The following is a 121,896-nucleotide window of genomic DNA, read 5'->3' as shown; positions in this document are numbered from 1 at the left end:
AATCTCAGAGTTACTATACCAGCCACATAAAATAACTGCTAATTTCACTCCAGGACGATGAAAGACACGCCTGGCATTCTCGCAGCATCGGTATGATGGTGTGTAGTGCCATCCTCGATAGAACAAAAGTCTGTAGGTAATTGTATAAAGTAATCTGATTGTTTAAACTAACAACGAATCGAATTACAGAGCGGTCCCCATCGTCATCAGTGGTCTAACAGTTATCGTAGAAATACTGTTTACTACTAGCTTGATGAATGAAGTGAAGTGGATCGTGTTTGTGAGTTATTTATGCCTTGGGTAATAAATTATAGGAGTTACTGTCTGAGTGATTACTTGTCGCACACATTTTCTCGTCATAACCGAATTACATTTCATTGTCAGATCCTGCGTCATGAGTTACGTAATGATCGCTAATGAACTGTACGTCGATGTGACTTATCCAAAGCCGGAATCGGTTTTGATTCTGTCAAACCAGGTCTACGGTATTGAGATGGTACTGTTCACAGGCAGAATAATGGAATCCTTGGGAGATATTGTGGGACATGCTTGTCTTTGGGCGTACCTTACTTTAGGTAGTCTGTTGAGGATTTTTAATACATTCGAATATTGTTTCACGCTGAACTGTTGATTCGCAAATAAGACATAATGCTCTACCAAATCCTATTTCGCTATATTCTCAAGGGGAATAAGGTGTCTTCGTTGATTATGGATTTATTATTCGTTGGTTGAAGTAGCTTATGCAGTACAGCGACTGTATTGTTGTTAATAATGAAAATGTTGACTCAACAACGTTGCACAGCTGTATTGTATGACGCAACATATGAGAAAATTGTAACAATCGAGAAGGTTTTATTTCGAAGTTTGAAGGTTTCGGTTCTTATGCGCCGAAAGATCCTCATCCATCGCGTTGTTGTGATCCGATTGGAAGCATGCAGAGTCAAGCTAGTCCTTCTACCAAGTAAATTCACTAAATCAGATAATTCTATTCCGCAATTTCAAGGGTGAATATGAAGATAGTGAATTTAGTCAAAAATGGTGATTTTTATCGATACAGAAGGATAAACTCGACAAAGCAGAGGCTGAAACCACCTGTTCGAAAGTGATTAAACACCTCCGTGGAAATCAAAGTTTACAGGATGAGGTGGCTCCAGCTGATACTGTTACGCATTTTGAATATGAACATTGGCATTCACTGTCATCAGTTCGCCGTCATTCCGAACATTACTCACCGGTAATATCAAAGTATAACGATCACCTGTAATCTCATACTTGATTATAGAAAGTCAAGAAACGATTATCATGTTTTAGTGAAGACTGGGAGTCGAATATGTGAACAGTATTTCAGGATCAACTGGATATGCCACCAAGGGGATCAAGGGCGCTTCTTCTTAACGCGACCTCCGATGCTGAACTTTTTTCGCCTCAGGTTAGAAAGATATTGAGCAACTGAGATTTCCTTACTTTCTGGAACTCCTTTGGCCCAATTGTTGGCTGCTCAGGCGCGTATGGTGCCTTTCTCAATTCGTTCCAAGTTACTCACTTCAAGGTGTGTATAGTTCTTATTACTTGAGTTACTTCGTTGGTTACATATTACTGACTCGATTTCAGAACGATGAAAAAACCGTTGCTATCCCGGCTCTCTTATCCAGCGGTGTGCGGAACATCAGCGCAGTGATTTGTGTTACCATTCTCGACAAGACAAAAGTCTTCAGGTAACAGTATAAAACGATCCATTTGCGTAGAGTGATTAAAAATAAACGCATTACATAATAGTCTTTACCACAATCAGTGGTCTCACAGTCGCTGGAGCAATATTATTCGCTATTTATAGCTTACTGATAGAGATAAAATGGATCTTCTTCGCTAGCGTTATATTTTTAGGATAATCAAAAAAAGATTGCCGGCTGAGCGTCTACTCGTTATCACTCATCCTCACTATTTGAATCACATTCCAGGCCCGTCTTCCTAGGTTACTCAGGTATCGGGATTGAACACTGCGTCGAAATGACTTACCAAATACCAAAAGCGATCGCCATTGGGATTTTTGTTACGTCAGAACAGCTCTACGATGTATCAATAACACTTTTCACCCGCAGGCTAATTGGAGCCTTCGTAGATGTGTTGGGACACGCGTGTATTGTCACGTGTCTTCCCTTTGGCAGTCTGATGACAAAACTAAATAGATTCGAACTTCGTCGCCAGAAAGTCAGGATAATGGCTACGGGATACGACGATGTTCCTCTAGAATTGTCCTCTCTATCGAAATGTTGATTTTTCCCAATTGCAAGTTATTCAACATTTTTTCATGACTGATTTTTTACTGATCGTGAGACGTACCGAGGATCGATGTTTCAAATGATAGTTATAATACATGTACTCTCTATTCCTCAATGTCACGTCATTTCAGAACGAAGCTACGTTGCACTACAACTTAGTGACAATATTTATCGAATATCGACCATCGATGTTTTAATTACCATCGTAGCAGACATTGGACTAATTATGCTCTCGGTTTGTCCAATATTGTTGGGGAAATATACATATATACATACATATGTATATATTTGAATGTTTCAACAGCAGAGAAAATATTGTTTTATGACACATTGGGCAAACTATTTCTGGGCGTTCAGACATGCAGTGTTTATTCATACTGAATTCTGCGGGTTATAACGAAAATAATACGCTTTCGCATTCGTGATGCAATGTATAACCGTCAATCGATATCTTATCTCCATCCAGACTAATATTGACGCCAAGAAATATGTGCACCTCTGTTGTGAAAACTGTCGAACAGTTTTTATTGTGCAACTCATATTAAATAGCCAAGATTACAAAATGCATCGAGTCACGGGCTTATCGTTCAATTAAGTGAAAACTGACGATTTGTTAAATACGTTTATTCATGTTGCCTTATTGCTAGGTCCCAAAACGCAGTCTGATGCTTGTTGATGTCGGGCTAATCGAAAGCGTTCGTTACTTGGCACATCGACGAAGCGACTATCACTTAGAAAGTAATTACCTGTTCAAATTCGTACAAAAACTGAATCTAAATGTTAATCACAAGATTAAATCAGTCAGAATTATCCAACTGATATTCGAATTCATTGATAAACGATAGGCTGGATGAGACTATATGGTTTTGTTACTAGCGAGCACTTTTACGTCATAGTTGGATCGGAATCAATTTTTGATCAGTGTCGAAGTGTTCGTAATTGACAGTATCTACTGAGTCAGGAAGTTATTTTTGAACTCTTCTTAACTCAGAATCGTGACGCGTGTCGTGTTTGTGATTTTTTCAAGCTCACCTCAGATTTTTTGCAGAAACATTTATAAAGCATTCTTATGATACTTATAATTGACAATTGCTGCCTCATGTGCTATCCATGTTTATGCTAATGGAAAAAATCCCTTATTGTACAATTTTGGAAGGACTTTCAAGGCGTTGACTTTTCAAAATATGAACATGTTTTCGTTGGTATTGGTTACTAGCTGAACTTCAGAAAATCTTAAGGGTTTTAGTAACGAATTTTTCCGAACATGCATCGTTAAAGTAACGTGTATTACTAACTTCAACCTCATTTTAACTTGCTAACCTCGCGCTAATGAGTGAATCCCACGATAATCGGCATAGGTAACATAGAGACTGTTGCAGGGACTTCGTTGACTAGTTTTACTATCGAATTGTGTCATGATAACGGACCTGCTATCCCTGCCTGTGCCCTTATCCTCAATAAGTTCACCTCTTATAAGCCGCCGAAGGTCGCCGGAAAAAATGATTGGAATCATTTAATTAACACTCTGTTTTTGTATACAGGGTTCACCAACGTTTACGAATTTGTCAGCAGCTGTTTTTCACTCACTTGAAAATAACAAAACATCTCTCTAACCATTTGTATACTTACTTTGAAGTTTTTTTTTGATATTTTGCCAGTTGTATTAAAAAAATATTTAGCAATTTAATAATTATAAATTAATTAAGAATGAAAAATCGAGTCGAGCGACTATTGTACTAAAAAATCGATGTCTGGGTGTGAAATCTTTTGAAGAAAAAAATTTTTGTAGGAATTTACTGTTGATAATGTGGCCTTTTAACTGGTTCGCAAAAGCCTATTCATTTAATGTCCTGAAAAAGGGATAATTTTGAGGGTAAAATTTTCAATAAAATTGAACTGTTTAAAAAAAAAGCACCTTTTATATATGTAACATCTTATTTATATTGTATGAAAACATAAATCTGAACATTATGAGTTACCTTTTGTACTTCAGTTTCCTTTAGGGAGGGGTCATAGGTCATGCCCATTGGTCACTTCTGAAATGTCAACCTTGCAGAAAGTCAGTGTAGTCTTGTAACGCGTCAATATCTAGGTCAAACGGCAAATCGCTTGACGATCATTTAATTAATCGGTCCAAAACTACAAGTTGATGTACATTTAATAATAATTATTGAATAAAAAATGAAAATGGTATAGTCATCCCTCAGGTGAAAAGTATTGTTCCTTTGAATATGAGGACCAAATTTCAAATCGATTCATCGATTGAATCTCGATATGTGACGTTCACGGTTTTGAAAAACACAATTTTGAGAAAAACGCGTTTAAAATTTGAGCACTAGTGTTTTCGTTTGAAAACATGTAATTCATATGTCTTACCGTTAATCTACTATTTCTGCCTAGTACTGCATATTGATCTCAATCGTTCTAACAATAAGTAAGTTTGCAGTAGGGTAATCTTTAATTTTCGTACGGAATACCGCATTCATTACGAGTAATAGCAAAATATCTTCACTCGTGGATAGGCGACCGAATGGTGACTAATGTTTGCCATATTTTTCATGTTTTTGATGTTTCTTCATCTGTCTTACCTCGCCTTTTCACAATGTATATGTATAGTGTTGTTGTTAAAGTATAATCGTTACACAGCTGTATTTGATTATGAAAACTACGTGGGAAAGATAAAAACATTTTGTCTCTCGAAGAAACATACGATATTTCCATCTTATTACAAACCAGAAAGCACAGGCGATGCGTGTAATATGAAAGAGAATTAAAAGGTCGAAGGATCTCATCAATGCTTCTTCTCGAAAGAGACGTCGTTTAAAACTGAAAATACTTATCTCCACTATCAGACTCGATATAAACACGATAAGTGAAGTGAATAGTGATAGTGATAGTGGAGTTAACACGCAGATGGTGACCGCGGAACGTAACGAGAATATCGTCGAAGATCGCGATCTTCTATCGCAGCGTCACAGACTTGTGATAAAGCCAGTCGTGTCTGAATTTGTCGAAATGCAGCCTGACGAAAAGCTGTCGAAAATCGTTGGTAACGCAACCGAAATCAAAGTTTACCCTAGACGATGGCTACAACTCGTTCTCTTCATCGTTTTCAGTACGGCGAACAACTTGCAGTGGTACCAATACACCATCATCAACAACATTGTAAGCCGGTAAGATTCACGGTGTTACAATTTTTTCTCAATTCACGATGAGCTCTGCAAAGAGATTTTATCATCATTCGTCGTTTACCAATTCAATTAGTTTCAGATTCGTTAGCGCAAAGTCACAAAGTATGCAAACTCTACGCGTGTATCGTTTTTTTCTTCAGGTACTACAACGTTTCTTCACTGGCCATCGATTGGACCTCGATGATTTTTATGGTGACCTACATGGTCGTCATCTTTCCGGCTTCCTACGTAACCGACAGAGTCGGTTTACGGTGGACCGTTGTTTTCGCATCGGCCCTCACCTGCATCGGGGCTTGGTTGAAGGTTCTTTCGGCCTCTCCGGATCGCTTCATGGTCACCTTCACAGGCCAAATCCTGGTTGCGGTTGCCCAGGTCTTCATCCTCCCTGTACCAGGGCGACTAGCGGCCTACTGGTTTGGACCAAAGCAGATCGCCCTGGCGACGGCTTTCGCCTGCGCCGGCACTCATGTCGGCTTCTCAATCTGTTTCCCGACCATGCCAGTCCTTGTAAAGAATCACGATAACATCGAGGACATTGGAAAAGACTTATGCAAGGTTTTCTGGGGGATAGCTCTGTGCTGCAGTGTCATTGTCGTGGCCATAATTTTCCGTAAGAAACTTATTCAGTTCACTATGGTGTCCGTGAAAGAAAGACATGGTACCGAGACTCCTTATGTCCATGAAACAACGAGTTTCCTCTTCGTTTCTCACACAGTTTTCAAGGATGAGCCGTTACTGCCGCCCAGCGATGCGAGGGCGCTTCAGAAACTGCACAAAGAAAGGTCTCCCGAAGGATTTTGGCCACCTGTGAAAAGGACACTGTGCAACATAGACTTCATTCTCCTGTGGAACTCGTACGGTATCATAATGAGCGTTTTAGGAGCCACGAACACCGTGTTGAACTCTTTATGCCTCGCTCACTTCAAGGTAAGGCTCCGTTACCCGATCCGTCCAGTCGCTATAACAAGTCACTCAACACAGCCTTTATCACTCCTCTTCAGAACGGTGAACAAATCGCTGGTAATCTGGGCTTGTCCATCGTTGGCACGGGAGGCTTGGGCACGGTGTTCCTGGCCATGATACTCGACAAAACAAAGGCATTCAGGTGAGCTACTGCTCGCAAAGCACGTGAAAAAATTGAAAGATGTTATAAGTGATAAGAATAACAATGTATAAATATAATGCGGTATTGTTAAATGATTGCAGAATCATCCCCATAGCCATCGGAAGTCTCGCTCTACTTACGGAAGTCTTGTTCGCGATCAGTTTTTCGTTAGAAGTCCAATGGATGGTTGTGGTCACCGGGATGATGCTCGGGTAATCGATATTGGTGAAAAATAAGGACGGCTTGTCGGTAAAAGTTGATCAATTTATCATTTTTCAGAACTTTCCTCGTCGGTTGGGCCAGCTTGGGTTTCGAAGTCTGCGCGGAGACTACTTATCCCGAACCCGTAGGCACGACAGTAGGGATTCTCAACATTTCCATACAGATTTACGGCACATTGATGGTGCTGATCGTCCGCAGGCTGATAGAAACATACGGCGACAGGGCTGCGCATTATTGTCTCAGTGCATCTCTGCTTATAGGAACGATCCTGATCGCCTCAACCAGGGGCAACTTCCGGCGGCAGAATGCCGAGCGAATCGCCAAGTACAACCCCGTCGCACTTCAGGAATTCCCAAAACCCGAGAAGCAATAAATTTTGCATCTCGCGTGATAGCTGATTACTACAAGTTTAGTTTTTTTTCCTATTTTTTTTTTTTTATTTGTGCCCCTGAATTTTATACAGTAAGAAATCCCACGTGGAATGTTGATTCACTGTGTGGGAAAGCGATAGACTCAGGTACGTTAGAATTTTTTTCATTGGAATGACATAGGACTTGTCGCAATTTGCGGTTTTCAATATTTCTTACGAAAATCTCTACAACGATCATTGATTGTCATACGAATATAAGTATCAAGTTTACCAGATTTTAGAATTTTTCTGACGCAGCGCATCGACAGGAAAAAAAAAATAACTGCCAAGTGTCAAAAGTCCTACGTTATTGAAATGGAAAACTGAAAATACTCGGGGATAGAACTTATGAGAGAATATAAGCTTACGTGAGATAACGACTGAAGTCTTTCTTTCGCAACGATGTAGACGTAGAAGGACATATTCTTGTTTCTACATCAGCCCGTTCCGCGATTAGTCATTGACATACCGAAATATTATGTTCTTTTAATAAACAAAGATGCGTCACGCGGTAGTACATGTATAACTTATGTGATAAAATTAATATACCGGGTGCATCCTTGGACCGATATACATACATAATTACCGCATAGTACAAGGTCCGGAAATGCATACCGGGGATGATTCGAGGGTTGCCAATACATCCGGCTGTCAGTGAATATCGTGGACCGAATTAGGCACGTAGTGGGAATATAAAAGGTGGGCAATTTGTCGTTCGGTAGTCAATCGAATTTCAAGCCACGTCGATCAAAGGTGTACCGGGGTGTGTTCAGTGAGCATAGTCAGAAGAAGAGCGTACAGAGTACGGTAAAAACAATAAAAAGAAATGGCTGAAGTATCCACGATCCTGACTCACTGGCTGTCCGACAAAATCGACGACTTCTCGACCTCGCCAACTTGTCTTCACATCCACTTCAAGCCTCCGGTTCAAATCCCACCGCCGCCACCGCCTCCGAAGAAGATCGAGCCTTGCCGTCCTCCGATTAACTTCGAGCTGACCATCGATGTCCACCAGTACTCGGCCGAGGAGATCCGCGTGTCTACCGTTAACAACGTCATCGTCGTCGAGGCCAAGCACGAGGAGAAACACGGTGAACATGGACACGTGACCAGGGAGTTCCTGAGGCGATGCACCGTTCCTCCGACAAGCGACATCACCAAGGCCACCGCCTTCCTCTCCGCCGATGGTGTCCTCAAGATTACCGCACCGAAAAAATCTACTTGCTGCAAACCTGGCGAGAGGATCATCCCAATCGAACAGACCGGACGTTCGGCCTGCAAGTGATTCTGTAGTCGAATCAAAGGAGTATGAAAAAGAGAAAAAAAATTAGAGTTTTCAATGGCAATTATGTAATGAGGAGAGAACACGATTAGTTTAGTTTGCAAAAAGCTCTTCGAGACCGATCCGGTTGGTCTTGTTATATTCTTGTTGATGCTCTTGGCTTGTTTCTTTGGCTCTGTATGTTGATTTATGTATATATTGTCGTAAGAGAATGAGCGCAAGAGAGAGGGGGAGAGAATCATGTAATATTGGCTCAAAATCAAGTTTACGTGTATTATTAATGTCGCATAATTTCAGCGTTTATACGCATTATATAAATATACACAATTCATGGTTACAACCTCGACATCTGCGATCCAATTGTATCCGCATCATTTCTTTACCCACACGGCTGATATGCATCCTGATATGCTGTTGTTGTCTTCGTGCCAAAAAATGTCTTTCGAACGGTTTTATCCAATGAGCGAGTCGATTTTAACCGCCTGATTTATCTCATTGATAGCTGATGCTTAATATTCACAGAAGTGGTAATGATATTGATTGAAGTAGGGAAACAATTTTAATGTAAGATTTTTTTGCAGACTTTTTATATTTTTAAATTTTTATACATCCATAAAAGCGCTATTTCATATAATCGTGAATTTGTGGGTTATGAAAAAAAAAAAAATACTCTAAAATTTGAAACAGGTTTTTCGGATAAAAAGCTGCTACCGTAAACAAAAAAGGTTGGTTTCTAAACTTATAGCGCTTAAGCTCCATTTTCCTGATCGAAAATAGTTCATAACCCAGTGCATACTTTTAATATTACCTACAAAATTGTTGTTTTATTAGAGTTACAAGGAGTTAATTTTGTCATGTCACATGGATTTTAAAAATCGACGGTTGATTTCTTTAAACTTGTGGTTTTTAAAATCAGGAATGAAAATATGGCGCTGTGACATCTGGTGGCACAATATGCATTGTTCTAACGGGTCATATTTAATTTTAAAATATCTTTTTCGTCACATGTTTTGCAGAATATTTATTCCCGATGCAAAAACTAAAGCCTCACAGCTTGCGCTAAGTTTTCCGTCCCTCCGTGTTAGCGTAATTCATCTAAAACGAACCGCTGTCAGTCGAGTTCTCAGCGCGAAACTTCGTAGTTATGTTCTCACATTCACTTGATTATAGCTTTTTTATTTATTCTAAAAATCAAGTATAGAATTCGTAGCTACAGGATTCTACAAATAAATATAATATTGAAGTTAGTAACGTTATCGTAACGATCAATACCGAGGAAAACCCGTTAGTTCGAGATTTTGGAACTGTTTGAAATTCAGTAAACCGTAATAAGACAAAACATAGTCATATTTTGCAACCATAGTTTCTTCAAAATCATTTGCAAAAATAAGAAAATAGTGGTTTCTTCCCAATGGCTCGTTTTGATAAAGTTACTGACTTGAACCGCGTGTATATCGGTGGCGGGAGATTCGAAAAATATGAACGTTCAAAGTTGAATTTAGAATCTGACAGAAGGACCCGGAGGTGTCGCCATCTTTGGAGAGAACGAGAAAAACTGTTACGAAAAAGACATTTTCCGTGCGAGCAACAACGGCACAAGTGTACGCTTAAACCGTATACAGTGCAATAAAAGTATTAAAAGTGAAGACAAAAAAAAAAAGGTCTTGACATAAATAATAATAAAAATGGCATCATACCTGACGGATCGCGGGACGTTTCGGTGGTATTGATACCGCATTTTCGGTACAGATAAAAATCACCGTCGCGATATTGTGATGTGCGTAATCGAGCCGACAACGGAACGGACAGCGGGCTGCGGTCAACGTTGATATGCGAGGGTAAGCCTGAGTTTCGGGTGAACTAGAAACACCGAGGCAGCTTCCATCGCTCGGGCTGCTAAGATGGCCGAGGAAAAAGTCAACACTCACTGCCACTACAGCGAGGAGGAGGACGAGGAATCCGACGGCGTCGTCGTTCCCGAGCTCCAGGGCATATTGTCCAAGTGGACGAATTACATCCACGGCTGGCAGTCCCGCTTCATTGTACTCAAGGACGGCACCCTCTCTTATTACAAATCCGAACAGGACAGCGGATTCGGGTGTCGAGGATCCATTGGCCTCTACAAGGCTGTTATCAAGGTACTTATCGCAACCTAAGACTTCGTTTTTCCCTTTCACTCCAAGGTCGTTGCCTCTTGGCTTACTTCCCAAATTAGATTACGCGTCGAAATGATTTAGCAACCGGTATCGAAAGTGAGAGGTAAATTATTATTCACAACTTACAGGCTAGACGACGATAGTTTTCGACAAGGTTTTTCATTCTTTTTCCTGCATTTTTCACCAATACCAATTTTATACCCATTATAACGATCTTAATTTCACCTTGCACTATGGTGTGTTTTATTTCATTCATGGGATCCGTTGCTTTGAGGTTAGAATACACACTTATCCCTGTTAATTATTTTTTATTTTGAAATATTCATGAATTTCAGGATGGCGTAGCTGTCAAACTCCTAACACGGTTACCTTTGAATAATTCATTTTCAACAATTTTTATCTTTCTCAACGATTTTCAAAATAAATTTCCCACAAATTGTAACGAAGAAGACGTCGATACATATGAGGCTTGGCTAGGTTTTGATTTTCTGTTAGTCCGTAAATCCTTTAAGCTAATTACAAGATTATCACTAATATTTAATTTCATTTTTCAGGCTCACGAGTTTGACGAATGCAGATTTGACGTGTCCGTCAATGATTGTCTTGTTTGGTATTTAAGAGCCAATAGTCCCGAAGAAAAGCAACGTTGGGTCGACGTTTTGAAATCGTACAAGGTAATAAGATGGAATTATTTTTCCCATTTCACTCTTAGAGATCTTTTATCATTGTCGTCTAGTTTCAAAGCACGCAACACTAACATCACTGTTTAATATAAGCTGCTTACAACTTTATGTTCTTCTGCTTCAGGCTGAGTCTGGATACGGTAGCGAAAACAGCCTAAAACGTCATGGCAGCGCGGTATCTCTTACGTCCAACACACAGTCAACGGCGAGTGCTGGTAGTTTTAGTAAACGCGGAATCCGAGGGCTGAAGGAAAAGTTGGCGGAAATGGAAACTTTCAAGAATATATTAGTCCAGCAGATTGACACACTGCAGAAGTACTTTGATAACTGTGCAGACATTGCCAAAGTGTCGCCAGCAACGAATCAGCGTAAGAAGCCAGCTCGAAACTCCAAAGGTGTTGTCAACGTTCCACCGAAAGCTTAATTCGCGGTAAACCTTTTTCTTTTCACACAGAAAATCTGACGGACGTGGAATTCGATCCGGCCGAACAATCGGTCGACTTCAAGGGTGAAGCCATCACGTTTAAAGCGACGAGCGAAGGAGTCTTGGCCACTCTTCAGCACTGTCTGGATCTTATGACACAGAGGGAAGACGCCTGGCGTCGCAGGTGGGAGAGAGAAGTTGAAAAACGTCGGAGAGTCGAGGAGCTTTATTACAAAGCAGTTAAGGAACAGGTAGCCGCTTCTAGAGAAGATTTTCCGACGCGCAGAGTCCTCATACACGGGGGTCCTGACTACGAGGTAAATACTCTTGACGATAAAAATGGATGAAATCAAGTTGCTTACTGTGTCCGCAATTCTGTTATTCTTTGTTCCTACTAATTATCTTATTTCTGTCATGTATTCCCGTTCGCTCCGCTTTTACGCATTTCAAATCCTCTTGACCTAGAACAAACGATGTTATTGAGCTAAGAAAGAAGTGAAATTACGGACACAAACACCCTCTCCACCTAAGTATGTCAAATTAATGTCCCAATCCGTTGCTCCATTCATTTGTATGGATGTGGTATAACTTGCTGCTGCTACACCTCACGACTACTAATCACCTTATGCAATTGAGTCAAAACAATGGTGTGTTGTCGTGTCAGAAATTGGCAATCTAGATCATCGGTGACTACATTTTGCTGTTTTAAAATTGTCACACTATGTACCATGTATGAGGTACGTGTGTACGTACGTATTGAATAACCATTATTTTGTTTTGGTGATCCGAATGTACCTGGCTTCAAATGTTTTTCAGTAACTCTTTTACGTAACATATGTTGGTGAAATTGTCAAGCCCAGATTTTCCTCATAATCCTTTATTGCTCAATAATACGAAGCATTGGTCATGTCCAATGGTACATACAGAGAAATCAAATTGCCAAATATAACGAATTCCGAAAATGAATTGAAAAAGTTACATAATCAGGTAAACACATTAGGTATGTCAGAATGTGAACTGATTAATTTTTTTGGAAGCTTTGCTTTTCAAACTTGTTATTCGATCAAATACCCATTGAGAAATTGGACAAATATTTAAATCCTATTCATATTATTGATTCTTGGTAAATCCCAGGTAATTTAATATCGATTTTCAATATAAGTGAAAGTTGCTTTATAAGGATATCCGTACATGTACATATTGCTGTCAAAAATTTTGTTGGCTAATTGATTTTTAACTAGTTGGATAAAAATATTACAATAGAAAACTGCAGCCGGTTATTTGTGTCACAATAACACGTGGGTATATCATTAACAATTACATCATCAGTTGCTTTATTCGATGCATACCGTAATGGGAAGTCAGAGGCTTTACACTTGCCAGTATCACTTGATGGTGAGTTAGTAGCGCACTGCTCATCGCGAGCAGCAGGTCTCTGGACAGCTCTGCGTTTTTATCCGTGACAAGTTTCGGTGATTTTTAACTTTGTATATCAGAAAAAAAAAAAAAATGGGCAAGATGAAACTAAAAATCAAATTCTTTCGGGTAAGTGAAAAAGAAAGATTGGTTAATTGAATTTAACGTTCATGTTCGTTAACATTCTGATTCGTTATCTTTAAGTGAAATTATTATGCCGTGTCAAATACAATTGTGAACTTTGTTCAGGCAATCTGGAATACATTTGTAACGATAAAAGGTTCAGATTAACATTTATTGACTGTTCGAAGGATTCAGGAATATTGAATTAGCTAGAAGTGATAAATAGTTCAGTGACGTCCACTGAAAAGTCGTCTGTAAAGTCCAAGCATTAATAATCACAGCTTGTTTGCGGGTGTCTAATAGATATTCTGTACGTGATGTCGTTTCAATTCAAATTAAACTATTTGTAGTTCAGACTAGTTCCTTTCTCCTATATTCGACAGGCATACTGCATTGCGGTTTCAGTTTCAATACTGATTTATTATTACACATGACCGTACAAAGTGCTCAAGGCCAGAGATAGGTGTTATCAAACGGCATATACGATGGTTTGTACCGAAGAGTAAACAGTTTAATCGCATTGGTTTGCCGTTTTAGCCGTCTCAAATATACAAATTTGTCTAATATATCATCTCTTAAAAAGTCTGCTGTCAAAATTTGATGCATTCCTTAAACAGGAAGGTCCGCACAGCACTCTTTGCGACGAGGAATTTTACGACGCAGTCGAAACAGGCCTGGACAAAATTGACGAAGAAAATCAGCTTCGGGACAGGCTGAAGCAGAAGGTTGTCTCCATTCCGACAAGTCCTACAACGTCGGCGGCCAAGCATAGGCTTTGGCCAGAGGTAAATACCTGCTCATTTTCTCAGCACTGGGTAGAATAACGATCCCCCGTCCCCCCCCACTTCACAGATTGACAAAGTCTCAACCGAGCAGCTGCATTACGCAAGACTCGGAGTTGGCGGAGCTGGAGGTTGGCAACTATTTGCAGAGGATGGAGACATGCGGATGTACAGGCGGGAGGAGGAGGCTGATGGCCTGGTTGTCGATCCGCTCAAGGCTTGCCACGTTGTTAAGGGCGTGACAGGGCATGAAGTTTGCAACATATTTTACAGCCCGGAGTACAGAAGCGGATGGGAAGCAACGCTAGAGGACATGACTGTTGTAGAAAAAATTTCCGACGATACCCTAGTATTTTTACAGACGCACAAGCGGATATGGCCCGCCAGCCAGAGGGACGCCTTATTTTGGTCCCACATTCGGAGGGTTTCGGATGACCAGGATCCCGACGCTCATGATCTATGGATTGTCTGTAATCACAGCACTGAATACACGGAGCATCCGGTAAATCACGACTCTTTTTTCAAGATTAAACAACGGAGGAACGACGCAGAATGATAACGATCTCTTCTCGTTTTTTTTTTTTTTTTTTTAGCCAAACGCCGGAAAGTGTGTTCGAGTTTATTTGACTGTTTGCCTAGTTTGCCAAACGTTTATAGATCCGCCAAAGGAAGGAAGCGAGATTACGAGGGATGACATTACCTGTAAAATTACCTATTGTTCCGTAGGTGAGTGTTATTTATGTTTATTTTATGATATTTTTACAGTCGTTTATCACCGCACTTCATTACGTTAGCAATACGTGTGGTTGATTCCAGTTAATCCTGGCGGCTGGGCTCCAGCGGCGGTTCTTCGGGCGGTCTATAAACGGGAATATCCAAAGTTTTTGAAACGCTTTACGAGCTACTGTATCGACCAATGCAAAGACAAGCCAATTTTATTCTGATCATCCGCCACCCCTGTGAATTATTCATAATATTGTACACAAATATTATCTGTGAACTTGGAAGTAATGGGACAGCTCCTGAAATATATTATTAAAGTATAAAAATAAGATCACTCCGTACAAGTAAATATATAATTCTTCATAAAGAGACAGAGCGAGAAAAAAAAAAGAAATAAAGAAAGAAGCATAAAAAAAATGGGACGAAAGAAAACGATAATGCATGAAATAAAAGGTGTGGTTCAATGTTTACTTGTAAGATTTGCTAACAGTTAAAGTTGTTCACCTTGCCATCTCGTGCGACACGATATTAATCATTTCAGCTTAATGATAGTTACTTAAACTTAAACGAATATCTATCGTAAATCGAATTGAATGTTCAGATCCAATCTTATAATATGTGATAAAATATAGGTAAATCTAACGAATTTTATTTTTCATTCTAGACGCGCTAGATTTACGTGTTTTCACATATGCACACGTGGTGAACAAACGTTTGTGATCGCTTTGGAAAATACATTCACTTTAGGTCCTCGTGTGAAGATATACATGTAAATTTTAAGAATATTTAAGATTGGAAGAAATAACAAATCTTACAGATTATTGATACCGATGAGTGTCGAATTTTGCACAAGGTTTTACAAGATTAATCGACGTTCACTTTTACCGCATTATTGATCTCGAGCATGTTACAACGTATCTGACAAAGATGCGACTGTTGATTAATCATGAATTTCAATCATCCTTCGTCGCTTATTTCGAAAAAAGAGAAAATGCACCAACTATCCTATGTAGTAATTGACATTAAAAAAATGACAACTTGTCAATGCAACTTTGTGAGTCACGTTGTGTGCCCGAGTAGCTAAAAACACATTCTCAGCCAATTTTCGAGTATTATACTGGAGATAAATTAGTGATAGCAGTACCTAATGATTAAGGATGATGTAGAAGAGAAAGCAAAAAAAAAAAAAAATAGGAAAGGGTCGAAGCGAAATCAAAAGTCAGATTTTATATATTTACATAATGTTTTTCTTGTATAAATTTCGAGCATTATACATAGAAGTATTTGGTACATGATTTAAACGCCATCTGATAGAATTGTATAAGAAAAATGTGAAAGGATTAGTCGACAAAGAATCATAAGTACTGTCCAGTTGTACAAATCGAAATTCATACACATAAATAGGTAATAGTAAGATAATGGTAAACAACATTAATATAAGTAATAACCTAGCAAAGATGTATGATAATAAACGCTGTATTCATATCTTTATTTATACAACACATAATATGTAAAATGTGTCTGTTGATGATACGTACAAAAGAAAAAAATATATATATATATAAACAACAGAAAATATAAAAATTTATAAAATACGACATAACGAGCCCATGAATTATGAATTATACAGAAAATATAATGGATATGATATAATAAAGACTGTTAAAGTTAACACTTATAAGTATTACAATTTTTTGAAACGAAACTTAAAAGAAGGAATAAATTAATTATTATAAAAATAAGAAATAATAATAAAAGTATTCAATGGTATATAGCCGATATCGGCAACGTGGTAAAATGATTTTTTAGGCGTAGTATGGATACTGAAATGTTTTCATGAAAATTCGTCGGACCTTTGAACGTATTTCCGTACCGGAATTAAAATTCTTGAAATTGAAATAGCTACACTTGCTGCATTGTTTGCTGTTAAATATCGATTCAAATCATTGCGATGTGTTATTTGAATTTTGTCGGCCAGAAGTCTGGGCCGCTGCGCAATGCCCAAAGTGCGTGTTGAGTCGAGTCATTAGCATTGACGTCAGTGAGGGGGGATGCTCATAAAGCATAAAGGTGTAGGGATTGAGTGAACTGAAGTTGTCCACCTATGTCCTTCGTCTTACATTTTCTCTCTCTCTTTCTACAGGCTGGGTGCAGTCATAGTCGATTTCCAACTCCGTTGCAGGCTGAAAACACTGTAACTACTAACTCAGGTGGTAAACAAAGCGGTGTAATTTCCGTGAAATATGTAAATTAAAGAGCCGTGCAGTTATGTAAAAGGAGTTGTGCGCGAAGTGAGAAGAGGCGAAGAACGAGGTTCGGTGAAACTGCAATTACGAGAACTGAGAAATGGACGTGATAGTGAAGCTGAACAATCAAACTGCCGGAAGAGACAAGATTATAAGGTTATGTCTTTGCTGCATTCGACTTGTTTTTTTATTCTTCGCACCTGCCATATTTATGCGATAAGTGATTTGGCAATTTTTCTTTGCTTCTCAAAATAAATTTTCTCTTGAAACTTGCTGTTTCAGATTACTGCAGTACGGCAGCAGGGCGAGTTGGTATTTCGTTCAAAACGGAGAACGGACCAGGCAGAGAATTGACATTCTCAAAAGCCTCGAATACACCTTCAGCTCCTTCCGAAAACGTAATTTTCATCTCTCGTCATGTTTTGTTTGTCAACTGCTGAGCAACAACTTCGTTTGGTCTAAACTATGTTTCATAATTTTCAAATTTGAGGTCCTCGAAAGCTGAGGGAAAACTGGAGTCTATGTTCTAATATTGAGAACAATATGAATTAAAAATACATGACGCATCATATGGCAAAAACATAACTTTGAGGAAGGTTGATTGGCCAAAAATCGATACCTTTTACTATTTTTGTTGTAATAGAACTATAACCACAAGTTTGGATATCGATGTTTCGTTTCAAATCGTAAGAAGGCTTGAAAATTGAGTAGATTCGGTAAATTTTACTCTACGATAAGCCCATTTTATTGAAAAGACAATAATCTAAAAGTTTTTAGAATATTTCTTCTAAGTACACCAAGCCATTGTAGCACAAGATTTTTAATCATTTTGAAGTAATTTGATAGGAAGCATTCATATTTAAGCTCTTGTTTACGATTCTGGTATTATATATGTTTGTATATTTAAAGAAATCTTCGCAGCTCATACAAACTAAGTCCAAAATTCAATTTTTACTTTATTTCCAAACAGTTTTGCGGCTCGGAAGATGTTTGGATTTGTTATACTCCGCATTGTCGTCAATGAGGTACCCAGATTTGGTTGTGAGAATAACGATGACGTTGTCCAAGATATCGAACGCATTGTTCCTGCTTGCAGACCACATAATCTGGGTTGGCAGAGCAGGGATTTGCCAGGTGAACGTTGAGAAGTGGAATCAAGTATCGAACAAGTACTGGCTGATGGCAATAGTGATGAACCTTGTACGAGACGTCTATGAGATATCGAAAATAATGGAGCAGGAAACGGCTGGATTGAAATTGCGGGCTGTTAGAACGTGTAAATTTGATCTGCCGGTGCAGTTTCGAGCTTTGTGCTGCGTCAAGAATCACACGGATGTTTTCGTGGACACGATAAAAAATAGCTGCGACCTTTTCATACCTCTAACTTCTCTCGGTTATACCAGATTCAATCCTGGAGTCGTCGGACTTCTCGGCCTTATTTCTTCCGCTGCTGGTATCTACAGCCTTGTTTATCCATTGGCCAAATTGACCCCTGCGTAAAAAGTGGGAAATCTCTTTCGGAGAGAATCGTGCTCTCTCGCTCTCCTTCTTTCCCTGTTTATAAAAACCCCTCTCAGAACACATTCCGAAGACACATTTATATTATTTGGTCTTTGTTGTCGTCTCATCTATGTATCTATTCTACGATTTGGTGGTACTTTACTCGTAATATACATGTAGGGTGAATTAAAGAATATTATGTGTTAATTGGGACGCTAAGGAACGATTGTGAAAACATAACATGTCTAAAAACAAATTGGCTGTATTATACGGAATATTTTTCATTCAACATTGATCGGCGGATAATTTATTGACTCGAATAAACATTTAATTTTTTTGTTGTTTTTTTTCCATTGCCTGTACATGTTTGTTAAAATAGAAATAATTTTATTTCTGATACGATTATGTTCTTATCGGCGAATTGATATCGATTAAGATAGATTTAGAAATATTTTTTCGGTATATAAATTGACCTAACACTTACTACCTGTAGTTTGGGTATAGTATTTGATAAATTTTGTACACTTTTCCTCTCTTTATACTTAAATATACGTAAAAAATCCTAACAATCCGAGTAGCTTTGAACCGCTCCTCTCTTTTATATCGTGTGAAACTCGAACGGCGCTTCGTATCGACGGAGGAAAAACGGAGTGTTTTTGCTGCCGGGTCTACGCGGCGATATTTAATTACGAATATTATAATGAGTTAAACAGAGATTTGAAAGATGAATTTTGTCACAGTCGTGGCCTGTTCAGAGCTCGTAACAATCGGAGATAGTGAAATTGTGAAGCGTGAAAGAAGGCGAAGGACAGCTCCGATAATTTTTCCTTTTTGATATTATTTTTCTTAATATCAAAAAATGATTCCTTTATCGACGAATAATTTGTGCAATTATCGCTATCATTTCATTATCACAATCCTGTGAGTATAATAATAACGCTTGTTAAATTTTTCAAAGCGAAATGTATTCGCTTGTCGTTTACTTGAATTGTATACTCAAATTATACGATTTAACTTCAGATATTTGAGTCACGCTTCGGCGAGAAAAGCTTGCGACGTCAGAGTAGCATCTTTGAAATTTGCGTCTGAACGGGATGGCGAAATTTCTAACGAAGAATCGAGGAGTCGACCCTTGTTAGAAGAAACTGGTATGATAGTTAACAATGCTACGTATAGAAACATAGAAATATAGAAAAGTTATGCGATTATAAGATATATTTTTTTTTGCCGAACTTTCAAAACGAGGTAACAATATTTTCAGCTGTAACAACGGTGAAATTGTCGCTGACGATTAACGAGTTTAATATTCTGGACGCAAAGAATTTGGTGAGTGATAAAAAAAAAAAAAATCGGACACTCGAACTTGAACAGCTCGTTTTTGTCGGAAAATTTTTTATAACCCACTTTTTCAAACCACCGCAGGATGTCGAAATTGATTTAGAGATGACCCAGCGGTGGAACGACAGCAGACTGGGACCGGATTATAAAACGAGAAGATTGGCGGCGATGGGAGCAATTTGGAATCCGAAAATTACATTCGTCGTTGGCAATAATTGTCCGGATATTGCGGGGAACGACAGGACTCAATTTTGGCGCGGTACTTCAGACGGAAGTGTCTTTTACAGCGAACGGTTAGTACGCAAAATATACCTATTCTAAATTCAAAAATAATACGCAGAAGTTCGAGAAAAATATGTCAGTTAAAAATAATAGATCGAATATCGATTAATGCGTAAATTTATTGTGTTTAACTTGCAGATTTCTGGTGAAGCCAAGATGCACGAAAGACTTGACGAAATATCCTTTTGACAAACAGATTTGCTATGTAAAAATTGGATCCTGTGAGTTTTTCAGAGTCTATCAATGATCATGTACGATACAGTTGTTGTCATTAAAATTATTTCTGCAATTTATTTGATTTTTTTAGACAGATTCACCGCCGAAGAAGTCAGTCTAGAATGGACTTCCGGTAACGGCCGGGCAGTTGAATCGCGAGTGGATGAAGAATTAGGTGAATTTCGTATTCAGGGGTTTAATGATTACGGTGAAACGGAAGTGAGGAGCGCCGGGAACTTCAGTGTTTTAGTACTGGAAATTTATCTGGCCAGATACAGTCGCCGGGAAGTTATCCAGAGCATTTTGCCGAGCTTTGCGTTGGTCAAGATTGCCTACGGTTCACTCTGGATGAAACCGTCAGGTAAAATAACGACAAGCCTATTCTTGTGTAATTTAACAAGTATGTTGAAAGAAAATTTTGCAGGAATCCGTACGCGAATAATCACCTGCCAATTATCTCTCCTCGGGACTCTCTTCATGTTTCTAAATTCTAACTGCAGATCGTGGAACTTGAGTCACTTGAAGGTAAACTTGATAAGCCAACAGCCAAGATTAACTACGGCGCTTCACTTAAGCTTTTGAACGACTTTCAGGCCCTTGATATTTGGTTTCTGATCTGTCTGGTTCTAATCCTCATACCGCTGGCCGAGAGCATCCTAATTCATCACCTAAATCCGGCAGATGTGGATAATTTCGGCTGCAACGAGGTGGAGGATTCTAAGTCTAAGCTTAAAGTCTGAGCTATATTAAACTCCGTTTTCTTTTACAGAACGAGCACGAGGCTGGTAAAAAATGGATCGTTTGGATGGAGAAAGTTATATCGTTTCTGCATCCGTTAGGCTTGCTAATTTCGACCCTCATATTTTTCACGGCATTCAACGGCGAAGGAGAAAATATCTATACGATCAATTGGTGAGAGTAAGTGTATAAATTTTATTTGTTTAAATTTTTCTACCCAGCGTTTTATACGTTATGTTGTCTCTATTTCAACGGTTTTTTTTCATTTTAGGACGGATCCAACAGTCATGGGAACCAAAAACGGTTAAACGACATTTGCAGGTTTTGTGTGATTGTTGTAATAAAATCTTTATCTTGTCGGTCGAATCAAACTTGTACGACTTGTTTGGATATAAATTCTTGGTCTCTGTCCCAAAGCGCCGAACAAATCCAGTTCAGCTGATAGGAGCAATCGAAGATTTCGGGTCTCGCCACCGCCTTGTTGGTATCTATTCTTATCACTTTCACTTTCCACTTGTCTTCAAATTCTTTAACCTGCACATCGGACACGGCGAGCGTCGACCAAACCTTGTACCTGCGTAAATCGAAACTGAAATTGTTTAAACACTCTTTGATTCGTTATTTCTGCTACTTTGTTTTTTTTTTCCTCGGATTTACACCATCAAATTGTCTGACAAATAAACGATATCGTCACCTTGTTCCGACCACGATGCTAGCTGGTTTTTCTTTCGTCGCTGCCATTGAGTTCATCAGCTGTGGAAGGTCGTTGAAAGTCGCCGTATCGTCGAAGGAAAATACACTGCAAATCGCGTCGACTTTGTCTTTGCAGGCCTGCAGGTTGCAAAAAAAACAAAAAGAAAAATGAATAAACGATTAAAGTGATGTGTGGTGATATTTTCACGATATTTTAGGCGATCGAAATCGATTAATCGCTTAAATATATACATATAATATTAAAGTATACCAACGGGTAAAATGTGGCTGTACTTTTTGATGCTGTTCTCAGATGCGTCCCAGAATTGCAATTTGAACAGTACAACCTTGTCCCATATTTTAACAGGCCAGAATATCGTCGTTCTTTTTATACCGTTCGTTTCGACGTAAACTCCGCTCGACGATGATCCTTTTATTCCGGAAAGACGCGACACGACGCAAGTCTTTCCGACACCCGATTTTCCTGCCATGAATATTTTGTACGAGACTTCTTCTATCGACGATGGTATCGGTGGTCTTTCTAATATGCCTGCACGGTTTTAAATTATTCAGATCGCAATTTTAGAATATCGCAATATTAGAATATTTTAGATACGAATAGTTTTATTGTAATATGATTTTTTTAGTTTTTTTCAAAAATACAGTTTTTGTGAACAAATATCAGGTTGTATATAGTGTTACAGTACACTGGTCAACAAAACTTTGTACCTTTTTTGATTAAGATTGTTTTGCTATTTATTGTAATTAATTAACTGGCGTTTATAGTAAGTAACAAAATGCTCTGAATAGCTGTAACACAAAATCTAGACCTAATTGAATCAAAGTATATATGGTTTTATAACGATGAGGGTAGATAGGTATTTCAAAATCAGTAAGCATCTTCCTTGTTGTTATAAAAAAAATTATTGGCAAGTGTAATTAGACGTTGTGTATGTTATGTCCATTAATATTTAATATGTATAACCTTCGTACCGTAAAATCGTCTCTTATTAGTCGAACGAGCGTAAAAGTGATGTAGTAACGACTCGCCTTCGGCGGAGCTGAGCCAGTCCATTTTTATCGCGTTACTCATTTTACAAAGGAGACTGAAAAATCAGCTTTTAATTTTCTCCCTCACTTTGCTGCGGACGTGTCAATGTAAACAGAAAAAAAAATCCATTTCTAGATTACATATAATATTATAGTTTCGAATTGAGATAAAAGTAGAGGTAAAAAAATTGTCTCAATTATGTTTTTGAAATTTTTGTAAGAATTTACTCAATATTTTCTGTGATACGAGATAATTTTCAACCATCTGATGAAATCATTCCAATATCAACCGCCCATATTTATATTTGTTACGCACACGTGGCGATAAGCTACTTTATAGATAATACGATAAAACGTCCATTCGTTACAATTGTACCTATCGAAAGTGTTTACAGTTCAATGACACAGCGGTCGCAGATATGATTACATAATTGTATACCGGCGATTTGAATATTTACAACAGCTTTTCCTCATGTTATCATACCGGTAGCTGACAATTAGATATCGTTGAGCAATAATCGACACCGCATTCACTGGATATAGTGAAGTATAGTACTTTTCAAGTATGAATCCGGAAACTTGATCTAAGGATAATTCGAATCGAATGCTTGATTTTCGGTTTTTTCTCCCTTATTTCTGAAAATACGAAGACGAAGATAGGATACTTTTCAAGCTTTTTTATTTTTTTTTCCCATCAACTTTTGTCTGACTTATTTTCTGGCAAAGTTATTAGGTTCCGATTTTCACGGTTTAAACTTTTTTTTCTACAATAATCTCGGCGGTTGATTGCAAAATTATTATCACCATTTGATTCAGCGTCATCGAATTACCCTTAGATCAAGTTTCCGGCTTAATATGAAAAAGTGGTAACTTTCATGCTTAATTTATTTACTGGTCTATTACATGCACGTGTGCCGCGTTTCGTTACGCTGATAAGCGGGACAAAGTCGAGGATGCCGAATTCTATCGACGGGCCGTCTAAACGCACCAGGAAACCTTAAACGCTTTTAGTCTAATCGCGTCGAGCGAGTGACGCGCATAGTCGTTTAAATCCAGGCGTCGCGTCGAATCGTCATGGACGACGTTCAGGCCCCGAAAGTCAACGGAAAAGTCGAGCGGGTCGTTAAACCCCCGCCGGATTACGGTTTTAAGTTGAAACTCAACCACAAGTACCCAGAAAAATGGAAACAAGCTGCAACCGTGCGCCTCAAGCAACTTCCTCAGCTTTTGCCGCTCGCCTACAGGTTCGTTCGATGCTTTGCATCTTCCAGTCAATTATTTATAACGTGAACAACGCGGTATCTAGTCGCGTAAGAAACGCCCCGAGTAAACGTGCGCACAACTCATTGCGCACCCGACTCGCTCGTTTATTCAGATTGCACGACGTTAGCGCGTGAATTCGAATGGCGGGAAATTCGAACGGAGTTTGAATATTTGAAATTCAACGTTTCAGAAATAGTTCTTCCCAGTACATTTTTTTTTTCGTTTACCCGATTTAAATGTCGAATGACAGATTTTCAAAACGTTTCTGATGGTATTTGAACGGTTCGAATTAGAAAAAATCAAGAGCTTATCGATTTTTGGATTTCTAAAACATGGAATTCATATTTTACTGTATGAAACGCTTAGGTTATTAATACTCTTCATTTTTTAAATTCTATATCACGTCGGCAAACTATTAAAGGAAATCCGGATCTACCGCAGTCCGAATGTAGGAATTGATATTAGATTTTCTGTGAACTGATTCGGTACTGAATTTCAAACTGATAATTTGTATTTAAAAATCAATCAATCGTCCCATCTGGATAATGAAAACGCGAACATCAGCGAATCATTGAGTTTTTATTAATTTTTCATTGCCATTTTTGCAGGTATGTCTCGTTTTTCGCAAGGACAACGAGAGGAGGTCGAAGACCAATGATGGATTACGTAAATATGCAGACTGGAAAACAGATTTACGGTGAGAAAAGCGAATTCTTCATCTTGTTTTACCTCAGGTTTTTCTTATGTTTCTTCACTCCGTGATATTTAAGATGTACCCGGAACTCATTGTCTAGTCTGTACTCAATTATCAGATCGAAAAATTATACACGCAGGTGTACCAATCGGCGGAATTGGAGGTGGGTCGATGAATCGCGGGTTCAGAGGCGAATTCTGCAGATACAGTTTGCGACCCGGTATATACGAGTACGAAACTGTTCTGGCCAATCAATTCATCCTCACGATTCAAGACGCCACCGGAAAAACTGTTTACCATCAAGTTCTGTCGACCGAGAGGTGATATTATTAATATCCTAAAATAAATATTTGTCACCCTTGGCGAAAATTTCTACTACTACGACTTTACGCAGAAATTGGAACAGAAAATTGTGTAGAAAAATGTTGACCTGTCTGACCGTATTTATTATTTTTAGCAAACCGAAATGCCTGAAGTCTTGGAAATGGGGATTTGACGGTTCGAAAGCCTCGTATACGGGGCTTTACCCTCGTGCTTGGACAACCTACGATATAGAGGATCACAAAGTTAGATTAACGTGTCGTCAAGTGTCTCCGGTGATACCGAATAATTACAAAGACAGTTCACTGCCTTGCGTTGTCTTCATTTGGGACGTTGAAAACCGCTCCGATCAGGATCTCTACGTCAGTGTCACGTTCACGTTCAGGAATGGTAACGGAAACAAAATCAGCGACAAGGAAGGTTCGTGAATAATTCAAGTTATTCGAAACAATCATCTTTACGTGTCACAGTATAGATTTTCACTCTCTGAAACCGGGAACAATACAAAATTCCATCACGTCAGGTTTTTTCTCGAACTCGCGTTTGTAGTTTTATTTACACTGAAACTCCCGTTTAACTAAAAATATGGTATATTATTCTTGATTAGAAAAGTTCTATGCAAAAGTGATTTCTTACTTTTGTTTAATATGTATCAGAGTGACACTCAAGAATAAGTACAAATAGGGAAACAGGAAATGGAAAGCGGAAGCGTATTCGAAGATAAATCAAAGAGAAGAAGAAAATGTGTACGTGATGGAAGGAAATGGAAGTCATTTTTTGATTCGGCACACTCGAAAACATGATATTTACCAAAAACATCCCATGCAGCTGAAATAAAATATTTTTCTAGACCTGTGTTGGAGAAACTAACACGTCAATTTGATAAACTCGTTCACTTCGAGCAGTCTAATCGCAGCTTCGTGCTACGTATGAACCTGACAAAATTGCAATTTGCAGTCAGATTATCAACATTGAAGTCAATTACCAATAACAGGCAGTCGACTGGTGACGAGCCAAATATGGTCAGACGTTTTTTTTTAATTTCACAAGATAAGAATCGTTTTCGGTAACGATACCGTAATTTATGCTCATAATAGCTTATCTACGTAGCCACCGGATTTGAAAGTGACAATCCGGTCACATTATTTCCCCAAGATAAAGAGCGAACTGTCGTAAACCATGACTGCTGTACTTATCCAATCAGGCGATAAATGGAACGAGCATTTCGACGGCGATGATGACGTTTCCGGGGTGATGATTCACCAGGAAATCAACGGCATGCCTTGCACCTACGCGATCAGTTCCAGGTCGAGGGACGGAGTAAAAGTTACGCGAACCCTGAGCTTTGATCCGACAGGAGACGGCGAGCAGATCTGGGAGGACCTCGAGACCGATGGAAAACTGGACGAAAGGTCGATCAGAACATCGCCAAAGACTGGTAATCGCTTATTCTTGATGGCCAGTATTTTTTTTTTTTTTGCTCCAAAAATTACATGGAACATTGAATTATTGGAGAAATTTTTCATTCCCCGAATTGGTCTACTTTGACTAATTATTTTCTCTCGCGTGTATAACTGTGCGGTAATAATCCTTGATTGCCCTGTTATTGGTGATGTTTTTTTTTTTTTCATCACCGATGGTCTTTATAACGATTGAATAAATAAATGATTATACAGATGGCGCCATTGCCGCAGCGGTATCGTCTCGGGTTTTAGTGAAAGCCGATCAAACCGAGGAAGTTGAATTCTCTCTTGTCTGGGATATGCCGAAGATACAGTTTCATTTTAAAATGAGAGAATATTTAAGGTACGTGAATCGTATCAGAATCATGAACGCTGTCAAATGACGTTATGATGACCTGCAGGAAACTGTTATGATTAACGACGCAAGGAATTTCCCAAACCACTAAACAGACGACTTAACACAGATTACAATTGATAGATTAAATTGTTTATGCTAGGAAAATAAGTGGCTGATAGATAATTGAATATTGAATATGATAATGATGTAATTAAAGGAGGAAACAATATTTGTGACTGAATAATTGAATGACCTCAATTAAGAATTTGAAAATACTAGCAATAACGAGAATCATCGCATTCTTGGATAAATCATAACATATTTTTCAATTCTCAATCGTGATGCTTATCTTTTAATTCGAAGGTATTACACCAAGTATTTTTACGAGCCGGAACGATCGGCCGCCCCGGAAATATCCAGGTACGCTTTGACGAGCTATAAATCGTGGGAAAAGGACATAGACGATTGGCAACGGGAGGTGCTGGACGATCCTGGTCTACCCGAGTGGTACAAAAGTGCTTTATTTAACGAGCTTTACTTCGTCACTGACGGCGGCACGATATGGATACGAAGCGACGATTCCGACGATTATCCAGACTCCGATCTGAGGTGAGGATCAAGTGATTTCGTTCCGTGTACCAATCGTTCATTTCAACAGAAGATGATAAACCATCCATCAACCGATTTAGGGTTCTCTTTAATTCTTTCTGCAGAGAAAAGTTGAGTAATTATTTAAATTCGCTGAAAATATCTCAAACTTGAGTAAAGTTTTTCTTTTGTTGAATTGTTGACAGCAATTTTATAAAATATCTAATTATTCGACACCCTTCTCTTTGTTAAATATAAACAGAATCGGTTATTTGTTTCGACACTTTTTTAAATTAATTAATATCGTAAATAGAAAAGGTAAAATGTTTCATTGCATTTTGTGAAATCAAACTTGAAATTTGGAGAATAAATACTTTTTCATAATTTCATCAATAAATGATTCGATTCTCTGAGTCTGCAGGAAGGAATATGGCCGCTTCGCCTACCTCGAAGGTCATGAATACCGGATGTACAACACCTACGACGTTCATTTTTACGCAGCCTTTGCTCTCGCCCAGCTTTGGCCAAAGCTCCAGGCTGTTCTCCAGTACGAATTTCGCGACACAATAAACGTCGAAGACACAACAGTGTGGACGACACTCTACGACGGTGCGAAGCTAGCGAGAAAAATCAAGGGATCGGTGCCTCACGATATCGGCGATCCGTGTAATCAGAAAATTGTTTAATACGATATTTTTCATACAGATTTTACCGTATTTTTTTAATGGGATTAGTAATTTTGTTATTTCCGTTTAACCCACAGATGAGGAACCCTTTAAGCTCATCAATTCATATCCGGTTCATGACGTTTCCGAGTGGCGAGACCTCAATCCGAAATATGTACTCAGCTGCTATCGGGATTACAAATTATCCGGGGATGTTGAATATCTCAGGGATTTGTGGCCGGTCATTAAACAGGTAAGAGAGATGTCCAGTTCTACGCACAGATCCCGATACAGACAACTTACCGACATGTTCCCTAGACACAAACCCTTTTTTTCCGGCGATCGATAAAATCGGTCACGGCGGGGATGACCCACATGCGAAAAAGGGTTTGTGTCTGAGCTGTGAAGCGGCCAAAGTGTCGGTAACATGTCGGTATCGGGATCTGTGCGCAGAATTATTCTTACTACTCTGCTGTTATAACTGACTTTGTGAGAATTAAAATTAATTTTGTAGTTTGGTCTCGATTTTCTTTTCCGTTTCGATATTCTTACAATTTAGGTATACGTATGAATGTTAAAATGTCACATCTAACTTGCACATGAAATAAAATTATACATCAATTGGATTATTTCAGGTTTTTCTTCCATTTTCTGTCGATTCCATCATTAGTTATAGTTTACATATATTTTTGTTACATATCCGTGTCTTTGCCGACTGCACATTGAGGATAAAATACGCTTTCACATTTCCTCTGTACGCAATTAAAGGTGATGGACGTAAGTTTGACTTGGGACAAAGACGGTGACGGGTTAATAGAAAACGGAGGATTCCCCGACCAGACTTACGATACTTGGGTGATGACGGGAAACAGGTAAATATTTTTGGATGCATTCCATCTCAATCCATTTATAATGTAAAACTAAAAACTCATCGTTACTAATTAAATCAGTCGCATAATAATTATTATTATTGTACAGAAAGGAACGAAAAAAAAGTAGATAAAAAGGACAATAAAATTAAAACGTGGGGAAAAAAAAGAGAAATAGATGGAAGTCAGAAATAGAGTTGTAGTAAGAAAATCTATCGAGTTTATGGCATACCGTAAACGTAAATATGTGCTAAACTTTATTATTCGTCACTTTCGTGCTTGTATATATGTGCATGTGAGTTGCTTCTTCATTTTTTATTGCCGTTTTTACGCCGCCATGCACGCTGCTGAGTATAAACTCAAGATACCGTGGACGGAAAGTATTTATTGCGGTCGTTTGCGTGAACGGAAACTGCAGGCACACGAGGAAAAGCCTATAATCTGAAATATTTAAAACGCGAAACGGAAGCGACGTGACGACAACATGCATTACACGTCCAACCTGAATGTTTTACAGCGTGAAAACTCTGGGGAAGGATTTAAAGACAATTGTTCTTTTTTTCGTATTCGTGTGAAGTTTACTCGGTCAAATATTTTATTCTGCCATTTTGCTGGAGAAAAATTTATCTTTAAACTTCCGCTAAACGTTCTTAGAAAAAGTCAACACCTATATTTAGCTACCAAAAATTCGAACGCATTCGACGGATGTAGTCTGGATCAAAAATGTCATTCGAAAATTTTATTTACTATAAAAAATATTTCTTTCGAAGATCTTTCTTCACGTATTTATCTTCGATCAAGAATATACCTATGAAACGGTATAAATTCGATAAGAAATAATCATTTTCAGCGCATACTGCGGCGGTCTTTGGCTGGCTGCTCTAAAATGCGTTTCTAAGATCGCAGAGATTCTCGGACACGAGGAGGACCAGAAAAGGTATTTGGAAACGTTGGAGAAAGGCAAGGCAGCTTTCGAGACCAATCTCTGGAATGGTGAGCAAATAGAATAATAAACTTTATTTTTGGAATATTTTACACACAGTTATTTTCCGCTTTTGAATCGTTACTAAAATTCTATGACGCCTGCTTATTATACTAAAACAATAAATTTTTTCATAAATTCTTTCGCACTTTGATTCAGGTAAATACTATAACTTTGATACGGCGAAAAAAACGTACAGCAAAACCATAATGAGCGATCAATTATGTGGTCAGTGGTTCCTGCAAGCGTCTGGTTTTGGTCACGAAGTGAGTAATACGTGTGATGTATATAATTTTTTAAATCGTTCGATCGTATTTTTTAACTCTTCAATTTATTTCTCTGTAATTTACTTGATTAATCGATACTTTCTTGTTTTGTTTTACAATTTAAACCGGATCTCAACAATATTACGCTTCGGTTCATATGTCGATAGTTTTTTGCTACCAATTGTGAGTTAATTATCTCGAAAGTTGAAATTCCAAAGTTATTTCTTCGTTTTCATTCTTCAGCTCGATTTTCAGTCGGCGTAATAATTATGTGCCTGAAGATAAACGTGAAAATCGATCAGGAAACTATAATCGTTAGTTTCGTTACGCGGTTGTGCGGTATCCAACATTTTGGTGCATTGTGCCGTTTCCATGAAGCCAACTTCAGTAGTTTATACGTATACAAGTAACACGTATCGTCGGTGAACTCGGCGGTTTTCGAAAACCGCGAACCATAAACGCCGCGACATTTGCTTTTATGGGATTTGACATGCCTCCATCCTTTACTGCGGTCATCGATAAACACCCATCCTTGCACTATTCTACTATAGCTAATAACGAGACCAACTATATTGCAATGGCTTTACACCGCCAATTTGTCTATTTTGATGAGCTTTGTGTCTACCGAAAGCAATTACACAGGGGCTTCGAGAATGTGTTTATTGCCGTCGTATATCGATTATATGAAAATTAGTATTATCAGTGTTGGTTAAACACGAATGAATTCTGAAATTCCGTAAATCAATTTCCACAAATAAGTGGAGAATTTTATTATTCGAAACAAAACCGGAGATTAAGTTTTAATCAGACGTAAAGATTGATGAGAGAGAAAAAAAAAAACACTAATGAACGAGTAGACGGCTAAAAAGTTGGTGAACTTTCGAAATTTATATCTTGACAGCGAATTATTAAATTCCATCGGCGTTTGTTTCATTCGAAATAATGCAGATTGAGCTTCATTTCCATATTTTTTCAATCGAATAAATTTTTTATTGACGATAACGGTGATCATTTTGATTGGTGAACAGTTTCGCGATTCACTTGAAATTTGGAGACAGCATTCTCAGACTATGAAAGTATAAATTCTAAAAGTTTGACCAATTTTTCAAGCCCACCGAATTTTCCTTTCCTCTGCCGTGGATTCTCTCGATTTTCTTCCCTAATTATTTTCCCTGTACCAATACACGTGATATGTAATACAGCGATTTAGAATAGCGACGGCGTTTGAGCTAAAAATAATCGATGCATCGATTAATCGAGTTGAAAAAAAATAATCTAATACGATTTGATTGAATCGGTAAAAATGAATCGACTAATCGATTATTGTGTATTGTTTTTTCAAACGGTGCATATGAAACCAAAATTTCGTATATTTCAGCACGTAGTCTCAAAATAGAGAAAAAGTTTTTCTTTTTGACAATTTATAGTCCAATTGATAATATTTTTCGATTACAGGTAAAAATATTCATTTATCTTTCACTTTTATTATATCAATTAGGTATATTATTACGCGTCGTTCGCGGGAATAAAAAAAAAAACCCAATAGCAAGGAAAAATAATAAGAGTCGATCGATTAATCGTGTTTGAAAAATAATCGATTATTTTTGATAATTCTTAACAGGTATTCCCGGAGGACAAAGTGAAGTCGGCACTGGAGACGATATACGAAAACAACGTAATGAAATACAAAAACGGAACTCAGGGTGCGGTTAACGGTTACATGCCGTCAGGGGGTATCGACACACTGACGATACAGAGCGAAGAGATGTGGACCGGTGTTACCTACGGTCTGGCGGCGCTGATGATTCACGAGGTGAATTGAAACGGGGAATCGGACGTTTCCCGTTACCCGTTTGATGCAAGACTGATTTCAGAACCTTTAATTAATTAATTAATTAATTAATTAATTAACTGCTCAATTTCGTCGGTTCTGCAGGGGATGCCGGAAATTGGATTCAAGACCGCCGAGGGGGTCTACAGGACTGTTTACGAGAAAATTGGCATGGGTTTCGAGAGTCCGGAAGCCCTTTATGAGAACAAATTTTACCGAGCCATCGGGTATATGCGGCCTCTTTCAATTTGGGCCATGCAACACGCCTGGCGTGCATCAAAGGCGAAATCAACCTGAAACTGCTCGATGCTTCTATCTTTTTTTTTTCTTCTCTCTCTCTCTCTCTTTCTTTCTCTCTCTCTCTCTCTCTCTCTCTCTCTCTCTCTCTATAACGATACCGCGAATGTATATTCGTTTTTTATATGCAATTTTTACACGTTCTGGCCTGGATATTTTCACACGATACCGATGTACCATTAATTTTACGATTTTTACGTATTATCCGTGCACAAGTTCAGGATTTTTATTTCTACTTCAAGAATGTATGACCGATATGTGGAATCGGGAGAGATTGAAAAATGGTACACTTCTGTGCAGGGACTGTTTCTTTTTTTTCAAATACATGATGCATTATTCTAGCCGGTGAATTATCGGAGCGGTTTCGAAATATCGGTGAATGCTGAAATATCTGCAAACTGATTTTGCACCGTCTTTTTAGCGAAGTCGTGAACACGACGCGATTAATAATTGTTGTCTGACAATAAACTGTCGGCATTGATTACTATCGCATTATTATATTTAGATTATATCGGTCATAAAATTTTAGAATTAACAAGTTTATTGTTATCGCGTGTAATGATTCATTTGTCACACGAATGGACAGTTATTGTAGTTTGAACAGTTGGAGAATATATTAAATAATTAAATTGTTAATAACGACGTGATAAGGAACAAAAAAAAAAAACATCGCTCATGATTTCAGAGGATGAACCACGGTTTTTATTTATATCTGTCATTTTAAATCGAGGGAGAAAATTGATTTTCTTTTTCGAAAATGAATTGAAACGCTTGATAAATAATACAAAATACGTACAACACCAGCAATTGCGAACGTAAGTACCGGATGAATGACTGATTTCTAAAATCCCTCACCGCTCCCCTCGTATAATTCAACAACGCCCTTCCTCTTTCCGCTCTTATAAATAAGTTATATAAAATGTAACCCGCTCTCCGGACAGCGGGCGGGCATAAAGGTGAAGAGGTGTCGACCGCACATGTTTGCGGCCTGCCGCAGACACCCGTTCTCATAAATGAAATTAATAATCACATTTTCCTGCAGCAGACATACCGCCCTCACACATCTCGGCTTATAAATTATTCAATGTATACAGACTAGACTTGTTAGAAAATGTTGTGAGTTTTTTGTTTTTTCGTAAAGCATTTCAGCCGCTGCGGAATCGTGTCATTCAATGAATTTTTAACTCGAGTAAATTTATTTTATAATTATCACATGTAATAATATATGTAATGTATATAATTCAACTTTAGTAGCAACTTTTGTTTTTTCTTTACAAAAATTAATTATCTTTAGTTGATAATTAATTAAATGACACGATTTTGTAGCGGATGAAATGCCTTGCGAAAAAAAAAGTGAATTTTTACATGATTTCAACTTTAACCTTGAATAACTTTTCAAAGATTTGAGTTATTAAAAAATCATAAGAGACCTATTTTTTAGAGCATTGAATTTGCTACAAAAATGCGTAACGAAAATTTATTTACGTCGCCTCGTTACCGAGCTACAAAATTCAGAAGTAAATGAAATTATTTTCGCGTGTTTATTAAATGAAAAATGAAAAATTGCGTTCAGGAATCGCTAAATATTATCATTTAGAGCTCAAATTACAACAGACGTCTTATTTTCTATGCCTACTACTATTAAACGTGTGAATTCGAAAGAAAAAATAAAAAATAAATACACATTCGTGTAACATATTATTTTCGATGAAATGTTCATTGTTAAACACTTACCGAAAATTTTTCGCGTAAATTTGTTCTCGTACAATATTGTGATAGAACTTTTGTAGTTATGTTTAACTTTTTTAGATCATGCAAAAGCCATTCGAAACCATAGAGCACGAGTTTCACGACCGTTACATGAATTGTTTCATCAATGCAAAATACGAGTAAGCGCTACTCAGCAGCTAAAAAGATTTTAGAAAACTATATTTGGCGCTGTATTTGTTTCTTTTGTTTTTGTTTTTTTCAAATTCTTTTACGTACTCACGGATAAATAGGTTTCCAGTGTTACCATGTAGAACTTTCCAACGGTGAGATAAATCGGCTTCTGCGAACGTAGAACCATGGAAATAATAGTTTTCGCATTACTATTGCCGAAATCGTACCAATTTATGCCCAATACCGATTCGCCGATCTTCAGACCCTGGTAAAAATCAGCAAAAATGAATTTCCAACTTGCGTGTTACTTTTTTTTTTTTCAATTTCATTCCCAACTAATTTCAGTTTCCAATGTACTATTTTACTATTGTACCGCGATTTTTCAAAATTTTCATAAATTTACTTCGTTCGTTAACTCGTCGCCGCACCAGTAGTAACGAAACAAAGTCAGCAATGAGAATATCAGGATCTGTCCTGGTTGCAGTAAATCCGTACTCATTCCCGTCTAAACGATGAAAGATGGGGTAAGAAATGTGAAAATAAAAAATATCCCACAGTGTCACGTAGTGTTATTTCACTTCCAACATGTCAATTTATATTCTAATCAAGAATACAATCAACCGTGCCACGCATAATTACCATTAAAAGGTGAAATAGGAGGAGGCAAATGATCATTGAGTAAGTTATAAACACGCCGAATAGAACCGGGCTTAACAAAGAGTCGACAGTTTTGCAAAACCTGAAAAATGAATCGTCAAAGTTTTAATTGATTATTGTTAGTATTAATATTATTACTATCATAATTTTAATAGAAATTCAATTTCGATTTTCAAATAAATTTTCTTTGACTATATTTATACAAGGGATAATTTCCGAAGAATTGTCTAGAAGCGTTGAAAGAAAAAAAAGAAATAACAATTCGTTTTTCCTAACTTTGCAAGTTTCATGAAAAATTTTTTTCTACCCGCAGGTTATCGTGGTAATAAAAATATCGCTGCTCACGTAATGATTCTCTGATGTTCCTGTATGCATTTCTTCAGTTCATCCTGAAAAATCATTTCCAATGTTTTCCTTGTGACGGGGGTTACGATAAAATCCTCTCGATTTTTCACAAGGATCATTAATTTCCGTTGCGCTGTGAGGGGCAATTGTTCGATAGAATGTCGAAGTATCTTGAGACGAGCAAGGGCGAAGAAAATATACGCGACGAATAGCGAGTCGAAGGCCAGCGAGTGCGTTGTCACCAAAAACTCTGTCATCGCGTCGCTCAGGTAAACCGCGGCGTAATTCTCTGCAATTCAATTCAATGATTTATGATCGAACACGTGAAATCATCGTCGTCGTAAGTTTAATTCTAATTATAGCCGTTCAATTATAATTATTTGAGTAATCATCTACCCGTGGAATTTAAACTGAATGGGTATTGAACCGGTATGGGTAAAATTCTCGAATCATAATCGCCGACGATTGTCATGTAGATCATTGGCCACGTCACCATGTAGACGATGATCATGAACATGAAGAGCCAAAGAAAAGTGTTGATAAATTTCGACTTTCGTTGACCGTCCCGCAGCAATTCGACCTTCTCGCTGTCGTTTTTTTCCAAAAATATTTCATTCTCGTAGTTGGTTATTTCCTCTGACAGTGACATTATCTCCTCGCGACGAGTATAAAATACGAAGGTCTGCAAGAGAGAGAGAGAGAAAGATGAGAAAAAATAAATATATTTCACATTTCGCGCTACTGTGAAATTACAGAGAAAAATTTCGGAAGGTTTCCACGCTGTGAAAATTGAGAGAATTATTATCGTTGCTTTTTTTTTTTAGTCTATTTGATTCGACCTACCACAGATTTCAAAAGTAAATACTTTTTTTTTTTTTATCATACCTCGCCGATGACGCAGGTGTAAGCGAAAAATAAATAGGCCTTTTCGGCAAAGTGTTTCCAGTTTCCCCAGTGCATGTAAAGATCGAAGTATTGAAAGCCGTTCATTATCGCGATGCTGATTATGATCAATAATCCGGCCGCGTATCGCAGATTTTCGATTAATCTCGGGGCTCCGTTTATCGGCCAGCTTCCTGTCCACACGTAGAGTTTGATAGTTCTTCGCAAAAACTCGTTCATCTTAATAAATAAGCACAGTCGTAACAACGGTTTGATACGAATTTTGATACTCTGGGTTCCAGGTGTCAAATTTTGATCTCTTCCATGTAACTAATAAGAGAAAGAATAGTTTTATTACCAAAAAGGTTCGTTTTTTATTTAAACGCGATGTGGTTTATACTATCAACCAAAAACTTGAAGACTTATTTATAAACGTAAAAAAAGACAATTAGCCTAACTTTACAAGCAATTAATAAAGATTTTGCTTATTATTCAATGTATAGAATCAAAATATATTCGTTCAAATATAATCTCCCTCTTTCAAAAGAAAAATAAATTACCTTTCACCTGAATCCATGAAAAGTTACAGTAGTTCTGAGGTAGCCTAGATTGCAGAATGCAGTTTAAATTCTTCGAAAGGACGTAGCTGCATTTTTCGCAACGGGCAATTAGACGACGAACGTATCTCTAGTATGATAGCGATTTTTTTTCTACCACTTTTACCTCTGAATAGTTGACGAAGTTTAACATCGTGCAGCGTTGAGTCCCTCGGACGTTTCGCAAAGTTATTCAAATTGTTTTGCATGTCGATGGTCTCATCCTTCAACTCTCTGCATTCGTAACGATATACCTCAGTTATCGCGAAACCAATCAATCTTTCAGCCTACATCGTGTCGCGAAAATACATATACCTCGATACGTGCAATTGCATAGAAAAAAAAATGGACATTTTCTACACGCAGTGCGCGAAGTACGTTGGGTTGTTTGGTTTTAGCAACGTGTTTTCGAGCAAAGTGTCGCAAGGCAAACAACGTGGATGAGGGTGCGAGAGTTTTCTCCTAGAGACAGTAATAGCGAGAAATGTGGCAACTTTTCACCGTATAACATACACCTCTTCGTATCAAGTTTAATTAAGATAAGTTTACGACGCCTGCGACTCGACGATGGTGAAAATACACTCGGCAAACAACGAATTCAGCGTTTTACCACTCGCCATATATATTCGCACGTCTATTCGGGACAACTTATGACTATCGAATTATACTTGTTTGTTTTTCGATCGAAGCTTGGATTTGCTCGAAGCTTTGCTATCAGTCTGGATTTTTTGGTATTTAATTATAACGATATAATTAAGAAAAAAAATAAAACTTTGGCTCATTTTTCATTTAGACGGAATCGGACTCGTTCATCATTGCTTTATTAGCGCGATAAAGGTCCCTTAATTTCTTCACGTCTCATTTAAAGCAGCTCACGGAATTCACGTTTATTCTTCACCGCCTCGCGTCTCAGTTTCAGCTTAAAATCGTTATTAGATTCGGTTTTTCATCGGCTTAAAGCGAGACTTTATACCGTGAATGGTGTGATCTCGAAGGAGATGTCAGATCTTCCTTGAATAGGCTGCAGGTGCTTTAGCTAATCTTTGAAGCGTCGGATAGCCTCTTGACTTTCAACAGGCTCGCGAATTCTACTCGCTATCAGGTCTCATTTTGAACGATCTTCAAAGGGCCGATCTTTGATTAATTTACTCATTCATCCGTTGCTAATTCGCTTGAAGAAAATTGAATCAGCAAATACGTTACCAACGATTTCCGAGCGATTCAAAAATAATTGCTAGAATTTCGACTATTTCGTATGTTAAAAATAATACTAAACTAATTTATTTCAGGGATTCTTTATCACAATTTATTGGTCGACGAATTTTTCAGTTCATCGCTATTCTTACAATATTTTTTTATACTTAAATATCTCTAACAAAATTCCTAATTTACAGATTTACATTGACTAAACGGAACGCAGATAGCCTGCGATGACTGCGGATAACTGTACCCGAAAATACAGGAAAAAAGGGAAATGATCAATCAAGCTCGGAAGCTGAGAGAAAATTTTAATTCAGGTATGCGGCGCTGTTGTGAATCACGTGAAAAGGTTTTCATTCGCTTGAACGTTTGAAGAACAAAAAAAAAAAAAAAAAGAAAGAAAAAAAACAGACGAAAAAAATAAATAAATAGACTACGCGTAGAAATGTGAAGTGAACCGAACAACAAGCCGGATATTTTTATCGGAACCAATCCATTAACAGTAAATGTATGTGTTCGAATTTGTTCATTTCTCGTCTGTTTTCAATCGCGTTAAAAAGCTTCGTTCACCAGCGGAGCTTCCAGCAGCGTTTCGAGCTGTTTTTACTGTCTCGAAAATAAATCCGTCGCGAAATGAAATAAATTACAATTTGTTGGAGAGAAACTCCGATTTTCTAGTCAACAGCTTGCACGACGTCAAGAGTCATTCGAATGCTCGGCTAGTCTTGGTGAGTCGTATCGCATTGGAGGCTAAGCGGGTCGCTGATAAACCAGAAATGAAATGAGATCAGACCGTACTTTTTAATGTATTCTGCAATACACTTCGGCGCATCGGGAATCGTCGCCTGTAAATAAACCATTACTTGTGGAAAAATTGTAAACGACAAACTCGCCAAGTGACAGATAAACTTCCAAAAGCTCACCGCTTCCGTCTGCAACGGAATTGTCTCGAACCAAGTTCGCTTTGGGCCCGAACTCGCAGTTCCAATCATCTGAACACCGACGCCTATGATGTCCATTTTGTTAGCCAGAAGAAACACCGCCGGTATGTCATCGCATTTGGTTTCAGAGTTAATCTTGTAGTAATGCAGACCTGCAAACGATTTTGACATATTACTTTTTAACAGTGTCCACAAAATTGACATTGTAACATGAACCCCAAGCTTTTTGGAATCACTTCGGGAAAAAAATCTACTCACCCATCCAAGGGATGCACTCTTTTCGCTCGTACGTCGTCTGCTCGACGAGGAGTTTCGTGTTTGTTGGAATTTTCGTGAGAGTACCGTCCCTTTTCTTCAGCCATATGCTGCGGGAATTCCCGCACTCTGAAACCACGGGTTTTCATTAAAACGTGACAATGGCGAACCCTGGAGTTTTCGCTTCCAGTCGATCCTTCGGAAAATACATTCATGCGCCTGGTTTCAGACCCACTTTATGAACCCGTCTCTGACTCTATTAACAATTTTGTTCTACACCGTCGGTCGATCCCGACGGTGACCCTTCCGCTCGTACATGCAGAGAAATTCTGTAAATCTAGACCCGAACAAATTTACCCAAATAATTGAGATTATTATCTCGTTTTGTCTGGAAAATGCAGGGATGGTACGGAAATTTGCGGATTTGAACTCTGCTGGATCTGGCTATGCGAATGAGAAACACGGTGGAATTTTTCCCCCATAAAAATGGAACACTTACCGCTTTGACGGAAGTACGCAGTCACCGTGTAATACCTAACGCCGTTCATGATCTTAACGCGTATTTCACCGTGTTTCCGGTAGTTTATCGGCATGTGTTGTCTGTCAAGTTCCTTCAGTGGGACCTGCGAGTTTTATTGCAAATTTAACCGTCGTCGTTGTTACTGTTGCTCTTTGGAGATATTCTTCCAATTATGGATTCTCGGTTCACTTACGCCAACTTGAAACCCGATGACTCGACCGGTAGAAATCCGGTAAAATATGACGACTCTTGGGTCCCCGTGATATCCCATGCCAATTTCTCCCAACGGTAGATCGACGCCGACGATTCTTGTCCATCCCTGACAGCTCGCTGTTGTCATGGTTTGCGGTATGGTGTAGAAACCGTCGCTCGCGTTCTGCGACCATTTGCCTAAACGATCATTTTATTGACCAAGTGACAAATCATCGAGGGTTCAACGTTTTGGTTAACCTTGAAATAGTGCGATACGTACCAATCATACCGTTCCACACGTCATCTCCTGCGGGAGAAAATACGGTTACCGTTAGAATGTCTCTTTTCGGTATCAGAAATTAACGCAGTGTTTAATTACGGATTTAATTTTGTTTTTTAATTACCTTTGGAGGTTGAAACTAATGCTGTGAGCACGATGATCGCTGCTATATTAGCGAACATGTTTCGTTCGGTGAGTGGTCGTCGATTTATTAACAGTAATCGTACGCGTAAGTCAGTATTTGACACTTCGTGCATTTATACTTATCGCCAGTTATATACCGGAGTATTTAATTATGTATTTGCATTTCTTACTTGCATAAGAATACTTACTTATTTCTTTGTATTATTTACCTCTTTCCATTCATTGGTGTCAAGGGCTGATACAAGAGTAAAGAAAGAATGAAAATTCATTTTGCTTGACAGCAGACGACTCGTTATATTATATTCTCAACTGTCGATCTGGGCCACATTTGGTAATTCATAACTAAGTATTTGCAATGTTTATAAAATTCACCTGTGGCATCGGGCAAACCATTTGATTACTTTGCAATCGGCCCTGACACGTATCAGAAGATAGTCTTTATAAATTCGAAGGTTGTTTTTCGGTTTATCAGTTATAATTAGATAGAAAAATTGCTGGTTTCCCGGGTATAATTACACTCGAGCCTTAATTGTCTTTTCTTTTAACCCTATTATTATTATAGAAGCTAGCGAAGCGATGTAAGTCGATACGAAACGTAGTATTTGAATGTCGAATAGTCCATTTTTTGTCAACATTCATTTCACTAGCATTGATTACGCTTTGTAAAATAAATCAAAGTAAATGAACTATTTAATGATTATTCGTACAGATCAATTGGTGCCATATTTTATAAATGAAATGAAATGATCATTATCCGTTTTGGTGTTCGTCTTCAGCAGAGATGAAAGTCAACAAATAAGTTATGTGAATTTGAAATTCCCCTATTATGACGAAAGATTTTTTTTGTTCTAATTCAGATAAAACAAAGGTTTACTTAAATCGTAACAGAAAACTGGCTAGTTGACTCACTTCCACATACTGTATATTTTTATAAATTTCATAGATGTACAGTTTTTCATAAAGAATTATTAACTTTTGTCCAAAACTGTACTGGCTTGTAGATTTTTTACTGAAAAAATATGAATCATCGTGAAAATCTACGAGTTATTATAAAACTATGCATATTTACAATATTTTACGAAATCAATTTTTTTGTAAAAAAATTTACGAAATGTCTTAATTTCCCTGAAGAATTCGTAGATTATATATTACCCAGATGGCAAAATGTGGTCTCGAAATCTTCACTGATATACGTACATTACGTAGTGAAGATGATGATTCCAGGACAAATTGTACATATCGCACCGACCCATTCACCCAGCGGGCTATCAGCATACATAATATCTAATTGGTCCTGAACAAATTTACCCAAATAATGCGACTGATTATTCCTGAACAGATACGGTTTCTCTCGGAGTCCCTATAAATACAGAGTCACTTTGTTGGCTGGAAACGAATTTGGACAATGTTTCGGGCCGGTTAAATGAATCATTCTCAACCATAGGTGTTTGTAGTTGAATAAAGCGAAGGCGTGTTCCCCGATTTTGATTAGACAATGCAATGAGTGTGACGTGACTAAATGCGTTTACGAATCCGCTTCTTTCCAAGGGTTGTAAATAAGTAAAACGTTTTCGTATATTCAGGTCCAGTAAAGAGGTAAATAAATGAATAATTTGTTTGTACAATCGATACTTGAGTACATCGATAATTGCTAACGAATTACCTGAAATTGTGAATAGTGGTTTCATGGAGTAAAGCTGGTGCTAAATGTGGATTGAAAACTATTTTTTATTGTACTTTGAAATATTGGATGGATTCCAAGGGTTTTGCCTCATTTACAAGATACATTTCATGAACTGCAGGTGATGTTCTGAGGCTGGTCAACGAGCCAAATGTGGACGGAGGTGATTCCGTAACTAACAGTTGCGAGAGCAAGACAAACAGGTCCGTCGGAGGGAATGGCGGACTGCAAGAAAAACGAAATTACCTTATTAAAACATGCGCCAGAACTGCTTGATCGAATGCTCAAGATTTGGAACAAAATTTGGCTGGCGGTACAAGCAGGCGAATTCAGGCAAGACGCTCGTCATCCTTGTAAAAATATTTATCTCATATCTCTAATTCTTCTTCATTTCCAGGTTGTCCCTTTACGCTTACCGATGTAGTCGTTGGTGGGATGGTCTCCCACCAAACGCGTTCCGAAGAAGAAGTTACGGTTCCGAGGCCTTGAAAGCCGAAGCCCATAACGTTTTCTCCTTCGTATAGAATGAACCACGGGTACAAGCTAGAGCATTCGGTGGTAGTAGTTATGGGGTAGAAGTGATTACCTGAAAACATAAAAAAAAAAAAAAAATCCGTAAGATTGGTTACCGTTACTGCTTAGAAAGAGAAGTTAGTATTCACCCATGCTTGATACGCAATGTCCCTTATAGTAGCCCATTTCTGAGTTGATAAGAGAAGCGTTCGTCGGTATTTTACGCAGTCCGTCTTTTTCTAGGAACCAAAGTTCACGAGCACCAGAAGTCTCTGAAAAACCAGTCACACGATCGATTTTGTATTATTAAAGCATTCCATTTGGTAATTTGAATGTATCCAGTATGATTCCGAAATGACGTACCATCGATGTAGAAATACGCAGTTACCGTGTAACATTCGACTCCTCCTACCACCTTCGTCGTTACGGCTGAGATGTTGGCATATTCCATTGGTTGACCTGTACCATCAACGTCTACCGCCGGAATCTGTGTGAATATTGTAACAACAGATGCACTATGAGTTCAGGTCTTACAATGAATTCAATCCAGCTAAACGGGTGACTTCAACTTTTTGCTTTCCAGAGACATCGAGTGATCTTTGGAGATTATGCAGACTTTTATTGATCTGATCGTTGAATACGAGTTTGTGAAATAATTTTTTTTACTCACAGCAACTTCGACTCCGATTGCTGAACCATTTTCGGTCGAATAGAGGATCACGAATCTAAAGTCACCTTCGTAGCCAAGGGCTGTAACACCATCCGGTTGTTCGACACCCGAGATGTTGGTCCATCCTTGGTTTTGAGCTGAATCCAACGTCTGCGGGAGTTGATAGAAGTGGCTGGAAGTGTTCGCGGACCAGGAAGCTTTATGGAATCACAGATACGTAAGTACATGAAATGTGTTCCGAGGTAACAAATGATGGGTGAAAGGCTGTCTTGATGTGAATTCATTTGAAATTTTATGCTCAATAAAATAAAAAGTTATGTTATAGTAGAAGTTCGTCTTCGGAAGGAATTCAGTGAAAATTGGATAATGCTTGATATCTATATGAAATCGAGGTAGTTACGTACCCACGAAACCGGTCCATACGTCGTCGCCTGAAATGTGGTAGCGAAGTTAAAATTCATTGAAATTATGCGTTCAATCAACGGTATTTTTGTTGACTTTTATGAGTCTGATTGCTCACCTGCTGATGCTGTATTAAAAGCAGCTAATGCAATTATTGCAATTTTAAGAAACATGATTGAGGTATTTTCAACTTTTGCGATGTGACATATGTACTCGTCAAACGCTACTGATTCATGGACGGAACTAAGATATCGGCAAAAACGTGAGCTATATAGTTTCCACGTCGTCAACAGATTCTAATTATAGTCTATTTATCAACCTGAGAAACGACACCTGTCGCTACTAAATTTGTAGCTTATGTGTATAAAAGTGACTGCCCGGATTGAGAAACGCACATGTATATGTATCCAGTGTTTCATTATACGCAATTTGTTAGAGTATCTCCAAAAGCAGTAAAAATTACAAACCAAGGTTACGAAATCGTAAAAAAATCTCTGAATCGATGCACTTAATGTAATTTCTCATCATACTTTCAATAGACTTAGAAATTCTTGAATTTCAAACTGCGAATCAGATATATATTTGACTAAATTTCAATGTGTTGTACAAATTTGCCTGAACGCAGTTTCTGATCGAAACTGGATTAGTCGCTGATTCTTATTTTATGATTGAACCTGCGAGACTCGTTCCAGATTTTGATTTCATGTTTGGAATCAGTGATCCAATGAACCCTCGGACGGGGCTCTTCCGAAACTAATTCTACATGATCACACTTTCTCACAATGAATCTGATCGTAATTTGTATGTTGACGTATTCGAACAAGATCAGCCTTGTCGGCGATTTAATTTAAGGATTAACAAATTGTAGTGAAATCGCAGAGTCACATGGAGCCAGAATAATTTCATTGAGGCTGCGTAAGACTTTTGGATCGAAAATTTTTCGACATCTCTACACCCCAGTCTCTTTCGGCAATGTTCATGTCAATTTTACAAACAGGTCACCCTGTGTATCGTAATAAGCGTACGAATAAAATATTCCACGCAAACAACACGTGGCTGAAAAGACAAATTCTATCAACGTACATGTTCATAATTCCAAAAAAGAGTATAGGCTGAAGTCTAATTGAAACAGCTGCACTTAAATGAGGGTCTTTTTCTTCTAGGCCCACGTGTCGTGCAAATCTTTTGGCACATTAGCCGCAATGAACGTATTTCGATTGGCTCGTTTAAATATGCTCTAAGATGTCTGGCCGACAGCTGGAGCAGAATATTTGTGACTCAAACGACAATTTTTCTACTCATGCTTCACTTCATGTCCTTTTTAATTAAACTACCAGGATCGAATAGTATGATTTTTTGTTGCATTTTTTAACTTACAAATTGTACATATCGCACCGTTCAGGATTTCAGGCGATTTCTAGTAATGTCATACCTGGAATTTCGTGACCATATTCTGCTATTTGGGTGCATACGCGTGATCCAAAAACGTCGGCAAAGGAGCAGCAAATTTACTCGTCAAGATTTTCAATTTTCTGATAACACGGAACATGATATAACAAATAAATACCGGAGTCGAAGAGGTGACACTATGTCAGTAACAAACTTTAACCAGCCTCTTCCAACAAATTGACTTGGGACTAAGTTGGTCCAGACTTACTTCTTTGCCATGGGAAGGGAAACGCAGATTGAGATAAAGGAGATCAAAGCGAAATCACGCAGCATTCAATTTCCTCCCATGAACTACGGATGATTTTAGGAGTAACACGTGACCGCTTCACTGTTTCCTCTATTTATGCCTCACCGCCCAACATACCCTCGTCCTGTTTCCACCCTGACCTATTCACCCAGCGGGCTATCAGGAGACATAATATCTAATTGGTCCTGAACAAATTTACCCAAATAATGCGACTGATTATTCCTGAACAGATACGGTTTCTCTCGGAGTCCCTATAAATACAGAGTCACTTTGTTGGCTGGAAACGAATTTGGACAATGTTTCGGGCCGGTTAAATGAATCATTCTCAACCATAGGTGTTTGTAGTTGAATAAAGCGAAGGCGTGTTCCCCGATTTTGATTAGACAATGCAATGAGTGTGACGTGACTAAATGCGTTTACGAATCCGCTTTTTTCCATGGGTTGTAAATCAGTAAAATGTTTTCGTATATTCAGGTCCAGTGGAGACGTGAATAAATGAATAATTTGTTTGTACAACTGATACTTGAGTACATCGATAATTGCTAACGAATTACCTGAAATTGTGAATAGTGGTTTCATGGAGTAAAGCTGGTGCCAAATGTGGATTAAAAACCATTTTTTATTGTACTTTGAAATCTTGGATGGATTCCAAGGGTTTCGCCTCATTTACAAGATACATTTCATGAACTGCAGGTGAGGTTCTGAGGCTGGTCAACGAGCCAAACGTGGAGGGAGGTGAGTCCGTAACTAAGAGTTGCGGAAGAAAGACAAGCAGGTTCGTCGGAGGGAAGGGAGGCCTGTAAGAACAATGAAATTACCTTATTAAAACATGCGCCAAAACTGCTTGATCGAATGCTTGAAATCTGGAACAAAATTTTGCTGGCGGTACAAGCAGGCGAATTCAGGCAAGACGCTCGTCATCCTTGTAAAAATATTTATCTCATATCTCTAATCCTTCTTCATTTCCAGGTTGTCCCTTCACGCTTACCGATGTAGTCGTTGGTGGGATGGACTCCCACCAAACGCGTTCCGAAGAACTTGCGGTTCCGAGGCCTTCAAAGCCGAAGCCTATCACGTTTTCTCCTTCGTGTAGAATGAACCACGGGTACAAGCTGGAGCATTCGGTAGTAGTAGTTATGCGGTAGTAGTGATTCCCTGAAAAGATAAAAAAAAAAAAATCCGTAAGATTGGTTACCGTTGCTGCTGCGAAAGAAAAGTTAGTATTCACCCATGGTTGGTATGCAATTTCCCTTATAGTAGCCCATTTCTGAGTTGATAAGAGAAGCGTTCGTCGGTATTTTATGCAGTCCGTCTTTTTCTAGGAACCAAAGTTCACGAGCACCGGAAGTCTCTGAAAAACCAGTCACACGATCGATTTTGTATTATTAAAGCATTCCATTTGGTAATTTGAATGTATCCAGTATGATTCCGAAATGACGTACCATCGATGTAGAAATACGCAGTTACCGTGTAACATTCGACTCCTCCTACCACCTTCGTCGTTACGGCTGAGATGTTGGCATATTCCATTGGTTGACCTGTACCATCAACGTCTACCGCCGGAATCTGTGTGAATATTGTAACAACAGATGCACTATGAGTTCAGGTCTTACAATGAATTCAATCCAGCTAAACGGGTGAATTCAACTTTTTGCTTTCCAGAGACATCGAGTGATCTTTGGAGATTATGCAGACTTTTATTGATCTGATCGTTGAATACGAGTTTGTGAAATAATTTTTTTTACTCACAGCAACTTCGACTCCGATTGCTGAACCATTTTCGGTCGAATAGAGGATCACGAATCTAAAGTCACCTTCGTAGCCAAGGGCTGTAACACCATCCGGTTGTTCGACACCCGAGATGTTGGTCCATCCTTGGTTTTGAGCTGAATCCAACGTCTGCGGGAGTTGATAGAAGTGGCTGGAAGTGTTCGCGGACCAGGAAGCTTTATGGAATCACAGATACGTAAGTACATGAAATGTGTTCCGAGGTAACAAATGATGGGTGAAAGGCTGTCTTGATGTGAATTCATTTGAAATTTTATGCTCAATAAAATAAAAAGTTATGTTATAGTAGAAGTTCGTCTTCGGAAGGAATTCAGTGAAAATTGGATAATGCTTGATATCTATATGAAATCGAGGTAGTTACGTACCCACGAAACCGGTCCATACGTCGTCGCCTGAAATGTGGTAGCGAAGTTAAAATTCATTGAAATTATGCGTTCAATCAACGGTATTTTTGTTGACTTTTATGAGTCTGATTGCTCACCTGCTGATGCTGTATTAAAAGCAGCTAATGCAATTATTGCAATTTTAAGAAACATGATTGAGGTATTTTCAACTTTTGCGATGTGACATATGTACTCGTCAAACGCTACTGATTCATGGACGGAACTAAGATATCGGCAAAAACGTGAGCTATATAGTTTCCACGTCGTCAACAGATTCTAATTATAGTCTATTTATCAACCTGAGAAACGACACCTGTCGCTACTAAATTTGTAGCTTATGTATATAAAAGTGACTGCCCGGATTGAGAAACGCACATGTATATGTATCCAGTGTTTCATTATACGCAATTTGTTAGAGTATCTCCAAAAGCAGTGAAAATTACAAACCAAGGTTACGAAATCGTAAAAAAATCTCTGAATCGATGCACTTAATGTAATTTCTCATCATATTTTCACTAGACTTAGAAATTCTTGAATTTCAAACTGCGAATCAGATATATATTTGACTAAATTTCAATGTGTTTTACAAATTTTCGTGAACGCAGTTTCTGATCGGAACTGGATAATTCCTTTGAAGGTCATTTAGAACACGTAAGAATATGTGGACAACGTTAGCGCGAATCACGACGAGCCTGTCTGCTGCGAGCTGCAACACTTGATAGTGTCATGATGAAGAAGGTGAATAATTATTCTTTTTTGCAATTGTATTTGCATGTCAGCTGTAGAATTACTACGAATTCTCAATTATGCGGTTTTCACTAGGATAAGACTTGTGCCAAATGTATAATACAGTAAAATTTTTTTATCATGACTGTTTATTTTTTGCCGAATAGCAGACGTTTCATTCCATTTATAAAATATATTACATCGCCTTATAGTTTCTGGACCATCCAACTTCAGCTGCAAGTGATGTCCTGAGGAGTATCGATTAACCAAATGTGCAAAGAAATGACTCCATACTCGTATATTGCATTCACTGCACAAGTTGGTGGATCACGGACAACATACTGTAAGTGAGAACGGTTAATTTACCTCAATGACTTATCAAATCGTTCTACTTCATTATTACTTCAACACGTTCTTCTCGTAATTACCGCTAAACTTGCTGGTGGAATGGTTTCCCACCAAGTTCGTTTGGAAGAAGAAGTTCCGCTACCGAATCCTTGGAAGCCGAAGCCTATTACGTTGTCTCCATAGCCCAAGAGAAACCACGGGTACAGGTAGGAGCAGTCAGAGGTAGAGTTCATATTGTTGTAGTGATTGCCTAGATAGGTAATACATGCTGATTGTCGTAAATGTGATCTTGAAAGAAAATCGTGAGTCCTTACCCATGGTTGGAACACAGCTGCCCGCATAGAATTCCGTTTTCGATGTGACCTCTGAAATGTTTGTCGGTATCTCGTGCAGTGAATTTTTTTCCTGGAACCAAATTCTGCGACTGCCAGACGATTCTGAAAGTTCAGACGTACTGACTCTTCAGGATAAAAGCATCGCACGTGGAAATTAAAACGTCTTCACTACACTTGCAATTACGTACCATCGATGGAAAAATACGCAGTCACCGTGTAGCAGGAGACTCCTTCTAGTACTTTGGTTGTTATTGCTGAAATGTTAGCATATATCATTGGTTCACCCGTATTGTCGACGTCTTCCGTTGGAATCTGTATGGAATGTCGAAAAAATACATGCAAAACGGGATATGGTTAGGTTTGAATTCGATTTAACTGGACGGGTTGACTACCAACGAGTATGACCGCACCAGCTTTATAAATCTATCAGTTTTGATGTGAATGTAGAATACGAGTATGCAAAATGATATTTGTTATTCACCGCGATTTGCACCCCGCATGCTGCACCAGTTTCGCCCGAATATAGGACCACAAGTCTGTAGTCACCATAGTAGCCGAGGGCTGTGATATTATCTGGTTGTTCGACACCCGAGATGTTGGTCCATCCTTGGTTTTGAGCTGATTCCAACGTCTGAGGGAGTTGATAGAAGTGGCTGGAAGAGTTCGAGGACCAGGAAGCTTTATGGAATCACAGATACGTAAGTACATGAAATATGTTTCGAGGTAACAAATGAAGGGTGGAAGACTGTCTTGACGTGAATTCATTTGAAATTTTATGCTCAATAAAATGAAAAGTTATGGTATAGTAATAGTTCGTTTTCGGAAGGAATTCAGTAAAAATTGGATAATGCTTGATATCTATATGAAATCGAGGTAGTTACATACCCACGAAACCGGTCCATACGTCGTCGCCTAAAACGTGGTAACGAAATTAAAATTTATTAAAATTATGCGTTCAATCTACGGTATTTTTGTTGACTTTTGTGAGTCTGATTGCTCACCAGCTGATGCTGTATTAAAAGCAGCTAATGCAATTATTGCAAGTTTAAGAAACATGATTCAGATATTTTCAATTTTTGCGATGCGATGTATGTAGTTCTCAAACGCTACTGATTCATGGACGAAACTAACATATCGGCAGAAAGGTGAGCTATATATAGTCTATTGATGTATAGATATATATCTATATCAACCTGAGAAACGACATTTGTCGCTACTAAATTTGTGGCTTATTTGTATAAAAGTGACTGCACGGATTGAGAAACACACGTGTATATGCACCCAGTGTTTCATTGTACGCAAATTATTAGAGTATCTCCAAAAGCGGTAAAAATTACAAACCAAGGTTACGAAATCGTAAAAAAATTTCAGAATCGATGCACTTAATGTAATCTCTCATCATATTTTCAATAGACTTAGAAATTCTTGAATTTCAAACTGCGAATCAGATATATATTTGACTAAATTTCAATGTGTTGTACAAATTTGCCTGAACGCAGTTTCTGATCGAAACTGGATTAGTCGCTGATTCTTATTTTATGATTGAACCTGCGAGACTCGTTCCAGATTTTGATTTCAAGTTTGGAATCAGTGATCTAATGAACCCTCGGACGGGGCTCTTCTGAAACTAATTGTACACGATCACACTTTCTCACAATGAATCGGATCGTAATTTGTATGTTGACATATTCGAACAAGATCAGCCTTGTCGGCGATTTAATTTAAGGATTAACAAATTGTAGTGAAATCGCAGAGTCACATGGAGCCAGAATAATTTCATTGAGGCTGCGTAAGACTTTTGGATCGAAAATTTTTCGATATCTCTATACCCCAGTCTCTTTCGGCAATGTTCATGTCAATTTTACAAACAGGACACCCTGTGTATCGTAATAAGCGTACGAATAAAATATTCCACGCAAACAACACGTGGCTGAAAAGACAAATTCTGTCAACGTACATGTTCATAATTCCAAAAAAAGAGTATAGGCTGAAGTCTAATTGAAACAGCTGCACTTAAATGAGGGTCTTTTTCTTTTAGGTCCACGTGTCGTGCAAATCTTTTGGCACATTAGCCGCGATGAACGTATTTCGATTGGCTTGTTTAAATATGCTCGAAGATGTCTGGCCGACAGCTGGAGCAGAATATTTGTGACTCAAAGGACAATTTTTCTACTCATGCTTCACTTCATGTCCTTTTCAATTAAACTACCAGGGTCGAGTAGTACGATTTCTTGTTGCATTTTTTTACTCGAGATTAATGAAAAAAACCACAAGCAATGGATTCACATGCAAAAAAGTCATCGAAATACATGAATAATTGTTTGCTCGATACAATCCAGCGGAAAGCTCGAAATTTTTGAAATCAAAAAAATTCAGGGAGTTTTCGTGTTTTTGGTATGACCCAGTTACAATACATTTATTGTTTTCCCTTCAATCTAATATTAATTACGATTATCTGTTGTGGCAACAATCAATGCTACGTGCATCGTTGGTACATTTGCACTTCGTAAGTGTTCATGGAAAATTCCAAAATGACATTATTCGATTGACACGTATTGACGCAATTGTGTTTCCTCGCGATACGGGAAATTCCATTACAACATTGAACTAGACATATTTGGCGCCAGATTTTCTGGCAATGTTATCCTAGTTACGAATAGCCGATAATATAAACAAATATCGACTCTAGACTTACAATCATTTTCAGTTATCAACATTATGAAAAGCAGCATGTGCAATTATTGCGATTTCGAGAAACATGATTCAGCTTTATTCCGTGCCCTTGGGCAGGACGATTCACATTCGAAGTGTCCACTCAACATTTTGCATTAGCTTCATTCGATGCAAAAATTGAAGATTTTACTAGAAAAGTCATACCCGGAATTGCCACGTGTGTTTGTCAACTGATTATATTAGTTCAGGTGTAACGTCCGCAACATTTCGTGAAATTTAACCAGCTGAAGACAAAACCTCATACTGTATTTCATGTAAAAAAAAAAAGAATAATTAAAAAAACGCTGACAAAGAGCGTGTCAGACCTCTTGATTATGGGTTCTATTGAAACTTTTTGGATTGTATCCTAAGTCGGTGACTTGTATTTTTTTCTCGCAAGCAGTTCTTGACTCTTAATAAATTTGACAATACCAGCAATGTGATGAGTAAAATGCTACGACAAGTGAGACCTGTAAAATATTTTTTATTCGGATATAAATTTTATTATTTATTTTTTTGTTCTTTGTTCAAGTATCGATGACTGGATCTTATAGACCTAAGTGTCAATGGATTATATTGTTTCCGAGCTGTAGTAAAGTATAATCTTGGCTATCTCCCACTTTTCAGGAAACTCCGGCGACTCGCTGCCACAGTTCTTGAACAGAATCTTGAACTGCGAATTTTGGGTAATCTAGTTTCTGGTAAATTGCGCGAAAAAAGGTTAGGTAGATAGAACAATGCATCAGAATACCCAAATTTCTAATGGAAGTAGCGAAAATAGTCGGAGGAGACGAGCAAGGCGAAATGGAGGAATATTGATAGAAGTGCGTAACATCAAGACAGCGTGGCGGATGCGTCAGGGACCAACCTTCATGAAACTCGACACCAACGGAAGCTTGCGGTCGTGGACCGCGACTTGCCAATTGCAGCCAAAATAACGACGACGACGACGAAGAAACCAGAATGCACATTATATAATAATATTGGGGCCGCCGTGTATTGCTCCCTCCATTAGTCGTAAAGGCATTGACCCAATTGCACAAACAGCAGGCAAAAAAATGGGGAACGCGTTACCGCATCGGCCCGTTAGTAATGTTGAAACAAATGACGACTCAGGATCGTCACTGGACTCCGTGGTGTTAAAAATCCCGAAGGACTGGGTCACGAGGGTCAATCTATTTACTATACAGTTAGCTGCATATCGTCAACGAAGCTGCATCTACGACATTACCTTCGGGATGTAGATAAGTCGTACGTACGATCAAAAAAAAAAAAGAAAACTGGTTATTGCAGTGAGTGAAGGACTTCTGGTCGGTGACTACACAGAATGGCCTCTTCGGTGTCTTATATCGCTTCTTGTTCGACTGTCATACCTAAACTCTGACAATTAGTAGTTGCATGGTAAGTCCTATATTACCTATATATCTTGGTTCATTTAGTATCAGTAGTATCAGAAGCTTGCTGAATATTAGTAACCAAGGTTAATAGTAACGATAATTTCTTGTATTGAAATTCCCTTTCGTCTACCGCCACCTTCACTGAGTAGTACTAACTGTCAAAAACAGTGGCGCTTGGATCAATGAACCACCAAACGAGACAGCAGACTTCTTGCGGGTATAAAATATTTAGTGACGAAGTAGGAGTTGTCAGTTGCATTCACTTATGATGAGTAACTCTCGATAGGTTAACGTCCTCCGAACGCGACGCAGGAATCATTCTCTAGATTTTTAGGTTAATATGCAAATTCATGACCTAACGTAATTGTCCAGTCTCTATGAGAAGAGAAAATATAAATGGGATATTAAAAATTCAATTTAATAAATTTAATTCGTTCACTTAATTAAAAGGTGGTGCTCCAATACCTGATTAAATGAATACAGTATGCAGGGTAAATAAAAACTATGATAAATGTCCTACAGAGCAATTGTCACAGCCTGTGAAAAATACATATACCAAGAGAGACAGTTTGGATTTTGACAACATTGAAAGCTTAGACGTAAAACACGTGTCACAAAAAAAAAAATTACGAAAAGTATACATATCAATAGAGAAAATCCGTTAACAAACGGATGGATGTACAAAATGTTTTAGTCGTATCATGAGATTACGTGAATGCGCACCGTAATGAACCTTGGTTATGGGTAATTCAGGGTTACCTATAATTAGAGGTCCTTATGATGCAGATCTCATGATTTTTGGGCTAAATGTCACTAAATTTGATTCTCAATGGCGTCGTTATAGTGTTGAGAAGTCCATTTTTCATCTCTAACGGTCCATAGTGCCATTCGAAGCGGAAGTTCCGCACCATCTGAGAAGAAAATCTTGTATCATTTTTCGAAACGAATATTACCGTTAGTCAATAGAGTTCACTAGGCTAATTACTTTTATGAGGAGTGTTTCCATTTCAAGTTGTGAAAAACGTCTCCCGATGCAGGAACGAGGGCCAAAACCGAAGGGCATGTAAACGAAGGGATGAGCATTCTTGGTACAAGACACTGAGTTTGAGGATTCCCTGAGCCATCTTTCGGGAAGGAACTTCATGTTATCCGGAAAATGCTCAGGATCAAGGCTCATCAGCCCGTGACATATGACCACGTCATCCTGGAGAAAAAATGTCTTCAAGTACTCACTAAGCAGGTTCGAAAACCGTGAAATTTCTCAAGCTCGGCAAGTTCACTCACACCTTTGGGAATTCTGTAACCACCAATAACGACGTCTGAATTTGTTGTTCTAAGAACACCCATTGCGACTGGTGCCAGCCTTAAACTTTCTTTGATGACAGCCCTTAAGTATGGAATATTGTTCAAAGTCTTTGCGGTTACCGGTGACGTTTTTGTCGGCAAAACCTTGATGGCCTCTTCTCGCAGTTTTTCTTGAGCTTCGGGGTTTGTCGCGATGCACCACATTGCGCCGGAAACAGCAGTGCTCGTCTGATATGAACAATGAAGGTATTGAGACTAGATTGTGATATATCCAACGAGATCACCTAACCCATGATTACTTACAGTGTCAACCCCAGCCAATAGCATGTCCATTATCATCACTGTAGATGTCTGTTCATCGACGCTGATCAGTCTTTCCAGAATACTTGTATCGCCAACGTCCTCCGCTTTCTTCTCGGCAACACGTTGCTTCGCTTGATTCACGTATTTGCTCGTTATTCTAAAGAGTAGATCATGAGATAAATGAAAGCTGGAGAAAGATTTAGGTGCTATATCGTGTCCAAACATTGTACCTGGTCATGTTGTCTAAAATGTTGAATAACTTCTTCAGATTTCGAGTATCGTATAATTTCCATAACGATGGTAGTACTTCAAGCTTGTACATGAGCTCAAACATTTCGCTTACATTGTTGATGAAGACCTGAGGTTCCGAGTCTTTCGCAAGATTGGGCTCGAGGCATCCCACGCGATGATCGAACGCAATCACGCATATCGCTGGGAACAGAGGCTCATTTTTTTTTTATCATGAAAAGTATTGCGAATAGGATAAAATTCTACTACTCACATTCCAGAGCCCATTTATGTATCTCATTGTTAAACGTGGCTGGCATCTCGAGGGATTCAGGATCTCGGAGACTGCGAATCATTTCTACGAAATCCATCGCCACCTGATCAACTGGACCCACGTGTGGGAGGATCGTCCTGGGCTGCATGAAGTACTGGTTAACTTTCACCCGGAACTGATGCCATTTCTCTCCCTGACTGTAAGTTAAGATGTTGTTCCAACAATATTAAGTGAGTGCTAGAGAGGTACAACAGATAAAACGTCAGGTATTGGATTTATACGAAGTTTCACGGCGCAAGGATTTTACCTGGGAAGTAGACCATACTCTCCTTTGAAGAGGCCCTCCTTCCGTTTCCGGTACAGTTTTAGCGGCCCAGAGGTGATCCTGCTGGGCCAAGATCCTTCTGTTCGGTATATTTTCTCGGCATCTACCGGGTCGAAGAAAAATACGCAACGTCGTCGTCCCGGAATTCCCTCAAGTTTCACAACGTCCCCGTACTTTTGACGTAGCTGCTTCATCAAATCCGCTGTAGATATATTTTGGAATTCACCTGAAATCCATAATACTCGATTAGAATTACCTACTTGATTTGACTTCAAGCTCACTCAAGCCTGTTTTAGAGCACTGAGATGTCATGTGCCGCGTGTTCCCTCAGCGGGATTCGACTTACCGACAACTGGAAGGAACCTCAGGACATTCCCAAGTACTGGAAGCGGTTTTGGTCCCGGGATGGACTCATAAGGCTTGGCAGCTTTCCACTCGACGTCAAAAGTACTTTGTGATTGAACGCCGGTTGCAGTAGTTGCACTTCTTTTTGAAATGATCGTTTCGGAGCGCGAGAATGCGAGCGTCAATCTGACGAGCGTTGAATTCCCTAGTATCATCTTGTAAAGTCGGCCCTAGGAAATGGAGTATCAATTATTTATTTGATGTGGTATTCTGCAAGCTGTTCGTAATAGAAAAGACGGATGTTTGGGAAAAATTACCTAGTTTCAACAGTAATCAATCTGTTTAAGCGTACGGACTTTGTATGCTTTTTCGACGTTGCGATGGAAGATAACGCTATCGTACCTACTCACCAACCAAACGTGCCTGACGACTCACACTCAGAGAGTGTCCCACTTTTGGCGCTCACAATAATTGATATATGCGAAGTGTTGCACTAAAGTTACTTGCTTTCAGCGACTGCGCATTTGGCGGTAAATGCCTCCGATGACACAACCGTGTCGGTGCTCGTTGGAAGAATTAAACTTCGTGGATGATATTACGATGCTTGTTTGCGTCTGTATACAAGACAGTTTTCAATTTGGGAACTGTACAATAAGCCTCGTCAGCTATGCGACTGCATTCGACTGTCGCTTACTTCCGTATACCTGACCCCTCGCTTTGGACGCATCTAATCGCTAACAGGCTTATCTACATACTTATCGCTCGTTGACAACGATGGGCTCGATATTTTCCACGAGTTTGCTATATAAGACAGCTAGTTGTTTGCCATTTATATTCGTTCATACAAATCGTTCGAATTTTGGTTATTGCCTCGTTACAATTTCCAACCCATTATATTTCAATTGCTTACTATTTGTCAATAATTATAATTGTATTTCCCATTGTACGTCATGTCATTTTCAATTTTTCCCAAAATGCTTCGACTTGCAATTGTTATTTTTGGAAACTTAAAAAAAAAAAACAAGTATCTTCATTGTTTTTCATTGGAAAGTTTTGTGTAAGTAATATCAGTAGATTTTATTGTAATGTAACCGTGTCGTTCCTTCAAGGCAACACAGCGTGGTGTTTGGATGTGAGTTGAAAGTACGTTACATGCATAAAGTAAACGTTCAAGCAAATTATCACCGAGTAGTGGATACAGGTTTAAATAAAAACAAAGGCTGTGCTATAAATGATTCAATATTAATTAGTACCACAACCGTACTTTACAATTTGTACTATACAATCGGTTTCATAACTTATGATAATAATGAAAAATTGTAATCTGCACTGCTGAAGTTACGTTATCAAGTCTTTCAATGCGTGAACACTTAGCTGCTCACACTGTTCAGAATTTGCGTACAAATTTCATTCACGCAGTGTATTATCGAGGCGGTAATTGGCAATCAAGCTAGTTATCTGTTGAGCAGTACCGTAGAACGTATATTCCGGCTTTATATTATCAAACACTTGATACACTTCGGCTCTTTAAATTTCGTGCGTGGTGCATAACGAGCGATTAGCAAGCATATGGACATGCTTAAATGTCAATCACTTTAACCTGAAACGGTGACTCGACAGTATTTATGAATCCGCTTCTGAGCTTGAGCTTTCCACGGTTCCATTCCAAGTGAAAGTTCCTTACTATCTGTAATACAAATATCTTTTTTTTTTACTTCCAAACTTGGGAGGGTCTACCTCTAAATAATCTAGCCGGCTGACCTTGATCAGGAGCGTTTCCATTTCAAGTTGAGCAAAACGCCTTCCAATGCAGGTTCGTGGACCGAAACCAAACGGCATGTAGGCGAAGGGATGAGCGTTCTTGGCCGAGTGAATCGTCCCAGCAGAATCCTTCAGCCATCTTTCCGGAAGGTATTTCTCTGGATTCGGAAAGTACTTGGAGTCTTTGCTCATCAGTGAGTGACACATGATCAAGTCATCCTAGATGAACAGATTCGATCACGAAGGTCGATATAAGTAGATCAAACTGTAGAACATGGAAAAGTCGACTTACACCCTTGGGGATCCTGTAGCCACGAATTGCAACGTTTGTATTTGTGGTCCTCAAGTTGCCAACAGCGATTGGCATCAGTCTCAAACTTTCCTTAAGTACAGCCTTCAGGTATGGAATATTGCTAAGGACGTCTAATGTCACGGGAGAAGTCTTACTGGGCAGAACATTAATGGCTTCTTTCCGTAGTTTTTCCTGAACATTACGATTCGTTGCTATGTGGTACAGCGCACCCGTGGCAGTGTTGCTTGTCTAAGTGTTGAAGCAGAGGTACAGAGACTGACTTGAAAATTTCTTACTCGTACAGTTATCTTATCCAGGATCACTTACGGTGTCTACTCCGGCTGTCAACATGTCCATTATCATCACAGTGGTTGTCTGCTCATCGACGCTGATCAGTCTCTCCAGCATACTTCTGTCTCCGATGTTCTCCACCGACTTCTTGGCAAGCCGTTGCTTTGCTTGATCCACGTATTTGCCAGTTATTCTAAACAAAAGCATGTTTTGAAACTAGATTTTCAGATTTTTATGGACGACTCAAGGCAGAGAAGGTTTCTTGGGCAAACTGAGACGTCCTACCTCGTCAAGTTGTCCAAAACTCGGAAAAACTCTCTCAGGTTTTGGGTCTTGTAAAGTTTCCAGAGAGACGGTAGAATCTCGAGTTTGTACATGAGGTCGAACATACTGTGGACATTATTAATGAGGAGCTGAGGTTCGGAATCTATTTTCAGATTGGGCTCGAGGCATCCTATGCGATGGTCGAAGGCAATTACGCACATAGCTGCGAACAGAGGACAAATTTTGCCGCGAGTATGGGTATATAAGGGGGAAAAGTTCTCCTACTCACATTCCAGAGCCCACTTGTTCATCTCGTTGTTAAAAGTAGCCGGCATTTCGAGGGACTCGAAATTTCGAATACTGCGAATCCTCTCAATGAAATCATCCGCCACTTCGTTGATTGGACCGATGTGAGGCCGGATTGTTCTTGGCTGCATTAAATGTTGGTTAACTTTCGAACGAAACCGATGCCATTCTTCACCCTGGCTGTAAATTGTCATTTATCAAGTTAATTTTTTATTTTCCATTTTCACGAGGCGTCGTTAGTCGAGGTTTAATTGCCGCCGATGAACTAGGAAGTGAAAGGTAACTCACCTTGACACAAGCCCGGATTCACCCTTGTACACTTCGTGTCTCTGCTCGCGATACAACTTAATCGTCTCCATCGAAATCCTGGAGGGCCAAGGACCTTCCGTCCGGTACACTTTCTCACAATCGTTCGGATCGAAGAGAAAGACGCAGCGTCGTCGACCCGGAATCCCTTCGAGCCGGACAATATCGCCGTAGGTTTTACGCAATCGATCCACCATCTCCAACATTGGCAGCTTTCCGTATTCGCCTTGAACTCGCAGAATGTTGGGACTAGAATTTTTCATTGGAAATAAAATTTGTCGAAACGCTACTTACCGACGATCGGAATAAACTTTGGAATATTTCCGAGAACCGGAAGTGGCTCTGGTCCAGGTATCAGATTGTACGGCTTCGCAATTTTCCATTCGGCGTCGGCAGTTTCTTGAAAATTTTCATCGGACAGAACGACGGTACTCCTATGCCTGTTCGCGGAAACATTCGACCGCAATACTGCCAGCGAAAATCTGGCGAACGATGAAGTATTCCGCATCATTTTCACCCGTCAGGCTGAATGGTAAATTGACCTTTATCCACACTTCCCAAAATATTTTACAATTTAATAACACCGTCTTTGATTTTCGACCCGTCAATTTGACGAGTAGTAATTTCGGTATCGTTTCAAGCACCAGACGGGATCATATGTCCTTCGAATATTGCATTACGGGTCAATTTCCAATGCTCACCGCTTCAGAGGCTCCGATAATGTGGTGCACGAGCGATGAATTCGACGCCGGAAAAGTAACTCGCGGTGGTTAATTGATCAATCGACGGATCAAAGTAACGCTCGATGACGTGCGGATAGAAGTACTGGCAAAAATAGAGTGCAGCTCGCATAAAACGCGACCGGTGCAACGTGCCTGGTAAGTGTACGCATTTCCTGGTACCGCCGAGTAGGAGGAAGGTGGACTTGAACTGTTGCTCAGATTTCCTCGTTTGCGCATTCGCAGGATGACGATCCGGATGCTGAAGATGGAAATTAACGGACCAAGAGCAGGTGCGGAAGAGCCTGCAGGGAGGGACGAGAATGTTGGGACCTTCTAAAACATGAAGATTCGAGGTACACGAGTATATCATTGAAAGCGTGGCTTTTATCGTCGGTATTAGAGGCTGGTTGACCACGAAATCCGATTAGTCGGGTGAACGTAAATGCTGCTGGAGGCGCCCGTCCGTCGAATGCCATTACGGTGCCGGTTATCCGGGGAGGCGTGAGCTGGAAGAGCAAGGGTCAGAGGGTCAGCAATTAAGCCCACCGAGTAAACTGGCGAGACTCGAAGGCAGTCAATTTTCATTTCTAATGTAATAACTCGACCGCTATGTGTCCGGCTGTAATTCCGCTAGCGAATTACTGACTGCAGGTTACTCATTACTTTAACTCGCGGTCATTTCCCGTTTGCCTGCGACAAAGACGACCGCAAAGATTGCGGGAATTCCTCGCAGCTGGCAGCCTTAGACACAGTGCCCGTGAACAACTCACCGGTGAGCTAACGTAGTCTCGACCGGTTGGCCAGGTGCTTGATTCGCTTTGGCGAGGCCTTGACGACCCGTTTGTCACTCGCAAAATTACAACTATCGCACACGTGATGTGAGGGTGAATAATATAACAACTCTTATACAATTTATGGCAAAGGCCTTTGGTGTTTATTCTTCGGACAAACTCAACATACACGGTTATATTTGCATCGGTACAAAGTGAACAAAGGCCAGTTGCAAAAGAACCGATTAAGCCTCAAAAGGAACACTTAATAATCCAAAATCTTGACATTTTTTTAATGGCCATTTAGTTTCCGTCCACTAAATCATCGTACACACGGTCGAAACGAAGTGTATAACTTCTTTCAATCATCAATTAGACGGAAAGTCAGCGGTGTCGCCGGTCCGTATAGGAGTTTACTTTGGAACTGGAGATCTCTGTCATACGTCACCTTCCATCTTCTGAAAATCTGGTAATCGAGACGATTAATCATACGCTATGCAGACCAGACTCGGGACGCGTTAGCTCTGCGCGTATACCTTCGCGAGTAGAATTTCCATTTCCAAATTTGCAAAGCGTTGACCGATGCAGGCTCTCGGACCGAATCCAAATGGGAGAAAGGAAAATGGATTAGCGTTCCTGGCGGATGGCGCGTACGCCCTGTCACCTCGACCGGTTTCCTCTGAATCTCTGAGCCATCGCTCAGGCAGGTATTTCTGGGGCTCTGGGAATTCCTCCGGCGAATTTGACGCCTCAACGTGATACATGGCCACCACCGTCTGCGCAAAATCGATGCAGAATTAATTTGCAACTCCATTCGGGTGACCAAGAAGCGAGGTAAGAATTTAGGTCATTAGTTAAGAAAATCTGAACACTGTGGTATCCGGATTCAGATTGCAAATCGTGAAAGAGAGAGAACAAAAAAAAAAAACAACTGCACATAGGCATACATCATTTCTGGCGGATATTCATGCCTCGAACAGGGTCGAAGAACCAGAATTCAAGGTAACCGTTATTATATCGTATACGAGTTTCAATTAGTTAAGGCAAAGATTTGTACCGCTCAATTATAAATTAACTTCTCGCTCGGTGTTACGCAAACGTCAAGGTTCGCCCAAATTGAATCTCTCGCGTAAATAGCGATGTTTTGCCAGTTGAATTATGGGACTGCAGCGAACACGTGGATTTACTTTGAATAAATTTAAATCAAGTCGGCAATACCGTCGGGATTTTGTTGTTTTGTTTAATCAGCTTCTTCAACAACCTTCGTCAACCAAGTTTTCATGCAATCTTAGAGAGAAATGTTTACTATTTCGTTGAAGAGATGGGGCTAGAAGTTAAATTTATTTGACGGCGAAACTAACGCGATGGGCGAATAACGGGGTGACATCAATACGGATGCACAAGTTGTCACGTGAGTGAAAGACGAAAACAAAAAAAAAAAAAAAAAAAAATGATGCCAAAATGCGGAACGAAGCGTGAGAGCAAGCTTCAGATTAAGGATGACGCGATACCGTGGCAAGAGTATTTAGCATGAATATTGCAGGTGTACGACGGTTGAAATTCTCGATTGACGTCAGGTGTCGGTTACTGATATATGAAATTCCTTCGCAATAACGTGGATTAAATCGAGTGGAAATTCGCGACGCTGAAGTACGAATTAGTTTAATATTCATAAACTTCGAACCGTTATTCATGGAATATCTTCATGCCTACAAACTAATTGTGCAATTAGGGGATTACGCTGTGGCACAATTAACAATTTCGCATACTTACTCCCTTTGGTATTTGGTAACCCGATAGTACCACGTCTTTGCCAACCTCTCGCAATGATCCGATTGCTGTCGGGGTGATTCTGAAAAATTATGCTCCTCTGGGTGCTCTAGAAACTGTAAAAAAGCGACTGGAGCAAGCTATGAGCGATTGAAAGCATGGAACGAGAGGAGCAGTAGCTGGGACTTCACGGACATCTGTGATTTAAGCGTGTACAAGTGGAGAGACATCGAGTTTCCGGATCTATCGTGAATTTTAAATCACCAAGCCTGTTTGTGTGCACTGACGGCGTTTAAATATGTATACAGTAGAGTCACCTCATACTCTCCTTGATGCAAGCTTTCAGATACGGGAGTTTGAGGACGTCCTCCTGGCTTACCGGAGAGTCAACTTCCGGTAGAACTAGCTTGAGCTCCTCTCGAAGACACCTCTGAGCTCTGCTGTTCGTCGACAGATGCACCAGCGCGTTTTCCATCGACCTCGCCGTCTGGGAAAGCGTATTTTAAGGTACACACATAAAACGGGACAGACCTCGACGTTCCATCTTTCCACATTTTCATTCGCGTTAAAAAAAGAAGTGGAAGAAAATCACCGTGTCGATCCCGGCGTGCAACATGTCGATAGCCACAACACAGGCGACGGTCTTGTTACTCGTGGTCAAAACGTGTTCCAAAATACTCTGGGTCTCCGATGACTCGCCCTCCTTTCGGCTTATCCGTTCCACGCACCGATTGATGTACTTCATGGATATGCTGCGGTGGCGAAAGAAAACCTGTCAGTCCGATCGGATGACTTTAAGACTACACAAGTTGAAGGGAATTCAGACTACTTAAACCGACTTCTCGCACAGCCGTAAAGCGATTTCGAGTGTTGCCAACCCCTCGACTTGAGACGAAATGTAAACTTGACCCATTGCCTGAAGTGAATGAAGGGAGTCTGGTGTTTGAGTCACGACGCGGGAACCTATTAGGCCGTGAGTTTACACTTCCAAAATTGGTTTACTTGCCGTTCGTTATGGTATTATGGACGGAACATTCGGCCCAACGGAAAGTAAACCCAAGCCGTACAACTCTCGAGGTATGTACGCAGGCGTATATTTACATTGAGAACGATTAATGCCCCGAAGTGTTAATTATCGAGTCGTTTTCTTTGGTGCAAGCTTAGGGCGCAATCGCGATACCGCGTACCTGCTACGCGCCTTCTAAGAAGATTAAAACTAATTAATTGCCTGATGTACAAGAGACCGTCGGGGACTCCGGAGTCTATCGAAATACCCAAGCCCGTCTGTATCCACATCGTTTAATAATTTTGCCGCGGCTTGTCAAGGGAGAGATGATTGATGAGAGGCTAAATATATCTTCGGCTAACATATCCGCGACGCTGCCAGCGTAAATACGTCGCCACGCTCCTGATGAAAAAATCTTTTGAGAATCCAAGCTTGCGGCAAGAATTCCGGAACATGAGCCAAGTTTTGCAGCTTGCTGACTTCCTCGCAATCTCTATGCCCCGAAACTCGAGGGCAGCTTTTCCACTTCCTTTTCCTCTTTACAAGGACACCTCCAACTCGAACGCGTTTAGCTGAAATTTCATTTGGACACCCTCGCGGGATAGTCGGGGAAATTGGTAAGGGCGATGAAGATTGATGAAGGGGCTGCAATTGAACGTGCTTTATCGCGACTAGGGACCCTTACCAGAAGTAGGCGTTCGCCGACTCAAAACACGCTCAAGATGTACCTTTACCTTATCGCAATTTTATAATACGAACTCGATTTGTACGTCAACAGCACGATTGAACTCCTTCCTCCGGAAGGCGGACATGGGGCTTGGACTGACGTCGAGGTCGTAAGTGAGCTTCATCATGGTTAGCACAGCCTCTACGAGACGATGAGCGTCGCTGCTTTCCGGAGATTCCGGGTCGTCTAGACATCCGAGACGAGTGTCCATCGCCAGAAGAGCCACGGCTAAATGTGGAGGAGGAGAAAACGAAAGAAGGTATATTAAATAAAATCCCTTCGGTGTAATAATAATGATTCGAGTACATGAGACGGGCGACGGTGCTTCGCAGCCCACTTAAGTGCGGGGCACCAAAACTACGAGACTCACATTCAAGAGCCCATTTATTAAGCTCGTTGCTGAAGGTTGCCGGTAGCATCTCATCTCTTCCGCGGATTCTCGTCATTCTGTAACAGGAATGGAAAAATATAAGCAATGAAAAGGAGAGAGGCGAAGAGGGGAGGACTTTCGAGCCGATATTCTTCGCTTCTCCGCTTTTTCTTCAAAAGCTCCTTCGTCGTGCGTTGTTATTAATTCAAACAGCGGCTCACCTCTCGACAAAATCCGAAGCCACTTCATTGATTGGCTGAATGTACTTAGACGCCACTTTTGGATTCAGCATTGGCGTGTTCGCCACGTTCCTTATCGAGTGCCATTCTCTACCTTGCCTGTTGAGTGTAAAAATTTAGAAAAGAATTCAATGGATTCGCTACTCGTCTGGGATTTAATTCTTCGGACCTCCATTTCTGGAACTCATTTAATACTCACTCTGTCACCATGCTTCCAACTCCGTCGAAGAAATCATTCCTCACGTGATCTCGGTAGTATTTATAACTGGGCATAGCGTCTCTCTTCGGCCAGATACCCTCCGTTCTGTAAATCTGAAGAGCAAAATTTTCATCAATGTTTCAAGACGCAAGGCGTTAATTGTCGAGTTGTTATCCTCCACACCTTTTCAAAGTCTTTTGGATCGCAGACGATCACTATGTCCGGTCTTCCGGGTAACGATGATAGTTTTATTATTTTCCCGTAACGCTTTTTCAATTTTTTCACCAGCTCCACCTGATTATCCCTTGGATACGAACCTGTGAATGAGTGAAGCATTAAAAAATATGATCATAAATAACTGTAATCTGCACTAAAAATATCTGTGACTGTATGATTATTGCCTCACGACGATATTTTTCACCCAACACTATCTTGTATAAATAACCATGTTTTCCTTCTAATCTCTTAAATTGATTTCATAAACATACTTTACACTCTGTCAACAAATTTGTGCGCGTATCACGTGTGTTACAACGATCGAGCAGCCACGCTCAATTATCGCCGATGATCCTTTGAACTTGATAATTACACTTCATGTATATTCCAAGCAATTACGAGATAACTGGGTACACTCAATGCGACTCTTCATGCACAGTCTCAAAAAGTTATCAAACGCTAAACCTGATTATGTTTTGATCTATATCGAACATAATTGAAAAAAAAAGAAATCTTGGGCATGAAGGAACCACGGATTGCAATGAAAATTCTATATATATATTTTTGTTCAATGACTGCATCCTTTAATTCTGTCTGTATTAAATGAACCATCAATTATTATCTATCAATATGTATGATCAAAGCAATTTATATTCTGGAGCAAACGGTATTAGTCAAAAATATCATTAATAAAAAAAAAAAAATATTCTTGTCCTAAAAGAATGTTGCATACTTTAATTGAACGCATATCAAACCAAGATCTAATAATATCTCAATATTAAAGAAAACAATTGTTGTTTTTTTTTTTTCTTTCTTTGTGGTAAAATATTTCACGGGGTCCTTTTGTGCCCCACGTTCCCCTATACCCACTTTCAGATCATATCGCACATACGTAAAAAGTGGAACGACACTGAGAATGGAAAATCCGATTTCGGTTTCAGCCCGTGGTTCTTTTCGAGAGGCTATCTCTGGTTATTGCGTAAAGATTGATAGGCGGGGACAAGGGAACCTGCCGGTGCAGATGTGCCGCTTTTTCGGTTCTTGAACCGCGGCTGATACGACGGTGCAAAGGTCCCGGGACAGATTCTCGGTACAAACGTACTCGAGTGCAGTGCAAATACGCAAATACAGTGACTTGACCACTGAAACTACTACCGGATGCATCGAACGACATCGGGGACCGTCAGAAGAAAACTCTGCAATCGGTACTGCGGAGGCAGATTCCTCAGAGGCTACCGATTGCAGCGAGTGAAAACGGACTCGGCTGGTACTTGGTCAGACACATGCGTCGATGCAGCGTCGACTGGAAATAGCGGTAAAGCGCTCAAGTTCTTCTGTGAAATTTCAGCGGCGCTCCAACTCCATCCAGTCGTAAAAGTGAGGACCAATTACTCGAGCAATTACCACACCGATTCAGTTTGCTCGACTTTTGTACGTTCGCTGTTCAACCAGCGTACCTACTTTGAGATTCTTCGACCGGTGGTAATTGACGGACTGTCCGTACCGCCGCGCGGGTCAATTATTAAACAATCTTGCGTTGCCGAAGAGTTAAGAGCTATTACAATACTTACTGCAAGCGTATTCACGCTCGTTTGAAACTTTCAATTATGCAATGTGAACGATGAGAGGTGAGCTTTTAGGTTATACCCAAAACGCGAGAAAAAGAATAGGCACGGCAGATACCATGGAAAAACTGTTGTAGTGCGTAAACCTTAAGATTTCTGCATCTGGACTTTTATTTTATTTGCTTTGTTACCAGTTCTACATCTGGAAACAATGATTTTTTTCAGCATAAGAAAGTGGAATTGAGCCTTTGGTATATTTTCTTCAAATTGTGATATTTCAAAAATTCAAATTGCGAAAAATTTGAATTTGAGATCGATGTTGAAAAATAGAATTTTAAAAAAACCTTTGAATAATGTAGAATAAAAATAAAATATAAGTAATGCAGATTTAGAAAATTGGAAGAGGAATAAAATTTCTTATTAAATCATTTCTCCTACAGTTTCTCAGAGTTGTAGTTTAAGCTGTACTGCTATCCAAAGAATTAAAATTGCGATTAAATCCCTTAAATTAATTTGGAATTAAAAAAAAAATCAATTAGCACCTACAGAATCCAATTACGTGACCCAACGTTTAAACGTGCGAATGCAGAAATCTTAAAGGTCATTTAAAGTGCTATTATTAACGTTCTTTTGATTCATTTCAGAATTCACCGCTTGCAACCGTATCAGGGACACTGTAAACTGCGAGGAAGATACGAACCAATCAGGGGTAGAAATCTCCAAAAATTTCCAATCAGTGGTACCGGCTTAGGCCCAGGGATTGCTTCGTAGGGCAGAGCGGGTCCAAAATCCTGGGTTTGCGGATTGGATCGGTCAGTTTCTTGGCGAAATTTTACCGAGTGACAGAACAGCGCGTGGTTGTTGGTCACGGCGGCGATACCAGTGGCCAGTTTTTTTCCCACACCAGCGTTCATGGCAGTGGTGAGTATATCAATGGGTTTTATGGCCTTGCGACACGGGCCGCGTGATTTACCGATTTATACTTTCCTCAAAGCTCTCCCGGGGTTCGTCGATATATATTCTTTTATCGCGTGGATTTTCACTGCCGGATTATGGATGTACGCTCGATGATAGTCGTGCGGTATTTTCCGCCTGGATTTCCACAATTTTCAAACACCGGATTGCGGTCGTGATATTAAAAAAAAAAAAAGACTCAAATCCACGAAAATATTACTATGGAACTAACTGCGGTGGGAAAATAAAATTTAGGACTACACGATAACCGGATTCAAAACTTGATCAGCTATGAAATCTCGTCCTGTATTCGGTCGCGGTTCTCTCGCTTTTCCCATTAACCGTTACAACGCGCATTTCGACTACACTTCACTATTTTTCTCTTTCGCAAAAGGACTTTGGTTCTTTTTTTATACTAGTTTTCATCACCGATGGAAACGATCGATAATGGAAATGAAAATCCGAGGTATGCTCAGAGTTTGAACTTGAACTATTTGACGATGTCCGATCCAGTTGAGGGAAATCACGATACTGCCGGTTACCGCATTTATGCGCGGAGGTTTCAAAATGTGTATAACAACAAGCGATTTGGGGTCACACGGTTTATCAATGTTAAATTAATTAATGCATACTTCTGAGACTTCCTATGTGTTAATGAAATAAATATCGTCGATTTCTAAACCCGACAGATATCACAATATTATACGCAACTCGATACGATAATTATCATCCACCGTTTGATCAATACATATAATAACCAACCGTTAATTCTTATGTCATAATCTTCGTTGCGGTAGTTAAAATAACAAGAAGAAAAATTACCAACTGTAAAAGATATTGAAATCTAGTTAGCTCTAGCTAGCCCTGATTGATTTTATCGACCGAGAGAATGGAAGGGTACGCTTGACGTAGACGATATTGAACGAGGTCGTCTCTTTAGATTCATTTCAAACTGCGCAGTCTGATATTTTAATAATCTGTGACGCATGTTGAAATACAATGATAATGTAACTTGCAGTAGTTTGATTGCGCGTGCTGATTAATCCGTTAAACTTTTACGTCCATCCCTGTTGGTTAATTGTTTCCTGGGGGCATATACACCATGCATGTATGTACTTTATGTGCGTATAAACTCTGGTGAATAGAATTACCCTATACGAAATTACAAACAGAATATCTCGTTTTAAACTTTGTTCCAGCGTCTAAATTAATTGCGCGAGTTCTCTCATTCTGGTGTGTGTGGTTCATAATTAAAATGTTTACATGTGCAGTAGGTCATAATATAATAACGATCATACGGGATGCAACGGGTGTGCAAGGCGCCAGGAAAATTATTACCGTCGCGTATTACTGGCTGCTTGTAAGAGTTATTTCCATCTCTGATCCCCGTCTGACTTATTCATTTTGTTCTCGACTCGTGTTTTAATTTGCTTTTAAAAGGAGGGGCCACCCGAAAGAAAAATCGAAAGAAGAGAAATTAATTTACGATAAAGATGTCTGAATGGACAATTAAAAAACGTACTTCAAGTAATTATCACTTGTGTAAGAAAAAAATATACACGTATATTATTTATTCCGCTTGAGTTATACATAGACAGGGTTCGGACATGTGAAAATCAGTAGGGACCTTGGGGAGATCGTTGCCTGGTCTCCTCGTAGCTGATCCTTGGCTTGAAGCCGTCCTGGTCGGCTTCGTACTCGACGATCTGTTTCCGTCCATCCGGCAGGAGGACAGAGTAGACTCCCCAGGTCAGTTCGCCATCCCGTCCCTCCTTCTGCTGATAGTCGTTGCCGGACTCGTCGTCCTTAACCGCGTACTCGAACTGGTACTTTGCCGGTTCCTGAAAAAAGGAGGGAAGAAACTGAAGAAGCCGGGTCAATTGGCGAATAGGAAAACCGACTTACCGTAGTTTCGTAGCCTTCTTGATAGCCTTGGAGGTTCAGCTGGCCGGATGATTGACTGCCGTATTGATTAGAGTCCCACATTGCAATTGACGGACTGATGGAATACGAGTTTTCTCCCCATTTCAAGGAAGCCCTCGAGGTGTCCGGAGCCCACGAATCACCGGATGTCTGTGCTGAATTGGATACCGGAAGATACCGGCCTTCCGGCGCAGGCAGGTAGACGTTTTTCGGTTCCATTGCTGAGTAGTTCGTCATTTCTTGGTCTTCGCCCATGGATTCGTCCTGCATCTCGTCTACCATCGGTGGCAGGTAGACGTTGCTTGGTTGTCGCATTTCTGGTTCTAGGTAGTTTCTTGGTGCTGGCTGATCGTCACGTAGAATACCGGCTTGCGCTGATGCCAGCGTTGCCAAAACGGCGAAGAAAATCTATGTGGGTGAATAGTGAACAAAGTTTTCTTAGTTCTGAGCAAGTTTATGGGAGGTAAAGTCAGTTTTGCAATTGCTTGTTTTGGAACTCCCAGAACTCCCGAATACAAAATGGCGGCTGCTTGAGCATTTCAACATACGATGCAGCTTCCACGGTTACCATTGAATTCGAACGGAATTTGGCGAACGGTTTCTTGCCATCGGTTCATGATTTCAGAAATTTTTTTGGAATTTACCATCGACGAAGTTCAGAATGGCGGAACGATTCCAAATCGAGGTGGACCACTTTCCTTGTCGTTGAAACTTTCATTACAAGACGAATCAATTACGGAACGCGCGAAAGGTTCGGTGATGAATCGATTGGGCGGTACACGAATGGCTTTATTATCACAACGAGGTTTCATAACGCAGCGTCATTCGGTGGTTCCAGTGGTTATTTCAAGGCGCGTATATACGTATAAATACTGTTGAAATTCGACGTTCGGTGATCAACAGACGTGTTTACCAAACTGTGCAGACCATAAACGACACGTGATACACTTACGAAAGGGCTCGAATTTTGATATATGGTACCCGAAGTAACTAACAGAGCCTACGCCCTTCGCGGAGCGATTATATTATTTCAACCGAGAGGCGTATAAGCGGACCGCGGATTGACCGATGATCTAAGCTCTGCAATCAGATAAAATCAGACTTCAGCAGCAGCAGCTGGAGGCGTAAGCGATATCGGGACTAGAAGAACTGGGTCGCTGCTTACGAAGGGAGTTTGATTTCTCTCTCGGTTACGCGAGGCACTGAGAGACCCTGCAGGAAGACCCTACCTTCTGCATTTCTGGACCGGCAAATCTTCGGTGTATAACTGTTCACCCCGAGGTTTGGAATAGGAGTGCTCGTTCCCTGGCAAATGATCCTCCTTCTTATAAGTCGCAGCCATCGGTTTATGGGCCCAGATTTTCGGCGTCGTCCAAACTCGAGCAAGGTCGGGGTCCCGGTTCCGCTTATCCCCAGGAGGCGAGGATCGGCGTCATCCTCGAGGAGAGGCGGCCGCGGACCGATGCCCGAGGTGATGCGGCTTTATGTAACCAGCTGCTCCGCATAATACGCGCGGGCTGTTGTGCAATTTGGGCAAGGCGTATTACGTGTAACGCATTCTCTCGCACGCCTAGCGCTACGCCACTCGGACGGTACTGTATATCATACGCGTACAATACATATATCTGTCTCTAAGCTCTGCCTGGACCAGAAACTGACAGGGTCAGAACCCGTGCGTTATACGTCTGTCTGCCTACTCGAAACCGCCGGCCTGCTGATGTATCCCGCTCTGTAATGATCGATACAAATTAACCGCCTACGGCTTCGAGAAACCGATTCCAATATCCCGGGCCCTATTTATGCCAGTCTCGAGTTCCAGGCGAAACCTAAACGCCTTCGTTCAGCTCGCAGATAATAACAAAGGTCTGCAAAACAGTATTTGATTTCAGTTGCATGGGGTGTTTTTGGTAAATTTTATGTTTTTGAATGCGCTGAGTAGCGGATCTGTGTAATCGACAACGTACGTTTAGGTCAATGGATCTGTCGGTTCGAAATTCACGACGTTTTTAACCATAATATTTGGGGTTATTTGTTCTTTCTTTCTTCGGATTATTTTACCTACGGGCATGCAGTGTGCGCTAGCAGCAAAAGCCTTGCCACGACTTCCGGAAATTTTCTCTACCGAAGTGAATACATAATCAGACCTTTTTCTCCCTCGTCCGTGAAAGTTTTTCTTTCAAGCTTCTTGGGAGCTTTTAAAACTTTCCAGATTCTATAATTAGAGGGTGGAAAAAGAAAACATGAAAAATAATCAAAGAACTGTCAAAAATATACAAGGATCCTTCTTCCCGCCACGTCAACTGGAAAATTGAATTCTTCCTTTCGCGGCAAATATTTCAGAAAATTCATCGTAAGCTTGAATTCTTGAATTTTCATGTTTTCTCGAACACTCGCTGACTTGGGATTAATTACGTCGAGTAAGAAAAAACCGTCGCAGATCCGAAGCGTGTAGCTTGATATATTTCACAGATAAATCCGAAAAATACAACTCAAAGCTTGCAGCCTGATTTCCATCGCTGTTTCTTCTGCCTCCACACAAGTTTCCTTGCAGCGGAGAGAAAGGTGAATTTTCGTCGCCACGGGAACCCCCGGTAAGTAAAATTAATTTGGTATTTCGTAAGAGTCCCTTATTTTGGGCAGAGCGTAGAGAGTGAGCATTGCAGGTCCGACCCGGCGATTTAATTTCGTTAAATAACCTTGGGCTGCGTGATATGTGTCTTGGGGTAGAACGGGCTTCGGGGAGGTTGGAAAGAGCGTCGCATCCTCTGAAACTTGGGTCGCCGGGTCGCCAAGACCGCTGTACATTTTGGTCAATTAGCGAGAACGGGGAATGCGGAGCTGGATTACCCAGTTCTCATATCAGTGACCGCAGAACACCCTGAAAGAGCGGACGACGCGTCCATCGAAGCAATGCGCGTGCCCCGAACCCTGCACCCTTTACTCCCGTCGTTGAAAATCGTTGTGTGTCTGTTTGTAACGCGGTTAATATCCACAGGCCGAATGAGACGTAATCCTCTTAACCCTCTACGCAAACATAGAATTAACCCCACGGAAATCTTCACCTTTGATCGTGCCTCTGGGAACACGGTGTACAACCCAACCCCATAAAATATTATCTTACTGCCGTTTCGGCGCGTCGGATATGACTTTGTAAGCGCCGCGGTATTTAGCGCTCCGTGCTTTTTGAATTCTGTATATTTAGTCAAAGATTTTTGGGTGAGGGTGAGAGATGAGAAAAACCGAAAATCAGAATGGTCAGAATTTTGAATTTAATAAACTCGATTAACAAATGTGAGAGAACAGTTACTATCAGAAATTTTAAGTCCCGAATGATGCTTAATAAAAAGCTGCAGTTCACCTAAAATGTATTTAGTAGATGGCTCTATTATCCGAACCCACTTACTTCGGAAAACGTTAATCCAAGAATTCAAAGATGCGGAATTTGATAATGTATAGAGTCAATATTCCAGAGAACGAATTTGTAGAAAGTTTTATATTCTCAAATGTTCAAATATTATAAAAATAAAAGTTAGAACTTTATGATCTAAAAACGGCGGAAACACATATCCAGAATTCCGAAAGTAACCGCATAGATGGCTTACCACCAGAATTTTTACGTTCCGAGTCTATCCAACTAATCTATTTTGACTTGTAAAATGTTTTATATACAGAATGAAACAAATTCTTTTGCTATCATAAACTTATATTTCTAGGCTTCTAATATGATATGAGTTATCGACTCTTCTGATATATTGCGATTCTTCATTCTGACGATTCTGATATACCGCAATTCTATATTCCGAGCCTTCTATGAAATCACTACTCGGAGTTCTAACCGTTCTGATTCTTGATCCTTCGCATTTACGAAATCAAATAGATGAAAATTCTACTTTATGATCAATCCGAATGTTATTTATTTGTGTTTGCGAGCAATCGCATTTGCCTCATTCTGCCAATGGCATTCAATGGTTGTGTATTGTAAATTCTATAACTTCAAATTTCGACACTTTTATATTCTATTCTATTCTATTTCTGGCTTAATGAAGATTCACCAATTTGTTCTTTCGTGATTGTGATTTTTCGATATATTTATGTTCGGAATTCTGACCATTCTGCTTTTGGTTCTTCTGATTTTTTACCCGCACCCAGATTTTTATACCGCATTCAATGCAACACGCGTCGCACGAGTCGTGCATGTGTAAATAATAATTAAATCCCTTCAGCGCTCAAAGTCAGACGGTTCAAAGTACGTGTAGTTGCTATGAGTTGAACTGTGGCTGAGCCGAGGATGAAAGCTGCGGGATTAATTGACGGGGAAATAGATGTTACGAGAAATCTGCAACTCCCGCTGTATAACGTTTATTACCCGAGGGAATATACAGCGTCATGCAGTTTAACCGTTGCGTGCTTCGCTTTGTAGTGATCGCAGAATTCGCTTTTCTTGCACGCTATTATCTGCGCCTGGAGAATGGCAGCTGATGCTTCGGATGAGCAGCGCTGGATGATGACTGGAAGGAGTACGAATCGGTCTTTTTAACGAGTTTATACAGGAAAGACGACGATGTTGACTTTTTTTGTGAACTTAACGCTGAAATCGTTATACTTACATGTACAATTGCTGCACGTGTTCATACGTACCGGAATGACAGTGAGTCTGGGAATCGGAATCAGAAATCAAGTGATTTCTTAACGATAATAACCCAGCAATTTTCGTTAAGAATATGTATCAATTACCGGTAATTCTGAATCTGTAAATCCCTCTACTCCTAATCACCATTAATATAATGGCAGGCATGCATAGAAGATTTTGAAAGGCCTGTTGAAACGTAGACCTGTAACACACATGCCGAGTCTCTGGGTTAATAGTCAACGTCTACGACGTTATAATCATTTTGAACAAGCCGCAGAAGTTCCACGTTGCTTGGACTCGTACGTACGTGATTCGAGCGATACGATCTATCTAATCAGAATAATTATACAAACACCAGGTCGGGAAAAAATACGCGTGGGTAATTCGTTCGTGTCTCAAGAAAAAGAAGGCGAATAAAGAAGGTGAGATGGAAACGGAGACATTGTTTCCAGCCCGGAGATGAAACGATTCGTATTGGAATGGGACGTAATACGGGACGCGTGTCAGGATTGTGGCAATAAAACGAAACTCGCACGAGTCCATTTGAATATACACTTGCACAAGACGCTCTCATTCACCCACGATCACCATAAACGCCTGCGAAGTGTTCTTGATTCCGGGACCAAAAGCAGAACGCTCCTCTGTATTGTGCGGACAGCTTCGCGGCGAGGCTGAAATATTGACAAAGAAGATGTCAAGTCGGCAGAAGAGATTCGGGGCTTGACGCTAACGCGCCGCGGCAATTTCTCATTCCTTTTATCACAATCGCTATGAGGTATGTACTACATAATAACACGCGGTCAGTTCTTCCATGTTTCTTCTTCTGCAACGCGGGCGGATCGTATCACCTTGCCTCGACTAAGAGACCTTCACTTTTCACCGTACCCGATGAACTAGTTCATACCGCATTGGCTCAAACTCCTGAATACCGTACGAGACTCTCCGCGTGGTCTGATCCATCATACAAAAATCGAGGTGTGGAAATACCTGCGTCTAAAAAACGTCGAGGAGAAAAAAAAAAGAATATATTAACGGATCTGCGAAGACTCCAGTTTCCATAGTAATTGTAACAATTTTTTTTTTTTTTTTTTTTCGGGATCAGATTTGCCACTCACATTGATGAACTTCAATTATAAATTTCTCTACTATTGTTTTTCATCAAATGAACTTTACGGTGATTTGGAAAAGTCCGTTTCAATTCCGTGAGAAATGTGACTCAATTTTGGGCTCGTCTTTTTTTTCTTGTTTGTTACGCATATGTTTTTAGTTTCGATCGGTAGCAGGTATAATTGGGCAACAAATTAACCGTCATTGTGATAATTGAATATAGAATGATGATGAAATGAAAGATCGCGCTTCAGAATCGTATCACTCTCACATGTTGCCGGCGAATCCCGCGGGCTAGATAATCGATATATTGTGTTGGGCGACTTTCATTCAATATTCTTGTTATACCGACAAGATAATTTGCGAGTAACTATTACTGAGGATCGGTCTAACCGATCGAATCAATATCATAACGCGCGCAAAGTGATTGAGGAAGCGGATCTCCGATCGCCTCGAAGCGGCGCACGTTCCGACTGACAATTAGCAGGCTTATCCATCTAGACTTTCAAGCAGGTTGTATACGATTTTGAGCGATTGTTCAACCTGCGGAATGATCGAAGTTTTTTTTCATCAACAACCACAGCGAGACGTCAAAAAGGGAGAGAGAGACAGAGAGAGAGAAAGATGGTGAGGGGAAAGGAATAAAACGAATACCTAAAGAAAAGAAGAGATAGAGAGAAAAAAAAAATCGAAACGAAATCGCAAATCGTGCCAATAATCAGAGTGTTGCGAAAATTGCAAAGTTCAACGAGTGATGCTTTTAGGGTAAGGGCATAAGGCGGGAATTTCGGTGGGTTTATATTGAGCTTCGTTTATAGCTACGGTCGACTTTCTATGTGCTATACGTATATATATATATATGTATGAATACATACATATACTCGCTATCGGCACATATAAGTAAAAGGAAAACTTCTAGAGTTTACCAACTTCCCCATTACCGTGCCTTTAGTTTCTCTGCAACGGTGGTATACTTTCGTTATCGTTTTGTTTTTGCCGATCAACCAGCCCCGCCATACTTTGGTCCCACCCCGTCTTCCGCTCCCTTCGCCACCCCGGACCAAACTTATGAACTTTTAATCGCTCATTTCCAACGGATAATACCGACAAATTGAAAAGCAAACTGTGTAAAGTTTGCACTCGACTTTAGTAAAGGCGTAGGTACTCAGTCCCCCCTCCCAACCCCTTTTCGCCATCCTCCGTTGACTCTGTGTAACCCTCGACTAATTCCTCGCAACGTTTACCCGAAGAAAACCACGGTTTCTTTCTAGCCTGCAGGAAAACAAATAATTGAGGGCGAAAAAAAAACCAAGAAAAAAAAACAGTAAAAAAAAAGGAGGGAGGGAGAAAAAGCAAGGAAAGTGAAATAAAATTGGTAGAAAGTACAATTCAAGACGGCAAGCATTATTTGCTCGCAACCGTTTTTAACTCTGCATCGCGAGAACAACTTTTCAACTTCGTTTTCAGGGAATTTCGATCATGTTTTTTCGTGCGATACAGCCGTCGTGCGCAGACGGTAACTTATAATTAATCGTAACAGACTCGTATAATGTTGGACAGTTTTCGTTTAAAATATTTTCAAATGTTTTTGTTGGCAATTCGGCACAATGGTGCATTTACATAATTTCTCAATTTAGTATAATTCAAACAATGACGATTATTTTACCTGTTTGATTGAAAGGAAAGAAAACTGAAAGTGCATAAATCAAAGTTGCAAGGTGTTCCTTTGCAGCAACCTAAGTAGTAATCAGCGTTAGACGGGGTCAGGAGGCGCGAAGAAATAGATCGATAGTAGATGAGAGAATAAAAAATAATAGGATAATTTGAAGCAATACTAATTTCTGGCACGTACGATACGGAGTGTCGATAATTGACAGGCTCAGACCGTCTTTACGAGCCACACACACACACACACACACACACACGGATACAACAGATATGCAATGCGATAAATCGGTTAAGTATATCAATCAGACCGCGGCGTGAACATCATGATTACTTCTCGAGCCACGTACGTAGGTATGTAATTTCCAAACGATCTATCGATCCGTGATTCGCGATATCTTTGCAATTTTGTCATTTTCGAAGGTGCGATGATTGGCCATAACGGTGTAGAAATTAAGATTTACGACGGTATGAGAAGCACCCGAGAAAGCAGTGATCGAATACGGATTGAGAAAAAAAACGAGGAAATGAAAAATCGTCGGCGGTAAAGAAAAAAAAAAATAAATGCAGATTCATCATCGCGGTGTAAAGTAAAAAATCTGACTATCGGTAGCCCGTGGGTAAAAATTCACGGTAACGGAGGTGTAAAATCCATCATGTGGCGTCATCGAGACGCCCCGAGATCACAATCGACAATTAACGGCGATCGAGGCGTCGAATCCGGAGCTGGAATCCATCGGATCCGTGGCTCTGGTATCGCGCAACATGGAACTACGTCGTAAGGACGTAACTCTACCTCCTGATATGTAGACCACATATATGCAAGCCAGCCAGGTGCGTACAGGATGCCCTAGATACACGATACGCCGGCGAACGCGCATCGCATCTCCGTTTTTTATACGCCGCGTCGCGTGCAGAGCTGTGAATTCGACACGCTCGTAGAATCGAGAACCCATTGAATCTCCTCGTTCTCACTCGCCTTCGTTAAATTATACGGGAGATTTTTAATCTTAGGGCGTGAATCGCGTGTAAAGAATCGAAAAATCGATACCGAGAAAATATGGGGTGTATATAAAATTTGGTATGGTTGATTCCTTCGATCACTCCTGGATCACGTCCCACTGATATTGAACTTAAGTTACACTTAGATTTCACGGTGTAGTTGAGAACTTTTTTAACCCGGTATTTTCACTGTAATTGTATTGAAAGCGTACCATATTTCCATAGAAAAATCACTGATATAAAAATTTTCAAATCCACCACCAGAATAACACTGAAATTACACTGAATTCAAAGTTCATACTTATAACTGAAATCACAGTTGAAATCTACTGAAATTAAATAAAGTGAAAAAAAAAAACAAACCTATCAGTCATATTTTGGTAATACCAGAGTGGATTTACTGAATGTTATTTTGGTAAAACTAATGTAGAAAAATTTCACAATTACACCGAGGAATTGTGTGGAATTTAAGTGATTATCCGAAGTATCATTCTAATATCACTGACCTTAGGATCCGCTGAAGAAACACTGAATCCAGAATTTCAGCTCACGCATAATCAACCTTCTACACTGATTGTGACAGAAATTTTTAGTTCCGTTTATCGCTCAGTCCTTAACCATTTTCATTTTTTACTATCGAAAAATATAGTTCTAGGTAGAAAATGAAGATTAGTTTTCTAGGTGTTACCGGAAAGTCTAGTATCCGTTACTATTCTTTCTCATTACGATCACTTTTGCTATATTTTCTTGCAACTGTTGCGAAAATTTAATGCTGGTGCAACGATAAATTGACGTTAAAGTCTTGTTTAACTAAAAAAATAGAGTAAGCCTCGTAAACTGATTTTACGTTGCAATTACCAAAAAAGGATCGACGATAGCGCAAAATGATTAGGCGTACCTCGTTTTTCGCAATTCCAACAATATTCAAACAGTTTTTTTAACGATACCTGTTTTACCAAATTTCTCTAGTTTCTGTAACAAATGAAATGTTTCTCACTGTAGAATTAGCAAAAGCGTCTTTCGCAAAATGCAAACCGCATCGTTGACCGGAAATTCTGAAATATTGGTGCGACTACTCCGCGATATTTCGGCTGACGTTAATTGATTTAGCCTGAGGACAGATGCCTGCAGTTGTTCCAGTTTATCTCGATGGAAGTTCGCGTTTGGTATTACAGGCTGCATCGACGAGGGGCAGACGGCGGATCGAATTTGACGAAGTAATTTCGATGTACTAATATTCACGGATCAACTTCGCTGATACGCATCCTTGGGAAATCTAGAAGGGTATTAATGGGTACGCCTTGAAATGAGATATTTCCGAAGGTCCGATTTAAGCGTGTGTATGCCGATGGGATTTTGACGTAATTAATTACTAGACGAGCGTCGGTGAGGCGAGAAACGAGATCATCCGACGAAGAATTTGCCCACAGAAAGAGTTCTGCCACATTGAGAAAAAAAAAAAAACAACATCCTTCTCTCTAATTACCAGAAAATTGAACGGTTCAAATTATTTTAAAATCACAATGAAAAGCGGTACAAGCAATCATTTGGTGCAGTTATTCCAACATTTAATCGCTTGTTCATTGGACCAAGGTCTAAATATCCATTTATCATTTCACAAAAATTAAATCACCCCAATAGTTATAAGAAAATATGGTACGCGTGAACATAATAAAAAAAAAATAAAAATTCTAAGACATATTAGGTCTTTTCGGTTACAGATAAATTAATTTTCCTTTCGTACCAAGAACTATATTTTTCAATTCGTAGGAGATTCCAATGTCTCGTTTGGACTACTGTCGAACGAAATAGACGAAGAACGAAGAAACAAAAAATCGCATGTGGGCGTTGACGCGAGTCATTATGCATTGCCCGTAACTTGGAGTACGAGTCGAGTGACAAATTGCAGTGCAACGTTAAGAGACCGTGTGCATTGTCGGTAAGTGACGTGTCAAAACAATTAATAAAAACGCAGACGGGTGGATTACGCTCGGCCGTTTATACAATCTTCCAGCCTTTTTCTTCTCGAAATTTTGCAATCTTGTCACCGCTACGTGGCTAATTCCCACCGTTTCGATCTCTGCATTCGTTGCAGTTCGAGAGACATCCAACAGGATCGATGTAATTCGCACTGAACCGGATTTGGAAATCAGCCTTAAGTGGGAAGGACGATTCTCTGAGGATCCGCAGATCAGCCGAAGGATAAACGAGTTCTTCGAATTTAAAATCAATCAACTTCTTTCCTCTTACCATATAACGCATCCCGTCGTACAATAAGCAAAGAATTTTATTCTGGCCCAAATTTCGCACGGATCTCCAATAACGGAGAACAACGGTCAACCAGAGAGAGAGAGAGAGAGAGAGATTGAGAGAGAGAGAGAGGAGTGTTAATTTCTCTGTGTCATTCAGGGCGAGAGCTCGAGGAATAAGAAGGCCGTGAATCCCGGTGTTCGAGGTCGTTATACGTTTACGTATAAAAGATACTTATCTACGTTTGCGCAACTCGAGCGCGCTGTTTGCCGGGATGCTGTTGCCGACTTTGCGGGCGTACCTTCGGCAAAAATTATAATTAATATTTAATGCACGGTCGTACGAAAGCGCAGGAATTTCGTGCCTCCGAACTTAATTCGCATAGGATCACCGCCGCGGTTATATATGTATTTGGGCATCGCGACTCGAGCAGCGTCCTCGAGATTTTACGCTCCGGGCTTTGCGCTCGATCATCGAGAGATCTCGCCTCCGCGGTCTGTAATCCATCCACATATTATAATACGTACCGCCCAACAGCCTCTTAGTCTCTTGACCTCTCAGCCTCCGCAAATCTCTGATCCCTTAACCCCCGGAATAAATAAAAAGAGTGAGAAAAAAGAAAGGAAGAAAAAAAAAAAAAAAGAAGTATTCATCCGGCCCCTGTTACAACCAGCGGCTTCTGTGTGAACTCGAGCGAATTTCTCGCCCTCCTATTTATAGCTGCGGTCAAATTCTGGCGAGAGAATTCTTATCTCATTCGAACTGGTTCAACGTCGGTAATTATGCCTCGTTAGATTCCGCGAAATTTAGATAACGCGATAATTTGCCCAAGTTTGATGTTTTTACGTAAGCGGCGTTTTGATAGATCGATCATTTCCAAAGATTTGATCATTCATCCGAGTTGCAAAAGAAAAAAAAAATTAAGAAAAAAAAAAAAAAAAACCTTCTTAAATTTCGATCATTACGGAATTGTTTTGGATTCTAATTCTGCATTTTCATTTCTCAGTGAAAAGCATTCTAACAGCCTTCATTTTCGATTTTTTATAAATTTGTTTCACCGATTTTCTGAAAATTGTCGCCAATGATCACACCTCGAATACGATTGGTCCTTCGATTTTGTGATCCTTGGACATATTGAATGTAATAAAAAAAAAAAAAAAAAAAAAAAAAGAAAAAATAAATGTGAAACGAAGCTTGGTGGCAGGGTCGGGAATTGAAATTCTAAATACATGCCCGGTGGTTTGTCTAACAATAACCAAATTTATTCGGGCAGGTGGTCAGGCATTCACGCCAAATGTCAATTATTAACAACGGTTGTTATTCAATCGAATAAACTGCCCTCGGAGTTCGTCACCGCTGTGCCGCGATTCTCTCTGTATAAGCTCGCAGCGCGGAGAAATACGAACGTTTTGCCGTATAAAATCGAGTAAATTGAAACAGACCGAGAGGGGAAAAGTGTAAAATACATTTCCCGACCGACCCAGTCGCCCCCGTTTTCATTGTTCCCGGTGTTTTACATTTGCGGATGGATTTATATTTTCTCTATTGTCCGCAACGCAATTCAGGAAAATATATTAATTCTAAATCCATCTGTCGAACAGCATTACAGAGCTCCGCAGCGAATGTTCGATCATTCGGAGCTCCCAGGGATTTTACGGTTTCGCAATCCGTCCTCATCAATAGTTGTACGTTCCATTCAAATGTTCCGAATTTAATTATTCAAACAAATTCCCTTTCCAAATGCGTAAAAGAATTTTCAGAAAATAATTTTCACTCGTTCTTCGAGCTGTGAACCCTGTATCCGAGCCGTTTTTTCGCGTCCATCATCTTGTCATCGCCGAGCTTGCGTCTCCGCGTTCGTCGACGAAAATTTGCGAATGCGGAAGCGTCGCTCGTTTTCCGATAATCGATGCGGTCTTTTTGCAAGGTGGAAATTCGACGATGCGAAATATCCTGTGCCCGAAGTGTATCTGAAAGGTCGACAGGTTTTCCTCGCTTTGGACGCGTCGTCCGAGTGTCGAGATGTCCAGCAGGGCTCGTCATTTTCCGTACGTATTTCATAGCGCCGAGTCGACTGTTTCTGATACCAAAAAATTCTCCTTCACCGATGTCTAAACGCGGCCAAGCTGAATTTCCGAGTTATTTCCTCGTATGATTCCTTGATGTAGACCTTAAATGGCCAGGGTATAAAATCCTCAACCAACACGCTCATCGCGCTGCAGATGTCTCAAGGGAATCGTGCGATAAGATCGTTCGTTGCGCCAGTGCAGCGCGCACCGAGTATAATCTCTGAGATTTTCAAGCTAACATAATAGGATACACGTGTGTCTGTAGTCACGTAAGAACGTGAGTTAATATGATTTGTGAGAATCGTTACTACTGGCCGGCTCTCGCTGCTCGAGATATTATACGGTCAAAGTAAAAGCAGCGTCGTCGTAACATGGAATCAGATCGACACAGCTGCGAGTTTCAACGTACGTGAATATTTCTACATTTCTTCGTCACCGGACTCATTGGTTTTACTTGATATATCGGAACTCTTCTTACGAACAAACTTTTTCAGCTGAAACGAAAAGTCACGGCAAGAAATTTTTGGAAAAATACTTTGCGGAAATGATGAACGGCGCATGCAAGTTCAGGTCCATGGGCATGCGTACTTGGTATTGTATTATCCCCGGCAATAACGGCGAACCAGTGCCAAATGGTTGTATTATATGGTCTTGTGCTTGTATGGTGGGAAGAGTGAAGGATTCATGCATCATCCCTGAAGCAATAACTGTCAGAAGTAGATCAATTAGGAACGCCTCAATCGGCAATAGAGTTGCGGATTGATCTCATCCACATTAAGATCGCTTATGCACGCGTGTCACTCGACTTCTTTGCAACATCATTCTATTTCAGGGGATGGTGTCATCTAATGCGCAATTACTAGTCCATGTAGCTTAGGGTGTGCTAAAAAAAAATAAAAATTTTTTTTCAACGCGCAGCAATATTTCAGGAGAGCATCTAATTTGCAATTAGATTATCTTGGCCATACATGAGCTCTTAGTATTGATATGTGAAGGTATATATTTCATTTTTTCCATTTTCCATTTAAGTAGCACGTAATAAAAATCGGACAATTTAAAAATTTTTTTTGTTTCGTAAACGGCCTTGCTTTATAAACTATCTAAATACAGATTCTTGCGGGATATTTTACGCTCTATAAAATAGCACTGATACAGAATTTTCCTATCTCTAACCGATTACGAGAGTTTCACCTCTTAAAAATTAAGTCATCTCGAATATCTATTAATTCATTGGAGTAAGAAAAATTCTAGCTTGGTACTTTTTTATTGAGCGTGAAGTTTCCAATAAGAATCTGTATTTAGATAATATATGAATCACGCCATTTACGAGAAAAAAAAAATTAACAAATTTTCAAAATTTTCCTACTTCTTATTTAAATGGAAAATGTAAAAAATAAAATAGGCATCTCTAAATAAAAATAATAAGAGCTCATATTTGGCAGAAATATTCTATTTGAGATGCTCTACCGGAATCTAGATGAGCATTTGAAAAAAAAAACTATTTTTTTCTTGGTACATATATCCTGAAGTAGCTATATCGGAATGACAGAAGGTGCAGCATACTTTTGATTGTGATCCGTTATGAAATTTGCAAAAGAATCATTGCCAGGAGCTGAATTTTCACCATGCAGAGAGTTATGCGATAAGACTTAACGCAACATTGTAATAATGACAGAGGTGCAGCAATTAACATCACTGGAGGTTAACAGCGGTGTGGGTAATAAAGAGTTTTAGTAGGCTTTCGCGGTATTTGCGTGAAAGAATAAACAGCAAACGTGCAAAAAAAAAACAAAAAAAAAAAAAAAAAACGAATTAAACACTACGAATTATAGCATTGTCTCTGCGAAAACGTTGCGACAGAGACAGAGAGTTTCGATCGCTCTGCTTACGGAGCGTTTGTACCGAGTACGAAAAACAAACCGGCCTCAATCAGTCATTGCAAACTCGGCGTTCACCGTTTGTTGCAACGACGGGTGTTTTCCACGCGACGAATGAACATCCGGTTGAAATTGTCGATGATTAACAAATTGCAGAACGTAATTCAGCGAGCGGTTTTTTCCCATTCAGCATTCAGGATATAAAAACGGGGAAAAAGTTCAAGGCAAAAGGTTGGTCGTTTTCAACGAAAAGAGCAGATCATCGATGACCCGGCAAGGTGCTCGGTAATTCCTGGTTCCACGAGTTCGATTCAAACGGCTGACATTTGATTGAAGCGAATTTGCCCGCGTTCAGAGTCTCGCACGTTCAAAAACAATTCACCATAGGTACCAACTCCTTCGGATCAAGAGCGTTTGCAAGCACGGCTGAGAATCCGAAGCAAAATGCGATGACCGATCGTTCGCTCGGCTCCCGTACAGCAGCTGACAAGGTGTATTAAAACTTGTGCAGAAAGTGAGATCTTTTGGTGAAATGATCGTTCAACGTTCAAAGTGGGCCCGGCAGCTGAGCACGCGTGAGGCCCATTCCGGCTCGACGAATGGTGGGGACCACCGGCCCGCCCGTCCTTGCCACTCGGCGATCTCGTTGTTACAGTTTGCTCCTCCGGGCCGCACGCGTGCGTTACGCAACGTACTTGCAGGTTTTTGGCGGGGATATGGGCGCCGTTTTTTCGGTATAAAAACCATGCACTACCAATGGTAGACATCACACCATCCTGTGTTCTCCAAAGGCAAACATGAAGGTGAGCAGAGCCCGAGTCCGGCGTCCGACCGTCTCGTAAGCTTCTAACCGTTTTCTTCTTCCAGGTCTTTATCCTCCTCTCGCTCTCCGCCGTCGCTCTGGCCAGTCTCGAGCCGGCTGGATATCGTCCTCCAGGATCTGCTTCTCCATCGGCCAGGTACCTGCCGGCCAGCCCCATATCGAACCAATACCTTCCGGCAAGCCACCACTCCTCTAACTCCATTTCGAACCAGTACCTTCCGGCAAGCCAACACTCCTCTAACTCCATTTCGAGCCAGTACCTTCCGGCCAGCCGGTACTCGTCCGCACCTTCGAACCAGTACCTGCCTGCCAACAAGTGGAGCCAAGTGCCCGCTGTCGCTCCTTCGAACCAGTATCTACCGGCCTCACCTTCGTCCTCGGCGCCATGGGCCAGCTCTGCATCCTCTCAGTCAGCACCTTGGGCCAATTCAGCATCCTCTTCGGCGTCCCGTTGGGCCGCCCCGTCGAGCCAGTACCTTCCGGCCGCTCAGAACAGCGTCCACAAGTCCTCGATAAGCGTGCCTTCCAACGTCTACATCCCAGCAAGCAGTCATGGATCGTCTTCCAGCTACTCGTCTCACAGTAACGCAGCTCCGTCGAGCCATTACCTTCCGGCGAATGCCGGGTACCGATACGCCCATCAGGATGACGAATCTGTGAGTTTGAGGTGCGGTGTGTGGTTGGGACAGTGATGATGGTTTTTTCGATCTTGTTTTCAGGCGCCGGCTAAGTATGAGTTCGAATACGAAGTCAAGGATGAACCCTCCGGCAATGACTTCGGACATCACGAGAGCCGCGACGGTGATAACACTCGGGGAGTCTACACCGTCGTTCTTCCCGATGGACGCAAGCAGATCGTACACTACGAAGCTGACCAGGAGGGGTACAAGCCAAGGATCTCGTACGAGGAACCCAAGCAGGGATACAACGGCGGATACAACCGTCAGGGTGGATACGCTCACGGACACCCGCAGGGACCCTACTGAGGGATTTGCCTCGGGATTGGATTATGTGCCAGTAACAACGACGACCTAGCGATCTAGATCTTAATATTCTCGTGCTTATTGCGTGCGCGTTTTTGTAATCGTCATTACCATTCGCGCACGGTTTACTTCTCTATTGTGTAAATTATTTTTTTAATAAAAAAGAATGAATTCGATTTGATAATAACTTGCGATTTTTTTAATGCGCGATTCGAACGAACCCATTGCCCCCTTCATTATTTTCATCTCTCTCATCTCGGCGTAAAAAATACAATCAACGGACGAGTGTGAGGTTGAGTTCCGATTTAAAATACGATAAAGGTGACCGCATCAATGATTTACCAAGACTGCTAACATTGGAGAAAGTATACAAGGTAAAGCCTGTTACGTTTCAAGGATTCGGAGAGCGTATGTCGATTCATTAAGTCGTTCGATGCGTTGATTCTCGTTTCAAGATTTTCATTCTCGATTCAAGATGCAATCTGAAATCAGAAAAATTTAGTATAAACTAAAATATTCGTTATAGCTTAATACACGGAGCTATTGCTAATGAATTTGCTCTTGGCGTATCCATGACGGATGTTTCATCATTCGTTACGGTGATTGAAGAGCATCGGGTGCTGCTTGAGAATGAGAAGCCATTTATTCAAGAATGGGATAAATTTAACAGTTGGTGATCGAATTGTCAATGAGAGGAACTTGGATGATTGCAATATTCTTTGAAATCACGAGGAATCAATCAAGATAATTCAAATTATTTGAAATTATTGCGAATCAAGTGAAATCATACGACAGCGTTAAAGAAACCAAGGGCAGGTGTTAGAAATCATAGAAATCATTGCAAATCTTGCGGTAAACGGCAAATGGTTACAATTAATTAACATCCAATTGATTTATATGCTCTGCCATGTTTTTTCGTTGGTTCACAGTGGCTTGGTTTACTTGGTCGGTTCACACAAATTTTCATTGATTTCCAATGATTTTCAGTAATTTGTTGTAATCCGTCGTGATTCCAATAATTCTGTAAATGACTGAAAATCTCCCAAAACGCTAAATTATTGGGAGTCAGGGCTAAAGTTGGTACGCAATGGAAATCACTCGGAATCAATGTCGATGAATTTGAGTCAGTTATTTGATTTTCAAGTGAATCAGGTGCCTCGTTCTTACGTGATTTGAAAGCAAGTTATAGTCACTGCCCTTATTAAAATGCCCGAGAACTTTCTTCGGAAGAGTTTCCTGGCCTAGAGGAAAACGAATTTCCTAGCATGAAAAATATATCCTAGTGATTTGTTAGGCTTACCACATTCACGGCATCCTTAACCATAAATACCATAAAAATCTCATTCTTTGTCAATCACTGCGATAGTTTTACGCGAGATTTCGAAAAACTTGATCATTTAATGTCAAAAATCAAATTCCACGTTGTTCACTTTGCAGAGCTATCCCTTCAGACTATTTCAGAACAGAGAGAGAGGCTCTGAGGTCAAAGCCGAAGGTCGGGTGAGATCGATCCGTACCTGAGTAATGGGTAAGAAGAAAAGACGCGGTGATAACAATGAAGGGAGGGGGGGGGGGGGGGGGGAGAGTTTGAGAAAAAGGGCGAGTAGAAGTCGAGGTCTATTCGTTGTTGGAAATTCTTTCAGGATGAAAGAATTGAAACGTTTACAAGGCAGGAAATGTGTCAGCGTAGATTTTTTTTTATTATCTTGTTTTCCTTTTTTTTCACACCGTTATGAAATAATATATCACCGGCTCAGTTATACGTTCGCGAGAAAACTGTACAAGAAGTACCGTAATAGGGCTTTTGGGTGGAGATTGCGTAAGCAGGCGTGAGTAATGTTTCGCAGAGCGATAAATTAAACCCCGTTTATCGGAAGAGGGCTCTGACAAATGGGTGACAATTCTTTTTCTCGCTTGGGTTGTTATAATAACCCAGCGTGTACAATTTGACATTTGGAAATGACGAATGTACGATGCTATATATTAGATATCTTCCGCTCATTCTTACAGCTCTACTTATTATTCTTAAAAATTTCTTACCACCCGTCGGCTGGCAAACCCTGAAACCTCGACAAGACGAAGCGGTGCGAATACATCAGCGTGGTTAGCGATTGAGAAACATGGGACGGGGCCATGGATCGAATTAGAATAAAAAAATATCATCGGGATAAATTATGCGGTTTACATGGAAAGACGACGATCACCGCATGACGGTCCTTGCTAGAGTAATTGTGCGATTTGTCGTTATTCGAGAAAATTGAGTTCTCAGCATAAGGCACAGGTACGTATTCTCAGGAGTCTGATAACAAGATTAGTCAATGGATAACGAAGACGAGAAGCTAACGACTCATTATCTCTAAGATTTGGGGGCGTGTGGGTTATACCTGTTAGTTGAAAGTGCAGGCGATCCCTTTGCCAAATGAGGAAGTGATTGATTGGCACAATCCTGGCTCGCGCCGCGCGTCGCTTGCACAGTCTAGAAGCAACTTTGAAAGTGGCTAGCCGAGGAATCCTTGGAGTGAAATTGAAGAATCAAGGATGCCGCGTTCTCTGTGCAGCGAGATGGGCTGTGCGCGGCCTTGCTCTCGATGTTACAGTTGCGTTATGAAACACGACAGATAGAGATACACTCTTACCCACACCCGGGCACAGCCTCCATCGCTCATCTACGCCGAAGATGAATTATATATTATGTAGAATTTGAGAGAGATGCGCAGCTGCCGCTACATTCACACCGGGGGCATTTTTCACTCGGTTTTGCAACTCCCACATACAGCATACAGCGTACCTATGCAACTCGCACTTTCGCGATCGCCAGGGAACTATATAAGCCGGGGTGGATCCTTGCTTTTAATTACAACCGTTCGGCACGCAGAGGAATACATACCATGAAGGTAAGAGGAATGAACTAGATCGACACAATGTGATCTTTTGGGCTTCAGTTATCCGAAAAACGGTGCAACTTCTCTTGTCAATTTTCCAAACTGCAGTGATATTTCGAACACATGTAATCTGAATAATTTTATCGCGACTCTTGTGATTCTACAACTACAACTGTACATTGAATTTTAACAGATCGTCGCTGTATTATGTCTGATCGCGGTGGCGTCCGCAAGCCTGGAGCCGGCCGGATATCGTCCTCCAGGCTCCGCTCCCTCGACGCGTTACCTGCCCGCCAGTAACTACCAGGCTTCATCGCCCCGTCAGCAGCCCTCGGCCAGGTACCTGCCGGCCAGCCAGTCGGAGAACTCTGCTACCCTGGCTCGTTTCTCAGCCCCATCCAGCGCCTATCTTCCCGCGAACAACTACCAAGCTCCCGCTCGAGCCTCCCCGTCGTCCTCGACGTTCTCCAACGCCCCGTCCGCGTCCTACGGAGTCCCCGCTTCATCGCAGTACTCGGCGCCGGCTGCTGTTCCTGAAAATCGTTACCTCCCGGCCAACAACGCTTTGACCGGAGGTGCCAACTCGGGGTACGGCTACGCGGATGCTGAAAATTCGGTAAGTCTGAGAATGAACTGATGCTGTAACCTCGTTTAACGGTAGACCGATTTTTGGGTTCCGTTTGTTGTTTATCGGTGAACGTTGAACTGGACGTGATTTAACGATGTGAATTTTGCTGCCGTTTCAGGAACCCGCTAAGTACGATTTCCAGTACGAGGTGAAGGACAACTACGACAACGACTTTGGACACCAAGAGAGCCGCGACGGCGATGACACCAAGGGCATGTACTTCGTTCTTCTTCCCGACGGACGCAAGCAGATCGTCGAGTACACGGCCGACCAGGAAGGGTACAAGCCCAGGATCTCGTACGAGGAGTCGAGGCAAGGATACAACAACGCATACAATCAACAAAACCGTCAAGCTGGAGGATATTCTCAAAGTGACTCCGTAGGGCCTTATTAGAACTTGACATGGATGATTCCTTGAATAATTTACATTTCAATGTATAGATGTATAATATATATGATTACACATAAATACACATAAAAAAAATTAGTGAACATTCGTCTGAGTTATAATTATAAAACCCTTGGATATGGGGAATGTCACACTAAAAAACCAACACAAGCCGCTTAAATGTGATTAAACGAGCCACGGCGAGACAAATACAAACTAGTTCGTTTTACACGTGTATATTTTCAACTTATAACAGGGGTGACTTGGAATTAATCACGAAGATTAATCATACTAACTTGTATCATTATTGCGCACGTTAGCGTTACTTTTTTCTTCATTTTTGACCAGAAAATTTTAGTCTCAGATACGTTTCGTATGACTCTTACCGGACTAATTGAGCCCCCAGGTACTCAGAGAACGTAGCGAAAAGAGCGTGAGATAAACCATAGAGAAATTACGAGGAAAAAGCACCTGCCAAAAAATGTCGAGAACACAGGTTCTCGTTTTTTGGCTCTAACTTTTGATGCGCTGATCGCAGCGTATTGGGACTGCGCCCAGTCGATTTCTCTAGCGAAATTACGTCGGAATACTGCCACAATTATTTTATTCCAGCGCTTTTCAAAATCGCGAAAATTTTCGCCAAAAATGCAAAGGGGTTAGCCTTACTTTTTCTTCATTTTTCGACCAAAAATTTTGGGTCTCAGAATCGTTTTGTATGACCCTATCTTGACTAATTGGACCCCTGGGAACTCAGAAAACGCAGCAAAAAGAGCGTGGGATCAACAGAAGAGGAGTTACGAAGGAATTAGCACCTGCTGAAAAATGTCGAAAACACAGGTTCTCGTTTTTTGGCTGTATCTTTTGATTCATTGATCGCAGCGTATTGGGACTGCGCCCGGTCGATTTCTCTCGCAAAATTACGTCGGAATACTGCCACAATTATTTTATTCCAGCACTTTTCAAAATCGCGAAAATTTTCGCCAAAAATGCAAAGGGGTTAGCCTTACTTTTTCTTCATTTTTCGACCAGAAATTTTGGGTCTCAGAATCGTTTTGTATGACCCTATCCTGACTAATTGGACCCCTGGGAACTCAGAAAACGCAGCGTAAAGAGCGTGGGATCAACAGGAGAGAAGTTACGAAGGAAAAAGCACCTGCTGAAAAATGTCGAAAACACAGGTTCTCGTTTTCAGGCTGTAACTTTTGAATCATTAATCGCAGCGTATTGGGACTGCGCCCAGTCGATTCCTCTCGCGAAATTACTCTGGAATAGTGCCACAATTATTTTGTTCCAGCACTTTCCAAAATCGCGGAAATTTTCGCCAAAAATGCAAAGGGGTTAGCCTTACTTTTTCTTCATTTTTCGACCAAAAATTTTGGGTCTCAGAATCGTTTTGTATGACCCTATCTTGACTAATTGGACCCCTGGGAACTCAGAAAACGCAGCAAAAAGAGCGTGGGATCAACAGGAGAGGAGTTACGAAGGAATTAGCACCTGCTGAAAAATGTCGAAAACACAGGTTCTCGTTTTTTGGCTGTAACTTTTGATTCATTGATCGCAGCGTATTGGGACTGCGCCCAGTCGATTTCTCTCGCAAAATTACGTCGGAATACTGCCACAATTATTTTATTCCAGCACTTTTCAAAATCGCGAAAATTTTCGCCAAAAATGCAAAGGGGTTAGCCTTACTTTTTCTTCATTTTTCGACCAAAAATTTTGGGTCTCAGAATCGTTTTGTATGACCCTATCTTGACTAATTGGACCCCTGGGAACTCAGAAAACGCAGCAAAAAGAGCGTGGGATCAACAGGAGAGGAGTTACGAAGGAATTAGCACCTGCTGAAAAATGTCGAAAACACAGGTTCTCGTTTTTTGGCTGTAACTTTTGATTCATTGATCGCAGCGTATTGGGACTGCGCCCAGTCGATTTCTCTCGCAAAATTACGTCGGAATACTGCCACAATTATTTTATTCCAGCACTTTTCAAAATCGCGAAAATTTTCGCCAAAAATGCAAATAGCCTTACTTTTTCTTCATTTTTCGACCAAAAATTTTGGGTCTTAGAATCGTTTTGTATGACCCTATCTTGACTAATTGGACCCCTGGGAACTCAGAAAACGCAGCAAAAAGAGCGTGGGATCAACAGGAGAGGAGTTACGAAGGAATTAGCACCTGCTGAAAAATGTCGAAAACACAGGTTCTCGTTTTTTGGCTGTAACTTTTGATTCATTGATCGCAGCGTATTGGGACTGCGCCCAGTCGATTTCTCTCGCAAAATTACGTCGGAATACTGCCACAATTATTTTATTCCAGCACTTTTCAAAATCGCGAAAATTTTCGCCAAAAATGCAAAGGGGTTAGCCTTACTTTTTCTTCATTTTTCGACCAAAAATTTTGGGTCTCAGAATCGTTTTGTATGACCCTATCTTGACTAATTGGACCCCTGGGAACTCAGAAAACGCAGCAAAAAGAGCGTGGGATCAACGTTTTTTGGCTGTAACTTTTGATTCATTGATCGCAGCGTATTGGGACTGCGCCCAGTCGATTTCTCTCGCAAAATTACGTCGGAATACTGCCACAATTATTTTATTCCAGCACTTTTCAAAATCGCGAAAATTTTCGCCAAAAATGCAAATAGCCTTACTTTTTCTTCATTTTTCGACCAAAAATTTTGGGTCTTAGAATCGTTTTGTATGACCCTATCTTGACTAATTGGACCCCTGAGAACTCAGAAAACGCAGCGAAAAAAGCGTGGGATCAACAGGAGAGAAGTTACGAAGAAAAAAGCACCTGCTGAAAAATGTCGAAAACACAGGTTCTCGTTTTCAGGCTGTAACTTTTGAATCATTAATCGCAGCGTATTGGGACTGCGCCCAGTCGATTCCTCTCGCAAAATTACTCTGAAATAGTGCCACAATTATTTTGTTCCAGCACTTTCCAAAATCGCGAAAATTTTCGCTAAAAATGCAAAGGGGTTAGCCTTACTTTTTCTTCATTTTTCGACCAAAAATTTTGGGTCTCAGAATCGTTTTGTATGACCCTATCCTGACTAATTGGACCCCTGGGAACTCAAAAAACGCAGCGAAAAGAGCGTGGGATCAACAAAAGAGAAGTTACGAAGGAAAAAGCACCTGCTGAAAAATGTCGAAAACACAGGTTCTCGTTTTTTGGCTGTAACTTTTGATTCATTGATCGCAGCGTATTGGGACTGCGCCCAGTCGATTTCTCTCGCAAAATTACGTCGGAATACTGCCACAATTATTTTATTCCAGCACTTTTCAAAATCGCGAAAATTTTCGCCAAAAATGCAAAGGGGTTAGCCTTACTTTTTCTTCATTTTTCGACCAAAAATTTTGGGTCTTAGAATCGTTTTGTATGACCCTATCTTGACCAATTGGACCCCTGGGAACTCAGAAAACGCAGCGAAAAAAGCGTGGGATCAACAGGAGAGAAGTTACGAAGAAAAAAGCACCTGCTGAAAAATGTCGAAAACACAGGTTCTCGTTTTCAGGCTGTAACTTTTGAATCATTGATCGCAGCGTATTGGGACTGCGCCCAGTCGATTCCTCTCGCGAAATTACTCTGAAATAGTGCCACAATTATTTTGTTCCAGCACTTTCCAAAATTGCGAAAATTTTCGCCAAAAATGCAAAGGGGTTAGCCTTACTTTTTCTTCATTTTTTGACCAAAAATTTTGGGTCTCAGAATCGTTTTGTATGACCCTATCCTGACTAATTGGACCCCTGGGAACTCAAAAAACGCAGCGAAAAGAGCGTGGGATCAACAGAAGAGAAGTTACAAAGGAAAAAGCACCTGCTGAAAAATGTCGAAAACACAGGTTCTCGTTTTTTGGCTGTAACTTTTGATTCATTGATCGCAGCGTATTGGGACTGCGCCCAGTCGATTTCTCTCGCAAAATTACGTCGGAATACTGCCACAATTATTTTATTCCAGCACTTTTCAAAATCGCGAAAATTTTCGCCAAAAATGCAAAGGGGTTAGCCTTACTTTTTCTTCATTTTTCGTCCAAAAATTTTGGGTCTTGGAATCGTTTTGTGTGACCCTATCCTGACTAATTGGACCCCTGGGAACTCAAAAAACGCAGCGAAAAGAGCGTGGGATCAACAGAAGAGAAGTTACGAAGGAAAAAGCACCTGCTGAAAAATGTCGAAAACACAGGTTCTCGTTTTTTGGCTGTAACTTTTGATTCATTGATCGCAGCGTATTGGGACTGCGCCCAGTCGATTTCTCTCGCAAAATTACGTCGGAATACTGCCACAATTATTTTATTCCAGCACTTTTCAAAATCGCGAAAATTTTCGCCAAAAATGCAAAGGGGTTAGCCTTACTTTATCTTCATTTTTCGACCAAAAATTTTGGGTCTTAGAATCGTTTTGTATGACCCTATCTTGACTAATTGGACCCCTGGGAACTCAGAAAACGCAGCGAAAAAAGCGTGGGATCAACAGGAGAGAAGTTACGAAGAAAAAAGCACCTGCTGAAAAATGTCGAAAACACAGGTTCTCGTTTTCAGGCTGTAACTTTTGAATCATTAATCGCAGCGTATTGAGACTGCGCCCAGTCGATTCCTCTCGCGAAATTACTCTGAAATAGTGCCACAATTATTTTGTTCCAGCACTTTCCAAAATCGCGAAAATTTTCGCCAAAAATGCAAAGGGGTTAAGCCTTACTTTTTCTTCATTTTTCGACCAAAAATTTTGGGTCTCAGAATCGTTTTGTATGACCCTATCCTGACTAATTGGACCCCTGGGAACTCAAAAAACGCAGCGAAAAGAGCGTGGGATCAACAGAAGAGAAGTTACGAAGGAAAAAGCACCTGCTGAAAAATGTCGAAAACACAGGTTCTCGTTTTTTGGCTGTAACTTTTGATTCATTGATCGCAGCGTATTGGGACTACGCCCAGTCGATTTCTCTCGCAAAATTACGTCGGAATACTGCCACAATTATTTTATTCCAGCACTTTTCAAAATCGCGAAAATTTTCGCCAAAAATGCAAAGGGGTTAGCCTTACTTTTTCTTCATTTTTCGACCAAAAATTTTGGGTCTTAGAATCGTTTTGTATGACCCTATCTTGACCAATTGGACCCCTGGGAACTCAGAAAACGCAGCGAAAAAAGCGTGGGATCAACAGGAGAGAAGTTACGAAGAAAAAAGCACCTGCTGAAAAATGTCGAAAACACAGGTTCTCGTTTTCAGGCTGTAACTTTTGAATCATTAATCGCAGCGTATTGGGACTGCGCCCAGTCGATTCCTCTCGCGAAATTACTCTGAAATAGTGCCACTATTATTTTGTTCCAGCACTTTCCAAAATCGCGAAAATTTTCGCCAAAAATGCAAAGGGGTTAGCCTTACTTTTTCTTCATTTTTCGACCAAAAATTTTGGGTCTCAGAATCGTTTTGTATGACCCTATCCTGACTAATTAGACCCCTGGGAACTCAAAAAACGCAGCGAAAAGAGCGTGGGATCAACAGAAGAGAAGTTACGAAGGAAAAAGCACCTGCTGAAAAATGTCGAAAACACAGGTTCTCGTTTTTTGGCTGCAACTTTTGATTCATTGATCGCAGCGTATTGGGACTGCGCCCAGTCGATTTCTCTCGCAAAATTACGTCGGAATACTGCCATAAACATTTTATTCCAGCACTTTTCAAAATCGCGAAAATTTTCGCCAAAAATGCAAAGGGGTTAGCCTTACTTTTTCTTCATTTTTCGACCAAAAATTTTGGGTCTTAGAATCGTTTTGTATGACCCTATCTTGACCAATTGGACCCCTGGGAACTCAGAAAACGCAGCGAAAAAAGCGTCGGATCAACAGGAGAGAAGTTACGAAGAAAAAAGCACCTGCTGAAAAATGTCGAAAACACAGGTTCTCGTTTTCAGGCTGTAACTTTTGAATCATTAATCGCAGCGTATTGGGACTGCGCCCAGTCGATTCCTCTCGCGAAATTACTCTGGAATAGTGCCACAATTATTTTCTTCCAGCACTTTCCAAAATCGCGAAAATTTTCGCCAAAAATGCAAAGGGGTTAGCCTTACTTTTTCTTCATTTTTCGACCAAAAATTTTGGGTCTCAGAATCGTTTTGTATGACCCTATCCTGACTAATCGGACCCCTGGGAACTCAAAAAACGCAGCGAAAAGAGCGTGGGATCAACAGAAGAGAAGTTGCGAAGAAAAAAGCACCTGCTGAAAAATGTCGAAAACACAGGTTCTCGTTTTCAGGCTGTAACTTTTGAATCATTAATCGCAGCGTATTGGGACTGCGCCCAGTCGATTCCTCTCGCGAAATTACTCTGAAATAGTGCCACAATTATTTTGTTCCAGCACTTTCCAAAATCGCGAAAATTTTCGCCAAAAATGCAAAGGGGTTAGCCTTACTTTTTCTTCATTTTTCGACCAAAAATTTTGGGTCTCAGAATCGTTTTGTATGACCCTATCCTGACTAATTGGACCCCTGGGAACTCAAAAAACGCAGCGAAAAGAGCGTGGGATCAACAGAAGAGAAGTTACGAAGGAAAAAGCACCTGCTGAAAAATGTCGAAAACACAGGTTCTCGTTTTTTGGCTGTAACTTTTGATTCATTGATCGCAGCGTATTGGGACTGCGCCCAGTCGATTCCTCTCGCGAAATTACTCTGAAATAGTGCCACAATTATTTTGTTCCAGCACTTTCCAAAATCGCGAAAATTTTCGCCAAAAATGCAAAGGGGTTAGCCTTACTTTTTCTTCATTTTTCGACCGAAAATTTTGGGTCTCAGAATCGTTTTGTATGACCCTATCCTGACTAATTGGACCCCTGGGAACTCAAAAAACGCAGCGAAAAGAGCGTGGGATCAACAGAAGAGAAGTTACGAAGGAAAAAGCACCTGCTGAAAAATGTCGAAAACACAGGTTCTCGTTTTTTGGATGTAACTTTTGATTCATTGATCGCAGCGTATTGGGACTGCGCCCAGTCGATTTCTCTCGCAAAATTACGTCGGAATACTGCCACAATTATTTTATTCCAGCACTTTTCAAAATCGCGAAAATTTTCGCCAAAAATGCAAAGGGGTTAGCCTTACTTTTTCTTCATTTTTCGACCAAAAATTTTGGGTCTTAGAATCGTTTTGTATGACCCTATCTTGACCAATTGGACCCCTGGGAACTCAGAAAACGCAGCGAAAAAAGCGTGGGATCAACAGGAGAGAAGTTACGAAGAAAAAAGCACCTGCTGAAAAATGTCGAAAACACAGGTTCTCGTTTTCAGGCTGTAACTTTTGAATCATTAATCGCAGCGTATTGGGACTGCGCCCAGTCGATTCCTCTCGCGAAATTACTCTGACATAGTGCCACAATCATTTTGTTCCAGCACTTTCCAAAATCGCGAAAATTTTCGCCAAAAATGCAAAGGGGTTAGCCTTACTTTTTCTTCATTTTTCGACCAAAAATTTTGGGTCTCAGAATCGTTTTGTATGACCCTATCCTGACTAATTGGACCCCTGGGAACTCAAAAAACGCAGCGAAAAGAGCGTGGGATCAACAGAAGAGAAGTTGCGAAGGAAAAAGCACCTGCTGAAAAATGTCGAAAACACAGGTTCTCGTTTTTTGGCTGTAACTTTTGATTCATTGATCGCAGCGTATTGGGACTGCGCCCAGTCGATTTCTCTCGCAAAATTACGTCGGAATACTGCCACAATTATTTGATTTCAGCACTTTTCAAAATCGCGAAAATTTTCGCAAAAAATGCAAAGGGGTTAGCCTTACTTTTTCTTCATTTTTCGACCCAAAATTTTGGGTCTCAGAATCGTTTTGTATGACCCTATCTTGACTAATTGGACCCCTGGGAACTCAGAAAACGCAGCGAAAAGAGCGTGGGATCAACAGGAGAGAAGTTGCGAAGGAAAAAGCACCTGCTGAAAAATGTCGAAAACACAGGTTCTCGTTTTTTGGCTGTAACTTTTGATTCATTGATCGCAGCGTATTGGGACTGCGCCCAGTCGATTTCTCTCCCAAAATTACGTCGGAATACTGCCACAAATATTTTATTCCAGCACTTTTTAAAATCGCGAAAATTTTCGCCAAAAATGCAAAGGGGTTAGCCTTACTTTTTCTTCATTTTTCGACCAAAAATTTTGGGTCTCAGAATCGTTTTGTATGACCCTATCTTGACTGATTGGACCCCTGGGAACTCAGAAAACGCAGCGAAAAGAGCGTGGGATCAACAGGAGAGAAGTTGCGAAGGAAAAAGCACCTGCTGAAAAATGTCGAAAACACAGGTTCTCGTTTTTTGGCTGTAACTTTTGATTCATTGATCGCAGCGTATTGGGACTGCGCCCAGTCGATTTCTCTCGCAAAATTACGTCGGAATACTGCCACAATTATTTTATTCCAGCACTTTTCAAAATCGCGAAAATTTTCGCCAAAAATGCAAAGGGGTTAGCCTTACTTTTTCTTCATTTTTCGACCAAAAATTTTGGGTCTCAGAATCGTTTTGTATGGGCCTATCCTGACTAATTGGACCCTAGGGAACTCAGAAAACGCAGCGAAAAAAGCGTGGGATCAACAGGAGAGAAGTTACGAAGAAAAAAGCACCTGCTGAAAAATGTCGAAAACACAGGTTCTCGTTTTCAGGCTGTAACTTTTGAATCATTAATCGCAGCGTATTGGGACTGCGCCCAGTCGATTCCTCTCGCGAAATTACTCTGAAATAGTGCCACAATTATTTTGTTCCAGCACTTTCCAAAATCGCGAAAATTTTCGCCAAAAATGCAAAGGGGCTAGCCTTACTTTTTCTTCATTTTTCGACCAGAAATTTTGGGTCTCAGAATCGTTTTGTATGACCCTATCCTGACTAATTGGACCCCTGGGAACTCAGAAAACGCAGCGTAAAGAGCGTGGGATCAACAGGAGAGAAGTTACGAAGGAAAAAGCACCTGCTGAAAAATGTCGAAAACACAGGTTCTCGTTTTCAGGCTGTAACTTTTGAATCATTAATCGCAGCGTATTGGGACTGCGCCCAGTCGATTCCTCTCGCGAAATTACTCTGGAATAGTGCCACAATTATTTTGTTCCAGCACTTTCCAAAATCGCGAAAATTTTCGCCAAAAATGCAAAGGGGTTAGCCTTACTTTTTCTTCATTTTTCGACCAAAAATTTTGGGTCTCAGAATCGTTTTGTATGACCCTATCTTGACTAATTGGACCCCTGGGAACTCAGAAAACGCAGCAAAAAGAGCGTGGGATCAACAGGAGAGGAGTTACGAAGGAATTAGCACCTGCTGAAAAATGTCGAAAACACAGGTTCTCGTTTTTTGGCTGTAACTTTTGATTCATTGATCGCAGCGTATTGGGACTGCGCCCAGTCGATTTCTCTCGCAAAATTACGTCGGAATACTGCCACAATTATTTTATTCCAGCACTTTTCAAAATCGCGAAAATTTTCGCCAAAAATGCAAAGGGGTTAGCCTTACTTTTTCTTCATTTTTCGACCAAAAATTTTGGGTCTCAGAATCGTTTTGTATGACCCTATCTTGACTCATTGGACCCCTGGGAACTCAGAAAACGCAGCAAAAAGAGCGTGGGATCAACAGGAGAGGAGTTACGAAGGAATTAGCACCTGCTGAAAAATGTCGAAAACACAGGTTCTCGTTTTTTGGCTGTAACTTTTGATTCATTGATCGCAGCGTATTGGGACTGCGCCCAGTCGATTTCTCTCGCAAAATTACGTCGGAATACTGCCACAATTATTTTATTCCAGCACTTTTCAAAATCGCGAAAATTTTCGCCAAAAATGCAAAGGGGTTAGCCTTACTTTTTCTTCATTTTTCGACCAAAAATTTTGGGTCTTAGAATCGTTTTGTATGACCCTATCTTGACTAATTGGACCCCTGGGAACTCAGAAAACGCAGCGAAAAAAGCGTGGGATCAACAGGAGAGAAGTTACGAAGAAAAAAGCACCTGCTGAAAAATGTCGAAAACACAGGTTCTCGTTTTCAGGCTGTAACTTTTGAATCATTAATCGCAGCGTATTGGGACTGCGCCCAGTCGATTCCTCTCGCAAAATTACTCTGAAATAGTGCCACAATTATTTTGTTCCAGCACTTTCCAAAATCGCGAAAATTTTCGCTAAAAATGCAAAGGGGTTAGCCTTACTTTTTCTTCATTTTTCGACCAAAAATTTTGGGTCTCAGAATCGTTTTGTATGACCCTATCCTGACTAATTGGACCCCTGGGAACTCAAAAAACGCAGCGAAAAGAGCGTGGGATCAACAGAAGAGAAGTTACGAAGGAAAAAGCACCTGCTAAAAAATGTCGAAAACACAGGTTCTCGTTTTTTGGCTGCAACTTTTGATTCATTGATCGCAGCGTATTGGGACTGCGCCCAGTCGATTTCTCTCGCAAAATTACGTCGGAATACTGCCACAAACATTTTATTCCAGCACTTTTCAAAATCGCGAAAATTTTCGCCAAAAATGCAAAGGGGTTAGCCTTACTTTTTCTTCATTTTTCGACCAAAAATTTTGGGTCTTAGAATCGTTTTGTATGACCCTATCTTGACCAATTGGACCCCTGGGAACTCAGAGAACGCAGCGAAAAAAGCGTGGGATCAACAGGAGAGAAGTTACGAAGAAAAAAGCACCTGCTGAAAAATGTCGAAAACACAGGTTCTCGTTTTCAGGCTGTAACTTTTGAATCATTAATCGCAGCGTATTGGGACTGCGCCCAGTCGATTCCTCTCGCGAAATTACTCTGAAATAGTGCCACTATTATTTTGTTCCAGCACTTTCCAAAATCGCGAAAATTTTCGCCAAAAATGCAAAGGGGTTAGCCTTACTTTTTCTTCATTTTTCGACCAAAAATTTTGGGTCTCAGAATCGTTTTGTATGACCCTATCCTGACTAATCGGACCCCTGGGAACTCAAAAAACGCGGCGAAAAGAGCGTGGGATCAACAGAAGAGAAGTTGCGAAGAAAAAAGCACCTGCTGAAAAATGTCGAAAACACAGGTTCTCGTTTTCAGGCTGTAACTTTTGAATCATTAATCGCAGCGTATTGGGACTGCGCCCAGTCGATTCCTCTCGCGAAATTACTCTGAAATAGTGCCACAATTATTTTGTTCCAGCACTTTCCAAAATCGCGAAAATTTTCGCCAAAAATGCAAAGGGGTTAGCCTTACTTTTTCTTCATTTTTCGACCAAAAATTTTGGGTCTCAGAATCGTTTTGTATGACCCTATCCTGACTAATTGGACCCCTGGGAACTCAAAAAACGCAGCGAAAAGAGCGTGGGATCAACAGAAGAGAAGTTACGAAGGAAAAAGCACCTGCTGAAAAATGTCGAAAACACAGGTTCTCGTTTTTTGGCTGTAACTTTTGATTCATTGATCGCAGCGTATTGGGACTGCGCCCAGTCGATTCCTCTCGCGAAATTACTCTGAAATAGTGCCACAATTATTTTGTTCCAGCACTTTCCGAAATCGCGAAAATTTTCGCCAAAAATGCAAAGGGGTTAGCCTTACTTTTTCTTCATTTTTCGACCGAAAATTTTGGGTCTCAGAATCGTTTTGTATGACCCTATCCTGACTAATTGGACCCCTGGGAACTCAAAAAACGCAGCGAAAAGAGCGTGGGATCAACAGAAGAGAAGTTACGAAGGAAAAAGCACCTGCTGAAAAATGTCGAAAACACAGGTTCTCGTTTTTTGGCTGTAACTTTTGATTCATTGATCGCAGCGTATTGGGACTGCGCCCAGTCGATTCCTCTCGCGAAATTACTCTGAAATAGTGCCACAATTATTTTGTTCCAGCACTTTCCAAAATCGCGAAAATTTTCGCCAAAAATGCAAAGGGGTTAGCCTTACTTTTTCTTCATTTTTCGACCAAAAATTTTGGGTCTCAGAATCGTTTTGTATGACCCTATCCTGACTAATTGGACCCCTGGGAACTCAAAAAACGCAGCGAAAAGAGCGTGGGATCAACAGAAGAGAAGTTACGAAGGAAAAAGCACCTGCTGAAAAATGTCGAAAACACAGGTTCTCGTTTTTTGGCTGTAACTTTTGATTCATTGATCGCAGCGTATTGGGACTGCGCCCAGTCGATTCCTCTCGCGAAATTACTCTGAAATAGTGCCACAATTATTTTGTTCCAGCACTTTCCGAAATCGCGAAAATTTTCGCCAAAAATGCAAAGGGGTTAGCCTTACTTTTTCTTCATTTTTCGACCAAAAATTTTGGGTCTCAGAATCGTTTTGTATGACCCTATCCTGACTAATTGGACCCCTGGGAACTCAAAAAACGCAGCGAAAAGAGCGTGGGATCAACAGAAGAGAAGTTACGAAGGAAAAAGCACCTGCTGAAAAATGTCGAAAACACAGGTTCTCGTTTTTTGGCTGTAACTTTTGATTCATTGATCGCAGCGTATTGGGACTACGCCCAGTCGATTTCTCTCGCAAAATTACGTCGGAATACTGCCACAATTATTTTATTCCAGCACTTTTCAAAATCGCGAAAATTTTCGCCAAAAATGCAAAGGGGTTAGCCTTACTTTTTCTTCATTTTTCGACCAAAAATTTTGGGTCTTAGAATCGTTTTGTATGACCCTATCTTGACCAATTGGACCCCTGGGAACTCAGAAAACGCAGCGAAAAAAGCGTGGGATCAACAGGAGAGAAGTTACGAAGAAAAAAGCACCTGCTGAAAAATGTCGAAAACACAGGTTCTCGTTTTCAGGCTGTAACTTTTGAATCATTAATCGCAGCGTATTGGGACTGCGCCCAGTCGATTCCTCTCGCGAAATTACTCTGAAATAGTGCCACTATTATTTTGTTCCAGCACTTTCCAAAATCGCGAAAATTTTCGCCAAAAATGCAAAGGGGTTAGCCTTACTTTTTCTTCATTTTTCGACCAAAAATTTTGGGTCTCAGAATCGTTTTGTATGACCCTATCCTGACTAATTAGACCCCTGGGAACTCAAAAAACGCAGCGAAAAGAGCGTGGGATCAACAGAAGAGAAGTTACGAAGGAAAAAGCACCTGCTGAAAAATGTCGAAAACACAGGTTCTCGTTTTTTGGCTGCAACTTTTGATTCATTGATCGCAGCGTATTGGGACTGCGCCCAGTCGATTTCTCTCGCAAAATTACGTCGGAATACTGCCATAAACATTTTATTCCAGCACTTTTCAAAATCGCGAAAATTTTCGCCAAAAATGCAAAGGGGTTAGCCTTACTTTTTCTTCATTTTTCGACCAAAAATTTTGGGTCTTAGAATCGTTTTGTATGACCCTATCTTGACCAATTGGACCCCTGGGAACTCAGAAAACGCAGCGAAAAAAGCGTGGGATCAACAGGAGAGAAGTTACGAAGAAAAAAGCACCTGCTGAAAAATGTCGAAAACACAGGTTCTCGTTTTCAGGCTGTAACTTTTGAATCATTGATCGCAGCGTATTGGGACTGCGCCCAGTCGATTTCTCTCGCAAAATTACGTCGGAATACTGCCACAATTATTTTATTCCAGCACTTTTTAAAATCGCGAAAATTTTCGCCAAAAATGCAAAGGGGTTAGCCTTACTTTTTCTTCATTTTTCGACCCAAAATTTTGGGTCTCAGAATCGTTTTGTATGACCCTATCTTGACTAATTGGACCCCTGGGAACTCAGAAAACGCAGCGAAAAGAGCGTGGGATCAACAGGAGAGAAGTTGCGAAGGAAAAAGCACCTGCTGAAAAATGTCGAAAACACAGGTTCTCGTTTTTTGGCTGTAACTTTTGATTTATTGATCGCAGCGTATTGGGACTGCGCCCAGTCGATTTCTCTCGCAAAATTACGTCGGAATACTGCCACAAATATTTTATTCCAGCACTTTTTAAAATCGCGAAAATTTTCGCCAAAAATGCAAAGGGGTTAGCCTTACTTTTTCTTCATTTTTCGACCAAAAATTTTGGGTCTCAGAATCGTTTTGTATGACCCTATCTTGACTAATTGGACCCCTGGGAACTCAGAAAACGCAGCGAAAAGAGCGTGGGATCAACAGGAGAGAAGTTGCGAAGGAAAAAGCACCTGCTGAAAAATGTCGAAAACACAGGTTCTCGTTTTTTGGCTGTAACTTCTGATTCATTGATCGCAGCGTATTGGGACTGCGCCCAGTCGATTTTTCTCGCAAAATTACTTTGGAATAGTGCCACAATTATTTTATTCCAGCACTTTTCAAAATCGCGAAAATTTTCGCCAAAAATGCAAAGGGGTTAGCCTTACTTTTTCTTCATTTTTCGACCAAAAATTTTGGGTCTCAGAATCGTTTTGTATAACCCTATCTTGACTAATTGGACCCCTGGGAACTCAGAAAACGCAGCAAAAAGAGCGTGGGATCAACAGGAGAGAAGTTGCGAAGGAAAAAGCACCTGCTGAAAAATGTCGAAAACACAGGTTCTCGTTTTTTGGCTGTAACTTTTGATTCATTGATCGCAGCGTATTGGGACTGCGCCCAGTCGATTTCTCTCGCAAAATTACGTCGGAATACTGCCACAATTATTTTATTCCAGCACTTTTCAAAATCGCGAAAATTTTCGCCAAAAATGCAAAGGGGTTAGCCTTACTTTTTCTTCATTATTCGACCAAAAATTTTGGGTCTCAGAATCGTTTTGTATGAGCCTATCCTGACTAATTGGACCCTAGGGAACTCAGAAAACGCAGCGAAAAGAGCGTGGGATCAACAGGAGAGGAGTTTCGAAGGAATTAGCACCTGCTGAAAAATGTCGTAAACACAGGTTCTCGTTTTCTGGCTGTAACTTTTGATTCATTGATCGCAGCGTATTGGGACTGCGCCCAGTCGATTTCACTCGCAAAATTACGTCGGAATACTGCCACAAATATTTTATTCCAGCACTTTTCAAAATCGCGAAAATTTTCGCCAAAAATGCAAAGGGGTTAGCCTTACTTTTTCTTCATTTTTCGACCCAAAATTTTGGGTCTCAGAATCGTTTTGTATGACCCTATCTTGACTAATTGGACCCCTGGGAACTCAGAAAACGCAGCGAAAAGAGCGTGGGATCAACAGGAGAGAAGTTGCGAAGGAAAAAGCACCTGCTGAAAAATGTCGAAAACACAGGTTCTCGTTTTTTGGCTGTAACTTTTGATTCATTGATCGCAGCGTATTGGGACTGCGCCCAGTCGATTTCTCTCGCAAAATTACGTCGGAATACTGCCACAATTATTTTATTCCAGCACTTTTTAAAATCGCGAAAATTTTCGCCAAAAATGCAAAGGGGTTAGCCTTACTTTTTCTTCATTTTTCGACCAAAAATTTTGGGTCTCAGAATCGTTTTGTATGAGCCAATCCTGACTAATTGGACCCTTGGGAACTCAGAAAACGCAGCGAAAAGAGCGTGGGATCAACAGGAGAGGAGTTTCGAAGGAATTAGCACCTGCTGAAAAATGTCGTAAACACAGGTTCTCGTTTTTTGGCTGTAACTTTTGATTTATTGATCGCAGCGTATTGGGACTGCGCCCAGTCGATTTCTCTCGCAAAATTACGTCGGAATACTGCCACAATTATTTTATTCCAGCACTTTTCAAAATCGCGAAAATTTTCGCCAAAAATGCAAAGGGGTTAGCCTTACTTTTTCTTCATTTTTCGACCAAAAATTTTGGGTCTCAGAATCGTTTTGTATGGGCCTATCCTGACTAATTGGACCCTAGGGAACTCAGAAAACGCAGCGAAAAAAGCGTGGGATCAACAGGAGAGAAGTTACGAAGAAAAAAGCACCTGCTGAAAAATGTCGAAAACACAGGTTCTCGTTTTCAGGCTGTAACTTTTGAATCATTAATAGCAGCGTATTGGGACTGCGCCCAGTCGATTCCTCTCGCGAAATTACTCTGAAATAGTGCCACAATTATTTTGTTCCAGCACTTTCCAAAATCGCGAAAATTTTTGCCAAAAATGCAAAGGGGCTAGCCTTACTTTTTCTTCATTTTTCGACCAAAAATTTTGGGTCTCAGAATCGTTTTGTATGACCCTATCCTGACTAATTGGACCCCTGGGAACTCAAAAAACGCAGCGAAAAGAGCGTGGGATCAACAGAAGAGAAGTTACGAAGGAAAAAGCACCTGCTGAAAAATGTCGAAAACACAGGTTCTCGTTTTTTGGCTGTAACTTTTGATTCATTGATCGCAACGTATTGGGACTGCGCCCAGTCGATTTCTCTCGCAAAATTACGTCGGAATACTGCCACAATTATTTGATTTCAGCACTTTTCAAAATCGCGAAAATTTTCGCAAAAAATGCAAAGGGGTTAGCCTTACTTTTTCTTCATTTTTCGACCAAAAATTTTGGGTCTTAGAATCGTTTTGTATGACCCTATCTTGACTAATTGGACCCCTGGGAACTCAGAAAACGCAGCGAAAAAAGCGTGGGATCAACAGGAGAGAAGTTACGAAGAAAAAAGCACCTGCTGAAAAATGTCGAAAACACAGGTTCTCGTTTTCAGGCTGTAACTTTTGAATCATTAATCGCAGCGTATTGGGACTGCGCCCAGTCGATTTCTCTCGCAAAATTACGTCGGAATACTGCCACAATTATTTGATTTCAGCACTTTTCAAAATCGCGAAAATTTTCGCGAAAAATGCAAAGGGGTTAGCCTTACTTTTTCTTCATTTTTCGACCAAAAATTTTGGGTCTCAGAATCGTTCTGTATGACCCTATCCTGACTAATTGGTCCCCTGGGAACTCAGAAAACGCAGCGAAAAGAGCGTGGGATCAACAGAAGAGAAGTTACGAAGGAAAAAGCACCTGCTGAAAAATGTCGAAAACACAGGTTCTCGTTTTTTGGCTGTAACTTCTGATTCATTGATCGCAGCGTATTGGGACTGCGCCCAGTCGATTTTTCTCGCAAAATTACTTTGGAATAGTGCCACAATTATTTTATTCCAGCACTTTTCAAAATCGCGAAAATTTTCGCCAAAAATGCGAAGGGGTTAGCCTTACTTTTTCTTCATTTTTCGACCAAAAATTTTGGGTCTCAGAATCGTTTTGTATAACCCTATCTTGACTAATTGGACCCCTGGGAACTCAGAAAACGCAGCAAAAAGAGCGTCGGATCAACAGGAGAGAAGTTGCGAAGGAAAAAGCACCTGCTGAAAAATGTCGAAAACACAGGTTCTCGTTTTTTGGCTGTAACTTTTGATTCATTGATCGCAGCGTATTGGGACTGCGCCCAGTCGATTTCTCTCGCAAAATTACGTCGGAATACTGCCACAATTATTTTATTCCAGCACTTTTCAAAATCGCGAAAATTTTCGCCAAAAATGCAAAGGGGTTAGCCTTACTTTTTCTTCATTATTCGACCAAAAATTTTGGGTCTCAGAATCGTTTTGTATGAGCCTATCCTGACTAATTGGACCCTAGGGAACTCAGAAAACGCAGCGAAAAGAGCGTGGGATCAACAGGAGAGGAGTTTCGAAGGAATTAGCACCTGCTGAAAAATGTCGTAAACACAGGTTCTCGTTTTCTGGCTGTAACTTTTGATTCATTGATCGCAGCGTATTGGGACTGCGCCCAGTCGATTTCACTCGCAAAATTACGTCGGAATACTGCCACAAATATTTTATTCCAGCACTTTTCAAAATCGCGAAAATTTTCGCCAAAAATGCAAAGGGGTTAGCCTTACTTTTTCTTCATTTTTCGACCCAAAATTTTGGGTCTCAGAATCGTTTTGTATGACGCTATCTTGACTAATTGGACCCCTGGGAACTCAGAAAACGCAGCGAAAAGAGCGTGGGATCAACAGGAGAGAAGTTGCGAAGGAAAAAGCACCTGCTGAAAAATGTCGAAAACACAGGTTCTCGTTTTTTGGCTGTAACTTTTGATTCATTGATCGCAGCGTATTGGGACTGCGCCCAGTCGATTTCTCTCGCAAAATTACGTCGGAATACTGCCACAATTATTTTATTCCAGCACTTTTTAAAATCGCGAAAATTTTCGCCAAAAATGCAAAGGGGTTAGCCTTACTTTTTCTTCATTTTTCGACCAAAAATTTTGGGTCTCAGAATCGTTTTGTATGAGCCAATCCTGACTAATTGGACCCCAGGGAACTCAGAAAACGCAGCGAAAAGAGCGTGGGATCAACAGGAGAGGAGTTTCGAAGGAATTAGCACCTGCTGAAAAATGTCGTAAACACAGGTTCTCGTTTTTTGGCTGTAACTTTTGATTCATTGATCGCAGCGTATTGGGACTGCGCCCAGTCGATTTCTCTCGCAAAATTACGTCGGAATACTGCCACAATTATTTGATTTCAGCACTTTTCAAAATCGCGAAAATTTTCGCAAAAAATGCAAAGGGGTTAGCCTTACTTTTTCTTCATTTTTCGACCAAAAATTTTGGGTCTTAGAATCGTTTTGTATGACCCTATCCTGACTAATTGGTCCCCTGGGAACTCAGAAAACGCAGCGAAAAGAGCGTGGGATCAACAGGAGAGAAGTTGCGAAGGAAAAAGCACCTGCTGAAAAATGTCGAAAACACAGGTTCTCGTTTTTTGGCTGTAACTTTTGATTCATTGATCGCAGCGTATTGGGACTGCGCCCAGTCGATTTCTCTCGCAAAATTACGTCGGAATACTGCCACAATTATTTTATTCCAGCACTTTTTAAAATCGCGAAAATTTTCGCCAAAAATGCAAAGGGGTTAGCCTTACTCTTTCTTCATTTTTCGACCCAAAATTTTGGGTCTCAGAATCGTTTTGTATGACCCTATCTTGACTAATTGGACCCCTGGGAACTCAGAAAACGCAGCGAAAAGAGCGTGGGATCAACAGGAGAGAAGTTGCGAAGGAAAAAGCACCTGCTGAAAAATGTCGAAAACACAGGTTCTCGTTTTTTGGCTGTAACTTTTGATTCATTGATCGCAGCGTATTGGGACTGCGCCCAGTCGATTTCTCTCGCAAAATTACGTCGGAATACTGCCACAAATATTTTATTCCAGCACTTTTTAAAATCGCGAAAATTTTCGCCAAAAATGCAAAGGGGTTAGCCTTACTTTTTCTTCATTTTTCGACTAAAAATTTTGGGTCTCAGAATCGTTTTGTATGACCCTATCTTGACTAATTGGACCCCTGGAAACTCAGAAAACGCAGCGAAAAGAGCGTGGGATCAACAGGAGAGAAGTTGCGAAGGAAAAAGCACCTGCTGAAAAATGTCGAAAACACAGGTTCTCGTTTTTTGGCTGTAACTTTTGATTCATTGATCGCAGCGTATTGGGACTGCGCCCAGTCGATTTCTCTCGCAAAATTACGTCGGAATACTGCCACAATTATTTTATTCCAGCACTTTTCAAAATCGCGAAAATTTTCGCCAAAAATGCAAAGGGGTTAGCCTTACTTTTTCTTCATTTTTCGACCAAAAATTTTGGGTCTCAGAATCGTTCTGTATGACCCTATCCTGACTAATTGGTCCCCTGGGAACTCAGAAAACGCAGCGAAAAGAGCGTGGGATCAACAGAAGAGAAGTTACGAAGGAAAAAGCACCTGCTGAAAAATGTCGAAAACACAGGTTCTCGTTTTTTGGCTGTAACTTCTGATTCATTGATCGCAGCGTATTGGGACTGCGCCCAGTCGATTTTTCTCACAAAATTACTTTGGAATAGTGCCACAATTATTTTATTCCAGCACTTTTCAAAATCGCGAAAATTTTCGCCAAAAATGCAAAGGGGTTAGCCTTACTTTTTCTTCATTTTTCGACCAAAAATTTTGGGTCTCAGAATCGTTTTGTATGGGCCTATCCTGACTAATTGGACCCTAGGGAACTCAGAAAACGCAGCGAAAAAAGCGTGGGATCAACAGGAGAGAAGTTACGAAGAAAAAAGCACCTGCTGAAAAATGTCGAAAACACAGGTTCTCGTTTTCAGGCTGTAACTTTTGAATCATTAATCGCAGCGTATTGGGACTGCGCCCAGTCGATTCCTCTCGCGAAATTACTCTGAAATAGTGCCACAATTATTTTGTTCCAGCACTTTCCAAAATCGCGAAAATTTTCGCCAAAAATGCAAAGGGGCTAGCCTTACTTTTTCTTCATTTTTCGACCAAAAATTTTGGGTCTCAGAATCGTTTTGTATGACCCTATCCTGACTAATTGGACCCCTGGAAACTCAAAAAACGCAGCGAAAAGAGCGTGGGATCAACAGAAGAGAAGTTACGAAGGAAAAAGCACCTGCTGAAAAATGTCGAAAACACAGGTTCTCGTTTTTTGGCTGTAACTTTTGATTCATTGATCGCAACGTATTGGGACTGCGCCCAGTCGATTTCTCTCGCAAAATTACGTCGGAATACTGCCACAATTATTTGATTTCAGCACTTTCCAAAATCGCGAAAATTTTCGCAAAAAATGCAAAGGGGTTAGCCTTACTTTTTCTTCATTTTTCGACCAAAAATTTTGGGTCTTAGAATCGTTTTGTATGACCCTATCTTGACTAATTGGACCCCTGGGAACTCAGAAAACGCAGCGAAAAAAGCGTGGGATCAACAGGAGAGAAGTTACGAAGAAAAAAGCACCTGCTGAAAAATGTCGAAAACACAGGTTCTCGTTTTCAGGCTGTAACTTTTGAATCATTAATCGCAGCGTATTGGGACTGCGCCCAGTCGATTTCTCTCGCAAAATTACGTCGGAATACTGCCACAATTATTTGATTTCAGCACTTTTCAAAATCGCGAAAATTTTCGCAAAAAATGCAAAGGGGTTAGCCTTACTTTTTCTTCATTTTTCGACCAAAAATTTTGGGTCTTAGAATCGTTTTGTATGACCCTATCTTGACTAATTGGTCCCCTGGGAACTCAGAAAACGCAGCGAAAAGAGCGTGGGATCAACAGAAGAGAAGTTACGAAGGAAAAAGCACCTGCTGAAAAATGTCGAAAACACAGGTTCTCGTTTTTTGGCTGTAACTTCTGATTCATTGATCGCAGCGTATTGGGACTGCGCCCAGTCGATTTCTCTCGCAAAATTACGTCGGAATACTGCCACAATTATTTGATTCCAGCACTTTTCAAAATCGCGAAAATTTTCGCCAAAAATGCAAAGGGGTTAGCCTTACTTTTTCTTCATTTTTCGACCAAAAATTTTGGGTCTCAGAATCGTTTTGTATGAGCCTATCCTGACTAATTGGACCCTAGGGAACTCAGAAAACGCAGCGAAAAGAGCGTGGGATCAACAGGAGAGGAGTTTCGAAGGAATTAGCACCTGCTGAAAAATGTCGTAAACACAGGTTCTCGTTTTTTGGCTGTAACTTTTGATTCATTGATCGCAGCGTATTGGGACTGCGCCCAGTCGATTTCACTCGCAAAATTACGTCGGAATACTGCCACAATTATTTTATTCCAGCACTTTTCAAAATCGCGAAAATTTTCGCCAAAAATGCAAAGGGGTTAGCCTTACTTTTTCTTCATTTTTCGACCCAAAATTTTGGGTCTCAGAATCGTTTTGTATGACCCTATCTTGACTAATTGGACCCCTGGGAACTCAGAAAACGCAGCGAAAAGAGCGTGGGATCAACAGGAGAGAAGTTGCGAAGGAAAAAGCACCTGCTGAAAAATGTCGAAAACACAGGTTCTCGTTTTTTGGCTGTAACTTTTGATTCATTGATCGCAGCGTATTGGGACTGCGCCCAGTCGATTTCACTCGCAAAATTACGTCGGAATACTGCCACAAATATTTTATTCCAGCACTTTTCAAAATCGCGAAAATTTTCGCCAAAAATGCAAAGGGGTTAGCCTTACTTTTTCTTCATTTTTCGACCAAAAATTTTGGGTCTCAGAATCGTTTTGTATGAGCCAATCCTGACTAATTGGACCCTAGGGAACTCAGAAAACGCAGCGAAAAGAGCGTGGGATCAACAGGAGAGGAGTTTCGAAGGAATTAGCACCTGCTGGAAAATGTCGTAAACACAGGTTCTCGTTTTTTGGCTGTAACTTTTGATTCATTGATCGCAGCGTATTGAGACTGCGCCCAGTCGATTTCTCTCGCAAAATTACGTCGGAATACTGCCACAATTATTTTATTCCAGCACTTTTCAAAATCGCGAAAATTTTCGCCAAAAATGCAAAGGGGTTAGCCTTACTTTTTCTTCATTTTTCGACCAAAAATTTTGGGTCTCAGAATCGTTTTGTATGGGCCTATCCTGACTAATTGGACCCTAGGGAACTCAGAAAACGCAGCGAAAAAAGCGTGGGATCAACAGGAGAGAAGTTACGAAGAAAAAAGCACCTGCTGAAAAATGTCGAAAACACAGGTTCTCGTTTTCAGGCTGTAACTTTTGAATCATTAATCGCAGCGTATTGGGACTGCGCCCAGTCGATTCCTCTCGCGAAATTACTCTGAAATAGTGCCACAATTATTTTGTTCCAGCACTTTCCAAAATCGCGAAAATTTTCGCCAAAAATGCAAAGGGGCTAGCCTTACTTTTTCTTCATTTTTCGACAAAAATTTTGGGTCTCAGAATCGTTTTGTATGACCCTATCCTGACTAATTGGACCCCTGGGAACTCAAAAAACGCAGCGAAAAGAGCGTGGGATCAACAGAAGAGAAGTTACGAAGGAAAAAGCACCTGCTGAAAAATGTCGAAAACACAGGTTCTCGTTTTCAGGCTGTAACTTTTGAATCATTAATCGCAGCGTATTGGGACTGCGCCCAGTCGATTTCTCTCGCAAAATTACGTCGGAATACTGCCACAATTATTTGATTTCAGCACTTTTCAAAATCGCGAAAATTTTCGCGAAAAATGCAAAGGGGTTAGCCTTACTTTTTCTTCATTTTTCGACCAAAAATTTTGGGTCTCAGAATCGTTCTGTATGACCCTATCCTGACTAATTGGTCCCCTGGGAACTCAGAAAACGCAGCGAAAAGAGCGTGGGATCAACAGAAGAGAAGTTACGAAGGAAAAAGCACCTGCTGAAAAATGTCGAAAACACAGGTTCTCGTTTTTTGGCTGTAACTTTTGATTCATTGATCGCAGCGTATTGGGACTGCGCCCAGTCGATTTCTCTCGCAAAATTACGTCGGAATACTGCCACAATTATTTTATTCCAGCACTTTTCAAAATCGCGAAAATTTTCGCCAAAAATGCAAAGGGGTTAGCCTTACTTTTTCTTCATTATTCGACCAAAAATTTTGGGTCTCAGAATCGTTTTGTATGAGCCTATCCTGACTAATTGGACCCTAGGGAACTCAGAAAACGCAGCGAAAAGAGCGTGGGATCAACAGGAGAGGAGTTTCGAAGGAATTAGCACCTGCTGAAAAATGTCGTAAACACAGGTTCTCGTTTTCTGGCTGTAACTTTTGATTCATTGATCGCAGCGTATTGGGACTGCGCCCAGTCGATTTCACTCGCAAAATTACGTCGGAATACTGCCACAAATATTTTATTCCAGCACTTTTCAAAATCGCGAAAATTTTCGCCAAAAATGCAAAGGGGTTAGCCTTACTTTTTCTTCATTTTTCGACCCAAAATTTTGGGTCTCAGAATCGTTTTGTATGACCCTATCTTGACTAATTGGACCCCTGGGAACTCAGAAAACGCAGCGAAAAGAGCGTGGGATCAACAGGAGAGAAGTTGCGAAGGAAAAAGCACCTGCTGAAAAATGTCGAAAACACAGGTTCTCGTTTTTTGGCTGTAACTTTTGATTCATTGATCGCAGCGTATTGGGACTGCGCCCAGTCGATTTCTCTCGCAAAATTACGTCGGAATACTGCCACAATTATTTTATTCCAGCACTTTTTAAAATCGCGAAAATTTTCGCCAAAAATGCAAAGGGGTTAGCCTTACTTTTTCTTCATTTTTCGACCAAAAATTTTGGGTCTCAGAATCGTTTTGTATGAGCCAATCCTGACTAATTGGACCCTAGGGAACTCAGAAAACGCAGCGAAAAGAGCGTGGGATCAACAGGAGAGGAGTTTCGAAGGAATTAGCACCTGCTGAAAAATGTCGTAAACACAGGTTCTCGTTTTTTGGCTGTAACTTTTGATTCATTGATCGCAGCGTATTGGGACTGCGCCCAGTCGATTTCTCTCGCAAAATTACGTCGGAATACTGCCAGAATTATTTGATTTCAGCACTTTCCAAAATCGCGAAAATTTTCGCAAAAAATGCAAAGGGGTTAGCCTTACTTTTTCTTCATTTTTCGACCAAAAATTTTGGGTCTCAGAATCGTTTTGTATGACCCTATCTTGACTCATTGGACCCCTGGGAACTCAGAATACGCAGCGAAAAGAGCGTGGGATCAACAGGAGAGGAGTTACGAAGGAATTAGCACCTGCTGAGAAATGTCGAAAACACAGGTTCTCGTTCTTTGGCTGTAACTTTTGATCCATTGATCGCAGCGTATTGGGACTGCGCACAGTCGATTTCTCTCGCAAAATTACGTCGGAATACTGCCACAATTATTTGATTCCAGCACTTTTCAAAATCGCGAAAATTTTCGCCAAAAATGCAAAGGGGTTAGCCTTACTTTTTCTTCATTTTTCGACCAAAAATTTTGGGTCTCAGAATCGTTTTGTATGAGCCTATCCTGACTAATTGGACCCTAGGGAACTCAGAAAACGCAGCGAAAAGAGCGTGGGATCAACAGGAGAGGAGTTTCGAAGGAATTAGCACCTGCTGAAAAATGTCGTAAACACAGGTTCTCGTTTTTTGGCTGTAACTTTTGATTCATTGATCGCAGCGTATTGGGACTGCGCCCAGTCGATTTCACTCGCAAAATTACGTCGGAATACTGCCACAATTATTGTATTCCAGCACTTTTCAAAATCGCGAAAATTTTCGCCAAAAATGCAAAGGGGTTAGCCTTACTTTTTCTTCATTTTTCGACCCAAAATTTTGGGTCTCAGAATCGTTTTGTATGACCCTATCTTGACTAATTGGACCCCTGGGAACTCAGAAAACGCAGCGAAAAGAGCGTGGGATCAACAGGAGAGAAGTTGCGAAGGAAAAAGCACCTGCTGAAAAATGTCGAAAACACAGGTTCTCGTTTTTTGGCTGTAACTTTTGATTCATTGATCGCAGCGTATTGGGACTGCGCCCAGTCGATTTCTCTCGCAAAATTACGTCGGAATACTGCCACAAATATTTTATTCCAGCACTTTTTAAAATCGCGAAAATTTTCGCCAAAAATGCAAAGGGGTTAGCCTTACTTTTTCTTCATTTTTCGACCAAAAATTTTGGGTCTCAGAATCGTTTTGTATGACCCTATCTTGACTAATTGGACCCCTGGGAACTCAGAAAACGCAGCGAAAAGAGCGTGGGATCAACAGGAGAGAAGTTGCGAAGGAAAAAGCACCTGCTGAAAAATGTCGAAAACACAGGTTCTCGTTTTTTGGCTGTAACTTTTGACTCATTGATCGCAGCGTATTGGGACTGCGCCCAGTCGATTTCTCTCGCAAAATTACGTCGGAATACTGCCACAATTATTTTATTCCAGCACTTTTCAAAATCGCGAAAATTTTCGCCAAAAATGCAAAGGGGTTAGCCTTACTTTTTCTTCATTTTTCGACCAAAAATTTTGGGTCTCAGAATCGTTTTGTATGGGCCTATCCTGACTAATTGGACCCTAGGGAACTCAGAAAACGCAGCGAAAAGAGCGTGGGATCAACAGGAGAGGAGTTTCGAAGGAAATAGCACCTGCTGAAAAATGTCGTAAACACAGGTTCTCGTTTTTTGGCTGTAACTTTTGATTCATTGATCGCAGCGTATTGGGACTGCGCCCAGTCGATTTCTCTCGCAAAATTACGTCGGAATACTGCCACAATTATTTTATTCCAGCACTTTTCAAAATCGCGAAAATTTCCACCAAAAATGCAAAGGGGTTAGCCTCACTTTTTCTTCATTTTTCCACCAAAAATTTTGGGTCTTAGATTCGTTTCGTATGACTCTCACCTGACTAATTGGACCCCTAGGAACTCAGGAAACGCAGCGGAAAGAGCGTGGGATCAACAGGAGAGAAGTTACGAAGGAAAAAGCACCTGCCGAAAAATGTCGAAAACACATGTTCTAGATATTCGGCTGTAACTTTGGATGCGTTGATCGTTGACCAACAAACCACGACTCTGTGAGGAAATTCAGTTGCTCTACGGTAATTAACATTTTTTCATTTATGTCAACGTCACACGTCAAGGTTACTGAAATGTTGATATCAGAATACTAATAACGATATTTCATTCTCCGCAGACTTCAGCTGCACTTTCCCGCCTATCAAAACTTGAGCAATTCATAGTCAATACATGATCATACCTACCGTGTACAATTTTTCCAGCATTATGTTTACGTCAACATACACTGTACACCTTTCTTTGCATACATAACCGTAATGTCTTATGTAATATCAGATTTTTTTTCCTTATATCTATTTACCATTCACGTTAATTATATTAGTTGACGATTCAAATTATCACCCACCGATACTTGAACACTTGTACTAGAATTAAGGCATCCGAAATAAACTGATGCTCCAAGCTAATGATCTGTGATATTATAACACTAATATAGTAGTAATATACTCCCTTACTTCTTTGAGAACCCTTCGCAAATCTTCTGTATTCATGAACGGATTTTTTGAAAGCTATTCATACGTTGATTTTCGCTGCTTCTACAATTTTTGAGGCTGATGGGTCCTTCAGAAATCCAAAATGAACACGAAGAATGACAAAGGATCAACAGCTGAAAATATACTGAGACTGTTTCCTCTTTTTTGGCCATAACTTTCATTCCGTTCGTGCAAGCGTATTTGGATTGTGCACAATCCATTCCTCTCGCGAAATCACGTTGATACCGTATATAAAAAGATTGATTTCGGAATTTCGGGAATATCGTCAAAATATTCAACGAAAATTTAAAGGGGTTAACTTTACTTTTCCTTTGGGCAAAAACTATTTAGGCTCAGATTCAGTTATGTTAGCCCTTTTCGATTAATTCTACCCTCAGGAACGCAATGAACACAGCAGAAGCGAGCTGAAAACATTGTATCTTGAACTTAACTCCACTGAACTTGCTAGATTTATTGGACTCCAAGAAAAGCAGAAATGTCATTTAGAATCGGATTACGACTTTTTTCGTTGCACGCTGAAGAGCTGAGGAAATCCTAAGTGAGAGACAGAAAACATCAAAGCACAGGTCTCTTCTCGTTCATTGGTTTCGCAATTCCTTCACTCGTTTTGTGAACTGCTACTCAGCTTCAGTCTCATTCGCTGCTTGGGCTGTCAGGACCGTATTATCAATTTCACATTACTCATTTAATCAAGAACTGGACCGAGGAATGCACAGAGATCAGATGCAGGTAAATATCACGTGGTACAAAATTTCTTTATTTTACATGGTATTAATACATCGGTAGCCACAATATGTACATTTAAATACATGATCGCCTTTATGACGTGTCTATTTATCAAGCCACCATTACGGAATTCATTTCACTCTTAGTACGGTCCTTCGGGATAACCTGCTGCCTGACCATTTCGTTGATTGTATGCGTTGTTGTATCCTTGCCTCGACTCCTCGTACGAGATCCTGGGCTTGTACCCTTCCTGGTCAGCCGTGTACTCGACGATCTGCTTGCGTCCGTCGGGAAGAAGAACGAAGTACATGCCCTTGGTGTCATCGCCGTCGCGGCTCTCTTGGTGTCCAAAGTCGTTGTCGTAGTTGTCCTTCACCTCGTACTGGAAATCGTACTTAGCAGGTTCCTGAAACGGCAGCAAAGTTCACATCGTTAAATCACGTCCAGTTCAACGTTCACCGATAAACAACAAACGGAACCCAAAAATCGGTCTACCGTTAACCGAGCATCAGTTCATTCTCAGACTTACCGAATTTTCAGCATCCGCGTAGCCGTACCCCGAGTTGGCACCTCCGGTCAAAGCGTTGTTGGCCGGGAGGTAACGATTTTCAGGAACAGCAGCCGGTGCCGAGTACTGCGATGAAGCGGGGACTCCGTAGGACGCGGACGGGGCGTTGGAGAACGTCGAGGACGACGGGGAGGCTCGAGCGGGAGCTTGGTAGTTGTTCGCGGGAAGATAGGCGCTGGATGGGGCTGAGAAACGAGCCAGGGTAGCAGAGTTCTCCGACTGGCTGGCCGGCAGGTACCTGGCCGAGGGCTGCTGACGGGGCGATGAAGCCTGGTAGTTACTGGCGGGCAGGTAACGCGTCGAGGGAGCGGAACCTGGAGGACGATATCCGGCTGGCTCCAGGCTGGCGGACGCCGCCGCGACGAGACACAGGGCAACGAATACCTGAGCAGTCGTAAACCACAACGTTATTTATGTCTTATTCAGTATTTTGCACAAAGATCAGATGCGAAAATTTTAAGCTGCGCTGTGTTCAGGCGCATTGCAATCTAGCGCATATTCGACGATCACACTTGTCGTACATATATCTAATTGCGAGAAGTAACGAAATGGGAAAGAATGCCGGTGTATGATTCAAAGTCACTGATCGCGAATCAAGTATCATATCGATTGTAAAATCTCCGTTCTCTCCACGTCGCTTCTATTCATCAGAATTCAGACTGACTCGCGAGTTTATTTCGAAAAGAAATCACTGATGTGTTCAAAGTTTGAGATGCAATTCAGTCCTGATTTTCAGCGAGAGCGATTCGCTGGCACCATACAGATTGCGAATATTTGCACTAGCCGTTTATTCTCACCTTCATGCTTCTCGGAGGGATGCACAATTTGATTTGATTTTTCGGTAGCGATCGCGGATTCTTATACCATCCATCACGGCCTCCCCCTCCTCACAATTTACGACGAAATCAATCTTTCCCCGGCGTTGGGCTTGCGAGCATAAAGCAATATTGGGGATCCGCGTCGATCTGACGCAATCTGTAACATCGGGATCAGAGGCAAGGCCAACTCTGTACGCGAGCCTCGGGATGGGCGCGTGATTAGATCACCTCGTATGATCTGCCTCTCAAAGATGTTTCTCCGTTACGTTTCGCCGCCCGCGTTTTCGGCGCACTTTCAAATTCGAGGCTCCAACGACGCCTCGGCGAATGATCCTTGACTCCCGCACTTGATCATAATTAGTCAGACGCATGCATTATCTGAAACAAAAACGGAAAGCTCGAGGCGTGCGAGACGGCGCGAAAAGTGCAAAAAAAAAAAAAACAAAAAAATGTCATTCAAATCCCCGTAAGATCGTTGCAACATTTTCTACCTCAGGTGAATTTTTTCCATGGTAGGTAAACAGCGACAAGAGCGAAAAGTCTCTTTCACATTTCGTACTGTTATTACTCAGAAACAAACGCTGCTTCCACTCAAGTTTTAATGAGACGATAATGAAGCTTAATTGCCGATGTTCTGCAGACGTCGTTGCTTTCATCGTGGACAAAGAGCTTTTCACCGAACTGAAAACCTCACGCTCTTTGAATGAGTCGAGAAGTAACGATAAAAATATATCGATTTTCACCCATCGTTGGTGGAAATTAACGCGGTGAAGATCGTCCTCGCGCTCGGCGATTTCTGTTTTCAACATTTGCAACACCGCAGATGCGCCCGAGGCGATGCAGTACGTTATTATACGTCAGAACTCTCGCGCGAAGTGCAGGAGCTGCTTGCTCCTGCTCTCGAAGGTGGCCGTGCAGTTTTAATTATAATTGATCGACTCTACGCGAGAGAGTAATGCTTCGAAGCAGTAGCCAGTTCTTTAATCGAAGAAATACTGCCCCTCGCGTTCACGTAGGAACGAAGAAAGTCACGTAGGGGAATAACTCACAGCCGTTTTCTGTGTATAAAAACTCACCCGAGTAGGTAAGGGTATACATAGTACCCATGTACACCCTTGAATTCTCTGTATAATAAATCTATCGTGTAATCTGATTTGCGAAGAACGGTAAAGCGGCTCGCTTTTTCGACTCTTGCACACCCTTTTCGTAATTTCAATTCCACTCACGCCCATGATGAGCTGTAAAAAATTTCACTCGTCGGTGCAAATTCGAAACTTGGATAAAATTTCCGTCAAACAATTGGTGTCGAGCTTGCGCAATTCTTGCCTGTTTCAAATCGGAGTATGAGATAATCGGATATTTTTAACAACCGGAGATTATATCCGCGGTGAATCAATACGGGAATCGCGTTTCGCGGAACTGATGGCGAGTAAAAATATAGAGCAAACTTTCATCGAAATGCAATTACACCAAGGGGAGGGGGAGAGATCTGTGTAACGCGTAAGACGAGAATTAAGAAAGTTTTGACAGCCGGCGGTTTGATAACCGCGCTCGCTAGACTTTATCGCGAGAGTAGCGGCTGGTTTCCGCGATAGTATTTCAATTACGCGAAATGACAGACGGACGGGCAAGTAAATTCGCGTTCGTTCATGAGAGCATAATTAACCATACACGTTACACCAACGTCTCCCCTCCGAACAGTACACACACCTTTCTCGCATCGGTGTAATTTTGCGAGATATTATGTGTACCTGCGGAGCGAAAAATCTCTCGTTACGCTTCGGCCGCAAAATTATATCGCGTATCATCGCGGGACCGGCTCTCGCGAAATGGTTTATTTTTATCGCTCGTTTAGTCTCATTTTACTCCTTTTCTCCCTTTTTTTTCGTTTCGTTTTTCTTCTTCGTCTTCTTCGTTTAAATTCAACTTTATTCAATGCAGAGAAGCGCCTGCGGGTGAAAGGAACCTCTGTACATGTGTAGTATCGTTTCGTCTTACGTATGTACGCGTAAGTGTTACGTTAATAAAAGGCATACACGCATCGATGTATAAATGGCTATTGAATTTTTTTATTCATTTAATCGTTCACACAATATGTTGTCTTTTTTTTTTATTTTACTCAATTTTATTTCTTTTCGTGTAAAATATATCATGCGTGTAATGTATATATGGATATGTTATAATATATGTATGCGTATTCCCCGTGTGTGTAAGCACATGTGGATCACGTTACGCCGTTATGCAACAGCCGTCGACCGGCTTTAACCGATTTTCGCCAACGCATCACGCGTTCAATATGTGTAACATCGTTTATATATCAGATTATTGGTAATGGTTTGATCACAGTATGTGTATTATCAGTAATTCGGAGGCCGGGTGAAAAAGGGGGATGAAAATGTCGGGTTTAGTCTATTGAAATCAGCACGGGCAGAAGATTGAGCAAGATTGGGATTTCTTTATAAAATATCCTCAAAATTGAGGACTCGTTTCTCACAGTGTTCTAAAAGATTCTAAACAATGAATCTGAAATTTCTACAGTGGTTAAAAAAAAAATAGTGCTAAACTTTCAGCTTGAATAGATACACCAAGAAAAAATAACCAGCTTGAGTAAATTTCTTTCGTAATCGCCATATTCGTCTTTCCTGAATATGATACTATTGAGTAACCGGCAACGTGTGACAGATGTTATAAGTTTCGATAGCACTCCGGATAAAAACCGCGAATTCTTTCTAATTTCCCTTTTATCTTCACCCAGCGCCTGAATAACTTTGTAAACTTCTAAAGGTCCAGAGTGACAATTAAGAACGACGTCTTCAGGAAGCTAGTATCCGTAGCCCCCGTTTCCTCCGGTATTTCCGCCCCTGGATCCTTCGTCCGTGTATGTAACCTTCGGCCGGAAACCATTCTCGTCGGCTTCGTATTCCACCGTCTGTCTGCGACCGTCCGGCAACAGGACGTAGTAAATGCCACGAGCAACGCCACCCTCGGTGTTCTCTCTGTGTCCAAAATCGTTCCCAGATTCAAAGTCGTTTACGGTATATTCGAACTCGTACTTCGCTGGTTCCTAAAGAGGATTCGAAAAAAAAAAAAAAAAATTGAGCAGTGTTGTAACAGAAAACGGGTATGACAACGTAACGTAGAAAAATGGTCATTCGTGCGGTATAATTATCTTTACAAAAGTAGTAAGATCATCCTAGTTTTCACCTAGATTCATTCGTTTTCAATGTAATGAGAAAAAAAAGAATCTTTCGTTTGGCAAGCTTTATTTTTGTGGATGCCCTAAGGTTGATGGCCCGTCGGACAATCGAACGATGGAAAAATACTCACGCCGTTGGAACCATCGTCGTATCCCTGGTGGGCACCAAAGGTGTTGGAATTCGGCGGTAAGTACTGAATGCCTCCGGGTCCATGGGCCGGGTTGGATCCTACAAAGTCCGAGGGTATTTGGGAGGGAATGAACTGTTGATTCGGTGGCAGATACTG

The 121,896-nt window shown here is 40.6% G+C and overlaps 19 protein-coding genes across 32 annotated transcripts in view; 8 read left to right on the top strand and 11 right to left on the bottom strand.

Moving 5' to 3' along the window:
* Nucleotides 1-1,962: 1,962 nt before the first annotated feature.
* Nucleotides 1,963-7,551, top strand: LOC124309605 (uncharacterized MFS-type transporter C09D4.1-like). 3 transcript variants are annotated; one of them, XM_046773385.1, is made up of 7 exons: nt 1,963-3,017; nt 4,926-5,452; nt 5,611-6,080; nt 6,186-6,397; nt 6,472-6,575; nt 6,677-6,787; nt 6,855-7,551. In XM_046773385.1, exons 2-7 carry the CDS (start codon nt 5,193-5,195, stop codon nt 7,168-7,170), a joined length of 1,473 nt encoding a protein of 490 aa, XP_046629341.1. In that variant the 5' UTR covers nt 1,963-3,017; nt 4,926-5,192; the 3' UTR covers nt 7,171-7,551. The 3 variants fall into 3 exon arrangements, with proteins under 3 accessions (XP_046629341.1, XP_046629342.1, XP_046629339.1); XM_046773386.1 differs by having other exon boundaries at nt 4,910-5,452; XM_046773383.1 differs by lacking the exon at nt 1,963-3,017 and having other exon boundaries at nt 4,173-5,452.
* Nucleotides 7,552-7,705: 154 nt separating this feature from the next.
* LOC124309610 (protein lethal(2)essential for life-like) lies at nt 7,706-8,834 on the top strand. The gene has a single exon (XM_046773397.1). The coding sequence runs from the start codon at nt 8,033-8,035 to the stop codon at nt 8,489-8,491; it is 459 nt and encodes a 152-aa protein (XP_046629353.1). The 5' UTR covers nt 7,706-8,032; the 3' UTR covers nt 8,492-8,834.
* A 1,230-nt stretch (nt 8,835-10,064) lies between these two features.
* LOC124309604 (ceramide transfer protein) lies at nt 10,065-16,125 on the top strand. Of its 2 annotated transcripts, none has more exons than XM_046773381.1 (8): nt 10,065-10,626; nt 11,199-11,318; nt 11,452-11,722; nt 11,782-12,068; nt 13,908-14,075; nt 14,143-14,574; nt 14,666-14,798; nt 14,889-16,125. In XM_046773381.1, the coding sequence occupies exons 1-8, from the start codon at nt 10,390-10,392 to the stop codon at nt 15,014-15,016; spliced, it is 1,776 nt and encodes a 591-aa protein (XP_046629337.1). In that variant the 5' UTR covers nt 10,065-10,389; the 3' UTR covers nt 15,017-16,125. The 2 variants fall into 2 exon arrangements, with proteins under 2 accessions (XP_046629337.1, XP_046629338.1); XM_046773382.1 differs by having other exon boundaries at nt 10,066-10,626; nt 11,452-11,695.
* A 741-nt stretch (nt 16,126-16,866) lies between these two features.
* LOC124309609 (peroxisomal membrane protein 11B) lies at nt 16,867-19,107 on the top strand. The gene is made up of 3 exons (XM_046773396.1): nt 16,867-17,197; nt 17,324-17,439; nt 18,012-19,107. The coding sequence occupies exons 1-3, from the start codon at nt 17,142-17,144 to the stop codon at nt 18,539-18,541; spliced, it is 702 nt and encodes a 233-aa protein (XP_046629352.1). The 5' UTR covers nt 16,867-17,141; the 3' UTR covers nt 18,542-19,107.
* Nucleotides 19,108-19,153: 46 nt separating this feature from the next.
* Nucleotides 19,154-22,078, top strand: LOC124309606 (gamma-aminobutyric acid receptor exp-1-like). 2 transcript variants are annotated; one of them, XM_046773388.1, is made up of 10 exons: nt 19,154-19,462; nt 19,562-19,689; nt 19,803-19,867; nt 19,964-20,172; nt 20,300-20,382; nt 20,469-20,738; nt 20,802-20,902; nt 20,971-21,084; nt 21,147-21,295; nt 21,387-22,078. In XM_046773388.1, exons 1-9 carry the CDS (start codon nt 19,401-19,403, stop codon nt 21,291-21,293), a joined length of 1,179 nt encoding a protein of 392 aa, XP_046629344.1. In that variant the 5' UTR covers nt 19,154-19,400; the 3' UTR covers nt 21,294-21,295; nt 21,387-22,078. The 2 variants fall into 2 exon arrangements, with proteins under 2 accessions (XP_046629344.1, XP_046629343.1); XM_046773387.1 differs by having other exon boundaries at nt 20,469-20,902.
* On the bottom strand, nt 21,443-24,175 carry LOC124309608 (ciliogenesis and planar polarity effector 2-like). 3 transcript variants are annotated; one of them, XM_046773392.1, is made up of 5 exons: nt 24,032-24,175; nt 22,802-22,950; nt 22,084-22,358; nt 21,810-21,946; nt 21,443-21,689 (listed from the first exon to the last, which is right to left on the bottom strand). In XM_046773392.1, the coding sequence occupies exons 2-5, from the start codon at nt 22,899-22,901 to the stop codon at nt 21,482-21,484; spliced, it is 720 nt and encodes a 239-aa protein (XP_046629348.1). In that variant the 5' UTR covers nt 22,902-22,950; nt 24,032-24,175; the 3' UTR covers nt 21,443-21,481. The 3 variants fall into 3 exon arrangements, with proteins under 3 accessions (XP_046629348.1, XP_046629351.1, XP_046629350.1); XM_046773395.1 differs by lacking the exon at nt 24,032-24,175 and adding an exon at nt 23,847-23,969; XM_046773394.1 differs by lacking the exon at nt 24,032-24,175 and adding an exon at nt 23,762-23,912.
* On the top strand, nt 23,933-32,701 carry LOC124309602 (non-lysosomal glucosylceramidase). Of its 3 annotated transcripts, XM_046773380.1 has the most exons (15): nt 23,933-24,102; nt 24,730-24,818; nt 24,955-25,135; nt 25,273-25,556; nt 26,341-26,574; nt 26,813-26,942; nt 27,300-27,545; nt 27,946-28,190; nt 28,288-28,442; nt 28,958-29,061; nt 29,909-30,051; nt 30,200-30,306; nt 31,928-32,119; nt 32,243-32,467; nt 32,499-32,701. In XM_046773380.1, exons 1-14 carry the CDS (start codon nt 23,933-23,935, stop codon nt 32,432-32,434), a joined length of 2,472 nt encoding a protein of 823 aa, XP_046629336.1. In that variant the 3' UTR covers nt 32,435-32,467; nt 32,499-32,701. The 3 variants fall into 3 exon arrangements, 2 of the variants coding, with proteins under 2 accessions (XP_046629336.1, XP_046629335.1); XM_046773379.1 differs by having other exon boundaries at nt 32,243-32,701; XR_006909265.1 differs by lacking the exons at nt 30,200-30,306; nt 32,499-32,701 and having other exon boundaries at nt 32,243-32,383.
* Nucleotides 32,702-33,888: 1,187 nt separating this feature from the next.
* Nucleotides 33,889-36,832, bottom strand: LOC124309607 (odorant receptor Or2-like). 3 transcript variants are annotated; one of them, XM_046773390.1, is made up of 8 exons: nt 36,760-36,832; nt 36,203-36,529; nt 35,714-35,999; nt 35,318-35,606; nt 34,955-35,054; nt 34,719-34,820; nt 34,425-34,580; nt 33,889-34,360 (listed from the first exon to the last, which is right to left on the bottom strand). In XM_046773390.1, the coding sequence occupies exons 2-8, from the start codon at nt 36,437-36,439 to the stop codon at nt 34,331-34,333; spliced, it is 1,200 nt and encodes a 399-aa protein (XP_046629346.1). In that variant the 5' UTR covers nt 36,440-36,529; nt 36,760-36,832; the 3' UTR covers nt 33,889-34,330. The 3 variants fall into 3 exon arrangements, with proteins under 3 accessions (XP_046629346.1, XP_046629347.1, XP_046629345.1); XM_046773391.1 differs by having other exon boundaries at nt 33,890-34,341; nt 34,421-34,580; XM_046773389.1 differs by having other exon boundaries at nt 33,892-34,341; nt 36,760-36,831.
* Nucleotides 36,833-38,085: 1,253 nt separating this feature from the next.
* On the bottom strand, nt 38,086-40,723 carry LOC124308913 (uncharacterized). 3 transcript variants are annotated; one of them, XM_046772080.1, is made up of 8 exons: nt 40,537-40,723; nt 40,308-40,349; nt 40,184-40,210; nt 39,905-40,101; nt 39,691-39,814; nt 39,195-39,320; nt 38,919-39,088; nt 38,086-38,840 (listed from the first exon to the last, which is right to left on the bottom strand). In XM_046772080.1, the coding sequence occupies exons 1-8, from the start codon at nt 40,544-40,546 to the stop codon at nt 38,715-38,717; spliced, it is 822 nt and encodes a 273-aa protein (XP_046628036.1). In that variant the 5' UTR covers nt 40,547-40,723; the 3' UTR covers nt 38,086-38,714. The 3 variants fall into 3 exon arrangements, with proteins under 3 accessions (XP_046628036.1, XP_046628037.1, XP_046628035.1); XM_046772081.1 differs by having other exon boundaries at nt 40,516-40,722; XM_046772079.1 differs by lacking the exon at nt 40,537-40,723 and having other exon boundaries at nt 40,308-40,505.
* A 1,312-nt stretch (nt 40,724-42,035) lies between these two features.
* Nucleotides 42,036-43,869, bottom strand: LOC124308755 (uncharacterized). Its single transcript, XM_046771771.1, has 7 exons — nt 43,712-43,869; nt 43,596-43,622; nt 43,192-43,388; nt 42,885-43,008; nt 42,671-42,793; nt 42,425-42,594; nt 42,036-42,233 (listed from the first exon to the last, which is right to left on the bottom strand). Exons 1-7 carry the CDS (start codon nt 43,764-43,766, stop codon nt 42,117-42,119), a joined length of 813 nt encoding a protein of 270 aa, XP_046627727.1. The 5' UTR covers nt 43,767-43,869; the 3' UTR covers nt 42,036-42,116.
* A 2,019-nt stretch (nt 43,870-45,888) lies between these two features.
* LOC124308756 (uncharacterized) lies at nt 45,889-47,712 on the bottom strand. The gene is made up of 7 exons (XM_046771772.1): nt 47,559-47,712; nt 47,443-47,469; nt 47,039-47,235; nt 46,732-46,855; nt 46,518-46,640; nt 46,278-46,444; nt 45,889-46,086 (listed from the first exon to the last, which is right to left on the bottom strand). The coding sequence occupies exons 1-7, from the start codon at nt 47,611-47,613 to the stop codon at nt 45,970-45,972; spliced, it is 810 nt and encodes a 269-aa protein (XP_046627728.1). The 5' UTR covers nt 47,614-47,712; the 3' UTR covers nt 45,889-45,969.
* A 594-nt stretch (nt 47,713-48,306) lies between these two features.
* On the bottom strand, nt 48,307-50,006 carry LOC124308757 (uncharacterized). Its single transcript, XM_046771773.1, has 7 exons — nt 49,871-50,006; nt 49,755-49,781; nt 49,351-49,547; nt 49,058-49,181; nt 48,849-48,971; nt 48,615-48,784; nt 48,307-48,527 (listed from the first exon to the last, which is right to left on the bottom strand). The coding sequence occupies exons 1-7, from the start codon at nt 49,923-49,925 to the stop codon at nt 48,417-48,419; spliced, it is 807 nt and encodes a 268-aa protein (XP_046627729.1). The 5' UTR covers nt 49,926-50,006; the 3' UTR covers nt 48,307-48,416.
* Nucleotides 50,007-53,389: 3,383 nt separating this feature from the next.
* Nucleotides 53,390-59,751, bottom strand: LOC124309491 (cytochrome P450 CYP12A2-like). Its single transcript, XM_046773159.1, has 14 exons — nt 58,961-59,751; nt 58,656-58,852; nt 58,388-58,589; nt 58,139-58,295; nt 57,812-58,060; nt 57,520-57,738; nt 55,760-55,988; nt 55,396-55,639; nt 55,089-55,285; nt 54,817-55,018; nt 54,587-54,743; nt 54,263-54,511; nt 53,964-54,182; nt 53,390-53,889 (listed from the first exon to the last, which is right to left on the bottom strand). The coding sequence occupies exons 1-14, from the start codon at nt 59,239-59,241 to the stop codon at nt 53,782-53,784; spliced, it is 2,910 nt and encodes a 969-aa protein (XP_046629115.1). The 5' UTR covers nt 59,242-59,751; the 3' UTR covers nt 53,390-53,781.
* Nucleotides 59,752-60,606: 855 nt separating this feature from the next.
* LOC124308827 (probable cytochrome P450 49a1) lies at nt 60,607-68,059 on the bottom strand. Of its 2 annotated transcripts, none has more exons than XM_046771956.1 (11): nt 67,263-68,059; nt 64,965-65,098; nt 64,782-64,894; nt 64,565-64,681; nt 64,344-64,420; nt 64,006-64,201; nt 62,833-62,992; nt 62,558-62,727; nt 62,244-62,322; nt 61,007-61,246; nt 60,607-60,936 (listed from the first exon to the last, which is right to left on the bottom strand). In XM_046771956.1, the coding sequence occupies exons 1-11, from the start codon at nt 67,474-67,476 to the stop codon at nt 60,832-60,834; spliced, it is 1,605 nt and encodes a 534-aa protein (XP_046627912.1). In that variant the 5' UTR covers nt 67,477-68,059; the 3' UTR covers nt 60,607-60,831. The 2 variants fall into 2 exon arrangements, with proteins under 2 accessions (XP_046627912.1, XP_046627913.1); XM_046771957.1 differs by lacking the exon at nt 67,263-68,059 and adding an exon at nt 66,011-66,221.
* Nucleotides 68,060-69,055: 996 nt separating this feature from the next.
* On the bottom strand, nt 69,056-70,866 carry LOC124308423 (uncharacterized). Its single transcript, XM_046771131.1, has 3 exons — nt 70,669-70,866; nt 69,422-69,847; nt 69,056-69,357 (listed from the first exon to the last, which is right to left on the bottom strand). The coding sequence occupies exons 1-3, from the start codon at nt 70,675-70,677 to the stop codon at nt 69,133-69,135; spliced, it is 660 nt and encodes a 219-aa protein (XP_046627087.1). The 5' UTR covers nt 70,678-70,866; the 3' UTR covers nt 69,056-69,132.
* A 13,829-nt stretch (nt 70,867-84,695) lies between these two features.
* LOC124308917 (pro-resilin-like) lies at nt 84,696-86,029 on the top strand. The gene is made up of 3 exons (XM_046772087.1): nt 84,696-84,842; nt 84,907-85,518; nt 85,582-86,029. The coding sequence occupies exons 1-3, from the start codon at nt 84,837-84,839 to the stop codon at nt 85,846-85,848; spliced, it is 885 nt and encodes a 294-aa protein (XP_046628043.1). The 5' UTR covers nt 84,696-84,836; the 3' UTR covers nt 85,849-86,029.
* Nucleotides 86,030-88,658: 2,629 nt separating this feature from the next.
* LOC124308956 (pro-resilin-like) lies at nt 88,659-89,936 on the top strand. Its single transcript, XM_046772150.1, has 3 exons — nt 88,659-88,739; nt 88,921-89,343; nt 89,474-89,936. Exons 1-3 carry the CDS (start codon nt 88,734-88,736, stop codon nt 89,747-89,749), a joined length of 705 nt encoding a protein of 234 aa, XP_046628106.1. The 5' UTR covers nt 88,659-88,733; the 3' UTR covers nt 89,750-89,936.
* A 27,101-nt stretch (nt 89,937-117,037) lies between these two features.
* Nucleotides 117,038-118,429, bottom strand: LOC124308976 (pro-resilin-like). Its single transcript, XM_046772176.1, has 3 exons — nt 118,393-118,429; nt 117,557-117,979; nt 117,038-117,433 (listed from the first exon to the last, which is right to left on the bottom strand). Exons 1-3 carry the CDS (start codon nt 118,396-118,398, stop codon nt 117,170-117,172), a joined length of 693 nt encoding a protein of 230 aa, XP_046628132.1. The 5' UTR covers nt 118,399-118,429; the 3' UTR covers nt 117,038-117,169.
* A 2,086-nt stretch (nt 118,430-120,515) lies between these two features.
* Nucleotides 120,516-121,896, bottom strand: part of LOC124308397 (pro-resilin-like) — a 3,038-nt gene continuing 1,657 nt past the window's right edge. Inside the window, exons 2-3 of the mRNA XM_046771077.1 lie at nt 121,741-121,896; nt 120,516-121,477 (exon numbers count right to left, since the gene is read on the bottom strand). The exon at nt 121,741-121,896 is cut by the window's right edge and continues 72 nt beyond it. Coding sequence (XP_046627033.1) covers nt 121,235-121,477; nt 121,741-121,896 — 399 coding nt within the window. The 3' untranslated portion in view covers nt 120,516-121,234. The remainder of the gene's footprint in view (nt 121,478-121,740) is intronic.

The sequence above is a fragment of the Neodiprion virginianus genome, chromosome 7, assembly GCF_021901495.1.
Source record: "Neodiprion virginianus isolate iyNeoVirg1 chromosome 7, iyNeoVirg1.1, whole genome shotgun sequence".
NCBI lineage: Eukaryota > Metazoa > Arthropoda > Insecta > Hymenoptera > Diprionidae > Neodiprion > Neodiprion virginianus.
Note: the sequence above shows the minus strand (reverse complement) of the source record. Positions and strands in the feature narration are given on the sequence as shown.

Coding starts and splice junctions, on each gene's coding strand:
- LOC124308913 (XM_046772079.1), bottom strand. CDS start 40,440: ATGCACGAAGTGTCAAATACTGACTTACGCGTACGATTACTGTTAATA. Junction 39,321..39,690: donor TGCGTACTTCCGTCAAAGCG/GTAAGTGTTCCA, acceptor CCGTGGTTTCAG/AGTGCGGGAATTCCCGCAGC. Junction 39,089..39,194: donor AGAGTGCATCCCTTGGATGG/GTGAGTAGATTT, acceptor AATCGTTTGCAG/GTCTGCATTACTACAAGATT.
- LOC124309602 (XM_046773380.1), top strand. CDS start 23,933: ATGGACGACGTTCAGGCCCCGAAAGTCAACGGAAAAGTCGAGCGGGTC. Junction 24,103..24,729: donor CTTTTGCCGCTCGCCTACAG/GTTCGTTCGATG, acceptor CCATTTTTGCAG/GTATGTCTCGTTTTTCGCAA. Junction 29,062..29,908: donor TGGGTGATGACGGGAAACAG/GTAAATATTTTT, acceptor AATCATTTTCAG/CGCATACTGCGGCGGTCTTT.
- LOC124308756 (XM_046771772.1), bottom strand. CDS start 47,613: ATGTTTCTTAAAATTGCAATAATTGCATTAGCTGCTTTTAATACAGCA. Junction 46,445..46,517: donor AAATTGCATACCAACCATGG/GTGAATACTAAC, acceptor TTATCTTTTCAG/GGAATCACTACTACCGCATA. Junction 46,087..46,277: donor TCCCACCAACGACTACATCG/GTAAGCGTGAAG, acceptor TTGTTCTTACAG/GCCTCCCTTCCCTCCGACGA.
- LOC124309491 (XM_046773159.1), bottom strand. CDS start 59,241: ATGAAAAATTCTAGTCCCAACATTCTGCGAGTTCAAGGCGAATACGGA. Junction 55,019..55,088: donor ACATAAATGGGCTCTGGAAT/GTGAGTAGTAGA, acceptor CTCTGTTCCCAG/CGATATGCGTGATTGCGTTC. Junction 53,890..53,963: donor TGGAAACACTCCTCATAAAA/GTAATTAGCCTA, acceptor TTTTCTTCTCAG/ATGGTGCGGAACTTCCGCTT.
- LOC124308423 (XM_046771131.1), bottom strand. Junction 69,358..69,421: donor AAGAAGGCTACGAAACTACG/GTAAGTCGGTTT, acceptor TCCTTTTTTCAG/GAACCGGCAAAGTACCAGTT.
- LOC124309610 (XM_046773397.1), top strand. CDS start 8,033: ATGGCTGAAGTATCCACGATCCTGACTCACTGGCTGTCCGACAAAATC.
- LOC124309604 (XM_046773381.1), top strand. CDS start 10,390: ATGGCCGAGGAAAAAGTCAACACTCACTGCCACTACAGCGAGGAGGAG. Junction 10,627..11,198: donor TCTACAAGGCTGTTATCAAG/GTACTTATCGCA, acceptor TTCATTTTTCAG/GCTCACGAGTTTGACGAATG. Junction 12,069..13,907: donor ACGGGGGTCCTGACTACGAG/GTAAATACTCTT, acceptor TTCCTTAAACAG/GAAGGTCCGCACAGCACTCT.
- LOC124309608 (XM_046773392.1), bottom strand. CDS start 22,901: ATGAGTAACGCGATAAAAATGGACTGGCTCAGCTCCGCCGAAGGCGAG. Junction 21,947..22,083: donor AGTACAGCCACATTTTACCC/GTTGGTATACTT, acceptor TGCAACCTGCAG/GCCTGCAAAGACAAAGTCGA. Junction 21,690..21,809: donor AGCATCGTGGTCGGAACAAG/GTGACGATATCG, acceptor CGATTTACGCAG/GTACAAGGTTTGGTCGACGC.
- LOC124309607 (XM_046773389.1), bottom strand. CDS start 36,439: ATGAACGAGTTTTTGCGAAGAACTATCAAACTCTACGTGTGGACAGGA. Junction 36,000..36,202: donor ACACCTGCGTCATCGGCGAG/GTATGATAAAAA, acceptor TCTCTCTTGCAG/ACCTTCGTATTTTATACTCG. Junction 35,055..35,317: donor GAACATCAGAGAATCATTAC/GTGAGCAGCGAT, acceptor TTCATTTTTCAG/GTTTTGCAAAACTGTCGACT.
- LOC124308757 (XM_046771773.1), bottom strand. CDS start 49,925: ATGTTTCTTAAACTTGCAATAATTGCATTAGCTGCTTTTAATACAGCA. Junction 49,182..49,350: donor CATGCGGGGTGCAAATCGCG/GTGAATAACAAA, acceptor CATTCCATACAG/ATTCCAACGGAAGACGTCGA. Junction 48,528..48,614: donor TTCCACCAGCAAGTTTAGCG/GTAATTACGAGA, acceptor TCTCACTTACAG/TATGTTGTCCGTGATCCACC.
- LOC124308827 (XM_046771956.1), bottom strand. CDS start 67,476: ATGAACGCTGGTGTGGGAAAAAAACTGGCCACTGGTATCGCCGCCGTG. Junction 65,099..67,262: donor GAGATTTCTACCCCTGATTG/GTTCGTATCTTC, acceptor ACTCATTCACAG/GTTCGTATCCAAGGGATAAT. Junction 64,682..64,781: donor GTTGGAAGCATGGTGACAGA/GTGAGTATTAAA, acceptor TACACTCAACAG/GCAAGGTAGAGAATGGCACT.
- LOC124309606 (XM_046773387.1), top strand. CDS start 19,401: ATGATTCCTTTATCGACGAATAATTTGTGCAATTATCGCTATCATTTC. Junction 19,868..19,963: donor TTCTGGACGCAAAGAATTTG/GTGAGTGATAAA, acceptor AAACCACCGCAG/GATGTCGAAATTGATTTAGA. Junction 20,173..20,299: donor AGTGTCTTTTACAGCGAACG/GTTAGTACGCAA, acceptor TTTAACTTGCAG/ATTTCTGGTGAAGCCAAGAT.
- LOC124308917 (XM_046772087.1), top strand. Junction 85,519..85,581: donor CCCATCAGGATGACGAATCT/GTGAGTTTGAGG, acceptor TCTTGTTTTCAG/GCGCCGGCTAAGTATGAGTT.
- LOC124308956 (XM_046772150.1), top strand. Junction 89,344..89,473: donor ACGCGGATGCTGAAAATTCG/GTAAGTCTGAGA, acceptor CTGCCGTTTCAG/GAACCCGCTAAGTACGATTT.
- LOC124309605 (XM_046773385.1), top strand. CDS start 5,193: ATGGTGACCGCGGAACGTAACGAGAATATCGTCGAAGATCGCGATCTT. Junction 6,081..6,185: donor TGTCGTGGCCATAATTTTCC/GTAAGAAACTTA, acceptor TTTCTCACACAG/TTTTCAAGGATGAGCCGTTA. Junction 6,788..6,854: donor GTCACCGGGATGATGCTCGG/GTAATCGATATT, acceptor ATCATTTTTCAG/AACTTTCCTCGTCGGTTGGG.
- LOC124308976 (XM_046772176.1), bottom strand. Junction 117,434..117,556: donor ACGCGGATGCTGAAAATTCG/GTAAGTCTGAGA, acceptor CTGCCGTTTCAG/GAACCTGCTAAGTACGATTT.
- LOC124308755 (XM_046771771.1), bottom strand. CDS start 43,766: ATGTTTCTTAAAATTGCAATAATTGCATTAGCTGCTTTTAATACAGCA. Junction 43,623..43,711: donor TTTTAATACAGCATCAGCAG/GTGAGCAATCAG, acceptor ACCACATTTCAG/GCGACGACGTATGGACCGGT. Junction 43,009..43,191: donor CAATCGGAGTCGAAGTTGCT/GTGAGTAAAAAA, acceptor ATATTCACACAG/ATTCCGGCGGTAGACGTTGA.
- LOC124309609 (XM_046773396.1), top strand. CDS start 17,142: ATGGACGTGATAGTGAAGCTGAACAATCAAACTGCCGGAAGAGACAAG. Junction 17,198..17,323: donor GGAAGAGACAAGATTATAAG/GTTATGTCTTTG, acceptor TTGCTGTTTCAG/ATTACTGCAGTACGGCAGCA. Junction 17,440..18,011: donor CTTCAGCTCCTTCCGAAAAC/GTAATTTTCATC, acceptor ATTTCCAAACAG/TTTTGCGGCTCGGAAGATGT.